This window comes from Scyliorhinus torazame, chromosome 4 (genome assembly GCF_047496885.1).
Source record: "Scyliorhinus torazame isolate Kashiwa2021f chromosome 4, sScyTor2.1, whole genome shotgun sequence".
Taxonomy (NCBI): domain Eukaryota; kingdom Metazoa; phylum Chordata; class Chondrichthyes; order Carcharhiniformes; family Scyliorhinidae; genus Scyliorhinus; species Scyliorhinus torazame.
In genome coordinates, this window is record NC_092710.1 from 45,822,106 (window position 1) to 45,966,284 (window position 144,179).

The 144,179-nt window shown below is 50.9% G+C and overlaps 1 protein-coding gene across 1 annotated transcript; it reads left to right on the forward strand.

Annotated features, from left to right (window-relative positions):
* The first annotated feature begins 10,444 nt into the window (after positions 1-10,444).
* LOC140411324 (equilibrative nucleobase transporter 1-like) lies at positions 10,445-92,484 on the forward strand. The gene is made up of 14 exons (XM_072500445.1): positions 10,445-10,640; positions 19,099-19,231; positions 19,924-19,970; positions 23,674-23,750; positions 56,306-56,398; positions 60,349-60,488; positions 60,838-60,852; positions 73,130-73,422; positions 74,650-74,817; positions 78,108-78,200; positions 78,930-78,959; positions 79,450-79,642; positions 80,029-80,152; positions 91,941-92,484. Exons 1-14 carry the CDS (start codon positions 10,451-10,453, stop codon positions 92,073-92,075), a joined length of 1,731 nt encoding a protein of 576 aa, XP_072356546.1. The 5' UTR covers positions 10,445-10,450; the 3' UTR covers positions 92,076-92,484.
* Positions 92,485-144,179: the final 51,695 nt, after the last annotated feature.

Consider the following 144,179-nt stretch of genomic DNA (forward strand, 5'->3'; position numbering starts at 1 on the left):
TGTAATGTTAAAGTGCATGGGTTGCATGCTATTTTTGTGATAGTTAGGAAGTTGGTTAGCAGACAGGAAACAAACATTTGGACGATGGGTCTTTTATTCGATTGGCAGGCAGTGACTAGTGGAGTACCGCAGGGGTCTGTGCTGGGACCCCAACAGTTCAAATTTTATATGAATGATTTGGACCAGAGAACTTGCAAATGTAGGAAGACTGATTATTTTTTGAATAAGTGTAAATTGAGAGAAGTGGATACTCAGCGAGATCTTGGTGTGCTCGTGCACCAGTCGCTGAAAGTAAGCAGCAGGTACAGCCGGCAGGAAAGAAGGCAAATGGCATGTTGGCCTTCATTGCGAGAGGTTTCGAGTATAGAAGCAGGGATGTGTTGCTGCAATTGTACAGGGCCTTGGTGAGGTCACACCTGGAGTATTGTGGGCAGTTTTGGTCTCCTTCTCTGAGGAAGGATGTTCTTGCTCTCGAGGGAGAGCAGCGAAGGTTTACCAGACTGATTCCTGGGATGGCGGGGCTGTCATATGAGGAGAGATTAAATCGGTTAGGATTATATTCATTGCAGTTTATAAGAGTCAGAAGAGATGTCATAGAAACACAGAAGATTCTAACAGGATAAGACCGAGGAGATTCAGAAAGAATGGTCCCTATGGTAGGGGAGTCCAGAACTAGGAGGCATAGGTTGAGGATAATGGGCGAAATTCTCCCAAAACGGCGCGATGTCTGCCGACTGGCGCCCAAAACGGCGTCAATCAGACGGGCATCGCGCCGCCCCAAAGGTGCGGAATGCTCCACATCTTTGGGGGCCGAGCCCCAACATTGAGGGGCTAGGCCGGCGCCGGAGGGATTTCCGCCCCGCCAGCTGGTGGAAACGGTGATTGATGCCCCGCCAGCTGGCGCGGAAATGCGGCGCATGCGCGGGAGCATCAGCGGCCGCTGAGAGTTTCCCGCGCATGCGCAGTGGGGAGAGTCACTTCTGCCTCTGCCATGGTGGAGACCGTGGTGGAGGCGGAAGGGAAAGAGTGCCCCCACGGCACAGGCCCGCCCGCGGATCGGTGGGCCCCGATCGTGGGCCAGGCCACCATGGGGGCACCCCCCTGGGGTCAGATCGCCCCGCGCCCCCCCAGGACCCCGGAGCCCGCCCACGCCACCTGGTCCCGCCGGTAAATACCAGGTTTAATTTACGTCGGCGGGACAGGCAATTTCTGGGCGGGACTTCGGCCCATCCGGGCCGGAGAATTGAGCGGGGGGTCCCGCCAACCGGCGCGGCCAGATTCCCGCCCCCGCCCAATCTCCGGTACCGGAGACTTCGGCGAGGGCGGGGGCGGAATTCACGGCGGCCAACGGCCATTCTCCGACCCGGCGGGGGTTCGGAGAATGACGCCCCTGGAGTTTGTCGAAATGGGTGTTGGGTTTCTACAGCATAATAAAAACTACGCTTTATAAAGTCTTGGTGAGAGATGCAAATGGAATACGTTGTTTATTTCAGCCAAAGGAAGGGGAAGTCTGCAAATTGTTGAGTACCATTAACACAAATGATGAACCGGGATTGAAGGCGCTAGCGACAGCACCGCTCCCGACGGCCCCGGGGAGATACTCAGGGAGTAATAGCTTCGTTGAGAATTTGGAAGCAGTTTCGACAGCACTTCGACAGGGTTGGGGCCAGGGTCAAGGGAAATGCCAGTTTGGGGGAACCATCGATTTGAGCCAGGGAAGTGGGATGGAAATTTTCAGAGATGGGAGGAGAGAGGAAGTAGGACACTAAAAGATTTGTTCCTTGAGGGGCGGTTTGCAGGATTGAAGGAGCTGGGAGCGAAGTATGGGCTGGAGCAGGGGGAAATGTTTAGATACATGCAGGTTCGAGATTTTGCCAGAAAGGAGATACGGAGCTTCCCGGTGGAGCCAGCCTCCACATTGCTGGAGGAGGTGCTGACGACAGGGGGACTGGAGAAAGGGGGTAGTGTTTGCGGTTTACGGAGCTATTTTGGAATAGGAGAAGGCACAGCTGGATGGGATCAATGCAAAGTGGGCGGAAGAGTTGGGAGAGGGTATGGAGGAGGGGTTCTGGTGTGAGGTGCTCTGGAGAGTGAACGCCTCCACCTCGTGTGCGAGGTTGGGGCAGATACAGCTGAAGGTGGTGCATAGAGCGCACCTCACGAGGGCGAGGATGAGCCGGCTCTTTGAAAGGGTAGAAGATGTGTGTGAATGTTGCCGGGGGATGGCGGGGGGACCTGCTGGAATTCTTGACGCTTGAAAAGGTCAAATTTGAACTGAGGGGAAGGATGGGAGGGATTCTACAATTCATGGGCGTTATTCATTATGCACTTTCGAGAATTGGATCACATCGAGGATTAGGGGGGGGTGGGTGGGAGGGTTGGGGTGAGGGGGGTTGGGAGGGTTGGGGGAGGGGGCTGTGGGTGTTAATGGTGACTGTGGGTGATTCCTGATTCCTTTTTGTCATTTGTTTATGTTAACATGCGGGCCAATGTCTGGGGTTTGGTGGGAGGATGGGATCGATGTTATTGATATTGGGATTGACATTACATTCGTTACTAATTATTGTGTATTATTGGGTGAAAATTTGGGAGAAAATGTGAAAAAGGAGAAGAATAAAAAATATTTTTAAAATAACACAAATGATCGACATGTGAATGTTGGAGGTATGACACCAATTCCTGTCTCTGGGACATTAGACACCAATAGTTGGCAGCAATTTTTACATGAAAGAGTTAATATGCTTTCAAGATGTTGACAGGGATTTGTATCTTAAATAAATGTTTTCCAAACTTTTTTTGTCCGGGACACATTTTAACCAACCGGCCACCTTTCAAGACCCACATCGGCCAATATTCGCGACCCACACCGCCTGAACTTCGCGACCCACACCGCCTGAACTTCGCGACCCACACCGCCTGAACTTCGCGACCCACCATTTTCACTTACATTTAATGTGACAGGTGAGCCTGCCTGGTTCTGACGATCTCAATTGCTTTGTTATTCAGTTACATTTCTGATAATGACTTCAGTTGATGAGATCAGGGGCGAAATTCACCCCAACGGCGCGATGTCCGCCGACTGGCGCCAAAAACGGCGCCAATCAGACGGGCATCGCGCCAGCCCAAAGGTGCGGAGGCGGAAGGGAAAGAGTGCCCCCACGGCACAGGCCCGCCCGCGGATCGGTGGGCCCCGATCGCGGGCCAGGCCACCGTGGGGGCACCCCGCGGGGTCAGATCGCCCCGCGCCCCCCCCCAGGACCCCGGAGCCCGCCCGTGCCGCCTGGTCCCGCCGGTAAATACCAGGTTTAATTTATGCCGGTGGGACAGGCAATTTCTGGGCGGGACTTCGGCCCATCCGGGCCGGAGAATTAAGCGGGGGGTCCCGCCAACCGGCGCGGCCTGATTCCCGCCCCCACCCAATCTCCGGTACCGGAGACTTCGGCGGGGGCGGGGGCGGGATTCACGGCGGCCAACGGCCATTCTCCGACCCGGCGGGGGGTCGGAGAATGACGCCCCAGATCTCACTGCATCCATTTGAAAAAATAATCAAGATGTTTGCCTTCGAACTTACCATGTTCAATCTTATGATGCCTTTGAAGTTTTGAGGGTTTTAATGTTTCATTTGCCAGTGCTTCCCTGCATGTAACACCCATGAACTTTGCATCCTGATTTGCACTGGCACAATTAGTAATCCACACCTCAACCAATCGTCTTTATGCTGCTTTGTTCCTGCTTTCAGTTGCTGCTCCACCAGAGGACCTCGAGCTTTCAGCAGCTCTGCAGGCAGCTACAAAATGGAAAGACTCCCTTGCGCGCCCAGAACATGTGACATTAGCGTTCGGGACATGCGAACTGTTCTCTGCCACGGTTACAGGTAGGAAGACTCCAGTCATTTTGAAATCCAGTCATGGGTTAGCACGCTGATGTCATGGGGAGGGGCTCTACTTCGCTGGTCTCAGGGCCTGCTCACTCCTTCCGAGATCAGGCGAGATTGGGCGTTTTCAGGCTAGTACGACTGTAGGCTTGGTGTGCGCACTCGTGAGGAGGCACGCATGCGCAGAACGGCCGCACCCTGAAAGCCGGTCACGGCTGTCATTTTTAAAAATCCGTAATGCCGTTAGGCACTACTTTCTGCAATTGGGAATGTCGCAACGCATGGCCCACGATCGGGAACAGCGCGACTCATGACCCTGAGATTGGGAACGCCACGGCGCATGGGCCGGAGATCGGGAACGCTGCGATGCAAAGCACGGAGATCGGGAACGCTGTGACACATGGGCCACGATCGAGAACGGCGCGACTCATGGCCCCGAGATCGGGAACGCCCCAACTCATCGCACCGAGATCGGGTACACCATGACGCATGGCCCCGAGATTGGGAAAGCCGCGACGCATGGCCCCAAGATCGGGAACACCGTGACTCATGGCCCCAAGATCGGGAACACCGTGACTCATGGCCCCAAGATCGGGAACACCGTGACTCATGGCCCCAAGATCGGGAACACCGTGACTCATGGCCCCAAGATCGGGAACACCGCGACACATGGCCCCAAGATCGGGAACACCGCGACACATGGCCCTGAGATCAGGAATGCCGCGACACATGGCCCCAAGATCGGGAACACCGTGACTCATGGCCCAGAGATCGGGAACACCGTGACTCATGGCCCCAAGATCGGGAACACCGTGACTCATGGCCCCAAGATCGGGAACACCGTGACTCATGGCCCCAAGATCGGGAATGCCGTGACTCATGGCCCCAAGATCGGGAACACCGTGACTCATGGCCCCGAGATCGGGAATGCCGTGACTCATGGCCCCAAGATCGGGAACACCGCGACACATGGCCCTGAGATCGGGAATGCCGCGACACATGGCCCCAAGATCGGGAACACCGTGACTCATGGCCCCAAGATCGGGAACACCGTGACTCATGGCCCCAAGGTCGGGAATGCCGTGACTCATGGTCCCAAGATCGGGAACACCGTGACTCATGGCCCCGAGATCGGGAATGCCGTGACTCATGGCCCCAAGATCGGGAATGCCGCGACACATGGCCCCGAGATCGGGAACACCGTGTCTCACGGCCCCGAGATCGGGAACACCGTGTCTCATGGCCCAGAGATCGGGAACACCGTGACGCACGGCCCCGAGATCGGGAATGCTGCGACACATGGCCCAGAGATTGGGAACGCCGCGATGCATGACCCCGAGATTGGGAACTCCGTGACGCATGGCCCAGAGATTGGGAACGCCGCGATGCATGGCCCCGAGATCGGGAACACCGTGTCTCACGGCCCCGAGATCGGGAACACCGTGTCTCATGGCCCAGAGATCGGGAACACCGTGACGCACGGCCCCGAGATCGGGAATGCTGCGACACATGGCCCCGAGATTGGGAACGCCGTGACGCACTGCCCTGAGATCGGGATTGCTGCAACGCATGTCCCGGAGCTCGGGAATGCCGTGACGCATGGCCCCGAGATTGGGAAAGCCGCGACGCATGGCCCGGAGATCGGGAACGCCGTGACGCATGGCCCCGAGATCGGGAATGCCTTGACTCATGCCCAGTGATCGGGAACTCCGTGACGCATGGCCCCGAGATTGGGAACTCCGTGACGCGTGGCCCAGAGATCGGGAACGCCGTGACGCATGGCCCAGAGATCGGGAACTCTGTGACGCATGGCCCCGAGATCGGGAACTCCGTGACGCATGGCCCGGAGATCGGGAACTCCGTGACGCATGGCCCCGAGATTGGGAACTCCGTGACGCATGGCCCGGAGATCGGGAACTCCGTGACGCATGGCCCCGAGATTGGGAACTCTGTGACGCATGGCCCCGAGATCGGGAACTCCGTGACGCATGGCCCGGAGATCGGGAACTCCGTGACGCATGGCCCCGAGATTGGGAACTCCGTGACGCATGGCCCCGAGATCGGGAACGCCGTGACGCATGGCCCCGAGATCGGGAACGCCGTGACGCATGGCCCGGAGATTGGGAACGCCGTGACGCGTGGCCCCGAGATCGGGAACGCCGTGACGCATGGCCCCGAGATCGGGAACGCCGTGACGCATGGCCCCGAGATCGGGAACGCCGTGACGCATGGCCCCGAGATTGGGAACGCCGTGACGCGTGGCCCGGAGATCGGGAACGCCGTGACGCATGGCCCAAGCCATTTCCGACACTCGCCCACGACCCACCTGCTTGTCACAACCCTGGGCTTGAAAATGACTGTCTGAGGTTACGTGATGTAGATGGCCTGGTTAGATGGACATGAGGGGCAAACGGAATTTAACCATGACAATTGTGAGGTCCTGTATTTTGGGAGGACAAACAAGGCGAAGCAATATGCAATGAATGGTTGGCCCATAGAAAGTACAGAGGATGTAAGGGATCTTAATGTGCACAAACAGATTGGTCTGAAGTCAACAGCACAGGGAGATAAGGTGGTTGAGAAGACCAATGGAATTCTTGTCATTATTAACCGAGACATTGAATATAAGAACAGGAAGGATTTGCTGGACCTGTACAAAGTGCTGGTCAGACCCCCGCTGGAGTAATGTGTGCAGTTCCCTAACCCTAACCCTAACCCTAATCTGGTCACCACATTATAGAAATGAAGTGATTGCACCTGAAGGGGTGCAGAGGAGATTCACCAGGATGTTGCCTGGGTTGCATCACTTGAGTTATCAACAGAGACTGGATAAGATGGTGTTATTCTCCCTAGAACACAGAAGTCTGAGGGGGGGGGGGCTGATTAAGGTGCACAATATTATGAGGGGCACAGATAGGGTGGACAGGAAGGTACCTTTCCCCTTAGTTCAGGAGTTAGTAACCAGGGGACATAGGCTTAAGGTAATGGGAAGGAGCTTCAAGGAAATGTGAGAAAAAGCTTTTATACCAAAAGGGTAGTTGGAATCTGGAACTTACTACCTGAAAAGGTGGTAGAGGTGGGAATCCTACCAACTTCGATGAAGTATTTAGTTGAGGGCTTGAAATACCAAGGCATATCAATCTACGAATCAAGTGCTGGAAACCATGATTATAGTAGTTAGGTGCTTGATAGTCACCTGGACGCGATGGGCTGAAGAGCCTCTTCTCCTGCTGTAAAACTCGATGACTTTATTTTATTTTAACTTAAGTTACCCAGTTCTTGTTTCCCAATTAAGGGCAATTTCGTGCGGCCAATCCACGTACCCTGTAAATCTTTGAGTTTGGGGGTGAGACCCACGCAGATACGGTAAACTCTTATCACTTTATAAATAAAATTCACGGCAATCGGAATTTCAGAAATGATCATTTCAGACAACAGAAAATCTGACCATCTCCTGTTGCCGTCCATGTGTATCACACGTGTCGAAACTTCCAAACTCAGACTCCCGCCTTTGAATGTTGCTGTCATAGTGGTATTGGCGAGTACCTGCAGTTCATCTTGTAGAGTGGAGACATTTATGTCTCCATGCACCTCTGTTGGGAAGTGAGCGCCGTTCAAGTAAGACTATTTATGTTTTTACAGAAACCTGTATGTTCCCCATTCCTTGCAACATACCGGCACAACATTCTTTTTTTTTTAAATTTAGAGTACCCAATTCATTTTTTCCAATTAAGGGGCAATTTAGCGTGGCCAATCCACCCACCCTGCACATCTTTGGGTTGTGGGGGCGAAACCCACGCAAACACGGGGAGAATGTGCAAACTCCACACGGACAGTGACCCAGAGCCGGGATCGAACCTGGGACCTCAGAGCCGTGAGGCCGCAGTGCTAACCCACTGTGCCACTGTGCTGCCCTACATTCTTCATTTTCTCTTCAATACTGAACACTGGAATCGTTAGTCAATATTATCAAATTTTGGTTTCCTTTGAAGCGAGGATAATTAATAAAGCGCCTACAGAGTCCGTGGGTTGTGTAAGCTGAGGAACTGCTGCAGCGATATTCTGGGATAAATTGCTAAACACTAACAATCAAAAACATTGCATTTGTGTTCACTTGACCCAAACTAGTGCAGGTTTCCTTACGATTATCAGTGACTGCAGTTTTGCTGCGTTCATTTTAGAGAGCACTTGTTCATGTTGTCGATGTTCTTGTTAATCAGAGTAAATCTCATCCTACCTCTTGAAATCAGCTCTTCTGACCTCGTTGGGACCAACACTGTTGGAATCAGGACTCAAATGGTCCTGGTGGAGCCCACACTGAGCAGGAATGTGAAAGTTATTTCAGAAAGCTCGAAGATTATGTTACAGTTACATAGAATGTTGGTTCGGCCACATTTGGTATATTGTGTCCAATTCTGGTCACCGCAGTACCAGAAGGACATGGAGGCTTTGGAGACAGAAAAGGTTTACCAGGATGTTGCCTGGTATGGAGGGTATTAGCTATGAGCAGAGATTGAATAAGCTGGAATTGTTCTCCCTAGAGAGACGAAGGCTGAGTGATGACCTGATAGAAGTTTATACAATTATTAGGGGTATAGATAGAATGAACAGGAGGCTTTTTCCCGGGGCGCAAATGACAATTACAAGGGGGCACAGGTTCAAGGTGAGGGGGGAAAGGTTGAGTGGAGATGTGCGGGTGAGGTTTTTACACAGAGGGTGGTGGTGGCCTAGAATGCACGGCCCAGTGAGGTGATTGAGGCAGATACGTTAGCGACCTTTGAGACTTATCTGGATAGGCACATGAACGGACGGGGTCTTGAAGGAATCAGGCGGTTGGTCTAGATAGGACACATGATCGGCAAAGGCTTGGAGTGCCGAAGGGCCTGTCCCTGTGCTGCATTGTTCTTAACTTTCGCAATCTAAAACATTGTCAATAAACATTTGAACAATTTCCTGTCAATCAGAAGCATCGTCACAGCACAGCAAATTATTGAATTGGATTTATTCTGGGTTTATTTTCTGGACAGGACATAAATGAAGAATTTTCCCTAATTTCGGAATGTCTGCCATGTGTGATTAAAAATATACCAGTGGGTTACACTGAAACAAGAACAGAGGAAGTGCTCCCATGCCCTCTGCTATAGTATTCAACCTTGAAACAGCAGCATGGTAGACGAGATTGACAGGTAATATAGGTGGGAAGATTGTGTAATCTTGCTTTGCAAACAATGACTACTACCTTTCCATGTTGCAATCGCGACGATTCTTCGGAGGGGGAGGGGCTGGCGTTCCACATACTGTACAGTTTTTGGATGCCAGGTACGATCCCAGGCTCTTCGCAAATACAAATAACCGTCACGCCCTTCTGCTCTGTCGTTCTCTTGGCCCATTCTGACTTTTCTTTTGTCTCAGCTCTCTCCTCCATTCCTCTGCCTCACATATCACAGCAGCTCCTTCGGTACCTGCAGGCCTGTTGTCTGCCTCATATTGATGTTGGCTCACGTTGAAGTGAACCGCAATCTCAACTTTCCGTTTGTGCGACTGATTTCTCATTGTGATTGGCTGACAGTGACTTTGCCAACCCACGCTCAAGAAGGCTTCTGCTGAGGCCGTTTCACACAGTCCGAGATTCAGAGCTCAGGAGGCTGAACAGTTGATGGTCCAGCTCACAGGGAGAGCTGTCCGCACCTCAGCAGCGAGCTGACGCTGTCCTAGCTGACGGTTAATATTTAGTGAGGTCTGGACTATTGGTCACGGAGGTCTTCAGGTGAGCTGCAGAGTCTGAGCTTCAGAACTGAAGGACCGCTGCACGGTTCCATAGTCAGTACAGGAGTGCTCTACATTTGAGTGGTTCAGGGTCCAGGAAACCCGACTATCGAGTGTGTTCAGTGCCGAGTGCTCTGTCAGAAGGTCAGGGCTGAAACTGATTACCTTTTGTATGTAGAACACTGTGGGAGAAATACACTTGAGACTCGAGGCTGATGGAGCGCTGCCCAGATAGAAAGAATGTATTTTCAATACTAATTAACTCTTGGAGTGTCCTGTGAGTTATAGTATAATATCCCACGGTCCCAAATGAGGAGAGGAAGGTGGAGCTCTCTGCAGTTAACCAGGGCACATAATTCCTCACTTATTTAGACTAATGCAACTCAGATGATGTTGCATTTTATTATTGCAATGCGTGGCATCTGGTTTTTGTCCAAATTATGTGCTGCAATTAGGGGCTGGTTTAGCACAGGGCTAAATCACTGGCTTTGAAAGCAGACCAAGGCAAGCCAAGCAGCACGGTTCGATTCCCGTACCAGCCTCCCCGAACAGGCGCTGGAATGTGGCCACAAGGGGCTTTTCACAGTAACTTCATTTGAAGCCGACTTGTGACAATAAGCGATTTGCACGTCATTTCATTTCATTTCAGTAATGACTGCACTTGGGAAATGCCCTGCACTCTCTGCTCAACTATTGCCGATGTCCTGCCGTGGTGAGAGATGTTGTGTAAATGGAACTTTCTGTTCCTCTCAGCCAGAGTAACCAAACGTTTCTATTGTATTAAAGGGAGTTCACCAGGAGTTCGGCCAGATGCAGTCTCTGGGAGAGAGGTGCAAATTGTACTTGTGCTTTACCACTGGGCTGATCGAATGTCTGGGCTTCACGGGGGTGATCTTCGGATGGGCCTCACTAGTCTTCGTGCTGAAAGAGGAGGAATATTTCATGGATGTCTGTGACACACTCCACAACACCAGCAGTGGTGGAGCGAGGAATGGCTCCGGTAAGTTTGTGTAACAATGTGTGGCTGTCTGTAAATTGGTTGTACCGTGGGCGTGGCGGACAAGGTTGGGGCACAGCGAGAGACAGAGCAAGAGGGAGGAGAGACTGAGGGGCAGAGAGACACAGTTTTCAACTGTCCAGAGGTTGAATCCATGTCAGATTAAACTTGTGTTGATTTAGCACAGGGCTAAATCGCTGGCTTTGAAAGCAGACCAAGGCAGGCCAGCAGCACGGTTCAATTCCCGTACCAGCCTCCCCGAACAGGCGCCGGAATGTGTCGACTAGGGGCTTTTCACAGTAACTTCATTGAAGCCTACTTGTGACAATAAGCGATTTTCATTTCATTTCATTTCATAACCACTCCGTCAGTGTCTGGGTCTTCAAATAATCCCCCATTCCACACCCAATCCGGTCAGAGATGTGCACACTCTTCTTTTTCAATCAGGGAATTAAGTACAACGAAGGAAGGGAAAATAAACCTGTGTAAAATACCACTTTGGCAATAATTGGATTTCTTTTTCTGATACTGGGCTCTGCACTTTGAAAGAAGAAGTTGGCCTTGGTCAATGTCAAAGGAGATTGAGTTGGATTATGCAGCGGTAAACAACTGCCGTGAAGTGCACAGGAGAGCTGATTGAGGTGTTCAAACAACTGAGGTATTGGAGAGAGAAAGGAAAGGTTATCAGTTTCAGCAAGCATGAAGGTCAATTATCAAAGGTGATAGAGAGGACGATCGAGTCAAGCTCCAGACTTGACGGGAAACAGCCAAATAAACCAAAAGGACAGGGTGAATTAGGAGAGAGAGAAATGGGAAAGACAAAGAGTGCACAGGCATCAGTAAACTCCGGAACAGAGATCAGTGGAGCGGGGAGAAAGAAAGCAAGGAGCTGGAAGGAAAGAGAATGGGAGATATCGCTCTGATTGTGTAGTTCTGATTGTGGAGAGGAGTAGAAGGAAGGGAGGGAGATAACTATGTTCTATGTTCTATAGGGGAGATGTCAGAGGTAGGTTCTTTACACAGAGAGTGGTGGGTGCGTGGAATGCACGGCCAGCAGAGGTGGTGGAGTCAGAGTTATGAGGGACATTTAAGCGACTCTTGGACGGCACATGACAGCAGTAAATTGAAGGGGTGTAGGTTAGGTTGATCTTAGATTAGGATAAATTGTCGGCACAACATCGTGGGCTGAAGGGCCTGTACTGTGCTGTACTGATAAAAAAAAAAAAATAAAGGCTGACAGCAGAAAGGATCAAACACAAAAAGAAGAGAAATATGGGGTGGAGAGGAAGTAAAGGATAATGCAACAGGACAAAGGGAAATGAAGCCAGAATACTGGCTGAAGGCAGGAAAGTGAATGGGAGAGCTGGTGGAAGAGGAGGTGGTGAAGAGGGAGAGAATTGGGGAGATTATAATGCGAAATGTAGAAAGAGGGATCGATTGAGTTGCCTATGGAGTGAGAGAGGAGGAAGAGGTACCGAGAAAGGGTGGGGAGTGTGGTGTAAGAGCAGAGGGATGTAAGTGGGAAGAGGCAGCGGGAAAAGGAACTTTAAAGAGGAAATACTGAGGGGGTAGAAGAGATGGAACAAGAGAGAGCATGGAGTATCAGACAGGGAGGAGACACATAGATGTAGAGGATGAAAAAAGGGAGATGCAGATGGGAAGAGAGCAGGAGGAGGGAGAGGAGAGATAAGGGATGATTGAAAGGCTGTGGATAGGTCGAGTGGGAAGGCTGGGCGAATGGAATGGAAAGATAAATAGGAACGAATAGGAAAGATAAATATAAACAGGGTACAACATTAATGGAGGGACTGGGTTAGATGGAGGGGAGGCGAGTTCAGAGACAGGGAATGATATGAAGAGAAGTGGGAAAAATGCACAAAGTGGTAAAGAAACCGAGAGGACAAGTAGAAACCGAGGAGAACATCGAGAAGAGTCAGAGTGGAGAGGTAAGGATGAGAGTAAGAGGCAGGAACAGAGGAATAGGGAGAACGGGAGAGGGTATGTGGCGGGATGGAAGAATTAAATGTAAATGTGTGGTGGGGAAATTTAGGAAAGGAAAAGCGAAAGAGAAGCAAAAATGAAAATGGGAAAGGAGAAGTAAAGGGGTGGAACACTGGTTCTGATGAGAGGTGGATAAATGGTTATAGACGGAGAGAAGGAGTTTCCGGCGGAGAGAGAGAGGGAAAGCGCAATGAATTATGCTTCGGAGGGAGGAGGAGGAGGAGAAACAGGAAGAGAGAGACGGAGATGATAGAGAGATAGCAGGGAACAAAGAAAGGAAGTGGATGGGTAGATGAGAGAGAAAGCGCAAAGGAGGGTTAAACAAGGATATGTAAAGGAAGGAGATGTTGAGAGGTGAAGAGTACCGAAAGTAGGAATATGGTGCAGGAGGCAAGAAAGGTAAGCGGAGAGGATGGTAGAAGAGATGGTGGAGGAATGAAGGGGTAGAGAATGATGGAGAGTAAACAGAGCATAGGGAACAAGAGAGGGTGAGGGATGGTAGTGGGGGTGGTGTTAGTGAGAAGGATGTTAAGTAATGGGTTAAGAGACATTGCAATTAGTTGAATCATTTATGTTAACTATCCATTAATTGACACTGATATGTAAAGGGGCTTCAGGTGGCCTCTGTCAGGTGATGTACAGTTAGCGTTTTGTGCAAAGGCTGTTGGAATGAAATAAATGTGTGTTTGTGAAAAAGGAACAGAACTTTAGACTCTTCATATCACAGCAACTAAAACATCTAACAAAGGATGGGGAGCGGGAGCAATGGAGATATTTCGAAGAAAAGAGAAAGTAAGAGAAACAGGTAAGGCATGGGAGGCAAGGAAAGAGGAAGGAGACGTAAGTGAGAGAGAGGGTAGAAAGGGGGACAAAGCGTAAGGGGAGCGTGGGGCAATGACAGAGGACCCACAGAGTGAGAGAAGGAGGGAGTGAAGGTAGTCGAGCAGTAACGGACGGAAGGGAGAGTGTGATATGGGATAAACAATGAACAAAGAACAAAGAAAAGTACAGCACAGGAACAGGCCCTTCGGACCACCAAGCCCGTACCGACCATGCTGCCCGTCTAAACTAAAATCGTCTACACTTTCTGGGTCCGTATCCCTCTATTCCCATCCTATTCATGTATTTGTCAAGATGCCCCTTAAATGTCACTATCATTCCTGCTTCCACTACCTCCTCTGGCAACGAGTTTCAGGTACCCACTACCCTCTGTGTAAAAAACTTGCCTCGTACATCTACTCTAAAACTTGCCCCTCTTACCTTAAACCTATGCCCCCTAGTAATTGACCCCTCTACCCTGGGGAAAAGCCTCTGACTATCCACTCTGTCTATGGCCCTCATAATTTTGTAGACCTCTATCAGGTCGCCCCTCAACCTCCATCGTTCCAGTGAGAAGAAACCGGGTTTATTCAAACGCTCCTCATAGTTAATGCCCTCCATACCAGGCAACATTCTGGTAAATCTCTTCTTCACCCTCTCTAAAGCCTCCACATCCTTCTGGTAGTGTGGCGACCAGAATTGAACACTATACTCCAAGTGTGGCCTAACTAAGGTTCTATACAGCTGCAACATGACTTGCCAATTCTTAGACTCAATGCCCCGGCCAATGAAGGCAAGCATGCCCTATGTCTTCTTGACTACCTTCTCAACCTGTGTTGCCCCTTTCAGTGACCTGTGGACCTGTACACCTAGATCTCTTTGACTGTTAATACTCCAGAGGTTTCTACCATTCACTGTATATTCCCTACCTGCATTAGACCTTCCAAAATGCATTACCTCACATTTGTCCGGATTCAACTCCATCTGCCATCTCTCCGACCAAGTTTCCAAACGATCTAAATCCTGCTGTAACCTCAGACAGTCCTCATCGCTATCCGCAATTCCACCAACCTTTGTGTCGTCTGCAAACTTACCAATCAGACCAGTTACATTTTCCTCCACATCATTTATATATACTACGAACAGCAAAGGTCCCAGCACTGATCCCTGTGGAACACCACTGGTCACAGCACTCCACTCAGAAAAGCATCCTTCCATTGCTACTCTCTGCCTTCTGTGACCTAGCCGGTTCTGTATCCATCTTGCCAGCTCACCCCTGATCCCGTGTGACTTCACCTTTTGTACCAGTCTGCCATGAGGGACCTTGTCAAAGGCCTTACTGAAGTCCATATAGACAACACCCACTGCCCTACCTGCATCAATCATCTTTGCGACCTCTTCTAAAAACTCCATCAAGTTAGTGAGACACGACCTCCCCTTCACAAAACCATCCAATCTCAAGCTAATACGTCCATTTGCTTCCAAATGGGGGTAGATCCTGTCTCGAAGAATTCTCTCCAGTAATTTCCCTACCGCTGAAGTAAGGCTCATCGGCCTATAGTTCCCTGGATTATCCTTGCTACCCTTCTTAAGCAAAGGAAAGACATTGGCTATTCTCCAGTCCTCCGGGACATCACCTGAAGATAGTGCGGATCCAAAGATTTTTGTCAAAGCCTCAGCAATTTCCTCTCTAGCCTCCTTCAGTATTCTGGGGTAGATCCCATCAGGTCTGGGGACTTATCTACCTTAATATTTTTCAAGACGCCCAACACCTCGTCTTTTTGGATCTCAATGTGACCCAGGCTATCTACACACCGTCTCCAGACTCAGCATCCAGCAATTCCTTCTCTTTGGTGAATACTGATACAAAGTATTCATTTATACCTCGTCCATTTCCTCTGGCTCCACACATAGATTTCCTTCCCTGTCCTTCAGTGGGCCAACCCTTCTCCTGGCTACCCTTTTGGTTGTATGTGTAAAAAGCCTTGGGATTTTCCTTAAACCTAAGGTTCTATACAGCTGCCACATGACTTGCCAATTCTTATACTCAATGCCCCGGCCAATGAAGGCAAGCATGCCCCATGCCTTCTTGACCACCTTCTCCACCTGTGTTGCCCCTTTCAGTGACCTGTGGACCTGTACATCTAGATCTCTTTGACTGTCAATGCTCTTGAGGGTTCTACCATTCACTGCATATTCCCTACCTGCATTCGACCTTCCAAAATGCACTGCCTCACATTTATCCGGATTAAACTCCATCTGCCATCTCTCTGCCCACGTCTCCAAACAATCTAAATCCTGCTGTATCCTCTGACAGTCCTCATTGTTATCTGCGATTCCACCAACCTTTGTGTCGTCTGCAAAGTTACCAATCAGACCAGTTACATTTTCCTCATTTATATATACTACAAACAGCAAAAGTCCCAGCACTGATCCCTGCGGAACACCACTAGTTACAACACTCCAATCAGAAAAGAATCCTTCCATTGCGACTCTCTGCCTTGTATGACCTAGCCGGGTCTGTATCCATCTTGCCAGCTCAGCCCTGATCCCATGTGACTTCACCCTTTGTACCAGTCTGCCATGAGGGAGCTTATTAAAGGCCTTACTGAAGTCGATATTGACAACATCCACTGCCCTACCTGCATCAATCATCTTTGTGACCTCTTCGAAAAACTCCATTAAGTTCGTGAGACATGACCTCTCCTTCACAAAACCGTGCTGCCTCCCGCTAATACGCTTCCAAATGGGAGAAGATCCTGTCTCGAAGAATTCTCTCCAGTAATTTCCCTACCACTGAAGTAAGGCTCATCGGCCTGTAGTTCCCCGGATTATCCTTGCTACCCTTCTTAAACAAAGGAACAACATTGGCTGTTCTCCAGTCCTCCGGGACATCACCTGAAGACAGCGAGGATCCAAAGATTTCTGTCAAGGCTTCAGCAATTTCCTCTCTAGCCTCCTTCAGTATTCTGGAGTTGATCCCATCAGGCCCTGGAGACTTATCTACCTTACTATTTTTCAAGACACCCAACACCTCGTCTTTTTGGATCTCAATGTGACCCAGGCTATCTACACACCGTCTCCAGACTCAGCATCCAGCAATTCCTTCTCTTTGCTGAATACTGATACAAAGTATTCATTTATACCTCGTCCATTTCCTCTGACTTCACACATAGATTTCCTTCCCTGTCCTTCAGTGGGCCAACCCTTCCCCTGGCTACCCTTTTGGTTTTTATGTACGTGTAAAAAGCCTTGGGATTTTCCTTAAACCTATTTGCCAACGACTTTTCGTGACCCCTTTTAGCCCTCCTGACTCCTTGCTTAAGTGCCTTCCTACTTTCCTTATATTCCACACAGGCTTCGTCTGTTCCCAGCCTTCTCGCCCTGACAAATGCCTCCTTTTTCTTTTTGACGAGGCCTATAATATCTCTCGTTATCCAAGGTTCCCGAAAATTGCCGTATTTATCCTTCTTCCTCACAGGAACATGCTGGTCCTGAATTCATTTCAACTGACATTTGAAAGCTTCCCACATGTCAGATGTTGATTTACCCTCAAACATCCGCCCCCAATCTAGGTTCTAGTTACCGCCTAATATTGTTATAATTAGCCTTCCCTCAATTTACTACATTCATCCTAGGACCACTCTTATCCTTGTCCACCAGCAGTTTAAAACTTACTGAATTGTGGTCACTGTTACCGAAATGCTCCCCTACTGAAACTTCTACCACCTGGCCGGGCTCATTTCCCAATACCAGGTCCAGTACAGCCCTTTCCCTAGTTCGACTATCTACATATTGTAGAAGCCCTCCTGGATGCTCCTTACAAACTCTGCCCCGTCCACGTCCCTAGCACTAAGTGAGTCCCAGTCAATATTGGGGAAGTTGAAGTCGCCCATCACAACAACCCTGTGGCTTTTACTCCTTTCCAAAATCTATCTACCTATCTGCTCCTCTTTCCCCTGCTGGCTGTTGGGAGGCCTGTAGTAAACCCCCAACATTGTGACTGCACCCTTCTTATTCCTGATCTCTACCCATATAGCCCCACTGCCCTCTGAGGTGTCCTTTCGTAGTACAGCTGTGATATTCTTCCTAACCAGTAGCGCAACTCCGCCACCCCTTCTACATCCCCCTCTATCCCGCCTGAAACATCTAAATCCTGGAACGTTTAACTGCCAATCCTGTCCTTCCCTCAACCAGGTCTCTGTAATGGCAACAACATCATAGTTCCAAGTACTAATCCAAGCTCTACGTTCATCTGCCTTACCCGTAATACTTCTTGCATTGAAACATATGAACTTCAGGTCACCAGACCCGCTGTGGTCAGCAACATCTCCCTGTCTGCTCTTCCTCTGAGCCACACTGTCCCTATTCCCTAGTTCTCCCTCAATGCTCTCATCTTCTGACCTATTGCTCCGGTACCCACCCCCCCCCCCCCATACTAGTTTAAACCCTCCCGTGTGACACTAGCAAACCTCGTGGCCAGGATATTTATGCCTCTCCAGTTTAGATGCAACCGATCCTTCTTATACAGGTCACATCTGCCCCGGAAGAGCTCCAAGTAGTCCAGATAACACCCTCCCTCCTACACCAGCTGTTTAGCCACGTGTTTAGCTGCTCTGTCTTCATATTTCTAGCCTCGCTGGCACATGGCACAGGGCGTAATCCCGAGATTACAACCCCAGAGGTCCTGTCTTTTAACTTTCTGCCTAGCTCCCTGAACTCCTGCTGCAGGACCTCATGCCCCTTCCTGCCTATGTCGTTAGTACCAATATGTACAACGACCTCTGCCTGTTTGCCCTCCCCCTTCAGGATGCCCTCTACCCGTTCGGAGACATCCTGGACCCTGGCACCAGGGAGGCAACATACCATCCTGGAGTCTCTTTCACGTCCACAGAAGCGTCTATCTGTGCCCCTGACTGTTGAGTCCCCTATGACTATTGCTCTTCTGCGCTTTGACCCTCCCTGCTGAACATCAGAGCCAGCCGTGGTGCCACTGCTCTAAAGAGAGAGATCAGGGGAGCGCAGGATGGTTTGAGCTGAGGGTTAAGAAATAAACAAATAGGGAGAGCGGGAGAGGAGAGAGGGAGAGAGCGGAAAAATTGAGCAGGTGGAGAAAGATAGTACAGTAATGGGGGGCGTGGTGAGAAAGTTAGAATAGATGATCGGAGAAACAGGAGGAGGAGGGTCGGATATGGAGAGTGAGAAGAAGGTTTTTGAGAGGAGGGATTGATGTAGGATATCTGAGCGGGTGAAGAGAGAGAGGAGAGGGGTATCTGAATTCCCAAACCCGTGATCACAGGTCAAATGTATTGCGTCGGCAGTGAAGCCCTTTGGGGCACCATAGGTTTGTTAAAGGTGGTTAATGTTGTTTTCTTCGTGGGTGGCACGGTGGCTCAGTGATTAGCACTGCTGCCTCACGGCGCCGAAGACACGGGTTCGACCCCACCCACGGATGTGTGCACATTATCTGCATGGATCTCACCCTCACAACCCAGATGTGCAGTGCAGGGCTGGCTCCGCTAAATTGCCCCTGGACTGAAAAAAAAATATTCCACTCTAAATGTATTTTAAAAAACATATTGCCTTCTTCATTTTTCAATTGCTTCCTGTCTCCCTCCAGCTCCTACTAGTCCTCGCTCAGTTGGCTGTGATCTGCAGGACGATCGTTTCACACTTGTCTTCACCATCGCTGCATTCGCCTTTAGCTTCTTTGCTTTTCCCAGCGGTGTTGTGTTTGACTACCTCGGGACCATGGTGACCAGGATCCTGGCCATGTAAGTTTTTCCTGATTATTTAAGTTTACGCGTCGCCAGGGCCTCCTTCAGAGGATATTTTGTGCTGCCGAGTTCAACTCTCTGGTCAGCAAAACTTGCTGTGGGTGGGGCCACACCCTGGATTGGCAGTCCCTATCTTCTTCGCTGAAGAGATCCCATCAAAACTCCCTCTGCTTGTTGGCAGTTCGATTTACCCAGAATCGTCCATGCTTTCAAAATAAATATTGATTGTCTCCACATCAAATGAAGCCCATCGTCCCTGGGACAATTCAGGCAACTCTCCTCTCACATCTCTCCGAGACCGTAGAACATAGAACATAGAAAAATACAGCACAGAACAGGCCCTTCGGCCCACGATGTTGTGCCGAACCTTGAGGAATACTTTCCGCATTCCTATGTTTCTAATGGCCACATGCCTCCCAATGGAGTGCTCAGAGACAATACTCATATTCAGATCAACATCGGCATTCACAAATGATTGATCAGCTGGTGTCTGCATTACGTAGCCTAAGTCCTTGTTTCTAAATGTCATTGGCTGTGAAGAACTTTGATAATTCCGAAGCGGTAGAAGGCACAACAGAACTAGGACTTCATGGTATTCCTTGATGGGAGGAGTGGGAGGGGCGTGATGGGAATGAGAAGGGAGTGCACAAATGATGCAGTTCAAAGCAAATTTCTTCTTAACTCTCCAGAACATTTTATACCGCAGCCGCACTGATGATCGCCTTCTCAACTGCTGGTGAGTCTATCTTCATCCAATGTCTTCCATGATGGAAATGAAAAAATAATGATCTGATCCATTTGGAGGAGAGGAAGTAGGAGATAGATAGATTGATAAATGCCGAATGTTACATAGCGCCATAGATAGATAGATGGATAAACAGATGGATAAATAGATGGATAAGTAGATATCGATAGATAGACAGACAGATAGACAGATAGATAGAGAGAGACAGACAGACAGACAGATAGTAAGGCAGATTCTGCCGCCTAAGGGCCGATTCGAGGGGCTGGTTTAGCACAGTGGGTTAAACAGCTGGCTTGTAATGCAGAACAAGGCCATCAGCGCGGGTTCAATTCCTGTACCGGCCTCCCCGAACAGGCGCCGGAATGTGGCGACTAGGGGCTTTTCACAGTAACTTCATTGAAGCCTCCTTGTGGCAATAAGCGATTATTATTAGATAGAACTGTCTTGGCTTGAGACAATTCACACCTCTTTAACCTGGGATTACCCCATTCTCTGGCTCTGTAAAGACTTAATTACCTGCAAAGACTCGTATTCAAAGTATCGTCTTGCATCATTGACTTTGTCTATATATGTGTTTCTGGAACTTACATCTTCATTCACCCGAGGAAGGAGCTGTGCTCCGAAAAAATACGATTTGGAGGAGATTGTTTCGAGCCATTCAAAATCATGAGGGCCCGAAACAAATTACATAGAAATAAACTGTTGCCCGCGGTGGAATGATCGTGAAGAAGTGGACACAGATTGAGGGGCAGCACGGGGGTGCAGTGGTTAGCACTGCGGCCTCACGGCGCTGAGGTCCCAGGTTCGAACCCGGCTCTGGGTCACTGTCCGTGTGGAGTTTGCACATTCTCCCCGTGTTTGCGTGGGTTTCGCCCCCACAAGCCAAAGATGCGCAGGGTAGGTGGATTGAACACGCTAAATTGCCCGTTAATTGGAAAAATGAATTAGGTTATCTAAATTTATATAAGTAAAAAGAAGTGGACACAGATTTAAGGCATTTGCAACAGAAGCTGTGACAACCTGAGTAAAAACGTTCACGAAGTGGGCATATCCGATCAGGAATGACGTGTGCTTCAGTACAACGGTTGCTGCTGGGATTGATACATTCAAGGTGGAATTGGATATTTATCTGAACAGGTCCCAAAGTGTAAGTTGCCCCGTACTCACCGTCCAACAGTACTTGCCAAACCTCAGCGTCTGCGGCCCTCATTTCCCACCTACACTATCCACTATGCAAACATAGAACATAGGACAGTATAGGCCCTTTAGCCCACGATGTTGTGCTGATCATTTATCCTAATCTAAGATCAACATAACCTACACCCCTTCAATTTACTGCTGTCCATGTGCCTGTCCAAGAGTCGCTTAAATGCCCCGAATGACTCTGACTCCACCACCTCTGCTGGCAGTGCATTCCACACACCCACCACTCTCTGTGTAAAGAACCGACCGCTGACATCTCCCCTATACCTTCCTCCAATCACCTTAAAATTATGTCCCCTCGTGACAGACATTTCCACGCTGGGGGAAAGTCTCTGGCTATCCACTCTGTCCATGCCTCTCATCACCTTGTACACCTCTATCAAGTCACCTCTCTGCCTTCTTTGCTCCAGTGAGAAAAGCCCGGGCTCCCTCAACCTTTCTTCATAAGACATGCCCTCCAGTCCAGGCAGCATCTTGGTAAATCTCCTCTGTACCCTCTCCAAAGCATCCACATCCTTCCTATAATGAGGCGACCAGAACTGGACACAATATTCCAAGTGTGGTCTAACTAGGGTTTTATAAAGTTGCAACAAAACCTCGCAGCTCTTAAACTCAATCCCCCTGTTAATGAAATCCAACACACCATACGCCTTCTTAACAACCCTATCAACCTGGGTGGCAACTTTGAGGGATCTATGTACCCCAAGATCCCTCTGTTCCTCCACACTTCCAAGAATCCTCTGTTCAACCCTGTATTCAGCATTCAAATTCGACCTTCCAAAATTAATCACTTCACATTTATCAAGGTTGAACTCCATCTGCCACTTCTCAGCCCCCCCTGCATCCTGTCAATGTCCTGTTGTAACCTGAAACAACCCTCAACACTATCTACAACTCCATCAACCTTTGTGTCATCGGCAAACTTACTAACCCACCCTTCCACTTCCTCATCCAAGTCATTTATGAAAACCACAAAGGGCAGAGGTCCCAGAACAGATCCTTGCGGGACACCACTGGTCACCGACCACCAGGCGGAATACTTTCCATCTACTACCAAGCACTGCATCCTATTCGGACAATGGTCACAATCCACATTGAAACTATCATCACTATCCCTACCGATACTTATGTTCCCTGAATTCTCTCTGTCTCGTTCGCAACCCTGACGACATTCACCTGATCTCAATCCATCTTAAGAAAGAATATATCACCACAGCGGGCAATGTCCCAACCGACAATTCATCAAACACACCCATCATCAATACTCCAGTACAAATTAATAATAGCAATTAAAATGCTTAAATATTCAATTATTTAAAAAACATCTTTACAAAAAAAACAAATGTTAACTCAGCCAGGATGGTGACGGTAAAGGTAGCAATTGGAGCTGATGACATGAAGAGGTTTGGAGACCTCACCGCTCCTTTTCCTTGCTAACCGTACTCGCAGATACATGTGAGGGTGGCTGTCTGCTCGCTGTGGGACACAATGCTTCGGTTTGAAAGGCTGAAGAGACGTTAATGCACTGCCTTTAACACATCTGTGGCTACCCCCTTGGCCGAATTGCTGATAGGAGAATCTGAATCATTAATGCTCTGGGCGGTTCTTTAGAAGAATGCTTGCTTTGACCATCTTACTCCACCGAAACTGTCTGCCTTTGTTTTCATATTTAATGAAGGAAGATACTTGAAAAAATATACTACTCTGTTTGCGGTGAATACATTTAGGATGTTTGGAGATCCCGAATGTTACTATGTAAAATAAACTACATTTGCCACATTATAGTTTGGAAGAGATTGCACTGGAATGGGCGGAGAGGTGATTCAGAGAATCATCGAATTTACAGTACAGAAGGAGGCCATTCGGCCCATCGAGTCTGCACTGACCCTTGGAAAGAGCACCCGACCTAAACCCACACTTCTACCCTATCCCCGTAACCCAGTTACCCCACCTAACATATTTTGGAAAATACGGGTAATTTTCCAGATTCACCAGGGTATTACCTGGAATGAAACATTTAAGTTATGAAGAGAGGTTGGATAGGCTCGAGTGGTTTTCTCTGGAGCAGAGAAGATTGAAGGGGTGACATGATGGAGGTGGACAAGATAATGAGGGGCATGGAGAGGAAGCAGCTGTTCCTTATAGTTGAAGCGTAGGTCACGAGGCGACACACTGTGAACTTGAGGGGCAGGAGGTTTGGGGGAGATTTGACAAAAACACGTTTTAGTCAGAGTGTTGACGGTCTGGAATGGAATGCCTGGAGGGTACTCGAAGCGGGTTGCTTGATATCTTTTAAAAATATGAGTACTTGGCACGCCGTAACATTCAAGGCTATGTGCCACTTGCTGGCAAATGGGATCAGGTAAAGGGATCAGGTGCTTCCCATGTGTCGGTGCAGACGCGAGAGGCAGAAGTCTCCCTTCTTCATTCAATTCTTTATTGCTTCTGAAGATGGCTCAGAGTTCTCACATTGGCACCCTCCTTTTTGCAGCCTCCGCAATATTGCTGTTCCCTGCCCTCACTCTCATGGCAATTGGTGGATCAATGCTCTTCATTACAAACATGCAGGTATTTATCTGTCTAGGTGCGCTGCACTGCCCGAGGGCGCCGCACTGTCCGAGAGCCCTTCACTGTCCTGGAGAGCGCTGCACTGACCGAGAGTGCTGCACTGTCGGAGAGCGCTGCACAGTCCGGGAGCGCTGCACTGTCCGGGAGCGCTGCACTGTCCGAGAGCGCTGCACTGTCCGAGAGCGCTGCACTGTCCGAGAGCGCTGCACTGTCCGAGAGCCCTTCACTGCGCTGCACTGACTGAGAGCAGTGCATGCTCCGAGAACGCTGCACTGTCGGAGAGCGCTGCACTGTCCGAGAGCGCTGCACTGTCCGAGAGCGCTGCACTGCCCGGGAGCGCTGCACTGTCCGAGAGCGCTGCACTGTCCGAGAGCGCTGCACCGTCCGAGAGCGCTGCACTGTCCGAGAGCGCTGCACTGCCCGGGAGCGCTGCACTGTCCGGGAGCGCTGCACTGTCCGAGAGCGCTGCACTGTCCGAGAGCGCTGCACTGTCTGGGAGCGCTGCACTGTCCGAGAGCGCTGCACTGTCCGAGAGCGCTGCACTGTCCGAGAGCGCTGCTCTGTCCGAGAGCGCTGCACTGTCCGAGAACGCTGCACTGTCTGGGAGCGCTGCACAGTCCGAGAGCGCTGCACTGTCCGGGAGCGCTGCACTGTCCGAGAGCGCTGCACTGTCCGAGAGCGCTGCACTGTCCGAGAGTGCTGCACTGTCCGAGAGCGCTGCACTGTCAGAGAGTGCTGCACTGGCCGAGAGCGCTGCACTGGCCGAGAGCGCTGCACTGTCCGAGAGCGCTGCACTGTCTGGGAGCGCTGCACTGTCCGAGAGCGCTGCACTGTCCGAGAGCGCTGCACTGTCTGGGAGCGCTGCACTGTCCGAGAGCGCTGCACTGTCTGGGAGTGCTGCACTGACCGAGAGTGCTGCATGGTCTGGGAGCTCTGCACAGTCCGAGAGTGCTGCACTGTCCGAGAGCGCTGCACTGTCCGAGAGCGCTGCACTGTCCGAGAGCGCTGCACAGTCCGAGAGCGCTGCACTGTCCGAGAGCGCTGCACTGTCTGGGAGTGCTGCACTGACCGAGAGTGCTGCATTGTCCGAGAGCGCTGCACTGTCCGAGAACGCTGCACTGTCCGGGAGCGCTGCACTGTCCGAGAGCGATGCACTGTCCGAGAGCGCTGCATTGTCCGAGAGCGCTGCACTGTCCGAGAGCGCTGCACTGTCCGAGAGCACTGCACTGTCCGAGAGCGCTGCACCGTCCGGTAGCGCTGCACTGTCCGAGAGCACTGCATTGTCCGGGAGCGCTGCACTGTCCGAGAGCGCTGCACTGTCCGGGAGTGCTGCACTGTCCGAGAGCGCTGCACTGTCCGAGAGCGCTGCACTGTCCGAGAGCACTGCACTGTCCGAGAGCGCTGCACCGTCCGGTAGCGCTGAACTGTCCGAGAGCGCACCACTGTCCGAGAGCGCTGCACTGTCCGAGAACGCTGCACTGTCTGGGAGCGCTGCACAGTCCGAGAGCGCTGCACTGTCCGAGAGCGCAGCATTGTCCGAGAGCGCTGAACTGTCCGAGAGCGCTGCACTGTCCGAGAGCGCTGCACTGTCCGAGAGCGCTGCACTGTCTGGTCACGCTGCATTGTCCGAGAGCGCTGCACTGTCTGGGAGCGCTGCATTGTCCGAGAGCGCTGCACTGTCCGAGAGCGCTGCACTGTCTGGTCACGCTGCATTGTCCGAGAGCGCTGCACTGTCTGGTCACGCTGCATTGTCCGAGAGCGCTGCACTGTCTGGGAGCGCAGCATTGTCCGAGAGTGCTGAACTGTCCGAGAGCGCTGCACTGTCTGGTCACGCTGCATTGTCCGAGAGCGCTGCACTGTCTGGGAGCGCTGCATTGTCCGAGAGCGCTGCACTGTCCGAGAGCGCTGCACTGTCCGAGAGCGCTGCACTGTCCGAGAGTGCTGCACTGCCCGACAGCGCTGCACTGTCCGAGAGCGCTGCACTGTCCGAGAGTGCTGAACTGTCCGAGAGCACTGCATTGTCCGAGAGCGCTGCACTGTCCGAGAGCGCTGCACCGTCCGAGAGCGCTGCACTGTCCGAGAACGCTGCACTGTCTGGGAGCGCTGCACTGTCCGAGAGCGCTGCACTGTCCGAGAACGCTGCACTGTCTGGGAGCGCTGCACAGTCCGAGAGCGCTGCACTGTCCGAGAGCGCTGCACTGTCCGAGAGCGCTGCACTGTCCGAGAGCGCTGCACTGTCCGAGAACGCTGCACTGTCTGGGAGCGCTGAACTGTCCGAGAGCGCACCACTGTCCGAGAGCGCTGCACTGTCCGAGAACGCTGCACTGTCTGGGAGCGCTGCACTGTCCGAGAGCGCTGCACTGTCCGAGAACGCTGCACTGTCTGGGAGCGCTGCACAGTCCGAGAGCGCTGCACTGTCCGAGAGCGCTGCACTGTCCGAGAGCGCTGCATTGTCCGAGAGCGCTGCACTGTCCGAGAGCGCTGCACTGCCCGAGAGCGCTGCACAGTCCGAGAGCGCTGCACTGTCCGAGAGCGCTGCACTGTCCGAGAGCACTGCATTGTCCGAGAGCGCTGCACTGTCCGAGAGCACTGCACTGTCCGAGAGCACTGCATTGTCAGAGAGCGCTGCACAGTCCGAGAGCGCTGCACTGTCCGAGAGCACTGCATTGTCCGAGAGCGCTGCACAGTCCGAGAGCGCTGCACTGTCCGAGAGCGCTGCACTGTCCGAGAGCGCTGCATTGTCCGAGAGCGCTGCACTGTCCGAGAGCACTGCATTGTCCGAGAGCGCTGCACAGTCCGAGACGCTGCACTGTCCGAGAGCGCTGCACTGTCCGAGAGCGCTGCACTGTCCGAGAGCGCTGCACTGTCTGGGAGCGCTGCACTGTCCGAGAGCGCTGCACTGTCCGAGAACGCTGCACTGTCTGGGAGCGCTGCACAGTCCGAGAGCGCTGCACTGTCCGAGAGCGCTGCATTGTCCGAGAGCGCTGCACTGTCCGAGAGCGCTGCATTGTCCGAGAGCGCTGCACTGTCCGAGAGCGCTGCACTGCCCGAGAGCGCTGCATTGTCCGAGAGCGCTGCACTGTCCGAGAGCGCTGCACTGCCCGAGAGCGCTGCACTGTCCGAGAGTGCTGCACTGCCCGAGAGTGCTGCACTGTCCGGGAGCGCTGCACTGTCCGAGAGCGCTGCACTGTCCGAGAGCGCTGCACTGTCCGAGAGCGCTGCACTGTCCGAGAGCGCTGCACTGTCCGAGAGCGCTGCACTGTCCGAGAGCGCTGCACAGTCCGGGAGCGCTGCACTGTCCGGGAGCGCTGCACTGTCCGAGAGCGCTGCACTGTCCGAGAGCGCTGCACTGTCCGAGAGCGCTGCACTGTCCGAGAGCACTGCACTGTCTGAGAGCGCTGCACTGTCCAAGAGCGCTGCACTGTCCGAGAGCGCTGCACAGTCCGAGAGCGCTGCACTGTCCGAGAGCGCTGCACTGTCTGGGAGCGCTGCACTGTCCGAGAGCTCCGCACTGTCCGAGAGTGCTGCACTGTCCGAGAGTGCTGCACTGTCCGAGTGCGCTGCACTGTCCGGGAGCGCTGCTCTGTCCGAGAGCGCTGCACTGCCCGAGAGTGCTGCACTGTCCGAGAGCGTTGCACTGTCCGAGGCACTGCTCTGCCCGAGAGCGCTGCACTGTCCGAGAGCGCTGCACTGTCCGAGAGCGCTGCACTGTCCGAGAGCGCTGCACTGTCCGAGAGCGCTGCACTGTCTGGGAGCGCTGCACTGCCCGAGAGCGCTGCACTGTCTGGGAGCGCTGCACTGTCCGAGAGCGCTGCATGGTCTGGGAGCGCTGCACTGTCCGAGAGCGCTGCACTGTCCGAGAGCGCTGCACTGTCCGAGAGCGCTGCACTGTCCGAGAGCGCTGCACTGTCTGGGAGCGCTGCACTGCCCGAGAGCGCTGCACTGTCTGGGAGCGCTGCACTGTCCGAGAGCGCTGCACTGTCCGAGAGCGCTGCACTGTCCGAGAGCGCTGCACTGTCCGAGAGCGCTGCACTGTCCGAGAGCGCTGCACTGTCCGAGAGCGCTGTACTGTCCGAGAGTGCTGCACTGTCCGGGAGCGCTGCACTGTCTGGGAGCGCTGCACTGTCCGAGAGCGCTGCACTGTCCGAGAGCGCTGCACTGTCCGAGAGCGCTGTACTGTCCGAGAGCGCTGCACTGTCCGAGAGCGCTGCACTGTCCGAGAGCGCTGCACTGTCCGAGAGCGCTGCACTGTCCGAGAGCGCTGCATTGTCCGAGAGCGCTGCACTGTCCGAGAGCGCTGCACTGTCCGAGAGCGCTGCACTGTCCGAGAGCGCTGCACCGTCCGAGAGCGCTGTACTGTCCGAGAGCGCTGCACTGTCCGAGAGCGCTGCACTGTCCGAGAGCGCTGCACTGTCCGAGAGCGCTGCACTGTCCGAGAGCGCTGCACTGTCCGAGAGTGCTGCACTGTCCGAGAGTGCTGCACTGCCCGAGAGCGCTGCACTGCCCGAGAGCACTGCACTGTCCAAGAGCGCTGCACTGTCTGGAAGTGCTGCACTGTCCGAGATCGCTGCACTGTCCGAGAGCGCTGCATTGTCCGAGAGCGCTGCACTGTTCGAGAGCGCTGCACTGTCCGAGAGCGCTGTACTGTCCGAGAGCGCAGCACTGTCCGAGAGCGCTGCACTGTCTGGGAGCGCTGCACTGCCCGAGAGCGCTGCACTGTCTGGGAGCGCTGCACTGTCAGGGAGCGTTGCACTGTCCGAGAGCGCTGCACTGTCCGAGAGCGCTGCACTGTCCGAGAGCGCTGCACTGTCCGAGAGCGCTGTACTGTCCGAGAGCGCTGCACTGTCCGAGAGCGCTGTACTGTCCGAGAGCGCTGCACTGTCCGAGAGCGCTGCACTGTCCGAGAGTGCTGCACTGTCCGAGAGTGCTGCACTGTCCGAGAGCGCTGCACTGTCCGAGAGTGCTGCACTGTCTGGGAGCGCTGCACTGTCCGAGAGCGCTGCACTGTCTGGGAGCGCTGCACTGTCCGAGAGCGCTGCACTGTCCGAGAGCGCTGCACTGTCCGAGAGCGCTGCACTGTCCGAGAGCGCTGCACTGTCCGAGAGCGCTGCACTGTCCGAGAGCGCTGCACTGTCTGGGAGCGCTGCACTGCCCGAGACCGCTGCACTGTCTGGGAGCGCTGCACTGTCCGAGAGCGCTGCATGGTCTGGGAGCGCTGCACTGTCCGAGAGCGCTGCACTGTCTGGGAGCGCTGCACTGTCCGAGAGCGCTGCACTGTCCGAGAGCGCTGCACTGTCTGGGAGCGCTGCACTGTCTGGGAGCGCTGCACTGTCCGAGAGCGCTGCACTGTCTGGGAGCGCTGCACTGTCCGAGAGCGCTGCACTGTCCAAGAGCGTTGCACTGTCCGAGAACGCTGCACTGTCTGGGAGCGCTGCACTGTCCGAGAGCGCTGCACTGTCCAGGAGCGCTGCATGGTCCGAGAGCGCTGCACTGTCCGAGAGCGCTGTGCTGTCCAAGAGCGCTGCACTGTCCAAGAGCGTTGCACTGTCCGAGAGAGCTGCACTGTCCGGGAGCGCTGCACTGTCCGAGAGCGCTGCACTGTCCGAGAGCGCTGCACTGTCCAGGAGCGCTGCATGGTCCGAGAGCGCTGCACTGTCCGAGAGAGCTGCACTGTCCGGGAGCGCTGCACTGTCCGAGAGAGCTGCACTGTCCGGGAGCGCTGCACTGTCCGAGAGCGCTGCACTGTCCAGGAGCGCTGCATGGTCCGAGAGCGCTGCACTGTCCAAGAGCGCTGCACTGTCCAAGAGCGTTGCACTGTCCGAGAGAGCTGCACTGTCCGGGAGCGCTGCACTGTCCGAGAGCGCTGCACTGTCCAGGAGCGCTGCATGGTCCGAGAGCGCTGCACTGTCCGAGAGCGCTGTGCTGTCCAAGAGCGCTGCACTGTCCAAGAGCGTTGCACTGTCCGAGAGAGCTGCACTGTCCGAGAGCGCTGCACTGTCCGAGAGCGCTGCACTGTCCGGGAGCGCTGCACTTTCCGAGAGCGCTGCACTGTCTGGGAGCGCTGCACTGCCCGAGAGCGCTGCACTGTCCGAGAGCACTGCACTGTCCGAGAGTGCTGCACTGTCCGAGAGAGCTGCACTGTCCGGGAGCGCTGCACTGTCCGAGAGCACTGCACTGTCCGAGAGTGCTGCACTGTCCGAGAGAGCTGCACTGTCCGGGAGCGCTGCACTGTCCGAGAGCACTGCACTGTCCGAGAGCGCTGCACTGTCCGAGAGTGCTGCACTGTCCGAGAGTGCTGCACTGCCCGAGAGTGCTGCACTGACCGAGAGTGCTGCACTGTCCGAGAGTGCTGCACTGTCCGGGAGCGCTGCACTGTCCGAGAGCACTGCACTGTCTGGGAGCGCTGCACTGTCCGAGAGTGCTGCACTGTCCGAGAGCGCTGCACTGTCCGAGAGCACTGCACTGTCTGGGAGCGCTGCACTGTCCGAGAGCGCTGCACTGGCCGGGAGCGCTGCACTGTCCGAGAGCGCTGCACTGTCCGAGAGCGCTGCACTGTCTGGGAGCGCTGCACTGTCTGGTCACGCTGCACTGTCTGGGAGCGCTGCACTGTCCGAGAGCGCTGTGCTGTCCGAGAGCGCTGCACTGTCCGAGAGCGCTGCACTGTTAGAGAGCGCTGCACTGTCCGAGAGCGCTGCACTGTCCGAGAGCGCTGCACTGTCCGAGAGCGCTGCACTGTCCGAGAGCGCTGCACTGTCCGAGAGCGCTGCACTGTCCGAGAGCGCTGCACTGTCTGGGAGTGCTGCACTGTGCGAGAGCGCTGCACTGTCCGGGAGCACTGCACTGTGCGAGAGCGCTGCACTGTCCGAGAGCGCTGCACTGTCTGAGAGCGCTGCACTGCCCGAGAGCGCTGCACTGTCCGGTAGCGCTGCACTGTCCGAGAGCGCTGCACTGCCCGAGAGCGCTGCACTGTCCGAGAGCGCTGCACTGTCTGGGAGCGCTGCACAGTCCGAGAGCGCTGCACTGTCCGAGAGCGCTGCACTGTCCGCGAGCGCTGCACTGCCCGAGAGCGCTGCACTGTCCGAGAGCGCTGCACTGTCTGGGAGCGCTGCACAGTCCGAGAGCGCTGCACTGTCTGGGAGCGCTGCACTGCCCGAGAGCGCTGCACAGTCCGAGAGCGCTGCACTGTCTGAGAGCGCTGCACTGTCCGAGAGCGCTGCACTGTCCGAGAGCGCTGCACTGTCCGAGAGCGCTGCACTGTCTGGGAGCGCTGCACTGACCGAGAGCGCTGCACTGTCTGAGAGCGCTGCACTGTCTGGGAGCGCTGCACTGACCGAGAGCGCTGCACTGTCTGGGAGCGCTGCATTGTCCGAGAGCGCTGCACTGTCCGAGAGCGCTGCTCTGTCCGAGAGCGCTGCATTGTCCGAGAGCGCTGCACTGTCCGAGAGCGCTGCACTGTCTGGGAGCGCTGCACTGACCGAGAGCGCTGCACTGTCCGAGAGCGCTGCACTGTCTGGGAGCGCTGCACTGTCCGAGAGCGCTGCACTGTCCGAGAGCGCTGCACTGTCTGGGAGCGCTGCACTGACCGAGAGCGCTGCACTGTCTGGGAGCGCTGCACTGACCGAGAGCGCTGCACTGTCCGAGAGCACTGCACTGTCCGGGAGCGCTGCACTGTCTGAGAGCGCTGCACTGCCCGAGAGCGCTGCACTGTCTGGGAGCGCTGCACTGTCTGGGAGCGCTGCACTGTCCGGGAGCGCTGCACTGTCTGGGCGCGCTGCACTGTCCGAGAGCGCTGCACTGTCCAGGAGCGCTGCATGGTCCGAGAGCGCTGCACTGTCCGAGAGCGCTGTGCTGTCCAAGAGCGCTGCACTGTCCAAGAGCGTTGCACTGTCCGAGAGAGCTGCACTGTCCGAGAGCGCTGTACTGTACAGGAGCGCTGCACTGTCCGAGAGCGCTGCACTGTCCAGGAGCGCTGCACTGTCCGAGAGCGCTGCACTGTCTGGCAGCGTTGCACTGTCCGAGAGCGCTGCACTGTCCGAGAGCGCTGCACTGTCCGAGAGCGTTGCACTGTCCGAGAGCGCTGCACTGTCCGAGAGCGTTGCACTGTCCGAGAGCGCTGCACTGTCCGAGAGCGTTGCACTGTCCGAGAGCGCTGCACTGTCCGAGAGCGCTGCACTGTCCGGGAGCGCTGCACTGTCCGGTAGCGCTGCACTGTCCGAGAGCGCTGCACTGTCCGAGAGCGCTGCACTGTCCGAGAGTGCTGCACTGTCCGAGAGCGCTGTACTGTCCGAGAGCGCTGCACCGTCCGAGAGCGCTGTACTGTCCGAGAGTGCTGCACTGTCCGAGAGCGCTGCACTGTCCGAGAGCGCTGCACTGTCCGAGAGCGCTGCACTGTCCGAGAGCGCTGTACTGTCCGAGAGCGCTGCACCGTCCGAGAGCGCTGTACTATACAGGAGCGCTGCACTGTCCGAGAGCGCTGCACTGTCCAGGAGCGCTGCACTGTCCGAGAGCGCTGCACTGTCTGAGAGCGTTGCACTGTCCGAGAGCGCTGCACTGTCCGAGAGCGCTGCACTGTCCGAGAGCGCTGCACAGTGCGAGAGCGCTGCACCGTCCGAGAGCGTTGCACTGTCCGAGAGCGCTGCACCGTCCGGGAGCGCTGTACTGTCCGAGAGCGCTGCACCGTCCGGTAGCGCTGCACTGTCCGAGAGCGTTGCACTGTCCGAGAGCGCTGCACCGTCCGAGAGCGCTGTACTGTCCGAGAGCGCTGCACCGTCCGGTAGCGCTGCACTGTCCGAGAGCGCTGCACTGTCCGAGAGCGCTGCATTGTCCGAGAGCGCTGCACTGTCCGAGAGCGCTGCACTGTCTGGGAGCGTTGCACTGTCCGAGAGTGCTGCACTGTTCGAGAGCGCTGCACTGTCCGAGAACGCTGCTCTGTCCGAGAGCGCTGCACTGTCTGGGAGCGTTGCACTGTCCGAGAGCGCTGCACTGTCCGAGAGCGCTGCACTGTCCGACAGCGTTGCACTGTCCAGGAGTGCTGCACTGTCCGGTAGCGCTGCACTGTCCGGGAGTGCTGCACTGTCCGGGAGTGCTGCACTGTCCGAGAGCGCTGCACTGTCCGACAGCGTTGCACTGTCCAGGAGCGCTGCACTGTCCGGTAGCGCTGCACTGTCCGGGAGTGCTGCACTGTCCGAGAGCGCTGCACTGTCCGACAGCGTTGCACTGTCCAGGAGCGCTGCACTGTCCGGTAGCGCTGCATTGTCCGAGAGCGCTGCACTGTCCGAGAGCGTTGCACTGTCCGAGAACGCTGCACTGTCCGAGAGCGCTGCACTGCCCGAGAGTGCTGCACTGTCTGGGAGCGTTGCACTGTCCGAGAGCGCTGCACTGTCCGAGAGCGCTGCACTGTCCGAGAGCGCTGCATTGTCCGAGAGCGCTGCACTGTCCGACAGCGTTGCACTGTCCGAGAGCGCTGCACTGTCCGAGAGCGTTGCACTGTCCGAGAGCGCTGCACTGTCCGAGAGCGCTGCATTGTCCGAGAGCGCTGCACTGTCCGAGAGCGCTGCATTGTCCGAGAGCGCTGCACTGTCCGAGAGCGCTGCATTGTCCGAGAGCGCTGCACTGTCCGAGAGCACTGCACTGTCCGAGAACGCTGCACTGTCCGAGAGCGCTGCACTGTCCGAGAGCGCTGCACTGTCCGAGAGCGCTGCATTGTCCGAGAGCGCTGCACTGTCCGAGAGCGCTGCATTGTCCGAGAGCGCTGCACTGTCCGAGAGCGCTGCATTGTCCGAGAGCGCTGCACTGTCCGAGAGCACTGCACTGTCCGAGAACGCTGCACTGTCCGAGAGCGCTGCACTGTCCGAGAGTGCTGCACTGCCCGAGAGTGCTGCACTGTCTGGGAGCGTTGCACTGTCCGGGAGCGCTGCACTGTCCGAGAGCGCTGCACTGTCCGAGAGTGCTGCACTGTCCGAGAGCGCTGCTCTGTCCGAGAGCGCTGCACTGTCCGAGAGCGCTGCTCTGTCCGAGAGTGCTGCACTGTCCGAGAGCGCTGTACTGTCCGAGAGCGCTGCACCGTCCGGTAGCGCTGCACTGTCCGAGACCGCTGCACTGTCCGAGAGCGCTGAATTGTCCGAGAGCGCTGCACTGTCCGAGAGAACTGCACTGTCCGAGAACGCTGCACTGTCCGAGAGCGCTGCACTACCCGAGAGCACTGCACTGTCCGAGAGCACTGCACTGTCCGGGAGCACTGCACTGTGCGAGAGCGCTGCACTGTCCGAGAGCGCTGCACTGCCTGAGAGCGCTGCACTGTCCGAGAGCGCTGCACTGCCTGAGAGCGCTGCACTGTCTGGGAGCGCTGCACTGTCCGAGAGCACTGCACTGTCCGAGAGCACTGCACTGTCCGAGAGCACTGCACTGTCCGAGAGCACTGCACTGTCCGGGAGCGCTGCACTGTCCGAGAGCGCTGCACTGTCCGAGAGCGCTGCACTGCCTGAGAGCGCTGCACTGTCTGGGAGCGCTGCACTGTCCAAGAGCGCTGCACTGTCTGGGAGCGCTGCACTGTCCGAGAGCGCTGCACTGTCCGAGAGCGCTGCACTGCCTGAGAGCGCTGCACTGTCTGGGAGCGCTGCACTGTCCAAGAGCGCTGCACTGTCTGGGAGCGCTTCACTGTCCGAGAGCGCTGCACTGCCCGAGAGTGCTGCACTGTCCGAGAGCGCTGCACTGTCCAAGAGCGCTGTGCTGTCCAAGAGCGCTGCATGGTCTGAGAGCGCTGCACTGTCCGAGAGTGCTGCACTGTCCGAGAGCGCTGCACTGTCCGAGAGTGCTGAACTGTCCGAGAGCGCTGCACTGTCCGAGAGCGCTGCACTGTCCAAGAGTGCTGAACTGTCCGAGAGCGCTGCACTGTCCGAGAGCGCTGCACTGTCCGAGAGCGCTGCACTGTCCGAGAGTGCTGCACTGTCCGAGAACACTGCACTGTCCGAGAGCGCTGCACTGTCCGAGAGCGCTGCACTGTCCGAGAACACTGCACTGTCCGAGAGCGCTGCACTGTCCAAGAGTGCTGAACTGTCCGAGAGCGCTGAACTGTCCAAGAGTGCTGAACTGTCCGAGAGTGCTGCACTGTCCGAGAACACTGCACTGTCCGAGAGCGCTGCACTGTCCGAGAGCGCTGCACTGTCCAAGAGTGCTGAACTGTCCGAGAGCGCTGCACTGTCCGAGAGCGCTGCACTGCCCGAGAGCGCTGCACTGACCGAGAGCGCTGCACTGCCCGAGAGCGCTGCACTGTCCGAGAGCGCTGCACTGTCCGGGAGTGCTGCACTGTCCGAGAGTACTGCACTGCCCGAGAGCACTGCACTGTCCAGGAGTGCTGCACTGTCCGAGAGCGCTGCACTGTCCGAGAGCGCTGCACTGTCTGAGAGCGCTGCACTGTCCGGGAGTGCTGCACTGACCGAGAGTGCTGCACTGCCCGAGAGCACTGCACTGTCCGGGAGCGCTGCATGGTCTGAGAGCGCTGCACTGTCCGAGAGCGCTGCACTGTCCGAGAGCGTTGCACTGCCCGAGAGCGCTGCACTGTCCGAGAGCGCTGCACTGTCTGGGAGCGCTGCACAGTCCGAGAGCGCTGCACTGTCCGGGAGCGCTGCACTGTCCGAGAGCTCTGCACTGTCGGAGAGCGCTGCACTGTCCGAGAGCGCTGCACTGTCCGAGAACGCTGTACTGTCCGAGAGTGCTGCACTGTCCGAGGCACTGCACTGTCCGGGAGCGCTGCATGGTCTGAGAGCGCTGCACTGTCCGAGAGCGCTGCACTGTCCGAGAGCGTTGCTCTGTCCGGGAGTGCTGCACTGTCTGAGAGCGCTGCACTGTCCGGGAGCGCTGCACTGACCGAGAGTGCTGCACTGCCCGAGAGCACTGCACTGTCCGGGAGCGCTGCATGGTCTGAGAGCGCTGCACTGTCCGAGAGCGCTGCACTGTCCGAGAACGCTATACTGTCCGAGAGTGCTGCACTGTCCGAGGCACTGCACTGTCCGGGAGCGCTGCATGGTCTGAGAGCGCTGCACTGTCCGAGAGCACTGCACTGTCCGAGAGCGTTGCACTGCCCGAGAGCGCTGCACTGTCCGAGAGCGCTGCACTGTCCGAGAGCGCTGCACTGTCCGAGAGCGTTGCACTGCCCGAGAGCGCTGCACTGTCCGAGAGCGCTGCACTGTCCGAGATCACTGCACTGTCCGAGAGCGCTGCACTGTCCGAGAGCGCTGCACTGTCCGAGAGCGCTGCACTGTCCGAGAGCGCTGCACTGTCCGGGAGCGCTGCACTGCCCGAGAGCACTGCACTGTCCGAGAGCGCTGCACTGTCCGAGAGCGCTGCACTGCCCGAGAGCACTGCACTGTCCGAGAGCGCTGCACTGTCCGAGAGCACTGCACTGTCCGAGAGCGCTGCACTGTCTGGGAGCGCTGCACTGTCCGAGAGCTCTGCACTGTCCGAGAGCGCTGCACTGTCCGAGAGCGCTGCACTGTCCGAGAGCACTGCACTGTCCGAGAGCGCTGCACTGTCTGGGAGTGCTGCACTGTCCGAGATCGCTGCATTGTCCGAGAGCGCTGCACTGTCCGAGAGCGCTGCACTGTCCGAGAGCGCTGCACTGTCTGGGAGCGCTGCACTGTCCGAGAGCGCTGCACTGTCCGAGAGCTCTGCACTGTCCGAGAGCGCTGCACTGTCCGAGAGCGCTGCACTGTCTGGGAGCGCTGCACTGTCCGAGAGCGCTGCACTGTTCGAGAGCGCTGCACTGTTCGAGAGCGCTGCACTGTCCGAGAGCGCTGCACTGTTCGAGAGTGCTGCACTGTCCGAGAGCGCTGCACTGTCCGAGAGCGCTGCACTGCCCGAGAGCGCTGCACTGTCCGAGAGCGCTGCACTGTCCGGGAGCGCTGCACTGTCCAAGTGCGCTGCACTGTCCGAGAGCGCTGCACTGTCCGAGAGCGCTGCACTGTCCGGGAGCGCTGCACTGTCCAAGTGCGCTGCACTGTCCGAGAGCGCTGCACTGTCCGAGAGCGCTGCACTGTCCGGGAGCGCTGCACTGTCCGAGAGCGCTGCACTGTCCGAGAGCGCTGCACTGTCCGAGAGCGCTGTGCTGTCCGAGAGCGCTGCACTGTCCGAGAGCGCTGCACTGTCCGGGAGCGCTGCACTGTCCGACAGCGTTGCACTGTCCGAGAACACTGCATTGTCCGAGAGTGCTGCACTGTCTGGGAGCGCTGCACTGTCCGGGAGCGCTGCACTGTCCGACAGCGTTGCACTGTCCGAGAGCACTGCACTGTCCGAGAGCGCTGCACTGTCCGAGAGCGCTGCACTGTCCGAGAACACTGCATTGTCCGAGAGTGCTGCACTGTCTGGGAGCGCTGCACTGTCCGGGAGCGCTGCACTGTCCGACAGCGTTGCACTGTCCGAGAGCACTGCACTGTCCGAGAGCGCTGCACTGTCCGAGAGCGCTGCACTGTCCGAGAGCGCTGCACTGTCTGGGAGCGCTGCACTGTCCGAGAGCGCTGCACTGCCCGAGAGCGCAGCACTGTCCGAGAACACTGCATTGTCCGAGAGTGCTGCACTGTCCGAGAACACTGCACTGTCCGAGAGCGCTGCACTGACCGAGAGCGCTGCACTGTCCGAGAGCGCTGCACTGTCCGAGAGCGCTGCACTGTCTGGGAGCGTTGCACTGTCCGGGAGCGCTGCACTGTCCGGTAGCGCTGCACTGTCCGAGAACACTGCACTGTCCGAGAGCGCTGCACTGCCCGAGAACGCTGCACTGTCTGGGAGCGCTGCACTGTCCGAGAGCGCTGCACTGTCCGAGAGCGCTGCACTGTCCGAGAACACTGCACTGTCCGAGAGCGCTGCACTGTCCGGTAGCGCTGCACTGTCCGAGAACACTGCACTGTCCGAGAGCGCTGCACTGTCCGAGAGCGCTGCACTGTCTGGGAGCGCTGCACTGTCCGAGAGCGCTGCACTGTCCGAGAGCGCTGCACTACCCGAGAGCACTGCACTGTCCGAGAGCGCTGCACTGTCCGAGAGCGCTGCACTGTCCGAGAGCGCTGCACTGTCCGAGAGCGCTGCACTGTCCGAGAGCACTGCACTGTCCGAGAGCGCTGCACTGTCCGAGAGCGCTGCACTGTCCGAGAGCGCTGCACTGTCCGAGAGCGCTGCATTGTCCGAGAGTGCTGCATTGTCCGAGAGTGCTGCACTGTCCGAGAACACTGCACTGTCCGAGAGCACTGCACTGTCCGGGAGCGTTGCACTGTCCGAGAGTGCTGCACTGTCCGAGAGTGCTGCATTGTCCGAGAGTGCTGCACTGTCCGAGAGCACTGCACTGTCCGGGAGCGTTGCACTGTCCGAGAGTGCTGCATTGTCCGAGAGCGCTGCACTGACCGAGAGTGCTGCACTGTGCGAGAGCGCTGCACTGTCCGAGAGCGCTGCACTGTCCGAGAGCGCTGCACTGACCGAGAGCGCTGCACTGTCCGAGAGCGCTGCACTACCCGAGAGCACTGCACTGTCCGAGAGCACTGCACTGTCCGGGAGCGCTGTACTGTCTGAGAGCGCTGCACTGACCGAGAGCGCTGCATTGTCCGAGAGCGCTGCACTGTCCGAGAGCGCTGCACTGTCCGAGAGCGCTGCACTGTCCGAGAGCGCTGCACTGTCCGAGAGCGCTGCACTGTCCGAGAGCGCTGCACCGTCCGAGAGCGCTGCACCGTCCGAGAGCACTGCACTGTCCGAGAGCGCACCACTGTCCGAGAGCGCGGCACTGTCCGAGAGCGCTGCACCGTCCGAGAGTGCTGCACTGTCCGAGAGCACTGCACTGTCCGAGAGCGCTGCACTGTCCGAGAGCTCTGCACTGTCCGAGAGCGCACCACTGTCCGAGAGCGCTGCACTGTCCGAGAGATCTGCACTGTCCGAGAGCGCTGCACTGTCCGAGAGCGCTGCACTGTCCGAGAGGTCACCACTTTCCGAGAGCGCTGCAATGTCCGAGAGCGCTGCACTGCCCGAGAGCGTTGCACTGCCCGAGAGCGCTGCACTGCCCGAGAGCGCTGCACTGTCCGAGAGGTCACCACTTTCCGAGAGCGCTGCAATGTCCGAGAGCGCTGCACTGTCCGGGAGCGCTGCACTGTCCGAGAGCGCTGCACTGCCCGAGAGCGCAGCACTGTCCGAGAGCGCTGCACTGTCCGAGAGCACTGCACTGCCCGAGAGCATTGCACTGTCTGGGAGCGCTGCACTGTCTGAGAGCGCTGCACTGTCTGAGAGCGCTGCACTGTCTGAGGGAGCTGTGCTGTCTGTGTGCGCTGCACTGTCCGGGAGCGCTGCACTGTCCGAGAGCGCTGCACTGTCCGAGAGCGCTGCACTGTCCGGGAGCGCTGCACTGACCAAGAGTGCTGCACTGTCTGAGGGAGCTGTGCTGTCTGTGTGCACTGCACTGACTGAGAGCGCTGCACTGTCTGAGAGCGCTGCACTGTCTGAGGGAGCTGTGCTGTCTGTGTGCGCTGCACTGTCCGAGAGCGCTGCACTGACCGAGAGCGCTGCACTGTCCGGGAGCGCTGCAATGTCCGAGAGTGCTGCACTGTCCGAGAGCGCTGCACTGTCCGAGAGCACTGCACTGTCCGAGAGTGCTGCACTGTCCGAGAGCGCTGCACTGTCCGAGAGCGCTGCACTGTCCGAGAGCGCTGCACTGTCCGAGAGCGCTGCACTGTCCGGGAGCGCTGCACCGTCCGAGAGTGCTGCACTGTCCGAGAGCGCTGCACTGTCCGGGAGCGCTGCACTGTCCAAGTGCGCTGCACTGTCCGAGAGCGCTGCACTGTCCGAGAGCGCTGCACTGTCCGGGAGCGCTGCACTGTCCAAGTGCGCTGCACTGTCCGAGAGCGCTGCACTGTCCGAGAGCGCTGCACTGTCCGGGAGCGCTGCACTGTCCGAGAGCGCTGCACTGTCCGAGAGCGCTGCACTGTCCGAGAGCGCTGTGCTGTCCGAGAGCGCTGCACTGTCCGAGAGCGCTGCACTGTCCGGGAGCGCTGCACTGTCCGACAGCGTTGCACTGTCCGAGAACACTGCATTGTCCGAGAGTGCTGCACTGTCTGGGAGCGCTGCACTGTCCGGGAGCGCTGCACTGTCCGACAGCGTTGCACTGTCCGAGAGCACTGCACTGTCCGAGAGCGCTGCACTGTCCGAGAGCGCTGCACTGTCCGAGAACACTGCATTGTCCGAGAGTGCTGCACTGTCTGGGAGCGCTGCACTGTCCGGGAGCGCTGCACTGTCCGACAGCGTTGCACTGTCCGAGAGCACTGCACTGTCCGAGAGCGCTGCACTGTCCGAGAGCGCTGCACTGTCCGAGAGCGCTGCACTGTCTGGGAGCGCTGCACTGTCCGAGAGCGCTGCACTGCCCGAGAGCGCAGCACTGTCCGAGAACACTGCATTGTCCGAGAGTGCTGCACTGTCCGAGAACACTGCACTGTCCGAGAGCGCTGCACTGACCGAGAGCGCTGCACTGTCCGAGAGCGCTGCACTGTCCGAGAGCGCTGCACTGTCTGGGAGCGTTGCACTGTCCGGGAGCGCTGCACTGTCCGGTAGCGCTGCACTGTCCGAGAACACTGCACTGTCCGAGAGCGCTGCACTGCCCGAGAACGCTGCACTGTCTGGGAGCGCTGCACTGTCCGAGAGCGCTGCACTGTCCGAGAGCGCTGCACTGTCCGAGAACACTGCACTGTCCGAGAGCGCTGCACTGTCCGGTAGCGCTGCACTGTCCGAGAACACTGCACTGTCCGAGAGCGCTGCACTGTCCGAGAGCGCTGCACTGTCTGGGAGCGCTGCACTGTCCGAGAGCGCTGCACTGTCCGAGAGCGCTGCACTACCCGAGAGCACTGCACTGTCCGAGAGCGCTGCACTGTCCGAGAGCGCTGCACTGTCCGAGAGCGCTGCACTGTCCGAGAGCGCTGCACTGTCCGAGAGCACTGCACTGTCCGAGAGCGCTGCACTGTCCGAGAGCGCTGCACTGTCCGAGAGCGCTGCACTGTCCGAGAGCGCTGCATTGTCCGAGAGTGCTGCATTGTCCGAGAGTGCTGCACTGTCCGAGAACACTGCACTGTCCGAGAGCACTGCACTGTCCGGGAGCGTTGCACTGTCCGAGAGTGCTGCACTGTCCGAGAGTGCTGCATTGTCCGAGAGTGCTGCACTGTCCGAGAGCACTGCACTGTCCGGGAGCGTTGCACTGTCCGAGAGTGCTGCATTGTCCGAGAGCGCTGCACTGACCGAGAGTGCTGCACTGTGCGAGAGCGCTGCACTGTCCGAGAGCGCTGCACTGTCCGAGAGCGCTGCACTGACCGAGAGCGCTGCACTGTCCGAGAGCGCTGCACTACCCGAGAGCACTGCACTGTCCGAGAGCACTGCACTGTCCGGGAGCGCTGTACTGTCTGAGAGCGCTGCACTGACCGAGAGCGCTGCATTGTCCGAGAGCGCTGCACTGTCCGAGAGCGCTGCACTGTCCGAGAGCGCTGCACTGTCCGAGAGCGCTGCACTGTCCGAGAGCGCTGCACTGTCCGAGAGCGCTGCACCGTCCGAGAGCGCTGCACCGTCCGAGAGCACTGCACTGTCCGAGAGCGCACCACTGTCCGAGAGCGCGGCACTGTCCGAGAGCGCTGCACCGTCCGAGAGTGCTGCACTGTCCGAGAGCACTGCACTGTCCGAGAGCGCTGCACTGTCCGAGAGCTCTGCACTGTCCGAGAGCGCACCACTGTCCGAGAGCGCTGCACTGTCCGAGAGATCTGCACTGTCCGAGAGCGCTGCACTGTCCGAGAGCGCTGCACTGTCCGAGAGGTCACCACTTTCCGAGAGCGCTGCAATGTCCGAGAGCGCTGCACTGCCCGAGAGCGTTGCACTGCCCGAGAGCGCTGCACTGCCCGAGAGCGCTGCACTGTCCGAGAGGTCACCACTTTCCGAGAGCGCTGCAATGTCCGAGAGCGCTGCACTGTCCGGGAGCGCTGCACTGTCCGAGAGCGCTGCACTGCCCGAGAGCGCAGCACTGTCCGAGAGCGCTGCACTGTCCGAGAGCACTGCACTGCCCGAGAGCATTGCACTGTCTGGGAGCGCTGCACTGTCTGAGAGCGCTGCACTGTCTGAGAGCGCTGCACTGTCTGAGGGAGCTGTGCTGTCTGTGTGCGCTGCACTGTCCGGGAGCGCTGCACTGTCCGAGAGCGCTGCACTGTCCGAGAGCGCTGCACTGTCCGGGAGCGCTGCACTGACCAAGAGTGCTGCACTGTCTGAGGGAGCTGTGCTGTCTGTGTGCACTGCACTGACTGAGAGCGCTGCACTGTCTGAGAGCGCTGCACTGTCTGAGGGAGCTGTGCTGTCTGTGTGCGCTGCACTGTCCGAGAGCGCTGCACTGACCGAGAGCGCTGCACTGTCCGGGAGCGCTGCAATGTCCGAGAGTGCTGCACTGTCCGAGAGCGCTGCACTGTCCGAGAGCACTGCACTGTCCGAGAGTGCTGCACTGTCCGAGAGCGCTGCACTGTCCGAGAGCGCTGCACTGTCCGAGAGCGCTGCACTGTCCGAGAGCGCTGCACTGTCCGGGAGCGCTGCACCGTCCGAGAGTGCTGCACTGTCCGAGAGCACTGCACTGTCCGAGAGCGCTGCACTGTCCGAGAGCTCTGCACTGTCCGAGAGCGCACCACTGTCCGAGAGCGCTGCACTGTCCGAGAGATCTGCACTGTCCGAGAGCGCTGCACTGTCCGAGAGCGCTGCACTGTCCGAGAGGTCACCACTTTCCGAGAGCGCTGCAATGTCCGAGAGCGCTGCACTGCCCGAGAGCGTTGCACTGCCCGAGAGCGCTGCACTGCCCGAGAGCGCTGCACTGTCCGAGAGGTCACCACTTTCCGAGAGCGCTGCAATGTCCGAGAGCGCTGCACTGTCCGGGAGCGCTGCACTGTCCGAGAGCGCTGCACTGCCCGAGAGCGCAGCACTGTCCGAGAGCGCTGCACTGTCCGAGAGCACTGCACTGCCCGAGAGCATTGCACTGTCTGGGAGCGCTGCACTGTCTGAGAGCGCTGCACTGTCAGAGAGCGCTGCACTGTCTGAGGGAGCTGTGCTGTCTGTGTGCGCTGCACTGTCCGGGAGCGCTGCACTGTCCGAGAGCGCTGCACTGTCCGAGAGCGCTGCACTGTCCGGGAGCGCTGCACTGACCGAGAGCGCTGCACTGTCTGAGGGAGCTGTGCTGTCTGTGTGCACTGCACTGTCTGAGAGCGCTGCACTGTCTGAGAGCGCTGCACTGTCTGAGGGAGCTGTGCTGTCTGTGTGCGCTGCACTGTCCGAGAGCGCTGCACTGACCGAGAGCGCTGCACTGTCCGGGAGCGCTGCAATGTCCGAGAGTGCTGCACTGTCCGAGAGCGCTGCACTGTCCGAGAGCACTGCACTGTCCGAGAGTGCTGCACTGTCCGAGAGCGCTGCACTGTCCGAGAGCGCTGCACTGTCCGAGAGCGCTGCACTGTCCGAGAGCGCTGCACTGTCCGGGAGCGCTGCACTGACCGAGAGCGCTGCACTGACCGAGAGCGCTGCACTGTCCAAGAGCGCTGCACTGTCCGAGAGCGCTGCACTGTCCGAGAGCGCTGCACTGCCCGAGAGCGCTGCACTGTCCGAGAGCGCTGCACTGTCCGAGAGCGCTGCACTGTCCGAGAGCGCTGCACTGTCCGAGAGCGCTGCACTGTCCGAGAGCGCTGCACTGTCCGAGAGGTCACCACTTTCCGAGAGCGCTGCAATGTCCGAGAGTGCTGCACTGTCCGAGAGCGCTGCACTGTCTGAGGGAGCTGTGCTGTCCGGGAGCGCTGCACTGTCCGAGAGTGCTGCACTGTCCGGGAGCGCTGCACTGTCCGAGAGTGCTGCACTGTCCGAGAGGTCACCACTTTCCGAGAGCGCTGCAATGTCCGAGAGCGCTGCACTGTCCGGGAGCGCTGCACTGTCCGAGAGCGCTGCACTGTCCGAGAGCGCAGCACTGTCCGAGAGCGCTGCACTGTCCGAGAGCGCAGCACTGTCCGAGAGCGCTGCACTGTCTGAGGGAGCTGTGCTGTCTGTGTGCGCTGCACTGTCCGAGAGTGCTGCACTGTCCGGGAGCGCTGCACTGACCGAGAGCGCTGCACTGTCCAAGAGCGCTGCACTGTCCGAGAGCGCTGCACTGTCCAAGAGCGCTGCACTGTCCGAGAGCGCTGCACTGTCCGAGAGCGCTGCACTGTCTGGGAGCGCTGCACTGACCGAGAGCGCTGCACTGTCCGAGAGCGCTGCACTGTCCGAGAGCGCTGCACTGTCCGAGAGCGCTGCACTGTCCGAGAGCGCTGCACTGTCCGAGAGCGCTGCACTGTCCGAGAACACTGCACTGTCCGAGAGCGCTGCACTGTCAGAGGGAGCTGTGCTGTCTGTGTGCGCTGCGCTGTCCGAGAGCGCTGCACTGCCCGAGAGCGCTGCACTGTCCGGGAGCGCTGCACTGTCCGGGAGCGCTGCACTGTCCGGGAGCGCTGCACTGTCCGGGAGCGCTGCACTGACCGAGAGCGCTGCACTGTCCGAGAGCGCTGCACTGTCTGAGGGAGCTGTGCTGTCTGTGTGCGCTGCGCTTTCCGAGAGCGCTTCACTGTCCGAGAGCGCTGCACTGTCTGTGTGCGCTGCGCTGTCCGAGATCGCTGCACTGTCCGAGAGCGCTGCACTGTCTGTGTGCGCTGCGCTGTCCGAGAGCGCTGCACTGTCCTGAAGCGCTGCACTTTCTGAGGGAGCTGTGATGTTTGTGTGCACTGCGCTGTCCGAGAGCGCTGCACTGCCCGAGAGTATCCTGTCGTGAAATCCTGGGTTTCCACATCACAGCTGGTGCATTCAGTCCACCACAGGACAAGCCGGAAATTAGGCCAATCCCCCTACTGCTCCGTTTCCACCTGGCGTTCAGTGAGATATCGAGTGTGAGCTGAGTCGAAAGGTACACAGGCGACATTCGAGTCAGGGGACCTGGGCCTTTGTTGCTCATTGTTTTACGTGAGGTTTGCTAGTGTCACACGGGAGGGTTTAACCTAGTATGGCAGGGGAGTGGGCACGGGAGCAATAGGTCAGAAGGTGAGAGCATTGAGGGAGAACTAGGGAATAGGGACAGTGGGGCTCTGAGGCAGAGCAGACAGGGAGAAGCTGCTGAACACAGCGGGTCTGGTGGCCTGAAGTGCATATGTTTTAATGCAAGAAGTATTACATAGAACATAGAACATAGAACATAGAACGATACAGCGCAGTACAGGCCCTTCGGCCCACGATGTTGCACCGAAACAAAAGCCATCTAACCTACACTATGCCATTATCATCCATATGTTTATCCAATAAACTTTTAAATGCCCTCAATGTTGGCGAGTTCACTACTGTAGCAGGTAGGGCATTCCACGGCCTCACTACCCTTTGCGTAAAGAACCTACCTCTGACCTCTGTCCTATATCTATTACCCCTCAGTTAAAGCTATGTCCCCTCATGCCAGCCATTTCCATCCGCGGGAGAAGGCTCTCACTGTCCACCCTATCCAACCCCCTGATCATTTTGTATGCCTCTATTAAGTCTCCTCTTAACCTTCTTCTCTCCAACGAAAACAACCTCAATTCCATCAGCCTTTCCTCATAAGATTTTCCCTGCATACCAGGCAACATCCTGGTGAATCTCCTCTGCACCCGCTCCAAAACCTCCACGTCCTTCCTATAATGCGGTGACCAGAACTGTACGCAATACTCCAAATGCGGCCGGACCAGAGTTCTGTACAGCTGCAACATGACCTCATGACTCCGGAACTCAATCCCTCTACCAATAAAGGCCAACACTCCATAGGCCTTCTTCACAACCCTATCAACCTGGGTGGCAACTTTCAGGGGTCTATGTACATGGACACCTAGATCCCTCTGCTCATCCACACTTTCAAGAACTTTACCATTAGCCAAATATTCCGCATTCCTGTTATTCCTTCCAAAGTGAATCACCTCACACTTCTCTACATTAAACTCCATTTGCCACCTCTCAGCCCAGCTCTGCATCTTATCTATATCCCTCTGTAACCTGCTACATCCTTCCACACTATCGACAATACCACCGACTTTAGTATCGTCTGCAAATTTACTCACCCACCCTTCTGCGCCTTCCTCTAGTACATTGATAAAAATGACAAACAGCAACGGCCCCAGAACAGATCCTTGTGGTACTCCACTTGTAACTGAACTCCATTCTGAACATTTCCCATTAACCACCACCCTCTGTCTTCTTTCAGCTAGCCAATTTCTGATCCACATCTCTAAATCACCCTCAATCCCCAGCCTCCGTATTTTCTGCAATAGCCTACCATGGGGAACCTTATCAAGCGCTTTGCGGAAATCCATATACACCACATCAACTGCTCTACCCTCGTCGACCTGTTCAGTCACCTTCTCAAAGAACTCGATAAGGTTTGTGAGGCATGACCTACCCTTCACAAAGCCATGCCGACTATCCCTGATCATATTATTCCTATCGAGATGATTATAAATCTTGTCTCTTATAATCCCCTCCAAGACTTTACCCACTACAGACGTGAGCCTCACCGGTCTATAGTTGCCGGGGTTGTCTCTGCTCCCCTTTTTGAACAAAGAGACCACATTTGCTATCCTCCAGTCCTCTGGCACTATTCCTGTAGCCAATGATGACATAAAAATCAAAGCCAAAGGTCCAGCAATCTCTTCCCTGGCCTCCCAGAGAATCCTAGGATAAATCCCATCAGGACCCAGGGACTTATCTATTTTCAGCCTGTCCAGAATTGCCAACACCTCTTCCCTACGTATCTCAATGCCATCTATTCTATTAGCCTGGGGCTCAGCATTCTCCTCCACAACATTCTCTTTTTCCTGAGTGAATACTGACGAAAAATATTCATTTAGTATCTCGCCTATCTCTTCAGACTCCACACACAACTTCCCATCCCTGTCCTTGACTGGTCCTACTCTTTCCCTTGACATTCGCTTATTCCTGACATACCTATAGAAAGCTTTTGGGTTTTCCTTGATCCTACCTGCCAAATACTTCTCATGTCCCCTCCTTGCTCGTCTTAGCTCTCTCTTTAGATCCTTCCTCGCTACCTTGTAACTATCCATCGCCCCAACTGAAACTTCACACCTCATCTTCACATAGGCCTCCTTCTTCCTCTTAACAAGAGATTCCACTTCTTTGGTAAACCACGGTTCCCTCGCTCGACGCCTTCCTCCCTGCCTGGCCGGTACATACTTATCAAGAACACGCAGTAGCTGATCCTTGAACAAGCTCCACTTATCCAGTGTACCCAACACTTGCAGCCCACTTCTCCACCTTATCCCCCCCCCCCCCAAGTCACGTCTAATGGCATCATAATTGCCCTTCCCCCAGCTTTAACTCTTGCACTGCGGTGTATACTTATCCCTTTCCATCATTAACGTAAACGTCACCGAATTGTGGTCACTGTCCCCAAAGTGCTCTCCTACCTCTAAATCCAACACCTGGCCTGGTTCATTACCCAAAACCAAATCTAACATGGCCTGGCCTCTTGTTGGCCTGTCAACATATTGTGTCAGGAAACCCTCCTGCACACACTGTTCAAAAAACGACCCATCTCATGTACTCGAACTATATCTTTTCCAGTCAATATTTGGAAAGTTAAAGTCTCCCATAATAACTGCCCTGTTACTTTCGCTCTTATCCAGGATCATCCGCGCCATCCTTTCCTCTACATCCCTAGAACTATTTGGAGGCCTATAGAAGACTCCCAACAGTGTGACCTCTCCTTTCATGTTTCTAACCTCAGCCCATACTACCTCGGAAGATGAGTCCCCATCTAGCATCCTCTCCGCCACCGTAATACTGCTCTTGACTAGCAGTGCCACACCTCCCCCTCTTTTGCCTCCTTCTCTGAGCTTACTAAAACACCTAAACCCCGGAACCTGCAACATCCATTCCTGTCCCTGCTCTATCCATGTCTCCGAAATGGCCACAACATCGAAGTCCCAGGTACCAACCCATGCTGCCAGTTCCCCTGCCTTATTTCGTATACTCCTGGCATTGAAGTAGACACACTTCAAACCACCTACCTGAACACTGGCCCCCTCCTGCGACGTCAAATCTGTGCTCCTGACCTCTATATTCTCATTCTCCCTTACCCTAAAACAATCCAGGTTCCCATGCCCCTGCTGCATTCGTTTAACCCCCCCCCCCCCAAGAGCACTAACAAATCTTCCCCCCCCCCAGGATATTTGTGCCCCTCAGGTTCAGATGTAGACCATCCTGTCTGTAGAGGTCCCACCTTCCCCAGAAAGAGCCCCAGTTATCCAGAAATCTGAATCCCTCCCGCCTGCACCATCCCTGTAGCCACGTGTTTAATTGCTCTCTCCCCCAATTCTTCATCTCACTATCACGTGGCACGGGCAACAACCCAGAGATAACAACTCTGTTTGTTCTAGTTCTGAGCTTCCATCCTCGCTCCCTGAAAGCCTGCCTGACATCCTTGTCCCCTTTCCTACCTATGTCGTTCGTGCCAATGTGGACCACGACTTGGGGCTGCTCCCCCTCCCCCCTAAGGACCCGGAAAACACGATCCGAGACATCACATACCCTTGCACCTGGGAGGCAACATACCAAACGTGAGTCTCTCACGCTCCCACAAAATCTCCTATCTGTGCCCCTGACTATCGAGTCCCCAATTACTAATGCTCTGCTCCTCTCCCCCTTCCCTTCTGAGCAACAGGGACAGACTCCGTGCCAGAGGCCCGTACCCCATGGCTTACCCCTGGTAAGTCCCCCCCCCCCCCACAAGTATCCAAAGCGGTATACTTGTTTCTCAGGGGAACGACCGCAGGGGATCCCTGCACTGACTGCTTTTTCACAGTCCCTCTTACAGTTACCCATCTATCTCCAATCTTTGGTGTAACTAATTCCCTGAAGCTGCTATCTATGACCCCCTCTGCCTCCCGAATGATCCGAAGTTCTTCCAACTCCAGCTCCAGTTCCCTAACTCGGTCTTGGAGGAGCTGGAGATGGCAGCACTTCCTGCAGGTAAAATCAGCAGGGACACTAACGGCATCCCTCACCTCAAACATCCTGCAGGAGGAACATTGCACTCCCTTCCCTGCCATCCCTCTAACTTTCTACCAAGATCTGGCTAACAACTAAATTAATTTTTTTAAAAAATAATCATAATAATTAAATATGGTACTTACCTCACACCAATGGGTTTTATTATTAGGTTAGAGGAGGAGGGCGGGTGGGAGACTGCTCCGCTCCCGCTGAAATCGACTGGTAAGACAGATGAACTTAGAGCTTGGATTAGTACGTGGAACTATGATGTTGTTGCCATTACAGAGACCTGGTTGAGGGAAGGACAGGATTGGCAGCTAAACGTTCCAGGATTTAGATGTTTCAGGCGGGATAGAGGGGGATGTAAAAGGGGAGGCGGAGTTGCGCTACTTGTTCGGGAGAATATCACAGCTGTACTGCGAGAGGACACCTCAGAGGGCAGTGAGGCGATATGGGTAGAGATCAGGAATAAGAAGGGTGCAGTCACAATGTTGGGGGTATACTACAGACCTCCCAACAGCCAGCGGGAGATAGAGGAGCAGATAGGTAGACAGATTTTGGAAAAGAGTAAAAACAACCGGGTTGTGGTGATGGGAGGCTTCAAGTTCCCCAATATTGACTGGGACTCACTTAGTGCCAGGGGCTTAGACGGGGCAGAGTTTGTAAGGAGCATCCAGGAGGGCTTCTTAAAACAATATGTAAACAGTCCAACTAGGGAAGGGGCGGTACTGGACCTGGTATTGGGGAATGAGCCCGGACAGGTGGGAGAAGTTTCAGTAGGGGAGCATTTCGGGAACAGTGACCACAATTCAGTAAGTTTTAAAGTGCTGGTGGACAAGGATAAGAGTGGTCCTAGGATGAATGTGCTAAATTGGGGGAGGCCTAATTATAACAATATTAGGCGGGAACTGAAGAACATATATTGGGGCGGATGTTTGAGGGCAACTCAACATCTGACATGTGGGAGGCTTTCAAGTGTCAGTTGAAAGGAATTCAGGACCGGCATGTTCCTGTGAGGAAGAAGGATAAATACGGCAATTTTGGGGAACAACAACAACAAAGAACAAAGAAATGTACAGCACAGGAACAGGCCCTTCGACCCTCCAAGCCCGTGCCGACCATACTGCCCGACTAAACTACAATCTTCTACACTTCCTGGGTCCGTATCCTTCTATTCCCATCCTATTCATATATTTGTCAAGATGCACCTTAAATGTCCCTATCGTCCCTGCCTCCACTACCTCCTCCGGTAGTGAGTTCCAGGCACCCACTACCCTCTGCGTAAAAAACTTGCCTCGTACATCTACTCTAAACTTTGCCCCTCTCACCTTAAACCTATGCCCCCTAGTAATTGACCCCTCTACCCCGGGGAAAAGCCTCTGACTATCCACTCTGTCTATGCCCCTCATAATTTTGTATACCTCTATCAGGTCGCCCCTCAACCTCCTTCGTTCCAGTGAGAACAAACCGAGTTTATTCAATCGCTCCTCATAGCTTATGCCCTCCATACCAGGCAACATTCTGGTAAATCTCTTCTGCACCCTCTCTAAAGCCTCCACATCCTTCTGGTAGTGTGGCGACCAGAATTGAACACTATACTCCAAGTGTGGCCTAACTAAGGTTCTATACAGCTGCAACATGACTTGCCAATTCTTATACTCAATGCCCCGGCCAATGAAGGCAAGCATGCCGTATGCCTTCTTGACTACCTTCTCCACCTGTGTAGCCCCTTTCAGTGATCTGTGGACCTGTACTCCTAGATCTCTTTGACTTTCAATACTCTTGAGGGTTCTACCATTCACTGTATATTCCCTACCTGCATTAGCCCTTCCAAAATGCATTACCTCACATTTGTCCAGGTTAAACTCCATCTGCCATCTCTCCGCCCAAGTCTCCAGACAATCTAAATCCTGCTGTATCCTCAGACAGTCCTCATCGCTATCCGCAATTCCACCAACCTTTGTGTCGTCTGCAAACTTACTAATCAGACCAGTTACATTTTCCTCCAAATCATTTATATATACTACAAAGAGCAAAGGTCCCAGCACTGATCCCTGTGGAACACCACTGGTCACAGCCCTCCAATTAGAAAAGCATCCCTCCATTGCTACCCTCTGCCTTCTATGGCCTAGCCAGTTCTGTATCCACCTTGCCAGTTCACCCCTGATCCCGTGTGACTTCACCTTTTGTACTAGTCTACCATGAGGGACCTTGTCAAAGGCCTTACTGAAGTCCATATAGACAACATCTACTGCCCTACCTGCATCAATCATCTTAGTGACCTCCTCGAAAAACTCTATCAAGTTAGTGAGACACGACCTCCCCTTCACAAAACCGTGCTGCCTCTCACTAATACGTCCATTTGCTTCCAAATGGGAGTAGATCCTGTCTCGAAGAATTCTCTCCAGTAATTTCCCTACCACTGAAGTAAGGCTCACCGGCCTGTAGTTCCCGGGATTATCCCTGCCACCCTTCTTAAACAGAGGAACAACATTGGCTATTCTCCAGTCCTCCGGGACATCCCCTGAAGACAGCGAGGATCCAAAGATTTCTGTCAAGGCCTCAGCAATTTCCTCTCCAGCCTCCTTCAGTATTCTGGGGTAGATCCCATCCGGCCCTGGGGACTTATCTACCTTAATATTTTTTAAGACACCCAACACCTCGTCTTTTTGGATCACAATGTGACCCAGGCTATCTACACCCCCTTCTCCAGACTCAACATCTACCAATTCCTTCTCTTTGGTGAATACTGATGCAAAGTATTCATTTAGTACCTCGCCCATTTCCTCTGGCTCCACACATAGATTCCCTTGCCTATCCTTCAGTGGGCCAACCCTTTCCCTGGCTACCCTCTTGCTTTTTATGTAAGTGTAAAAAGCCTTGGGATTTTCCTTAACCCTATTTGCCAATGACTTTTCATGACCCCTTCTAGCCCTCCTGACTCCTTGCTTAAGTTCCTTCCTACTTTCCTTATATGCCACACAGGCTTTGTCTGTTCCCAGCCTTTTAGCCCTGACAAATGCCTCCTTTTTCTTTTTGACGAGGCCTACAATATCACTCGTCATCCAAGGTTCCCGAAAATTGCCGTATTTATCTTTCTTCCTCACAGGAACATGCCTGTCCTGTATTCCTTTCAACTGACACTTGAAAGCCTCCCACATGTCAGATGTTGATTTGCCCTCAAACATCCGCCCCCAATCTATGTTCTTCAGTTCCCGCCTAATATTGTTATAATTAGCCTTCCCCCAATTTAGCACATTCATCCTCGGACCACTCTTATCCTTGTCCACCAGTACTTTAAAACTTACTGAATTGTGGTCACTGTTACCGAAATGCTCCCCTACTGAAACATCTACCACCTGGCCGGGCTCATTCCCCAATACCAGGTCCAGTACCGCTCCTTCCCTAGTTGGACTGTTTACATATTGTTTTAAGAAGCCCTCCTGGATGCTCCTTACAAACTCTGCCCCGTCTAAGCCCCTGGCACTACGTGAGTCCCAGTCAATATTGGGGAAGTTGAAGTCTCCCATCACCACAACCCTGTTGTTTTTACTCTTTTCCAAAATCTGTCTACCTATCTGCTCCTCTATCTCCCGCTGGCTGTTGGGAGGCCTGTAGTATACCCCCAACATTGTGACTGCACCCTTCTTATTCCTGATCTCTACCCATATAGCCTCACTGCCCTCTGAGGTGTCCTCTCGCTGTATAGCTGTGATACTCTCCTGAACAAGTAGCGCAACTCCGCCTCCCCTTTTACATCCCCCTCTATCCCGCCTGAAACATCTAAATCCTGGAACGTTTAGCTGCCAATCCTGCCCTTCCCTCAACCAGGTCTCTGTAATGGCAACAACATCATAGTTCCAAGTAGTAATCCAAGCTCTAAGTTCATCTGCCTTACCCGTAATGCTCCTTGCATTAAAACATATGCACTTCAGGCCACCAGACCCGCTGTGTTCAGCAACTTCTCCCCGTCTGCGCTGCCTCAGAGCCACACTGTCCCTATTCCCTAGTTCTCCCTCAATGCTCTCACCTTCTGACCTATTGCTCCCGTGCCCACCCCCCTGCCATACTAGTTTAAACCCTCCCGTGTGACACTAGCAAACCTCGCGGCCTTGGAACCTTGGATAACGAGAAATATTGTAGGCCTCGTCAAAAAGAAAAACGAGGCATTTGTCAGGGCTAAAAGGCTGGAAACAGACGTAGCCTGTGTGGAATATAAGGAAAGTAGGAAGGAACTTAAGCAAGGAGTCAGGAGGGCTAGAAGGGGTCACGAAAAGTCACTGGCAAATGGGGTTAAGGAAAATCCCAAGGCTTTTTACACGTACATAAAAAGCAAGAGGGTAGCCAGGGAAAGGGTTGGCCCACTGAAGGATAGGCAAGGGAATCTATGTGTGGAGCCAGATGAAATGGGCGAGGTACTAAATGAATACTTTGCATCAGTATTCACCAAAGAGAAGGAATTGGTAGATGTTCAGTCTGGAGAAGGGTGTGTAGATAGCCTGGGTCACATTGAGATCCAAAACGATAAGGTGTTGGGTGTCTTAAAAATTATTAAGGTAGATACGTCCCCAGGGCCTGATGGGATCTACCCCAGAATACTGAAGGAGGCTGGAGAGGAAATTGTTGAGGCCTTGACAGAAATCTTTGGATCCTCACTGTCTTCAGGTGATGTCCTGGAGGACCGGAGAATAGCCAATGCTGTTCCTCTGTTTAAGAAGGGTAGCAAGGATAATCCAGGGAACTACAGGCCGGTGAGTCTTACTTCAGTGGTAGTGAAATTACTGGAGAGAATTCTTCGAGAATTTACCCCTACAAAGGATCTACTCCCATTTGGAAGCAAATGGACGTATTAGTGAGAGGCAGCATGGTTTTGTGAAGGGGAGGTCGTGTCTCACTAACTTGATAGAGTGTTTCGAGGAGGTCACTAAGATGATTGATGCAGGTAGGGCAGTGGATGTTGTCTATATGGACTTCAGTAAGGCCTTTGACAAGGTCCCTCATGGTAGACGAGTACAAAAGGTGAAGTCACACGGGATCAGGGGTGAGCTGGCAAGGTGGATACAGAACTGGCTAGGTCATAGAAGGCAGAGAGTAGCAATGGAAGGATGCTTTTCTAATTGGAGGGCTGTGACCAGTGGTGTTCCACGGGGGTCACTGCTGGGACCTTTGCTGTTTGTAGTATATATAATTGATTTGGAGGAAAATGTAACTGGTCTGATTAGTAAGTTTGCAGATGACACAAAGGTTGGTGGAATTGCGGATAGCGATGAGGACTGTCAGAGGTTACAGCAGGATTTAGATTGTTTGGAGACTTGGGCGGAGAGATGGCAGATGGAGTTTAATCCACTCAAATGTGAGGTAATCCATTTTGGAAGGTCTAATGCAGGTAGGGAATATACAGTGAATGGTAGAACCCTCAAGAGTATTGAAAGTCAGAGCGATCGAGGAGTACAGGTTCACAGGTCACTGAAAGGGGCAACACAGGTGGAGAAGGTAGTCAAGAAGGCATACGGCATGCTTGCCTTCATTGGCCGGGGCATTGAGTATAAGAATTGGCAAGTCATGTTGCAGCTGTATAGAACCTTAGTTAGGCCACACTTGGAGTATAGTGTTCAATTCTGGTCGCCACACTACCAGAAGGATGTGGAGGCTTTAGAGAGGGTTCAGAAGAGATTTACCAGAATGTTGCCTGGTATGGAGGGCATTAGCTATGAGGAGTGTTTGAATCAACTCGGTTTGTTCTCACTGGAACGAAGGAGGTTGAGGGGCGACCTGATAGAGGTCTACAAAATTATGAGGGGCATAGACAGAGTGGATAGTGAGAGGCTTTCCCCCGGGGTAGAGGAGTCAATTACTAGGGGACATAGGTTTAAGGTGAGAGGGGCAAGGTTTAGAGTAGATGTACGAGGCAAGTTTTTTACGCAGAGGGTAGTGGGTGCCTGGAACTCGCTACCGGAGGAGGTGGTGGAAGCAGGGACGATAGTGACATTTGAGGGGCATCTTGACAAATACATGAATAGGATGGGAATAGAGGGATACGGACCCAGGAAGTGTAGAAGATTGTAGTTTAGTCGGGCAGCATGGTCGGCACGGGCTTGGAGGGCCGAAGGGCCTGTTCCTGCGCTGTACATTTCTTTGCTCTTTGTTCTTTGTTGTGTGAAGCTCAATGTCACAAATATCCGAATCGATTATCGCACGACAGGCCGATTCTTCCTCAGTATAATCTGTATTATTGAAAATTGCCGAGTCGCCACATTCTGGCACCTGTTCGGGTACACGGAGGGGAAATTCAGAATGTCCAATTCACCTAACAATATGTCTTTCGGGACTTGTGGGAGGAAACGAGAGCACCCGGAAGAAACCCACGCAGACACGGGGAGAACGTGCAGACTCCGCACAGACAGTGACCCAACCCAAGCTTGTAGCGTGCAAGCTGCGATCAGGCTAAATCAGCACTAACAGTAATTGGATAATTGATTGGAAAATTGGATTCAATCTCTTGCACGTGCACACTGGGCGGGACATCGCAGTAAGTGGGTACATGAGACGTGTTTCTCATTCTCACACACACCTATGCCACTCTCTGCAGCTGCAGAGCCGCACGGTCAGCAGGCCGATTGTCAACCTGTATGAAGTGCGGCAGAAACGTGCCTTCTGGAGACATCATTTTCTGAGTTTGCGCTTAAAACAGCGTGTTGCCTCAGAGCGAGAAGTATCACATTACTAAGCGGGAAATACATGGAATGATACAAAGTAGTGTTGAACAACAGAGGGGCCTGTATTACATGTCCAGAGACAATCAAATGCAGCATCAGATATTACTTAGATTGATAAGAAGGTCCATGGCACAGTTGCCATACCCGCCGGGACGTGGCAATGAAGATCACAGATGTCATGCTGGATCTGTGTGTTACATTGACTACAGCAGAGCTTCAGATTTCATCGAATTGTGTTCTCCACGGACAAAGAAATCCATGAATTCACTGGGGAATGTGAAGAGTACATGTAGGCAGATGTTGGCAGTAATGGAAAACAAATAGCTGGGAGGAACATTTGATTAATGTGATTTGGGGTTTTTTGGAGTCGAGAAAATGAAGGGACGATTTAATCGAGAGCTTGAGAATTATGGGGGGGGCGGGGGGGGCAACAGATTGGCAGGACTTATAGCAGCTGGGCGGTCAAATAACCTAAGGGGTTGATTGAAAATAATTGACAGAATAATTAGAGGGATGATGAACCATCAATTTCGTTTTCCCACAGGGTGGTAGAAATGTTGTTACTCAGGGCATGGAATGGTGTTCGTAACTGAATCTATCTCTACTTTAGCTAAGTACCTGCTTGTATATTACATGTGTCTCATCGGCAGTCCTAATTTGCAGGTTCAGGAATGGTATTGTAAGCTCTTCGTCCAATCAAGAGCACAGGATCCGCAAAGTGGCCTAATGCTCAATAGAACGTCTGCCAATAATATTATTCTTTGATCTGATTCGCAGGTTGCAAATTTGTTTACAAACAGACGCTCCACGGTTATCACGCTGTACAATGGAGCACTCGATTCCGCATCAGCCGTGTTTCTGCTGGTTAAGGTGAGTTGTAAGCGGTTTACGACCAACTCTCAAGAGGGAACATGCAAAGGGGAAGACAGGACAATAGAATCGCTGTTTAAAATTGCCGTCACAGACACAGTGGAAAAAATGGCATTTTTATGTGCTGAAGTTTCTGAGAAAGGGGCAGAAAACTGTTTCAGAAAACAGATTGAGGAAAGAGAATTCAAAAATCTTGTAAAATCAAAGAATTTACAGTGCATAAGGAGGCCATTCGGTCCATCGAGTCTGCACCGGCTCTTGGAAAGAGCACCCTACCCAAGGTCAACACCTCCACCCTATCCCCATAACCCAACCCAACACTAAGGGTAATTTTGGACACTGAGGGCAATTTATCATGGCCAATCCACCTAACCTGCACATCTTTGGACTGTGGGAGTAAACCCGAGCACCCGGAGGAACCCCACGCACACACTGGGAGAACGTGCAGACAGTGACCCAAGCCGGGAATCGAACCTGGGACCCTGGAGCTGTGAAGCAATTATGCTAACCACCATGCTACCGTGCTGTCCATAGCTCAGCGGACGTCGAACACATGGAAGCATAGAATTTCTACAGTGCAAAAGGAGAGAATTCGGCCGATCGAGACTGCAGTGTTCCTGTACAAAATCACGAGATGTAGACCTAGCACTCCGCCATTTCCCTGTAACCCCACAACTCCACGTAACCTGCACACATTTGGATTGTTGGCGGAAACTGTAACGTCCGGAGGAAACCCACGCAGACACGGGGAACACGTCAAACGCCACACAGACAATAACCTAAGGCATTAATTGAACCTGTTTCCATGACGCTGTAAGATACTAGTGCTAACCATTGTGCCGCCCCACTCAATAGGTGAAAGTTCTGATCGCACGCCATTTCCACTTCAGAGAAACAAGTGTTCAGGCCATCAGTTCCTACTGGTGGGAATCGGGGGTTACATTAGAGAGGATCCTTCATTTGGAGATAGAGACACCACAGGGTGCGCGGTGCATGAGGGCAAAGGAGTGAATAGATTGGCACGGAGATAGTGCTCAGAGGGTTGTTGACACTGAGGGAGATAGAGAGGGAGAAGCAACAGCGTGCGTACTGGGGAGAGAGGGACAACTTGGAAGCGGTATAGACGAAAGGCATAGAAGGAAAGGCCCAGGCGTCGCTCTTAAAGGAACATGGGAAGAGGAAAAGGAAATGCAGAACAGTTTGGCGTGCAAGAGAGTATTGCAGAGTGAGAGTGAGGGGATCGAAGGGGAGGGACTGAAGAGAGATAGAGGGTTTGAAAGGGGAAAATCTAGAAGTGCAAAAGAAAGAGATATCTGCATGCAGGTGACGGCGGCAGCAGGTGAAGGGAGAATAAAGTAACAGCGGCTGGGGGTAGAATACTAGAGAGTAGTGCAGCATTGGGGTCAGACATGATCAGTTCTTAACACTCACTGTTGACCGAAGGTGTTCCAAGTTTCAGTAAGCGATCATTTCGGGAACAGTGATCACAAGGCTGTAAGTTTTAAGCTGCTTATGGATCAGGACAAGAGTGGTCCTCAGGTGAAGGTGTTGGACAGGGGGAAGGCTAATTAAACAGCATTAGGCAGGATCTAGAGAGTGTTGACTGGGCGAGGTTGTTTGAGGGAAAATCAACATCTGGCATGTGGGAGGCTTTCAAATGTCAGTCGTTAGAAATCAGGACCGGCCTGTACCTGTGAGGATGGAAGAGAAGGGTGGTAAGTATGGGGAACCCTGGATAACGAGAGATATTATGAACTTTGTCAAGAAGAAAAAGGGAGCATTCGTAAGGTCTAAAAGGCTTAGGACAGATGAAGCCCTTGAAGAATATAAAGCAAGTAGGAAGGAACTTAAGGTAGGAATTAGAAAGGGCAGCACGGTAGCACCGTGGTTAGCACTGTTGCTTCACAGCTCGGGGTCCCAGGTTCGATTCCCGGCTTGAGTCACTGTCTGTGTGGAGTCTGCACATTCTCCCTGTGTCTGCGTGGGTTTCCTCCGGGTGCTCCGGTTTCCTCCCAAAAGTCTCGAAAACGTGCTGTTAGGTAATTTGGACATTCTGAATTCTCCCTCTGTGCACCCGAACAGGCGCCGGAATGCGGCAACTAGGGGATTTTCACAGTAACTTAATTGCAGTGTCAATGTAAGCCTACTTGTGACAATGAAAGATTATTATAAAAGAAGGCTAAAAGGGATCGTTGGCAAAAAGGATTAAGAAAAATCCTAATGCGTTTTACATATTTGTAAAGAGCATGAGGGGAGCCAGAGAAAGGGTTGGTCCATTCAAAGATATTGGAGAAAACATATGTATGGAACCAGAGGAAATGGGCGAGATAGTAAATGAACACTTTACCTCAATATTCACCAAAGAGAAGGACTTGGTGGATGAGGATAATAGGGTAGAGTGTGCAGATATTCTGAGTCATGTTGATATTATTAAAGAGAAGGTGTTGGGCATCTTAAAAAGCATGAAATTGATGGGATCTACCCCAGAATACTGAGGGAGGCAAGGGAGGAAATTGCTGGGGCCTTGACAGTAATTTATGTATCCTCATTGACTACAAGTGAAGTTCCAGAGGACTGGAGAGTAGCCAGTATTGTTCAATTGTTTAAGAAGGGCAACAGGAATAATGCAGGAAATTATAGGCCGCTGAGTCTTACGTCATTGGGAGGGAAATTATTGGAAAATATTCTTAGAGATAGGATTTATACACATTTGGAAACAAATGGATTTATCAGCGATAGACAGCATGGTTTTGTGAAGTGGAGGTCGTGTCTCACTAATTTGATCGAGTTTTTCGAGGAAGTGATAAAGATGATAGATGAGGGAAAGGCAGTAGATGTTGTTTACATAGACTTCAGTAAAGCCTTTGACAAAGTACCTTATGGTAGACTGGTACAAAGGGTGAAGTCACATGGGGTCAGAGGAGAGCTGGCAAGTTGGATACAGAATTGGCTTGGGCACAGAAGACAAAGGGTATCAGTAGGCGGGTGCTTTTTTGAATGGAAGGCTGTGACTAGCGACGTTCCACAGGGATCAGTTCTGCGACCTTTGTTGTTCGTGGTGTATATAAATGATTTGGAAGAAAATGTAGCTGGTCTGATTAGTACGTTCACAGACGACACAAAATTTGGTGGAGTTGCGGGTAGTGAAGAGGATTGTCAGAGGATACAACAGGATATAAACTGGTTGGAGTCTTGGGCGCAGAAATGTCAGATGGAGTTTAATCGGACAAGTTTGAGGAAATGCACTTTGGAAGGTCCAATGCATGTCGGAATTACACAATAAATGGTAGAACTCTTGCGAGTACTGACAGGCAGAGAGATCTGGACATGCATGTCCACCGATCACCGAAAATGGCAATGCATGTGGATAAGGTGGACAAGAAAGCATACGGTCGGGGCATTGAATATAAAAATTGGCAAGTCATGTTGCAGTGGTACAGGACCATCGTTCGGCTTCATTTGGAATATTGCGCACAATTCTGGTCGCCACACTACCATAAGGATGTGGATGCTTTGGAGAAGATACAGAAGCGGTTTACTAGGATGTTGCGTGGTATGAAGGGCGTTAGCTATGAGGAGAGGTTAGATAAATTCGGTCTGTTCTCACTGGAACGACGGAGGTGAAGAGGTGATCTGATAGAGGTCTACAAGATTATGAGTGGCATGGACAGAGTGGATAGTCAGACGCTCTTTCCTAGGATAGCAGAGTCAAGTACCAGAGGACATAGGTTTAAAGTGCATGGGGAAAAGTTTAGAACATATGTGCGAGGCAAGTCTTTCACACAGTGGGTGGTAAATATCTGGAACGCGTTGCCTGGGGAGGTGGTGGGAGCAGATATGATAGTGGCATTTAAGGGGCATCTAGACAAATACATAGGGCCTGTTCCTACGCTGCATTGCTCTTTGTTCTTTGTTTCTGTTTAATTTCGCCCCGAATCTCTTTTATTCAGGTTTTGCACGAGGCTGGTTTTTCCCTCATGTCCATGTTCTTGTTCATCACCTCGCTCAGTACCATTCACATCCTGCGGACATTCTTCCTGCTTCCTCGGACACACATTCCCTACCCACTTCCGGAGAGATACACCTTTGGGTAAGGAGGAGAGGAGAAGAAGTTTTACATTGCAGCAAAATCCAGGCATTTGTCTGGATCAGATATAGAATAAAATATACTAAGATGCGAGTTCCAAGTTGAAATCTCCCGAAACAAAATCAGAAAATTCTAGACCATCTCAGCAGGTCTGACAGCATCTGTGGAGGGAAAAGGGAGCCGGCATTTCGAGTCTGGAGGACTCTTTGTCAAAGCTTTGACAAAGCTTTAACAAAAAGTCTCTTTGACAAAGAGTCATCCAGACTCAAAACGTCAACTCCCTTTCCCCTCCACTCCACAGATGCTGTCAGATTTGCTGAGATTTCCCAATATTTTCTCTTTTTTGTTTCAGATTCCAACGTCCACAGTAATTTTCTATAATCTCCCGAGATGTCTTGGGGATATGCCCGGAACAAGAGATATCCAGGATCAATTTACACAATGGTGACTAGTGAAGTATTATGGCGTGGGTGCGAGATCTGTATTTAAGATTAATTGCACAGGAAGGATTTACATGCTAGAAGCCTATCAGTGGTTTCAAAAATGGTTTGAACTTTGAATGGCAGTTTCCTCGGAGCGAGCTGCAGGCTGCAATTAATTGTGGGCTTTCAATTGTTGGCTAGGGTAATGTGTTCATGCATCATATAGTTAGTATACCCTCGGCAACGTACTACATATATCAATTTAAAATGTAATGAAGCCATTTTATGATTTGGTGTGTATAAAGTAATTACCTGGCGAGTGTGTAATAGCCTTGAATGGACATCCTGGGGTCGGGTGGTGAACTACATAATCCGAGCTGGGAATGAGTAACAGGCCAGTACCTGATCGAAGTGTTCGAGTGTTTACATGTCGAGGAGCAGATAACTTAGTTTAAGTTAGAAACTGGAATCGAATACAGCATCAGAGTTGCATAATGAAGAATTAAGAATATAATGTTAATGCCCATCTTCATTATCATCAGTTGATTTGTTTACCGGCTAAATTCTAAAATATCGCTCTGGATTTAATTTTTTTTTAAATAGATCACAGGCTGGAATTCAATCACGCTTTTCGGGAGTTGGGAAGTGGTTATGGGGGTGAAAATATATCGAGCAACAGAGACACAAATCAAAGTTAATCGAGGGGCTGCGAGTTTCTTACATTGGAATCAATGTTAGAAACTGTCTCGATACAGACTGGAATACCGAGGATGTTGATGGGCTCATCGTAGGTCAAGAGTAACGGATAACTCAGTAACTGAGAAATAACACAGAATGCAATCTAATCTGTGGATTGAGAGGTTTTATATATATATATATATTTCACTTCTTCAAGGATCCAGGCGTGGTTTATATGTTGAATAACAGCTAACAGAGAGAGAGTTAAATGTTGCAGCGAAGCTCAGTGCTTGTTTGGTGCATTTATTGAATAACATGCAACATGGACAAATGGTGAGTTAATGCATGGGAAGCAATGGAGGCGTTCACAGCTTCACGGCCTTTAAGGTTAACACACGAGAGGGGGTTCCTCTAAGATTGAAAGCCAATTTCATGGAGGGTGGATTATATATGGAAATACAGAAACCCGGAAATTAGTTACAAGCTTTATCCCCTCGATGGATTCGAATGGTTTACATACAGTTGTCTGGGAGTGATTTCGAGATTGGAATATAACCTACGTTGGTCACTGAGTTTAGACACTCAATAGCAGATAGGCAGGCGTCAATTACATCTTGAATCTGTAAAAGTTTCCTGTGTATCTTATAGACAGAATAACGCAGCGCTGAGAGAGAGTTGCTGGTTGTATTAATATCATATGGATGTTTTCTTTTATGTAGAGTGAGAGCTGTAACTGGCAAAAAAACACTCAAATCCATGATACAATTAAATTTAGGGGTCAAGATTGCTTCTTCGTGAGATAATAGAAAACGCAGTAAAGTTGCAGTAGAATCTCGTCAAAATTCTCTGTAGAATAACAGGTGCTAGGAAGTAAGTTACTACCTGCAATTAATGTGACGTGTGTGAATGTTACAGATGGAGAACAATTCATGGCGTCATAGGATATAGTGCAGAAGGAGGCATTTCGGCCCATGGAATCTGCACCGATACTTCACAAGACCACCATATCTAGGCCCAGAAATCCCAACTAACGTTTCAACGCTTAGTGGTAATTTAACATGGCCAGTCCACTTAGCCTGCACATCTTTTGACTGTGGGAAGAAACGGGAGCACCTGGAGGAAACACACGGTGACAGGGAGAATGTACAAACTCCACAGAGACAGTCATCCAAGCTCGGAATCAAACCGGTGACCCAGGTACTGTGAAGCAACAGTGGTAACCACCCGGCCATCGTACGCCTCGTATTTCGATGTGATGCTTCGATTGGGTATCACTTATGTAATGATCCCGACTGCACGAATTACGACTGACAGCCGTTCATAAATAATCAGTCGACAGTGTGACTCTCGACATGTAGGCTTGCTCGATGGTACGCACACTCAGTGGGCGACATGGGAGACTGATTGAGAATATTGAAGCACGTGGAATTCAAGGGATCTTGTCAAGATTGATCCGAAACAAGCTTAGTAATTTGACACAGAGGATGGTATAGTCCGGTGTACAACCACGTACCACACGGATCAGTGTTGCATCTCTTATTGCTGTTTCACATTTAAATGATATAAACGACAGCATGGGGGAATAATGAAAAGGATCGCAGATGATACCAAGATCAGTAGGATGATTAACAATGAAGAAGAGGGTCGGAGGTTGCAGGAAGATGTAGTTGGGTTGGTCAGATGGGCCGAAAATTGGCAAATGGCATTTTACCCTGAATGAAATGAAATGAATGAAATGAAAATCGCTTATTGTCACAAGTAGGCTTCAAATGAAGTTACTGTGAAAAGCCCCTAGTCGCCATATTCCGGCGCCTGTTCAGGGAGGCTGCTACAGGAGGCTGCCGAGGGCGAGCAGTTGTCCTTTGGAAGGTGAAAGAGGAGAAGGTAGTATCTATTGATAGGCAGGACATTAGGAAGCTCAGAGTGACGAATGTGATATAAAATAGTTAAATATGTTAGTTACAGTAATGTAGATGTCGGCCGGTCTAATTCTAGTGAGTTCACAGACAAAGGATTTCAGAAAGCATGGCACGGAAGGGGGAGGGGTGTCTGGTAGAGGAGGAGAAAAGGATGCTGGGTAACAAGAGGCCCAGGGTTAAGGAATGAGAAGTGAGCCAATTAGGATGTATGGCCAGGTCAGGAGGGGTATAGAATGACCTATGGGAATCAGTATGTGAAACTTGATGCCATAAGACCATAAGACATAGGAGTGGAAGCAAGGCCATTCGGCCCATCGAGTCCACTCCACCATTCAACCATGGCTGAATGCCATTTGAATGTATTTGCAGAGATCCCTTTGTCTCCTTCATTCGTTTCCAAGGGGTCCAGGAGACTGATTCTGTGTTCTGTGTCCCTGAAAAGCGAGTCAGACTCGCAAGTTGGTTAAAAATAAATAATACTATGCCTAAAAATCCATCTCGAGTTTTATTGAGGCCAGACTGACGGGTAAAGAATTCAACATTTATCAAGAGGAAAAGTTGGATCTTGAGGTACTTGTTCATAGATCCCGGAAGGTGACAGAGCAAGTGGATAGGGTAGGTTAGAAGGCACTTGTATCATCAGTAGTGGCTTAGAATATAAGAGGAAGGAGGTTATGTTGGAGCTATACAGAACGTTGGTAAGGCCACAGCTGGAGCGCTGTGTGCACTTAGAACATAGAACATAGAACGATACAGCGCAGTACAGGCCCTTCGGCCTGCGATGTTGCACCGAAACAAAAGCCATCTAACCTACACTATGCCATTATCATCCATATGCTTATCCAATAAACTTTTAAATGCTACTGTTGCAGGTAGGGCATTCCACGGCCTCACCACTCTTTGTGTAAAGAATCTACCTCTGACCTCTGTCCTATATCTATTACCCCTCAGTTTAAAGCTATGTGCCCTCGTGCCAGCCATTTCCATCCGCGGGAGAAGGCTCTCACTGTCCACCCTATCTAACCCCCTGCTCATTTTGCATGCCTCTATTAAGTCTCCTCTTAACCTTCTTCTCTCCAACGAAAACAAGCTCAAGTCCATCAGCCTTTCCTCATAATATTTTCCCTCCATACCAGGCAACATCCTGGTAAATCTCCTCTGCACCCTCCCCAAAGCCTCCACGTCCTTCCTATAATGAGGTGACCAGAACTGTACGCAATACTCTAAATGCGGCCGTACCAGAGTTTTGTACAGCTGCAACATGACCTCATGACTCCGGAACTCAATCCCTCTACCAATAAAGGCCAACACTCCATAGGCCTTCTTCACAACCCTATCAACCTGGGTGGCAACTTTCAGGGATCTATGTACATGGACACCGAGATCCCTCTGCTCATCCACACTTCCAAGAACTTTACCATTAGCCAAATATTCTGCATTCCTGTTATTCCTTCCAAAGTGGATCACCTCACACTTCTCTACATTAAACTCCATTTGCCACCTCTCAGCCCAGCTCTGCAGCTTATCTATGTCCCTCTGTAACCTGCTACATCCTTCCACACTGTCGACAACACCACCGACTTTAGTGTCGTCTGCAAATTTACTCACCCACCCTTCTGCGCCCTCCTCTAGGTCATTGATAAAAATGACAAACAGCAACGGCTCCAGAACAGATCCTTGTGGTACGCCACTTGTAACTGAATTCCATTCTGAACATTTCCCATTAACCACCACCCTCTGTCTTCTTTCAGCTAGCCAATTTCCGATCCACATCTCTAAATCACCCTCAATCCCCAGCCTCCGTATTTTCTGCAATAGCCTACCGTGGGGAACCTTATCAAACGCTTTACTGAAATCCATATACACCACATCAACTGCTCTACCCTCGTCTACCTGTTCAGTCACCTTCTCAAAGAACTCGATAAGGTTTGTGAGGCATGACCTACCCTTCACAAAGCCATGCTGACTATCCCTGATCATATTATTCCTATATAGATGATTATAAATCTTGTCTCTTATAATCCCCTCCAACTTCTGGTCACCTCACTGTTGAAAGGAAGTGATTGCACTGGGCGGGGACAGAGGAGATTCACCAGCATGTAGCCGGGAATTGGGCATCTGAGCTGTAGGGAGAGGCTGGATAGGCTTGGAACAGAGAAGGCTGAGGTGGGATATAATTGAGGTGTATTAGATGGCGAGGAGTTTTGTCAGTGGAAATAGGAAGCAGCTGTTTCCCTTGGTTGACAGGTCAATCATAAGCGGGCATAATTTTAGTGTAAGGACGGGAGACACCGAGGGGAGGTGCGATAAAAAATAATTTGCTCCGAGGATGGAGAGAATCTGGAATGCACAGCCTCGGAAGGTAGTGCGAATTGGATCTCTCACAACCTTTGAAACGTACGTGGATGGGCGCTCATAATTCAATCACATGCAAGGATGGGCAAGTGCGTGCAAGTGAGTTGAGCGTGAGATTAGGGGTAGCTATTGTTGGTGCAGACTCGCTGGGTCGAAGGGCCTTTTCTGCGTTGGATGTCTCTATGACCCAATGACATTATTTTCCTGATGTTGAATGCCAATGCTGGTTCTGCACTATACCGCTGTGGAGTAACATCACCCACATCAGAAACAAAATCATGTCATAGATATATGTCTCCGAGCAGAGATTAGTTGACCTGACCCCTTTGAACATACAAACATGTCAAATCGAGAAAAGAAGTCGGCCATTCAGCCCCTCGAACCTGCTCTGTCATGAAATAAAGTCAGAGCTAATCTGTTCCTGTTGAATTCCTCATTCCCTAATAACACGAAAGAACCTTTGGTTAGCTCGCTGAAGAATATTTCATTCCGCCTCTGCCTGAAACAATTCAATGACCCTGTTTCCAAGGCTTTCTGAAGGAGACCAGAATTCTCACCGCACGAATAGAGAATCAAATATCCTCCGATAAGTGAAACCACCTATTTCTGCAATCACTGAGAAGAGGTAAGATTCTTTCCACTTTCTGATTGTCAAAACCATTCCGGATTTCAGGAACCTTAGTCAAGTCAGTCACACACCTCTGAATTCCAGCAGAAACCAGTCTAGGTTAGCCTATCCTGATAAGGCAAGTCACATTTCTGGAACTCACCTCGTAAAAATTCCTTTGACACTCCATAATGCATTTACTTAATTCCTTCATCAGGGAAAAAATATTCGTGATGCCATCTCAACAATGCCTTAAATATTTGAGGCATGCCAATCTGATTTTTATGTTCCAACCCTCTCCTTACAAAATAGAGCATTCAATTAGCCTGTTGAGTTAAATGCTGCGCCGGCATGCGTACACGAGGTCACCTAAATCACTCTGCAGCTTCGCGTTTTCAGTCATTCCCCGTTTAACTAACACTTTGTACTTTTTGCTACCTCCATCCAAACTGAGCAACGTCAAACATCTCCAGTTATACTGTATCCGACATATGTTTGCCACTCACATACACTAATAGTTTGCATCTGCAATCGCATGTCTACTTCACAAAATACTTTCCTGAGTACCATTCTGGTCCTGAAAATTTACCACGCTTTTCCTTCCATCATCTAAGTAAGTGATGTTAATCGCAAAGGCTTCAGTGGATAAATTCTGCCAATGATGCAACAACATCTTTATCCATACCATCTATTTACTGCCCAATGCTCAGTCTTTGCCCTGGAGAATATGTTGGAGGCATTATAATGAACTTTTGTTTGTGCAATGACCTATTGTTAAAGTGTACATTGTTAAATATTTTCTGGAAATCTCATACACCAGGTTCCCCTCTGTTCATATGATTGATGTACTCCTTCCAAAAACTCCAGAAAATTGCAAAACCTGGTTTTAATTTCACAAACCATGCTGACTCTTTCTGGATAAATTGAGTTTTTTTCCCTCCTTCTGTGTCTGCTGCAATCTAGCTACAACACCCCCGCCCTCTCACAAAAAATGATTTGAAGCGAACGTTTTTTTTTGTTTCATTGTGACTCTTTCTATCCTCTCTCGTTTACACACGTTATATTGGCAATTTTCCATCCAGATGGAACTTAATGATGATCAAGGTAAATTTGGTAAATTAGCAACAACTCATCCACTAACTCATTAGCCGCACCATTATGACGCTTGAATGAATTCCATCTGGGCCTGGATATTGTCAGCTGACAGCTCCTTCAAATTGCTCAGCACCACTTCCATAGTGATTGTAATTTCACAAAGTTGCTCAACTACTCCTGATTTACAGCTATTACCAGATTGGAAATTAGCAAACGTGACACCACTGTTTAAAAAAGGAGGTAGGCTGAAAGCGGGTAATTAAAGGCCAGTGAGCTTAACTTAAGTAGTAGGGAAGATGCTGGAATCTATCATCAAGGAAGAAATAGCGAGGCATCTGGATAGAAATTGTCCCATTGGGCAAACGCAGCATGGGTTCAGAAAGGGCAGGTCGTGCCTAACTAATTTAGTGGATTTTTTTGAGGCCATTACCTGTGCGGTAGACAACGGGGAACCAATGGATGTGGTATATCTGGATTTCCAGAAAGCCTTTGACAAGGTGCCACACAAAAGGTTGCTGCATAAGATAAAGATGCATGGTATTAAGGGGATAGTAGTAGCATGGATAGAGGATTGGTTAATTAATAGAAAGGAAAGAGTGGGGATTAATGGGTGTTTCTCTGGTTGGTAATCAGTAGCTAGTGGTGCCCCTCAGGGATCAGTGTTGGGCCCACAATTGTTCATAATTTGCATAGATGATTTGGAGTTGGGGACCAAGGGCAATGTGTCCAAGTTTGCAGACGACACTAAGATGAGTGGTAAAGCAAAAAATGCAGAGGATACCGGAGGTCTGCAGAGGGATTTGGACAGGCTAAGTGAATGGGCTAGGGTCTGGCAGATGGAATACAATGTTGACAAATGTGAGGTTATCCATTTTGGTAGGAATAACAGCAAAAGGGATTATTATTTAAATGATAAAATATTAAAACATGCTGCTGCGCAGAGAGACCTGGGTGTGCTCGTGCATGAGTCGCAAAAAGTTAGTTTACAGTTGCAACAGGTGATTAAGAAGGTGAATGGAATTTTGACCTTCATTGCTAGAGGGATGGAGTTTAAGACTAGGTAGGTTATGCTGCAATTGTATAATGTGTTAGTGAGGCCACACCTGGAGTATTTTGTTCAGTTTTGGTCTCCTTACTTGAGAAAGGACGTACTGGCACTGGAGGGTGTGCAGAGGAGATTCACTAGGTTAACCCCAGAGCTGAAGGGGCTGGATTACGAGGAAAGGTTGAGTAGACTGGGTCTATACTCGTTGGAATTTAGAAGGATGAGGGGGGGCGGGGGATCTTTCAGAAACATATAAAATTATGAAGGGAATAGATAGGATAGATGCGGGTAGGTCGTTTCTACTGGCGGGTGAAAGGAGAACTAGGAGGCATAGCCTCAAAATAAGGGGAAGTAGATTTAGGACTGAGTTTAGGAGGAACTTCTTCACCGAAAGGTTGTGAATCTATGGAATTCCTTGACCAGTGAAGCAGTAGAGGCTCCTTCATTAAATGTTCTTAAGATAAAGATAGATAGTTTTTTGAAGAATAAAGGGATTAAGGGTTATAGTGTTCGGGCCGGAAAGTGGAGCTGAGTCCACAAAATATCAGCCATGATCTCATTGAATGGCGGAGCAGGCTCGAAGGGCCAGATGGCCTACTCCTGCTCCTAGTTCTTATGTTCTTATGTTCTCATATTGAAGCTGTGAGTACATTATGTGTCCATTCTATTCGGCATTTCCGTATTATCTCCCAATAATATGAATGTCTCCCTCTCTGAGGAACCAATATAAATTTTAGCTACCAGCTTCCTATCTAAACACCTGAAAAAAAACCTGGTGCGATCCATCAGTACATACAAATATAGTTTCCTTCATACTCTAATATATTTATCTTCATAAACAAGCTATTCATACGCTGCTGTTCTTTCTATTCTGAGAAATCATCTGATCGGCCACTCATCTTTGACCAGTTATTTGTTTTTTTCCGTTTAATTTTGGCCCTTTCACTAACTTCTGTACTTAAATACGGATGGTCGGACATTCAGCAACGTTTTTCTTGAGTGCATGAATACACGTCTGAAAGGTATTCTGAAATATCCTGCACAAGCATGTGAACATTGGAACAAGGAGAAGAAGGAGGTCATTCAGCCCCTAGAGTACTTTGAACTGTTTAATATGATCATGCCTGGTCATTTGGGAACATCAAATGTGCATTAACCTACCTGTGCTCACCTATTATCCTCTTTATCAGCAAGATTCTATCCGAGTTTGCCTATAATGGTCAAGACTCTGCTTCTACCACAGTTTAGGTGAGAGAATTCCAAAGACTTACGACGATGACGATACTGGACCAGATCCTAATTTTTGTTAAGTTACTTTCGAGAATCCGCAAACAAGTTGCGATTTGTAAAATTCTGAGAAAGGGATAATTCATCCCAGGAGTAACGGTTCTGACCAATAGGTATATTTTATGTCTCCAATAAACTTGAACTTAAACAGAAAAAGTACATTTACATCAGATAAATTGGTTTACAATTAACCTTTGAACAGTTCTTTAAAAAATGAAATTATTTAACTCAACCTGCAGCTGCCACTAAATATGCTCCATATGCTCCAACAAAGCAGAGTACTTCAAAATCCTCTCATAAATAAAGTTGGCAATCAGGGTTTTCTGCTGTTCTCTATATGCAACATTGGAGAGAGATGCTTTCAGGAACAACCTGAAAACCCTTGTTTTTTGTCGGACTGAAATCCCAGGGTAACAGTGCTAAAAACTACAGACAGACCTGGCTCCTCCAAATCACATCGTCACCTCTCTCCCACAAATACATCTCATTATCTGCTTAGCTAGGATTAAACACCGTTCTTCATTAATTATCTATACCCAGGGACCTCCAACAACAATAGTAATGGAGCAAGGAATTGTTTAACCTGAATCATTCTCTCACTTCTACGATACCTCAGTTACAGCTGTCGCAGACTCACTGCTCATATTCGAACACTGGGTTGTTTTAAGATTACCACAACAAAATACAATTGATAACAATTACTACATTCATCACACGACAGGTTGAGAGGATAAAATCATCTTATTTCTGCTTTAATTGTGAGATCAATTATTTTCAAAAAGTGATCCCCTAGATCTAGATACTCCCAGAAGTGGGAACAGCCTCGACATATCCACAATTTCCAGTTCCTTCTGGATCTTATATCTTTCAATTTGTTTAAATGGCTACCGTTCTTTTTTGTTGCTTTATTCGGGAGCCTCGGAACCGATTTCACATCATCATAGATTATCATAGAATTTACAGTGCAGAAGGAGGCCATTCGGCCCATCGAGTCTGCACCAGCTCTTGGAAAGAGCACCCTACCCAAGGTCAACACCTCCACCCTATCCCCATAACCCCACCCAACACTAAGGGTAATTTTGGACACTAAGGGCAATTTATCATGGCCAATCCACCTAACCTGCACATCTTTGGACCGTGGGAGGAAACCGGAGCACCCGGAGGAAACCCACGCACCCGGAGGAAACCCACGCACACACGGAGAGGATGTGCAGACTCCACACAGACAATGACCCAAGCCGGAATCGAACATGGAACCCTGGAGCTGTGAAGCAATTGTGCTATCCACAATGCTACCGTGCTGCCCCAAATAAGCTAAGAGGTTTCAGTTTCCTTAGTTTTTCATTGAAAGTCAAGCATTTGCCATCCATTCTAGTTTTCCCATGAACTGACACTACTGCGTCATTTCAGGGGACAGTGAAGAGTACAAAACCATGTTGTTGATCCAAGTCGCGTTTAGATGTGATGAACTCGTGGATACCAGATATGTTGCATTTTAGGCATTATCTGGAGTCAGGATTCAAGTTCTGGGTTAGTATTTGACTGCTGCAGTCAAGTGTTAAAATAATCCTGATTAAAGAGTTTTGGGAACCAGTGTGTACTGAAGGTATCGGAAAGGTTTGGTCTAATGCAGTTTGGTTTGCATTCACGAGGATTCCCTGCAGAGTTAATTAGATTTCAGCTTGTTAAAATGATGTAGCTAATAGGTGCAGCTCAGTTATCAGACATTTTACAGAAACAAGGACAGTCGAGAGTTGGCTTAACGTGTTGGCAGACGTCAAACATCTCAGTTTAACGAGAATACATGCATGTAACCATATGAGCAGTTTATTTCCACGCCGTTAGAGCGTGTATCTGAGTGGAAAGAAGCTAAAGCAGCTTATGAAGGAAGACAGCCAGAGTCTCTGTATGGATCTGATAGGATTCAGGTCTACTCTTCAAAACAGTGTGAAAATGTCTCTCTTTCACAAGTAGCATCTCTCTGAAGCAGTATTCCCGAGTATTAACTGTTTCAACAGTGGCTTGAGAGCTGAGATGTTTTATTGTTGTTTGAGTGGGAATAAGGATGTCAGTTAAGGATTACAGTATTCACTATATTAATTAACATTGTTTAAGGGGCAATTGCAAGCTAATTTCGGGTGTGATGTTAACGATATTTTTAAATCTCCGTTAATAATACGTTTGTTTTAATATACCAAAGCCCTATCTATTTGTAATGTCACTCCGGGAGAGAGGTAGCCTTACCTCACAGTCCTACGAATGTCATGGGAATGTCACTTTAAGAAATGTTTAGCTGTAGTGATGTCAGAGTGTGGTGGAGCTGAGCTCTGGCTCTGCTTTTTAGCTTCGCTTTGAGGAAAAGCTTGGGTGTGTCTGTGTTTTTTAATTTCGTTTTAGTGTTGGAGCTGCAGCCAGCCAAATAAGGTGTAATTTCGATCTCTCTGCCATCTAAAGACTATCTCTCGATCATTTGGTGAATTCAGAGTGATAACTGCTCTCAGTATAGAATTTAAACCTGATGTCTTTCTGCAAAAAGGGTTCTTGTTGTCTTATGGATGTTGCAAGGAAAGATTAAGAGTTGCTTATAGAGTACTGTATTCTTTGGGGAATTTATTGGTGTTGATAGTTATGATGTTTACTGTGGGTTTATAAAGTGTTAACTGGTTTCATAAATATACATTGTTTTAATTTAAAATTACTGCCGATTTCTGGTGCATCACACCTGTAAGGTAGGCCCGTGTGCTCCCCATGTCACAATCTATTCAAAGTTGTGGGTCAGGTGAACTCCATGATTCACTTTGGGGCTCTCTAAACCCTGACCCATAACACTAAATTAAAATCAAATATCGAGGTTCCTCTCCAGTGCCCGAGCCACTGCTCGTGTCTGGTCTTGGGCCATAATACAGACCAGGCCAGTATCGGGAGGTGAATGTCCTTTCCTTTATTGCGTTGCAGTGTATGCATTAACGCTCTTTCCCCTGCTGCGTGTATCCACTCGGCGCTCTGTGTGCCCGATGGGAAATTAGCTGCTCGAGGTGATTCTGTTGTTGCCGCTACGCCTCTTTTTGCCTCTCGGCTCCGTGCTCTTTGACTGTTGATTAATCCCCCCTGCTGCCTTTTGTGTGAATAGTTGACCTATCCCCTGTTTATCCCGCTTTTTTATTTTAAAAAAACGTGAGCCAAAAGTTGCATCAGAGCCTGTGGTTGACCAGGAATTGTTTGCTTTGGTCGGACAGAATCAGCTGTAATACGTTGGCACTGCCACCATTCAGCCTTGAAGAATCCACGCCAGGCCAGGGAGAACCAGACCACGGGTCAGAAGGAAATATGAGAGGGAAGGACGGGACACATGATGAAATGGAAGGAGATACTGGACACGGACAGGGGAATATGGAAGCAGACGGCGGAGAGAGAAAGGTAGAGAAGGAAGGAGGCCCTGGAGAGAGACAGGAACACATTGAGGGAGGGAATGGTGAGGTGCAGGAAGAGATGGGCATGATTGGTACTGTCTCCCCTAATGAATCCGAAGGTAAGATTCTCTCCTCCCCTTCCTGTCTTGTAGCATTCTTCTCCATTCGCTGCCTTTATTGATCCTATCTATCTCTGAAGAAATCTCCTGCCTTTCTGCCTATCCACTCTGCATTATCCTCTACCCGACACTTCCAGTTATCTTCATCCACGTCTGCTGCTACTTTTGCCATGTTCTAATCTTGTTTACTGACTTCTTGTGCGAAACTTAATAAACGCTTTCTAAAAATATAAATGTAGTACTTCCACTGGTGACACATCAGCTATTCTGCTACTTATTTCCTCAACATTTCTCCAATCGTTTTGTTAATCAAGATTTTAATTTTTTTAAAAACATGTTGACTCTGTCAAATCCTGCAGTTATTTTATACGTTTCCTGTGGTAACGTTGTTTAATAAAGACTCAAGCATCTTTTCGTCCACTGTGAACAGAGGAAAAAGTATATTTCTAGTTCCCCTCTTTCTCAAAGAGGAGACTGACATTTGCAACCTTTCAATCAACACATACCATTCCAGCCTGGGTAAAATTTAGAAATACTACAAGCAATGGGCCTGTTCTCTCTGAAGCCATTATACACAACACCCCACAACCTTAATTATACACAACACCCCACAACGTTGATTATACACAACACCCACAACGTTGATCTGCAGATTCTGCCTCTTTTCTATTTTAAGCCACAGGAATTCCCACAGTAGTTTTAAACTGGTCTTCTTGTTCTTCATTTACACTAACTTGTTTGTTTTTTTGCCTTGTCAGCTACCTGGCTCGCCATTAATTCCTGGAGGTTGCTCTATGTTTCCCGCCACATTGACAGACACCAAGTATTCGACTAGCTTCTTTGTCAGTTGCCTCTTCCCCATTAGAAGTTCGCGAGAATCCAGTTGTGATAGGGGCCACATTTCCTTTCCATAATCATGTACTTGTGTTTTCATACTTACTTTTGTTGTCCCTTTTTCTGTGCTTCTCACTAGTTTCCTCGGATATGCTATTCTCCGTGTATTTTTTTCAGGAATTATGTCCTTTAGATGTTGGACACAGATAAATGAGATTAAGGAGGTGAAATGTTCGCCCAGAATCCCCAGCCTCTGATCTGCTTGTGTCGCAACATTTCTCATATGGCTGAAGCAATTCAGTATCAGGGCATTGGCAACACTCAGCGTGCTGATAGTGGGGGAACTTTGGTCACAACCTTGTCCTCTTTGTTTCTTCTGCCCCACCGCTGCAGGTTCAGCAGGACCTGAGGAACAGATTCCTACCTTCAGAAGCTGCATCTCCTCCAAGATATTCCTCACCCAGCTGTTCTGGCTCGGCGTCATACAGCTTCAAATGGCTTTGTTCATTGGTACCCTGAACCCCATGCTCATCCAGGCCACCGACGGCGACTCCCTGCAAGGTACGAAGCATTGAGAAGTAAATGAGATTTGCTGAGGGTGGAGGGAGTACCAATACGGGTGACCAACAGAGTGTAGAAAATGGGCAGAGGAAGTGTGAGCGAACGGAAGGCAGTGATTGCGAGAGGTCAGTGAGATTTGGAGGCAGAAGAAACAGATGGTGATGTAAGGGCTGAGCTTGGGAAGGACAGAGCGATGGAGCGGGCGATGGGTGACCCATTGATGAAGAGTTTGGGTGAAAAGCATCAGGCAGATACAGTGGCGGATTGATATACTGGTATCGAAGAAGACCTGCTAAAAGGATAAATGTAGGTCGCTTAGGGAGAGGCAACGGGACAAGCATAACACGAGGGAAAGGTAAGCCAATTCGTGCATGAGAAAGAGCAAGGTAGATGATTGCGAGACAGCGGGAGATGGAGACAGAGAGGGGAGAGAAAGCAATGGGCCCTGTGAAAAGGAAGCTGGATCTGAATAGGTCTCAGCGAGGGCTAGATATCAGTGGGATAATGTGTGGGAAAAGGGACAATTCAGGAAATAATTAAGGAAAATAGTTTGCGGCCTGGAAACTGTGGGAAAGGGAGAGAAAATGTGATGGCATTTCGATGAGTGGAAGAGAGATAGAGGGTGAAGATGGAAATTAATGGTTGCTTGGTAACGGGAGAAAAGCAAAGAGATCGATTACAGGAGTGATGCTAAGCGATTTAGGGACAGGAGAGAGGAATGAGATAGAAAAGGAATGGAGCGGAGATAGGAAGGGCAGAGAGTTAAAGGGAGATAAATTTGGCGCAGAGGAGAACAATATGAGTGAGCAACACGAGCATAGAGTCAAGAACGGGTGAAGGTTAGAGAGAGAGAATGAAGATGAAATATGTAGTGGCCAACAGAACAGAATTATGGGACAGCCTTTCGCTGTGAAAAGATTTCACTGGCGAAGCAGCAGATTTGGGAGGGGAAAGACTCAGAGAGGACACATATTTTGAGATTTTAAGTGGGAAGAGAAAGTACAGATAAAGAGAGGAACAAGTTCCCAGGAAAAGGAGAATGGGTGAGGAGAGAGTGCGAGTGCCGGGAATGACCCACGTGAATATAGAGTGCATGGATAGAGGGTACAAGTGAAAAGAGAGAGATGACGGGGTTGCGGAGGGACAGCGAGTGCTGATGGAGAGGAACGGTGGAGAGAGAATAGACAGAGCCCGTGGATGCAGATAGAAATCACGGGCGATGGGAGAATGGGTAGAGGACCAGCGCAAATAGAGAACTCCTGTCGAGACACAGGGCTGAGAAGAGAGAGGAAACGGGAGACGGGGCGAAGAGAATGTTTGTTGAGAGAGTTAGATTGAAATACAGGGAGTCAGGAGAGAGGGCATTTTCTGACGGGCGTGTGGTGAAACGGAGGAGTGTGGGAGAGAGTTTGGGCGGTTAGGATGTGAAAGAAAAAGTGAGGAAAAGGAGAAAACGATATGGCGAAGAGTGAGAGAGATCAGAGGCAAAGTGTTATTGGGCCTGAAAGGAGCGGATGGAATGCCATGTCAAACACAGACAGGAGCAGGAAGAACGGAAATTGAGATTAAGGAAGATATGAGACGATGCCTTGAAGAGAAGAGTTTGAGGCACGGAATGGAGCGATGAGGCTGCATGAAGGGAGGTGCAAGTAGGATTTGTGAAGAGGGTGAAAGAGGGAAGATAGGATAAAATATAGATGTAATGGAGGTTGCGGTGGAGTCAGGGGAATGAATACCCGATAGAGCACATGATGGCGATGGAAGGGATGAGAGATTGGGAGAGGAAATTCCAGTGACGGAGGGATGCTTTGGTGAATTAGGTGCATCATTTATCCTCGACATTTGCTCGGTCACACCCACATTCTACTGAGGAGCCTGGACATTGTCCTTCTCTAACAGTCAGGTTTGGAAAAGGGATTCGTTACATCACCAGGTAGGCAGCAATCTGGATCTTTATCGTTGCCTTTCTGTTTGCCTGACTGTATATGTATGGGTCTGTGCATCATTTTTTAATGTGTACTTTTAGGTCTGCCTGTGTGGCCTTGCCTCCACCTTTCCGTGCACATTTCTACCGCTCTGCGGGTTCGGAAGCTGTGTAAATGATGTTATGCCTTCCAACCATATGTATCTGCACACGTGTGTTCCCTGCATTTGTCTGTGTGTGTGTGTCTTTTTGATTGTTTTAATATTTCTGCCCCTGGTCAGCGGGCCTTCACATCAACCGCCTCAGAGTTATTATTTGTCTGCTGTCTGTTACTTTTATCGAGATATCAATCTTCAATTATACCCGTCTTCCAATTTTCACTGAATTTTATCTCGACCCACACCGACATAGAAAATCCAATCCACACAGAGAGAGGTGGAGCAGTACACGCCAAGATCCATGTTACATTTTACAAGAGGACCACAAGGCAATCCACACAAGATACATATCCCAGCCCACATGAAGACTCACGCATCGTTCCACAGATCATATAACAATAATATTATTAGTGTCACAAGTGGGCTTACATCAACAGTGAAATGAAGTTATTGTGCAAATCCTTTAGTCGCCACACCTGTTCGGGTACACTGAGGGATAATTTAGAATGTCCAATTCACCGACAAATTGGGACTTGTGGGAAGAATCTGGAAGAACCGGAGGAAACCCTCGCAGACAGTGGGAGAACGTGCAGAATCTGCATAGACAGTGACGCAAGCCAGGAAACGAACCCGCATCCCAGGCACTATGAAGCAAGAGTGCTAACCACTGTGCTACTTTGCCACCCTCACAATTCGCACCAAGAGCCATGTAGCAGCTTGCGTGGAGAAATGTACCCCACACAACACCAAGACCCACACAGCAGCCCACAGCGAGGCTCATACACCAACCCACACTGAGACTCGTACTCCACCCAACACCGAGACCCATACAGCAGTCCACAGCGAGGCTGGTCCATACACATACCTCAAATTACATCTTGACTCACAACCGAGTCAACTTAGAAGTTCGTACCCAAGTCAACACTGAGACACGTGCCGCACACAACACCGAGACCCATGCAACAGATCACGGCGAGGCTTACAGAGCTGTCCACACAGACTGATAGCCCAATCCACATCTAACCACATATCCCAATCACAACCCGCCTGAAGGGAAGTCCAAACCCGATCTCAAATTTAATTTCGCAAACAATGAAGCCCCATAGAAGAACTGAATCGAAAAAATAAAAAATGTTATTTGATTTGAATGTTCTTTCTCTCTCTATCTCCCTCTCTCTCGCTCTCTCCCTCCCCCCTCTCTCTCTCAGTTAGCAGGTTTACAAACGCCTTCGCTTTCACTCAGTTCTTTGGCATTTTTATTGCACCTTGGAACGGGTTGATTCTGGACCGGCACAGACGCAGAACAATATCGTCAGCCAGTTTCACAGGTAAATGTGCTCATTCAGCTCTCTGTCAAGCACTCATCTCCCCTCGCTCTCAGAAACTTCAGTATGATGACTCAGTTATCTCACAGCTAGAGGTAACTTTTACCTCCCTCTCGACTCCGAACAAGCAGCTTCATCCCAGTGACATATAAACTAGTTGTGAACAGCAAATCATAGGTAATCTCGCTGTGAACAATTAGTTCCCTCCTTGTTACAAGTAATCCAATTTGCGAAGCTAATTCCATCTAGTCAAAAGTAATTCAGTGGGAACTCCTTCCTCGCAACATGTTAACCAATTGTGTTGGCTCAGTTCACTCCCAGTCATTTTCTGTACAGGTGTGAACACGAAGCTCTATCCCAATCACATTAAATCATGGTAGTAAATTAATCTACCTCCCAGTCACTGGTAGTCTGGAGGGTATTAACCGGCTCCCTCACAGGCACAGGAAACATGGATGTGAACACTAATTTACCACCTAGTCATATGTAATCCAGGTATGAAGACGCATGAACACACCAATTGCGACCAGTCACAGCGAACCGAGTTAATCACGCAGCCACGTCGGCTTCCTCCCTGTCACAATTCATCCAAGTGTGAATAGTTTTGTTTTTAAAATAAATTTTAGAGAACCCAATTCATTTTTTCCAATTAAGGGGCAATTTAGCGTGGCCAATCCACCGACTCTGCACGTCTTTCGGTTGCGGGGGCGAAACCCACGCAGACACGGGGAGAATGTGCAAACTCCACACGGACAGTGACCCAGAACCGGGATCCAACCTGGGCCCTCGGTGCCATGAGGCAGCCGTGCTAACCACTGCGCCAATGTGCGGCCCGAAGTGTGAATATTCAACCAGTTCCCAGTATCAGGAAATCCAGTGTGAGACCTCAGTGGCTGCTCAGACTAAATTAATGACAGTAAACTCACTCCTCGTCCCGGTTTTCCAGTGTGAGCGCTCAATTTCCTTCCAATTTTAGTAAATCTGGTACAAATTTTGTGCTACCGTCAGACCTGGGCAATCGACCACATCATTGGATGGTTGCTTTACTCTCTGGAGTTGAGATGGTGGATTACATTTCGCCACCCCTACACCATATGCGCCACCCCTCCCACTCCCCTTCCTGCCCCGCAGCCCTCTCTGTGGATTTATTGGGCCAGTGAATTTTGACGGGCCCTCCAATTCAGATGGAATCTTTAATATCAGGTTATTTCTCCTTCATCCTCAGCTACTGCAGGTTCCCAGAAATTGGCTGACATGGAATCTGCCGTATTGTCTCTCGCCATCACGGTGACTCTGGGCATCCTGTTCTCAATCTTCGCTACAATCCCTGTGCTGCAAGTGCAGTACCTAACCTTCGTCCTGCAAGTGACCACCCGCTGTTTCCTGTTTGGGGGAGCTTCCTCATTCATCACCATCGCGTAAGTCAATCGCAGGCAGCAGGTTTGCGTTTCAGAAACATTTATCAAAGCTCGGCTATTCCGTGCAGGAATCTGGTGACCCAGAGCCCACTTGAACCATTGTCTCATATTGGATCCGGGATTGTGGGGCACAGCCTCATTTGATATTTCCACAGACACGCTGATGCCGTTACAAGTGCTGATAATTTGGAACTCACGCCAGAAAAATCTTTGGAAAGATTATCATATCTCAATTTTATAAAACTGAATACCCGATGGAGGGAAGCTTGGGGGAAATGTTGATATATGAACATGAAAACCAGCTGTACCTGTTTTCTCACTGGTCAGCCGTGCTACCGACTCTGTAATTCAGTGATACATCTTGTCTGTTGATTTGTTGTCTGCAGGTTCCCTGCATGCTACTTTGGGAAGATTCTTGGTCTGACTTTTGCTATTTCGGCGTGCTTCACTCTCCTCCAGTACCCCTGCTTGGCTCTAATCCAGGGACCTCTACAAAACCATCCTTTATATGTGAGTATCAGCTGGGAGGTTTAGGCCCCTCTGATAGTCACGAATACAGTGAGACAGGGAGATAGAGAAGGTCACATACAGAGAGATAGAGAGGTACCTTTTTCTGGGCTTGAGGTTCAGTCCAGATCATCCCCCGTGTAAACGAGAGCAAGTCAGTAACGATCAATCTCTCAGTATCTGGAACTGCAAGAAACACCAAAATCCACAGCCACACAGACCACAGATGTGCATACTGTTCTTGATAAATAAATGCATTTCATACAATGAAGGAAGTTATTACCAATCGTAAATAAGGTATCACTGCGGCAAAATTTGGAGTCGTTGTTTAATTTCAGTAGTGTGCCGATAGTTCTCCTCTAGGCAGAGAGAGGGTTAAGAGTAGAACTGATGTTCTCACAAATGTGAGGTAATGCATTTTGGAAGGTCTAATGCAGGTAGGGAATATACAGTGAATGGTAGAACCCTCAAGAGTATTGAAAGTCAAAGAGATCTAGGAGTACAGGTCCACAGGTCATTGAAAGGGGCAACACAGGTGGAGAAGGTAGTCAAGAAGGCGTACGGCATGCTTGCCTTCATTGGCCGGGGCATTGAGTATAAGAATTGGCAAGTCATGTTGCAGCTGTATAGAACCTTAGTTAGGCCACACTTGGAGTATAGTGTTCAATTCTGGTCGCCACACTACCAGAAGGATGTGGAGGCTTTAGAGAGGGTGCAGAAGAGATTTACCAGAATGTTGCCTGGTATGGAGGGCATAAGCTATGAGGAGCGATTGAATAAACTCGGTTTGTTCTCACTGGAACGAAGGAGGTTGAGGGGCGACCTGATAGAGGTATACAAAATTATGAGGGGCATAGACAGATTGGATAGTCAGAGGCTTTTCCCCAGGGTAGAGGGGTCAATTACTAGGGGGCATAGGTTTAAGGTGAGAGGGGCAAGGTTTAGAGTAGATGTACGAGGCAAGTTTTTTACGCAGAGGGTAGTGGGTGCCTGGAACTCGCTATCGGAGGAGGTAGTGGAAGCAGGGACGATAGGGACATTTAAGGGGCATCTTGACATATATATGAATAGGATGGGAATAGAAGGATACGGACCCAGGAAGTGTAGAAGATTGTAGTTTAGTCGGGCAGTATGGTCGGCACGGGCTTGGAGGGCCGAAGGGCCTGTTCCTGCGCTGTACATTTCTTTGTTCTTTGTTCTTTTTGTTCTTTGATAGAGTTGTTCAAAATGAGAAGGGTTTCAGATAGAGATAGGAAAGCGAGTGTTTTTATTGATAAAAAGACCAATTCTCAAGAGGTAATTAATAAAAACGAGAGAAAAGCGCCAGGGTTAACGTGAAGAAAGAACATTTTACTGCATCATTGGTACACAGATTCCTTTGTTACATTAGGCTGAATATTGAATGTGGAAAACGCAGGTATATTGGGAACGCGCTCGGATTGGTAGTTTAGAATCAGATCGTTTGCTTAGAACCAGAGCGTTGGCTGGAAAGGTTTAATTTTTTTTAAATTTAGAGTACCCAATTAATTTTTTCCAATTAAGGGGCAATTTAGCGTGGCCAATGCACCTACCCTGCACATCTTTGGTTTGTGGTGGTGTAACCCACGCAGGCACGGGGAGAATGTGCAAACTCCACAGGGCAGTGACCCAGAGCCGGGATCGAACCCGAGACCTCGGCGCCGCGAGGCAGCAGTGGTAACCATTGCGCAACCGTGCTGCCACTGAGGAGGTGTAATAACCGAAGGGGAAATAGAGAACAAAAGTAAGTTAAAAACATCACCCTGAGGCAGAGCAAATAAGGTGACTAGTTTGAGAATGGAGGTGGTCAATGCAGGACTGAGGGTGTTGTACCTAAATGCGCGCAGTATACGGAACAAGGTAAATGAGCTTGTTGCGCACATTGAAATTCGCCTTTACGATGTTGTGGGCGTCATAGAGACGTGGCTGCAAGGAGATCAGGGCTGGGTTTTAAATAAACAAGGATATGTGTCCTATCGAAAGGACATAGAGATGGCCAAAGGCGGCAGGGTTGCATTCTTAGTAAGGAATTAGGTTACATCGGTAGCAAGGAGCCATATAGGATCAGAAGGCATAGAATCTCTGAGGTTAGAAAGAACAAAGAACAATACAGCATAGGAACAGGCCCTTCAGCCCTCCAAGCCTGCGCCAATCACGTGTCCTATCTAGACCAACCGCCTGTATCCGTCTATACCCGTATGTTCATGTGCCTATCCAGATAAGTCTTAAAGGTCGTGAACATATCTGCCTCAACCACCTCACTTGGCCATGTATTCAAGGTCACCACTACCCTCTGTGTAAAAAACGTTCCCCGCACATCTCCACTAATCCTTTTCCACCTCACCTTGAACTTGTGCCTCCTTGTAATTGTCATTTCCGCACTGGGAAAAAGCCTCCAACTATTCACCCTATCTATACCCCTAATAATTTTATAAACTTCAATCAGGTCGCCCCTCAGCCTCCGTCTCTCTAGGGAGAACAATCACAGTTTACTCAATCTCTCCTCATACCTAATACCCTCCTTATCAGGCAACATCCTGGTAAACCTTTTCTGTACTTTGTCCAAAGCCTCCACGTCCATGCTCCCTGGAATGAAGAGCTTGGCATATGAGGAATGGTTGAGGACTCTGGGTCTGTAATCGTTGGAGTTTAGAAGGATGAGGGGGGATATTATTGGAACTTACAGGATACTGCGAGACCTGGATAGAGTGGACGTGGATGTTTCCACTTGTAGGAAAAACAAGAAGCAGAGGACACAATATCAAACGAAAGGGACGATCCTTTAAAACAGAGATGAGGAGGATTTTTTTCAGCCAGAGGGTGGGGAATCTGTGGAACTCTTTGCCGTAAAAGGCTGTGGAGGCCAAACCACTGAGTACCTTTAAGACAGAGATAGGTAGGTTCTTGATTAATAAGGGGATCAGGGGTTACGGGAGAAGGCAGGAGAATGGGGATGAAAAAAATATCAGCCATGAGTGAATGGCGGGAGCACCATGGCGGCTCATTGGTTAGCACTGCAGTCTCATGGCGTCGATGTCCCAGGTTCGATCCCGACACTGGGTCACTGTCCGTGTGGAGTTTGCACATACTCCTGTGCTTGCGTGGGTTTCGCCCCCACAATGCAAAGATGTGCAGGGTTGGTGGATTGAACATGCTAAATTGCCCCTTAATTGAAAAAAATGAATTGCGTACTCTAATTATATTTTTTTTTTAATGATTGAATGGCGGAGCAGACTCGGGCATGGTGGCCTAATTCTGCTACTATGTCTTATGGTCTTATGGTGCTTCTGGTACGGTGGTGACCAGAATTGGACACAGTATTCCAAATGTGGCCTAAGAAACATTCAATATAATTATAACGTAATTTTCGAGCTTTTATACTCGATACCCAGTCCTACGGTCAAGCATGCCATATGCTTTCTTTATCACCATTTCCACCTGTGCTGCCACTTTTTACAACCTGTGAACCTGCATGCCCAGATCTCTCTGTGTCTCTCTGCTCCTGATGGTTCTGCCATTTATTTTATAGCTCCCATCTGAATTGGATCTACCAAAATGCATCACGTCGCATTTGTCCGGGTTAAACTCCATCTGCCATTTCACAGGCCAATTTTGCAGCCTATCTCTATCCTGCTGTATTCTCTGACAATCTTCATCACTGTCTGCAACTCCTGCAAACTTAGTATCATCCACAAACTTGCCAATCAGAACCGCTACGTTTTCGTCCAAGTCATTTATATATATTATAAAGAGCCGAGGTCCCAGTACTGATCCCCGTGGAACACCACTAGTTACAGACCTCCATTTGGAAAAACACCCTTCCACTGCTACCCTCTGTCTGCTCTGACCAAGCCCGTTCTGGATCCATCCAGCTCGATCACCTCTGACCCCCATGTGATCTATCTTTTACACCAGCCTGCCATGAGGGACATTATCAAATACTTACTAAAGTCGATGTAGACAACATCCACAGGCCTTCCCTCGTCAACCTTTTTTGTCACCTGCTTAAAAAATTAAATTAAATTAGTCAGACATGACCTCCGTCCAACAAAACCACGCTGTCACTAATGAGACTATTCACTTCCAAAAGTGCATACATCAGGGGCGGGATTCTCCGCCCCCCCCCCCCCACCCCCACCCCCACCCCTCCCCACGGCCGGGTCGGAGAATCGCCGGGGGTCGGCGTGAATCCTGCCCCGCCGCTCCAACGCTGGCTGCCCAATTCTCCGGCACCGGTTTTCAGACGGGGGCAAGAATCACGCCGCACCGGTCGGGGGCCGTTGGCAGCGGCCCCCTGGCAATTCTCCGGGCCTCAATGCACCGAGCGGCCACCCGTTGTTGGCCAGTCCCGCCGGCGTGGATTAGACATGGTCCATCGCGGCGGAAGCTGGCTTGAAGGCCGTCTACCGGAGTCCTTGGCGGGGGCAGGAGGGGGTGGGGGGTGGCGCGGGAGCATCCGGCTCCGGGGGAAGGGGAGGATGAGGGGCCCACGGTGGCCTGGCCCGCGATCGGGGCCCACCGATCTGTGGACGGGCCTGTGCCGTGGGAACACTCTTTCCCTCCCTGCTGGCCTCCGTTCGGCTCCACCATGGCCGGCGCAGATAAGAAACCCCCTGCACATGCGCAAGAGCACGCCGGCTTCCGTCCAAATGCATCTCCCCGCACCCCTGTCGTACCTTGGGCTGGGCAGCATCCGGATCGATGCCTGTGGCCGCCGGACGTTCCTGCCCGAAGGGAGCCTTCTCCAGAACCAATGGATGAGGAGCCATTTCCGTGTCAGATTGTGGGCGCCGACCCTGTCGCGGACGCTGGTCCTGGGGGTGCCAGAGGCGCCGTCGTTCCGACCGAAACTGGGGCCAGCCCAGGGGCTGTACCTTCCATTTGGATTAACCTACGGGGTCTACTCCCGAGGACGTGGAGACGGAGGACGGCTGCCTGACATTGTGGGGAAGCTCCCCGTGTGGCTCCCATTAAGGTGACAGTACAGGTCAATGGTCACCCGCTTGAGATGGAGTTGGACACTGGCTCAGCGGTCTCCATGATCCCCCAGAGGACATTCGACCACATCAAGCAGGGTATAGAGACCCTTTCATCAACTGATACAAAGGCCAGGCTGGCCACCTACACGGGGGAACCATTGGACATTGCTGGGACAAGATGACCCCTATTGTTTACGGATGCCAGGAGGGGCGTTTCCTGCTTATTGGGGTGCGCGGCCACGGGCCCAGCCTGTTGGGTCGGGACTGGTTGCGCCATTTGCGGCTGCAGTGGCAGCACATCCTTCAAACAGGTTCTGGAGGGTTGACAGAGGTACTAGGACGGTACTCCGAAGTATTTGCGAAAGGTGAAGGGGGCGTAGCCTGTATCCAAGTCGAACCAGGAGCCATGCCGCGCTATTTCTGGGCCCCCTCGGTGCCTTACATCTTGCTCGAGAAGGTAGAAGGGGAGCTCACTCGTTTGGATTCCTTGGGTATTATCAGGCCCGTCCGTTTCGCTGACTGGGCAGCATCAATTGTACCTGTAATGAAACCGGATGTCACGGTTCGCTTGCGCAGTCACTATAAACTTACAGTGAATACGGCTTCCCAGCTCGACCAATATCCAATGCCCTGCATAGGGGATCTCTACGCGAAGCTCGCAGGCGGACTCTCGTTCACAAAATGAGATATGAGTCACGCCTACCTACAGTTGGAGCTGGACCCTATCTCCCACCTAAATGTGACTATTAAGACACACATGGGCCTGTATGAATATACACGGTTGCCCTTTAGGGTATTCTCTGCCTGTGCTATCTTTAACACAACATGGAAGGCATCTTGAGAGGTTTACCAGTGTCGCTGTTTACTTAGACAACGTTTTGATTCTGGGGATGTCGGAGCAGGAACATTTGGAAAATTTAAAGGCTGTCCTTAGATGCCTCTCAAACGCTGGAGTCCATTTACGTCGTACAAAGTGCGTCTTTCAGCTGAAGGAAGTAGTCTACCTGGGTTATTGGGTGGATCGCGGAGGTTTGCACCCCATCACAGAGAAGGTGCGTGCAATTCAACAGGCCCCCGCCCCGACTGACATTTCGCATCTTTGTTCTTTTCTCGGCCTCGTTAAATATTACGGGAAGAAGGGCAGCACAGTGGCACAGTGAGTTAGCCCTGCTGCCTCACGGTGCTGAGGTCCTCGGTTCGATCCCGGCCCTGTGTCACTGTCCATGTGGAGTTTACACATTCTCCCCGTGTTTGCGTGGGTTTCACCCCCACAACCCAAAGATGTGCAGGGTAGGTGGATTGGCCACGCTAAATTGCCCCATAATTGAATAAAATGAATTGGGTACTCTAAACTTTAAAAAAATATTACGGGAGGTTCCTCCCCAATCTGGCAACTACGTTCGCCCCGTTGCACCTTCTTCTAAAGAAGAATCACACGTGGGTTTGGGGTCAGCCGCAAGAAACTGCTTTCCAGGGGGTAAAACAGCAATTGTCATCGGCTGGGTCATTAACCCACTACGATCCTGGAAAGCCTTTGCTCATCACATGTGATGCATCCCCGTATGGTATTGGGGCCGTCCTGTCCCACAAGACGGAGAACGGGGCAGAGCGGTCGTTAGCTTTCGCCTCCCGCACAATGACAGCAGCGGAAAAGAAGTACAGGCAGATTGAGAAGGAGGGCCTGGCAGTGGTTTTTGCAGTGAAACGCATCCACCAGTACGTGTATGGCCGCCACTTCACTATCGTGACTGATCATAAGCCTCTGCTGGGACTTTTCCGAGAGGATAAGCCAATACCGCCCATTGCTTCCACACAGATCCAGCGCTGGGCTTTGTTGCTCGCTGCATATGAGTATTCTCTGGAGCACAAACCAGGAACGCAGATAGCGAATGCCGACGTACTGAGCCGATTGCCTTTGTCGACCAGCCTAATGCCAATCCCCACGACAGGTGAGGTGGTTGCAACCCTAGATTTTATGGACTCCTTGCCTGTCATAGCATCACAGATCTGTGAGTGGTCCCAGATGGATCCAGACCTGTCAAAGGTTCGGCACATAGTCCTGCATAGAGTGCAGCATAGACAGCTCCCAGGCGAGTTGCGGGCCTTTTCCCCCAAGCTGTCAGAATTTAGCATGGAACAAGTCATCCTCTTCTGGGGGACGCGTGTGATTGCCCCGGAAAAAGGCCAGGAGCTGATACTAACAGACTTGCACAATGGGCATCCGGGTGTGACCAAAATAAAAATGTTGACCCGGAGGTATGTCTGGTGGCCAGTCCTCGACACCGACATTGAGAATGTGGCCCAAAACTGCTCCATTTGCCAGGAGCATCAGAAGTTTCCACCGGCGGCGCCCCTACATCACTGGGAATGGCCAGGGCGGCCTTGGGCACTTGCATTCGGATTTCGCCGGACCTTTTCAAGGATCCATATTCCTTCTATTAATTGTTGCCCAGTCTAAATGGCTAGAGATGCATTAGATGGTAGGCACAACGTCCTGCGCAACAATCGAGAAGATGCGTTTGTCTTTCAGTACGCCTGGCCTCCCCGAGGCGCTGGTCACGGATAACGGCACTCCATTCACAAGTGAGGAGATTGCGAGGTTCAAGAAGATAAACGGTATCCGCCATATCCGCACCACTTCCAATGGGCTGGCAGAGCGCGCAGCGCAGACATTCAAACGAGGCCTAAAGAAACAGTCTTCCAGGTCTTTGGACACAAGACCGGTTTGTTTTTTGTTTTCATACAGGACCACTCCACATGCGGTGACTCGGGTAGCTCCCGTAGAACTCCAATTGGGCTGGAGACTTCGCACCTGCCTTAACATGGTTTCCGCGGACATTGGTGCAAAAGTACGCCGCACTCAAGAATGGCAGGGGCATGGCCTTTCTCGGCATCGGACGATTTGGCAGTTTGCGCCTGGTGTCCCGCTTTTTGTTCGTAACTTTGCTGTTGATGCCCAGTGGGTCCCTGGCGTTATCTTTCGCCGAACGGGACCTATCTCTTACCAGGTGGAAGTCCAGGGTCGTCTTCAGCACAAACATGTAGACCACGTTCGGTCCAGAAAGCAGCCTCTTCCAAAGATTCCCCTCCCCTGGAGCTCACTTCTACCGCCGCAGAGACCAGATACAGTGGAGGGTGTTCCTCACCACCGTCCTCTAGCGCCACACTCCAAGCTTGCGCAGGTCGTTGCAGAACCGCATGGAGATAGGGATGCCGAGATGACGGAGGCAGTGGACTCCAACTCTGAGATGGGGACACAGGACGCCTCAGAGGGGGTGTCCTCAGGCCCACGGGGCGTGGATGTACAACCGTTACACCATTCATCCCGGAAGCGCCGTTCTTCCTTCTCGTTACACAATGCTCGATCCAGCGCCTCAGGCAAGTAGTTGACACGAGTCCGACGCTCTCCTTCAGCAGGATCTGCGGTGGGTTCCTTGGACTTTGGGGGGAGGGATGTTATAACCTGCCTGATTATTACCGGCTGGGGACTATTGACTATCCTACAGTCCTTGGTGAGTATGAGCTTCCCCAATGAGGGGGCTGGAGAAATCATTATCCGTGTCACCTGCATAAATAGAGCTGGCCAGTGTGGAACCAGCTAGAGAGGAGAGAGCAGTGGTGGAGTACTGCTGCTGTTGTATATATGCAATTGTAAATAATGTTATTTCTTTCGATTCTACAAACTCGTGGATTATTCGTGGCCTAACAAAAAGGACACAAATATTTCTGTCAGAGGTCCAGCGATTTCATCGCTTGCCTCCCTCACTAATCCGGGCTAGATGCCATCTGAACCTGGGGATTTTTCTACCTTAATGCTTTTTAACACTTCCTCTCTCGTAATAATGATCTGTTCTAAAGTGTTTCCACATGCCACTGAAGCACCACCAATCAACGTGTCCCTCTCCTTTGCGAATACCAATACAAAATACTCAGTAAAGCCTTTGACAAGGTCCCTCATGGCAGACATTAAGGCCTTTGACAAGGTCCCTCATGGCAGACTGGTACAGAAGGTGAAGTCACACGGGATCAGAGGTGAGATGGCAAGATGGATACAGAACTGGCCAGGCCATAGAATGAAATGAAAATTGTTTATTGTCACAAGTAGGCTTCAAATGAAGTTACTGTGAAGAGCCCCTAGTCGCCACATTCCGGCGCCTGTTCGGGGAGGCTGGTACGGCAATTGAACCGTGCTTCTGGCCTGCCTTGGTCTGCTTTTAGCCCTGTGCTAAACCAGCCCCATAGAATGCAGAGAGTAGCAATGGAAGGATGCTTTCTGATTGGAGGACTGGGACAAGTGGTGTTCCGCAGGAAGAAGTGCTGGGACCTTTGCAGTTTGTAGTATATATAAATGATTTGGAGGGAAATGTAACTGGTTTGATTAGTAAGTTTGCGGACGGCACAAAGGAATTGTGGATAGCGATGAGGACTGTCAGAGGATACAGCAGGATTTAGATTGTCTGGAGGCTTGGGCGGAGAGATGGCAGATGGAGTTTAATCCGGACAAATTTGAGGTAATGCATTTTGGAAGGTCTAATGCAGGTAGCGAATATACAATGAATGGTAGAACCCTCAAGAGTATTGACAGTCAGAGAGATCTCGGTGTACAGGTCCACAGGTCACTGAAAGGGGCAACACAGGTGGAGAAGGTAGTCAAGAAGGCATACGGCATGCTTGCCTTCATTGGCCGGGGCATTAGGTATAAAAATTGGCAAGTCATGTTACAGCTGCATGGAACCTTAGTTAGGCCACACTTGGTGTACAGTGTTCAACTCTGGTCGCCACACTGCCAGAAGGATGTAGAGGCTTTAGAGAGGGCGCAGAAGAGATTTACCAGGATGTTGCCTGGTATGGAGGGCATTAGCTATGAGGAGTGGTTGAATAAACTTGGTTTCTTCTCACTGGAACGTCGGAGGTTGAGGGGCGACCTGATAGAGGCCTACAAAATTATGAGGGGCATATACAGGATGGATAGTCAGAGACTTTTTCCCAGGGTAGATTGGTCAATTACAAGGGGGCATAGGTTTAAGGTGAGAGGGGCAAGGTTTAGAGTAGATGTACGAGGAAAGTTTTTTTACACAGAGGGTAGTGGGTGCCTGGAACTCGCTACCGGAGGAGGTGGCGGAAGCAGGGACGATAGGGACATTTAAGGGGCATCTTGACAAATATATGAATAGGATGGGAAAAGAGGGATACGTAGTTTAGAAAATTTTAGTTTGGACGAGCAGCATGGTCGGCGCAGGCTAGGCTGGCCGAATGGCCTGTTCCTGTGCTGTACGTTTCTTTGTTCTTTGTAAGTTGAACAAAGCAGAACCAGTGGAAGTGATTTATTTAGATTTCCGGAATGCCTTTGACAATGTGCCACAGAGGAGACTATTAATTAGGTTAAGAGCCCATCTTGTAAAGTCCGGTGGATAGAGGATTGGCTGACTGGCAATGGGCAGAGTGTGGGGACAAAGGGGTCTTTTTCAGGATCGCACTTGTGCTGGGGCCACAACATTAATGATCTAAAAGAAGGAACTGAAGGCATTGTTGCTACGTTTGCAGATGATACAAAGATCTGTAGAGGGACAGGTAGTATTGAGGAATCGAAACTGAGGAAGTAATATTGGAGAATGACTTGGATAGGCGAAGAGTGTGGGAAAAGACATTGTAGATGGAATAAAAGTGTGAGGTCATGCACTTTGGACGGAGGAATTTAGGCATAGGCTATTTTCTCAATAAGGAAATGCTTAGGAAATCAGAAGCACAAAGGGACTAGGGTGTCCTTGTTCACGATTCTCTTAAGGTTAACGTGCAGGTTCAGTCGACAGTTAAGAAGGCAAATATAATGTTTGCATTCATGTCGAGAGGGCAAGAATACAAGACCAAGGAGGTACATCTGAGGTGATATAAGGCTCTGGTCAGACCCCATTTGGAGTATTTTGAGGAGGTTTGGGCCCCGTATCTAAGGAAGGATGTGCTGGCCTTGGAAAGGGTCCAGAGGAGGTTCACAAGATTGATCCCTGGAATGAAGAGCTTGTTGTATGAGGAACGTTTGAGGACTCTGGGTCTGTACTCGTTGGAGTTTAGGATGGGGAGAGATGTTATTGAAACTTACAGGATACTACGAAGCCTGGATAGAGTGGACGTGGAGAGGATGTTTTCACTTGTAGGGAAAACGAGAACCATAGGACTCAATCTCAGACGAAAGGTACGATCCTTTAAAACAGAGATGAGGAGGAATTTCTTCAGCCAAAGGCTGGTGAATCTGTGGAACTCTTTGCCGCAGAAGGCTGTGGAGGTCACATCACTGAGTGTCTTTAAACAGAGATAGATAGCTTCTTGATTAATAATAATAATAGGTTATTGTCACAAGTAGACTTCAATGAAGTTATTGTGAAAAGCCCCTAGACGCCACATTCCGGCGCCTGTTCGGGGAGGCTGGTACGGTAATTGAACCCGCGCTGCTGGCCTTGTTCTGCATTACAAGCCAGCTGTTTATCCCACTGTGCTAAACCAGCGCCTTAATAAGAGGACCAGGGGTTATAGGCAGAATGCAGGAGAATGGTGATGAGAAAAATATTAGCCATGATTTAATGGTGGAGCAGACTCGATGGGCTGCTGGCCTAAATCTGCTTCTCGGTCTCATCGTCTCATGCAGAACATAAAGATTTTATCTTGGGGATTAGTACACTGGACATATGGACTGTGCGGTTCATTCTGCGCTGTCCCTTCATTGATTCGATGAGAAGATTTTCAAGAAAGATCTTGCGTTTATAGCAACTTTCACTTTACTTCTGATCCCTTTGATACAGTTGAAAATCGGTTTAATCGTCCTGGTAACTCTGACCTACGCCCATCCGATCAACGTCTATCTTCACTGCCGACGGGAAATGGGGAAGAGAGGTGTGGTAATTCCCTCCCAAGCCGAAGTGTCAGATCTGGAGTAGTAGGACGACTGACCGATAAGACATACCTGTGGAGCATAGTGGTGAGTGGGAGTGTAATACTACTGAAACATATACAATAGGAACAAGAGGAGACCATTCTACATGCCTAGCCTACTCCGTCAATGATTCGGGAAGAGCTGCTTGGTTTCTGTCGATTCCGGCTATGTGTCCCTCAATAAAAATCTCAATGTCTCCGATTGGTAAACAGTGCAACTCTACTCCCAACCACAGGGCAATTTCTGCAGCTTTAAAATGGAAATACACTCCAGCCAGACTTTTCATCGCCCGAGTCACTCCATCGACCGCCATTTGTAAATGTTGAACTGAGGCACGTAGAACAATCACATTAAGATTTCGTTTGATACTGTGTTGAGAAATATATTTATAGTTTAAAGACGGTTAAAGTAAATACCTGGCTGCTTTCACTGTTTCAGCTGCCTCTTTTGTTGGTAATAAAGGCAGCAATTTAACAAACACATCAATGTCTATTATTGAATGAATCCATTTCAGGGGCTGTTTAGCACAGGGCTAAATCGCTGGCTTTGAAAGCAGACCAAGGCAGGCCAGCAGCACGGGTCAATTCCCGTAACAGCCTCCCCGAACAGGCGCCGGAATGTGGCGACTAGGGGCTTTTCACAGTAACTTCATTGAAGCCGACTTGTGACAATAAGCGATTTTCATTTCATTTTAAGGAAAATGAGGATGCAATCCAAAGATGCAATTTTGGGAAACACAGAAAGGTCCTTCAAACAAGAATGATTTCACCAGAAGCTCTGGGTTCCTTTTTTTGTGACGCTGCTTGAGGAATGACGATTGGATGGCAGGATCACGGGGATTGCTTTCCTGCTCTTCTTGTAATTGTGTCAGGCGATGGTTTATCTGCTATTGCCACTGTTTCAGCTTAAAAACATGACCAGGTTTTTAAAATTCGATCATGGGACGTGAGCTTCGCAGTCTGTCCAGAATTTATTGCCCATCACTTTTGATGTGTGTCTGGAATTACACGTAGGTGAGACCGGGCAAGAATCGCATATTTAGTGACCCAGAAGGGTTTTTAGCCCATCGACAAATGGTCATTATTCGACATTAGATATATTATTATGTTTAAACTTCATCACCTGCCGTGGTAGGAATCGAACCCGGGTCCGCAGATCATTACCCTGAGTCTCTGGGTTACTGCTTCAGTGATAATGCCGAGATGCCATCGCTTCCCCCCGTCAACTGTGGAAGTCGGTCTGATAAAATACGTTGCTCCACGCTCTCGATCACGTATGAGCGCTGAATCATTCACAAGGAGGTTTCAAACTCTCTCGAGATTAGTTTTGATGATATTAGTTTCCCCACTTTTGCAATTTGCGGCTCCACCCCTCAGGGATTAACGCATTTTCCCTTAAAGTCGAGTTCCCGAGTAGATAGTGGCCTGCACATTCCCCCACCCCTGTCTCTGCCATTTTGATCTATATTTCTAAATTCAGGCTGAGTTCCAATACAGGGAGATCATTTTTTTTTCCAATTAAGGGGCAATTTAGCGTGTTCAATCCACCTAGCCTGCACATCTTCTGGGTTGTGGGGGCGGAACCCACGCAAACACGGGGAGAATGCGCAAACCCCACACGGACAGTGACCCAGAGCCGGGATCGAACTTGGGACCTCGGCGCCGTGATGCCGCAGTGCTAACCACTGCGCCATCGTGCTGCCCTTAATACAGCGAGATAATTAACCACAATAGAACATTTTTAACTTTTCAAACAACCCGAAGCAACTTCGCCCTCCATTCCCAAATTCTGTCTGGTTTCTGATTTCTGAAGTACTAATGAGGGATGAGACTTACCATTAAGCAATAATTCATCTTGTCCCTACTTCTTATTAGTGCTAGTTGTCACATTATTTATGAAACTGAATGCTTTCTCGGATGTGCAATTCGAAAACAGAGATCCCGTTCTTGCACACATTGGATTAAAGTGTCCCACTTTTCTGTCAACATCCTGTTTCAGAGGGATATTAAACACACCAGAATAGAGGGAGAGGGGCAGATAAAACGTCAACACGTGTGGGCGGAGAGAGCAAGTAAGTGATTGAGAGAGTAAAATATAAAGCAGTGAGAATGAGTAAAAGAGGCAGACAGACTGTCTAATGGAGAGATAAAGCTTTTCAGAAACAGGAAGACTGATTTGAAGCAAAATAAATGTGGGTAGGATAGATGCACGGCAGAGTTGGGGGACTCCTGCAGAGCAAAGACAGAACGAGGGTGAAATAAACTATTATATTTGGGGGAAGGAAATATTAGAGTTATCGAGTGTTTTCCACATGCAAAAAGGCCCCATTGTGTTGGCGCGGCTGATCAAGCACCGATTCCAATCCCATTTCCAGGACTTTCTCCGTAGCCTTGCATACTGTGACATTTGAAGTACTCATCTAAATACTTCTTAAAAGTTGATTTCAGACATCCAGATTTGACCAATCCTGTGGGTTAAAATGCTTTCCCTCAGATCGCCACTAAACTCCTGTCCATTATCTTAAACATATGCCGCCTCGTTATTAATCCCTCCACCGAGGGGAAATAAACCATCCTATCCATCTCATCTGTGTACCCCATAATTTTAAATTTTAAACAACGCAATTAGGTTCCCTCCGCCCCCCCTCCCCCACCCCCTACCCCCCAGCCTTTTCTGACCAAGGGAAAACAAGAATACTGCCGCAATAATCCCAGATGACCATAGGCTGCTTTCTGTATTGGGGGGGGGGGGGTAGAGCTGACAGGTAGTGATTTAACCTGGACATTACCATACGTCAGTGAGGGGACGGCTGAGAAGGCAGGGCTTTCCTGAATAATCTCAGCCAATTCGAGAATGGAACCCGCGCTGTTAGCCTCGCTCTGCATCACAAACTAACTGCACAGTCAACTCAGCTAAACCAGCCCAAGGAGGGCAAAACCATTCTAGCCCGACACTCCTGATACTGAGACAGTCCAGGCCAGGCCACATCCTGGTGAATATCCTCTGCATTCTCCCCAGTGCACTCAGTACCTTCCTCGAATGTGGTGACCAGATTTGCACACAGTATTTGAGCTGGGGTCTTGCCAGCGTTTAATTCAGCTCCAAGATAGCCTCTGTGAGTATGCAAACCAAGGCCTCTTTGATCTTAGGGTGCGAATTTATTGTATATTCCCTTGCCTTGTTCGTCCTACCAAAATTCATTACCTCATACTTTCATGGTTCAATTGCATTTGCCACTACACTGCCCATCCAATCAGATTGTCCATTTCGCCCTTAGCATAAGGCCTTGCACCTTGCAGTTTACCACACCACAAATTTTTGAGTCAGCTGCGAACTTACTGTCATACCTCCTACATTTACATGCATATCATTAATGTATACAACAAACAGCATGGGACTCAGTATCGATCCCTGAGAAACACTACATGAAGCAAGGTTCTAGTCACAAAAGCAACCTTCAAGCTTTAACCTCTGCCTCTTACTACTAACGGGCATCTCCACATCACTACTAGGCCGGTCTTGGGTCCTCGAATCATAGAATTTACAGTGCTGAAAGAGGCCATTCGGCCCATTGAGACTGCACCGGCACTTGGAAAGAGCAATCTACTTAAGTCGACGCCTCCACCCTATCCCCGCCCTATCCCCATAACCCAGTAAACCTACCTAGTCTTTTTTGGATACTTAGGGCGATTTATCATGACCAATCCGCCTATCCTGCATGTCTTTGGACTGTGGGATGAAACCGGAGCATCCGGAGGAAACCCAGGCAGACACGAGGAGAACGTGCAGACTCCGCACAGAGAGTGACCCAAGTCAGGATTCGAACGTGAGACCCTGGAGCTGTGAAGCAATTGTGCTAACCACTGTGCGGCATGCTGCCCTTTCCTGAGGTTTGTCCTGTTTTTGAAATTGCTCTCGATATTATGGGCTCTCCCCTTCTTCATCTTCCTCCCACATGGGACCGTGTCAAAATCATCACTAAAGTCAATGCAGAGTGAATCAACAGCACTGCCCTCAGCTACACACCCAGTCACTTCCTCAAAAAAACATTCAGATTTGAAAGCTATCATCTCCATTTGACAAAACCATGCTGGCTATACTCTATTCATGCCTTTCTCCCCTAGTGGAGATTAATCCTATCCCCAGAATGTTTTCCAGTAGTTTCCCTTGCATTGAAGCATCACTATTTCTTCCTGTTTCCCTTCTTGAGCAATGAAACCGTACTAGCAATTGTCCAGTCCTCTGCCGCCTCTCCTGTGGCCAGAAACAAAAATACTTTCTTGTCAGAGATGCCAGAATCCCTTCCCTTGACTCCCTCAATAACCTGGGAGACATCACATCTGGCCCCCGGGATTTATCAATTCTTAGACGTGGTGAAACTGTTAATACCTCCTCCCTGTCAATGTGCAATCGTTCAAATAACTCACAGTGCGGCCCGCTGATTTATATACCTGATCATCCTTCTCACCACTGAACACAGATACAAAATACTCATTTAAAACCAGTCTCATATCTTCAGGTTCCAGATATAAATTGCCACGTTGGTCCGCAATGGGAGGTGTCCGAGGGAGCGGCCGCCAATCGGCTGCCGATACACGAAGGCGTATTTAACGCGACGCCGCAGCAACTGAAAAACATTGCGCGCGATTCTCCACTCCCACGCCGGTTGGTAGATTAGCCTGGGGCGCCGCAATTTCCGGGGACGCCGGTCCGACGCCCTCCCACAATTCTCCCAATTGGCGGGAATGGCCCGATCGTGTTTCGCGGGCCGCAGGCCGGAAAATCGCCGGAGATACCCAAAATGGCGATTCTCAAGCACCCGCACGATTCTGAGGCCCGGATGGGCCGAGCGGCCAGGCCAAAACGGCGGGTCCCCCCCCCCCCCGGCGCCGTCCACACCTGGGGCGAAATTCTCTGTAAACGGCGTGATATCCGCCGACTGGCGCCCAAAATGGGGCCAATCAGACGGGCATCGTGCCGCCCCTTCAGGTGCGGAATGCTCCTCATCTTTGGGGACCGAGCCCCAACATTGAGGGGCTAGGCCGACGCCGGAGGAATTTCCGCCCCGCCAGCTGGCGGAAACCGCCTTTGGTGCCCCGCCAGCTGGCGCAGAAATGGCATCTCCGGGCGGCGCATGCGCGGGAGCGTCAGCGGCCGCTGACAGTTTCCCGCGCATGCGCAGTGGAGGGAGTCTCTTCCGCCTCCGCCATGGTGGAGACCGTGGCAGAGGCGGAAGGGAAAGAGTGCCCCCACGGCACAGGCCTGCCCGCGGATCGGTGGGCCCCGATCGCAGGCCAGGCCACCGTGGGGGCACCCCCCCCCCCGGGGGTCAGACCGCCCCCCACCCCCGCCCCCCAGGATCCCGGAGCCCGCCCGCGTCGCCTTGTCCCGCCGGTAAGGTAGGTGGTTCAATTTACGCCAGCGTGACAGGCAATTTATCGGCGGGACTTCGGTCCATCCGGGCCGGAGAATCGACCGGGGGGGGGGCCGCCAACCGGCGTGGCGCGATTCCCGCCCCCGCCGAAACTCTGGTGCCAGAGACTTCGGCAACCGGCGGGGGCGGGATTCACGCCAGCCCCCGGCGATTCTCCGACCCGGCGGGGGGTCGGAGAATGTCGCCCCAGGTCGCCACAGTCGTGGGCGGTGCGTGAACTCGGGGGGGGGGGGCTGTGGTGGGGCGAGGGGGGATCTTGCACTGGGGGTACCTTACATGTGGGGTGGCCCGCGATCGGTGCCCAGTGATCGTCGGGCCGTCCTCTCTGAAGGAGGACCTCCTTCCTTCCGCCACCCCGCAAGGTCAGTCCCCCATCTTCTTGCAGGGCGGATTTGGACAGGACGGCAACCACGCATGCGCGGATGACGTCCGTTATGTGGCGCCGGCCGCGTCATCTAATCGGCGCCGCTTTTATGCGGGCGACAAGGCCTCGTGCGGGTAGATGACGCGGCCCCGATATTGGCCCATTGTCAGGGCCTGAATCGGTCGCGACCGGGGCCAATCCGGGCCGTTGTGAACCTCGACGGCGTTCATGGCTGCGCGGCCACTTCGGCGTGGGGGTGAAGAATCGCGCCTATTCTCTCCCAACACACTCCAGCATCGCAGGCAATATGGCCGCCCGAAGAGCAGCCCCGCGATTCAGGGAGCGCGAGTTGGACACTCTCCTCGACACCGTGGAGGTGACAAGGTTGGTTCTATACCCCGGGCTTGGCTGCAGGACACCAGCCGCCACCGTTCGGCGTGTGTGAATGGAGTTGGCAGCTGCCGTCAGCGCCGTTGGGCCGTTAGCCAGGACCACAGACCAGAGTCGGAAGAAGCTGCACGACCTCCTCAGCGCAGCCAGGGTGAGTACCCAGCGCTGTGCCCCTGGCACCAACCACCCTAACTCCCACAAACATGTCACCCGCCCGTTCCCCAGGGGGATGGCCCCTCCCCCAGGGGGATGGTCACACCCCCACCCTGACCCACATGTCTGCACCGACCCACACCAGCCGCAATGGCCGGGTGCCCTGTGCACTCATGCCATCGGAGATCCAACACCTGGGCTGCATGTGTCGGACTGTCTAACACTGTTGCTGTTTGCGTCCCCACCCCCCAGGGAAGGCAACGCATAACCACCCGGGAGCGGGGGAAGACAGGAGGGGGAGCACCGAAACTGCGTCCCCTCACCGTGCCCGAGCAGAGGGCACATTGTTGGTGGGCCGGAGGAATGGGTGTTCAGCGATGCGGATGTCGGAGGCGTGCAACTAGTGATAACCCCTGTGTGTGTACAGCTCTTCAGAACACATGTGCCCACTCCCCCTCACTCACCCACCCTCTCACCCCCCCTTCACCCCACCCCTTACCCCGACTCCCCACCCCCTCACCCCATCTGTCACCCCATCCCTCAACCCATCCCGCATCCCAACCCCCATCACCCTCCCTCACCTCACAGCCCCACCACCTCACACCTCTCACACCACCCCTCACCCCAACCCCTCCACCCCCTCACCCCAACCCTCACCCCACCCGCACTCCACCCCTCAGACGAAACCCCCCACCCCACTCCTCAACCCCTCACCCCAACCCCTCCACCCCCTCACCCCAACCCCCACCACCGCCCTACCCCCTCTCACACCACCCCTCACCAGAACCCCCACACCCCTCACCCCAACCCCTCCACCCTCTCACTTTCTGGCAAGTGGCTTAGGACGGTTGTTTAGGTTTTGACTGAGAACTGCTTGGGCAACAGGGAGTGATTACACACCTTTCCGGGTGGTTTCTCGTGTTTAGTGGGTGTTTTAGACATGATACAGTTTTTGTTGTCTTTGACTGTACTGTTGATGAATTGTTTCAGTGTTGTAAGACTATGTTGGTTTATTATTGTTTGTTTTGACTGTGTTGTTGGACTGCTCAGCTTACCAATGGCCCCTGATCGGTTGAGTAGGTTTCCACGGTTCCATGAATGAAGGCGCCTCTCTCCTCGACCATGCCCTGTTGTGTCTCTTCCGGTGGCCTGTGCGCCTTGCGGAGGGAGCCTATCCTCTGATGTGTTGGTTGGAGGGGGAGGGGGAAGGTAGGAGTGAACGAAGTAGCCTCTTGCTGGATTTCACTGGCGAACGGCTTGGGACTGTTGTTTGCGCTCAACTGGGGACCCTTTCGGGGGGTGACAATCAGGGGGCGATTGAGTACGGACATGGGTGGTTCTCCGTATTTAGTAAATGTTTCTTTTCGATATGCTGTTTCTTTTCTGTTGTTTCCGTTTACACTGCTTTTGCATGTTGATACATTTCTGGCGTTGTTATCGTATCCTGTAACGGTTTTTGTTCTACCATAGTTGAAGTGTGTCATGGCTTTGTGCCCTGTGATTAACTTTATTCTGTAAATCTTTTAAAGGTGTATTTAAGCCGTGTGCCTTGTGGTTCGTATTTACTCTGAAACGGTCGTAGTGTATCGAGGCCTTGTGCCTTGCAATTGTCTTTGTTGTACCTGTTGAATTGTGATTACAATAAAATATTTCCACCCCCTCACCCCAAACCCCCCCCCCCCGCCCCCTCACCCCAACCACATCACCCCGCCCCTCACCCCAACTCTAACCCCAACTCCCCCACACCCTCGACCTAACACTCACTGTACCCTCACCCCAACCCCTCACCCCAACCCCCTGGTGCGCACCACACAGCCGTTCCGGTACAGCAGGTGGAGGTAGAAGCAGCCCAAGGGGCCGGACGGTCAGAGGGCAGCCCAGCCCCAGGGACCATCTGCCGCCCAGGCGGGTCCCGGATTGCTGGAATATCCAGTCCCACCCATAGATCAGGTGCAGTCAGACATACAGGGACGATTGAAGGGGATGACGGCCGGCTTGCAGCAGCTGCAGACGCAGGTGAAGGAGTTCAACCGTCTGCAGGAGCAGAGGGTGGTGCTGGTTATGCATGCGCCCAGGCCGAAATCGCACAGTTAGCATCCACAGTGGAGGCAATGGGGGCAAAGATATCGGACATGGGTCAGAGTGTCCAAGGCCTGAGGCTATCTGTGCAGGTGGGGGAGGTGGTCACAGGACATGGCTGCCCACTCACAGGTAGCCATGTGCCAGAGCCAGCTCCAGATTTCACCAGCGCTCCTCAGTGTGGCTCAGTCCCAGCAGGTCATGGCCCAGTCTCAGCAGGCCATGGCCCAGTCTCTGCAGGCCATGGCCCAGTCTCTGCAGGCCATGACCCAGTCTCAGCAGGCCATGGCCCAGTCTCAGCAGGCCATGGCCCAGTCTCTGCAGGCCATGGCCCAGTCTCTGCAGGCCATGACCCAGTCTCAGCAGGCCATTGCCCAGTCTCAGCAGGCCATGGCCCAGTCTCAGCAGGCCATGACCCAGTCTCAGCAGGCCATGGCCAGGTGCTGGCCGGATTGCAGGGATGGCCAACTCCCTGAGCTCCATGGCCGATAACGTTCAGACGCTGGTCGATACCAGAGTGGGCCTCCAGGACTGGCAGCACAAGGTGGCGGGGGGCCTCGGATTTGGCTCCGCTCGCACCCCCGTCCCATGGAGAAGCCCGGGGGGCCATAAGGCACCAAGGGGATGATGAGGTGCTAGTCCCATGCCGGTTACCTGTGCAGGGAAGGTGACAGAAGAGCGCAGCACCTCGGACTCCCCCCTCCTGTCCCCGGTGCATCTGGTGGGCAGCAGGCAGAACAGGGCGGCACCCCCCCCCCCCGGGATCGGTTCCCGCAGGAGACATGCACCAACGGGGACCCTCGTCACAGGGCAGGGGTCTCAGCAGGCCGTCGCCACTCCTGCTGCACCGTCTGGGGAAGCACACAGGCACAGTGATTGGGGCCGTAAGGCCAGAAAGTTAGAAAGTAGTTAAGTTGACATTGGTGCAGGACTTAGTTTAGTTATAGGGTTTAGGGCACAGTTTAGTTATAGTTTAGCACAAACTGTGTATACCTCTTCACATTAAATACTTGTTAAAACCGATGAAAGCTGCTGTGTGCTCTGTCCTCTGGGTGCGGGGGTGGGCGCTAGGTGCTGGCCACTGTGGCTGAGGGGTGGTGGATCTGTGAGGCGCGGTGGTTGTGCTGCGTAACCGCCCCCCCCCCCCCCCCCCCCAAGACCGTCCTCAGCACGCCCTCCCCAGGGATCCGACAGGGCCGTGTGATGGACTGGCCAGCTCGCATGCAGGGATCACCCAGGTGGAAGGCGCTACTGTGGGCAGGAGTCAGACATCGTCCACCAGTGTGGAGCGTGAAGCTCATCGCAGTGCGGGCTGTCATCATTCTCCAACCCATGGATCAGACCCGCTCTCACTACCAACCCAGGGCCCACAGCTCGTAGTGCCACAGCTTTATAAAACAGAGGGGGTGGGGTGCATGCGGGTGGTTCGGTGCTGTGGGAGGTTAGAGGGTGTGGGAGGTGAGGTTGTCCTGTGGTGGGGGATGTGAGGGTTCTCGGCAGTGAGGGGGGTGAGGAGGGAGTGGGAGGTGAGGGGGTGTCGGAGGTGAGTGTGTTCACTGGTGTGGGAGGTGATAGGGTGAGGGGGTGAGGTGGTGTAGGATGTGAGGGTGTGAGTGGGTGTGGGAGGTGAGTGTGGTCGGTGGTGAGAGAGGTGAGGGTGTTCGTTGGTGGGGGACGGGAGGGTGTTCGGTGGTGAGGAGGGTGAGGGGGTGACTGGGTGAGGGTGCTTAGGGGGTGAGGGGGGTGACGGTGTTCTATGGTGGGGAGGTGAGGTTGTCAGTGGTGGGGGTTGTGAGGGGGTGGGGGTTGGGGGTGTGGGGGAGGTGTGTGGACGGTGGTGTGGGAGGTGAGGGGCGGGAGGGGGTGTGGGAGGTGAGGGAGTGAGGGGGGTGTGGGTGTTCGGTGGTGTGGGAGGTGAGTGTGGTCAGTGGTGAGGGGGGTGAGGGGGTGAGGTGGTGAGGGGGTGAGTGTGGTCGGTGGTGAGGGGGTGGGGAGGTGAGGGTGGTGACGGTGTTCAATGGTGGGGGAGGTGAGGTTGTCAGTGGTGGGGGGGGTGAGGGGTGTGGGAGGCGAGTGTGGTCAGTGGTGTGGGAGGTGACAGGGTGAGGGTGTGTGGCAGATGAGTGTGGTCGGTGGTGAGGGGAGTGAGGGGGTGAGGGGTTGTGGTAGGTCAATGTGGATTGTGGTGTGAGAGGTGAGGGGGTGAAGGGGTGTGGGAGGTGAGGGGGTGAGGGGATGAGGGGATGAGGGGGTGAGTGGATGAAGGGATGAAGGGGTGCGGTAATGTGGTGCCTGTGCCCCACCTATCAACTTCCCCCCCTGTTGGTGAAACGTGCGTCGATCAAAGTGCCCAGTGCTCGCTGGTCCTGCCGATGGCATAGTTCAGTCTCCCGTCCATGCCCAGCTTCCACATCCCGCACATTGTCCCTTTCCCCCTCCCTATCCTCCTCACCTGACGAGGCCTGCCCTTGCTCCTCCTCCTCCTCCAGCACATCGCCCCTCTGCTGGGCTACATTGTGGGGGACGCAGCAGACCACAACCGGCCTTCCTTGCCTCGTACTGGAGGGACACTCCAGAGTGGTCCAGGCACCTGGAAGTAATCTTCAGTACGCGATGCACCTCTCCGCCACACTCCTGGTCGCACAATGGGCATCGTTGTATCAGGTTTCCGTGTCGCCACATGGCTTCCGTATAGGTGTCATCAGCCACGCCGGCAAGGGGTAACCCTGTCACCCAGCAACCAGCCCCGCAGCCGAGGGGTGGGGGGGGGGGGGGGGGTGAGCGGATGTCCCTCGTTCATGCCGAGGTTGAAAGATTGGGCCAGGATAATCGATGTTCGGGCCCGGAGCCGGTCCGGAGATACTCCGGGCCTGATTACCGGGTGAAAGTGGATTCTCTGTCCTCGTGTCGGCCGTGAATATGAAGCGGTGCTGCGGAGAATGCAGCCCTGTATCCATGGTCTCGGGCCTTTGCCTGAAGCCCACCCCGTGATGCTCTGACCCCGACCGACCAAGTTCCCGACGGCGTGGGTCTCTCCTGTTCTCAGCTATCGGGAGCTCGGCCTGGTGGCTGCGGACTCAGTCCGGGGTCCCCACAGTCGGGGAGGGCGGATCCGCGGTCAGGGGCTGGGGGAACTGTGGTGGGGCGGTCCGGGACGTGCGTGCGGCCAGAGGGGGGCCCTACTTTTTTGCGGTCCAGGTCCGCGGGCTGAGTCCGCCATGGAGCACGGTGCAGCTGCTGCGGGCCAATGCATTGCGCATTCGCAGTCTCAGAACCGGAAGTGCTGGGGGCCGGATCAGCAGCTGGATATGCGAGCTCGACGCTGCCTCCCTACTAGCCCCCAGCAAGACGGGGTATCCATGGCCTATTGACGATAGTGTTCCTGGCATAAACGAGCACAGTTTCACGCCGGCATGGGGACGTAGGGCTGGATTCTCCACCGGCGGAATGCTCCATTTTGCCGGCAGCCCAGGGGTTTCCTGACGGCGTGGGGCTGTCCCACAATGGGAAACCCCCAACACCCGAAAACCGTGCCGGAGAACAGGGCAGCCGGCTTCGCAGCGGCAGGGCGGGATTCGCGCCTCCCCTGAGGGTTCTCCGACCGGGCGGGGGTCGGACAATCCCGGACACTATTTCTGCAGTTTGAAGAATCTCAGACTGGGTGGGTTAGTTTAGAAATTCCCGCAGGACATTTAGGAAGTGAAGTTTGGATTCACGACTATATACACCGTGTTGTGCAAGTTGATTCATGTTTCAATGTTAGACCTGAGTTGATGTCTTTCAGAATTCCTAACCCTATTCTGTCCCTCTGTCACTGCGTCCTCTTAAAATCTGTAAATCAAGATGATCAGAGGATTGGATAGGGTGGACAGTGAGAGCCTTTTTCCTTGGATGGTGATGTCTAGCACGAGGGGACATAGCTTTAAATTGAGGGGAGATAGATATAAGACAGATGTCAGAGGTAGGTTCTTTACTCAGAGAGTAGTAAGGGCGTGGAATGCTCTGCCTACAACAGTAGTGGACTCGCCAACACTAAGGGCATTCAAATGGTCATTGGATAGACATATGGACGATAAGGGAATAGTGTAGATGGGCTTTAGAGTGGTTTCACAGGTCGGCGCAACATCGAGGGCCAAAGGGCCTGTACTGCGCTGTAATGTTCTATGTTCTATGTTATTTGGTGCAGGAAGAGATCGGGGCACCATTTCTGCCTCAGAAAAATAGTCAGAACATTGAAAACATGTACCAGGCACCATTTTCAATTGCTTCATGGTGGCTAATTTTCTTGCTCTCCCTCTCTATGTCTCTCTCTCTCTTTCTCTCTCTCTCTCTATGTCTCTCTCTCTCGTTCTCTCTCTCTCTCTCTATGTCTCTCTCTCTCTTTCTCTCTCTATGTCTCTCTCTCTGTCTCGATCTCTCTTCCTCTCCACCCCTCTCCCTCTCTCTCCCTGTCTCTCTCTCTCTGCCTCCCTCTATCATTCTCTATCCTCGTCTCTCTGTCTCATTCCCTCTCTCCCTCTTTAAGTCTCACTCTCGCTTTATCACTCTCTCTTTCTCTCTCTCGAAATTGGCCAGGGCTTTCAACCAGACCGTTGACAGTGAATTGTCACACATGCTAGATTGCTAGATGCGTCCAGACCAAAACACATGTGGTGTGAATAGGCTTCTTATCAGAGTGACCGGTCTTTCTGGGGTCACTGCTGTTCACAATTGACTTTGGAGTCAAAATCAAAAACAAAATTTCCAAATTTGTGGATGACACCAAACTGGTGCTGGATGGCGGGAGGGAATAATGGTGATATTATCGGGACATTTGGCGTTTCAGGCTCAATTTGACCAAAACTGTCAGGCGAAGAACGGAAACTGATAGGATACAAGGAGAGTAATCTTTCTAACTGGTTGTAGAGCCTCAGCCAGTGATTATTGTCTATGGGCTGCTCATCCCATCAGCGGATCACACCATTATTGGAGTGCAAAAGGAAGCCTTTCGGCCCATGGCGCCTACTAGGTCCCCGAATCAACAATTCAGCCAGTGCCACCTCCGTGCCTTCTGGCTATGACGCTGCATGTTCCTCAATTAAAGACAATGATCCCATCCCCTTGGAACCTGCCTCCATCACATTCCTCCGGCAATGCATTCCAGACTTTACAATTGTAAGTCCAACTATTCTCTCATATTGTTTTGGCTAAATGTTTAAAACCTGTGACACCTGGGGCGACATCCTCCCCCAACAGCGCGATGTCCGCCGACTGGCGCCAAAAACGGCGCCAATCAGACGGGCATCGCGCCGGCCCAAAGGTGCGGAATGCCCCACATCTTTGGCGGCCTAGCCCCGACATTGAGGGGCTAGGCCGACGCCGGAGGGATTTCCGCCCCATCCGGGCCGGAGAATCCAGCGTGGGGGGGGGGGGGGGGGGGGGGATGGGGGGGGGGGGATCCCGCCAACAGGCGCGGCCCGATTCCCGCCCCCGCCCAATCTCCGGTACCGGAGACATCGGCGGAGGCGGGATTCACGGCGGCCAACGGCCATTCTCAGACCCGGCGGGGGGTCGGAGAATGACGCCCCTTATCTCGATCCTTTCATGGGTCGAAACAGATTCTCTCTACCTATTCTGCCTCGAATCCTCATCAGCTTGAATCTCTCTCTCTCTACGGTCACCGTGCCCTAACCTTGGACTTGCATTTTGTTCGACACGTTTGTGCTTTACGAGACACTGCAATGGTTTGCTGTCCCCTTCTGCTGGTTCTGCTTCACCAGGAGACTCTCACCACCGCCGTCAGATATACTGGCGGGTTTGACCAATTAATAATTGGACACGTTCTGAGCACACCTTCCAAGGCCATCATGGCCTGAAGGGGGACTTGAACCCGGAGCTACTGGCCCAGATATCTGGTCATTACGCAGTGTGCCACACAACCCACACCGTGATCTTGCAATCCTCGACCTATTCTCCTCCCTGCCATCCTTTCTGCAGGTAGAAGATTCTGAAGGACTATGTCCTCGTAAAGTTCTCCACTGACCTCCCCACAGTTCACAGTACTTCCAAGTTTCATACCATCCACAAATTTTCAAATTGTACCCTGTACACGAAGCATGAGATCATTAATGTCAAAGATATGGAATGATGTAATCAATATGGCCTTGTGCAGATTGGGGAAGAAGGAGAATTATTTTTCTCTCGGGTGCGGAAACCTCGATGGGACAACCCAACCCTTCTGATCCAGAAAGGCGTTCAATTCTCGTCCCATGCCCGAGATGTTCCCTGTCCCAACCTGATGTTGGATTTGTCTAATGTCAGGTCATGTACACAGTTAAAGCCTCCCCCATAATTAGCCGGTGCAGGTCCAAGTCCTGGATTTCGCCCATTGTTTCCTTGAAGGGGTTTTTGGGACGTGTATATATCGCAGAACTACCGGGGCCCCATCCAGGGTCCTACTGTCAATCATGTGCACGATCCCAGAAATTAAATGATGCTGCTAACTACTAATGTGCCCACCCCCTTGATGTAGTGTCGAAAAACGAGTAAAACGTCTGTCCCTCCCAACCCTTTCTTACCCTCTGCCAATCCCTCTCTCCCTCAGGTGTGTCTCCTGTAGGACGGCTCCGTCCATCCTCAGACTCTTGTGATGGGCGAGGTCACTGGATGTCTTCACCATTGAGTTCCCTCACATTCCATCCGGATTGTGTGTGTGTGTGGGGGGGGGGGGGGGGGGGGGAGGGTGTACCCCCCCCCTCTCCTGTGGAGTGAACCATATTCACCTTGTGGGCCCGGTCCTGTCCAATCGTGCCTGCCATCGCTTCGGGCCATTCACATTGGCCACCGACTACTTCCCATTTGGCATCATCTCCGCATGTTGCCTGTTGCAACCAGCACCCCAGCCCCTCCTCCCCCACCTGCTTCGCGCCCTTTCTCCTATTACCCTCATTCTCCACCCTCCCTGTCCCACCCCTCCCGGCTTAACATCCCCCGAGAGATACCCTCCTCTTTTTCCCATTGTTTTCCCTGAATTTCTGTCTTTCCCACCCTCCCGGGGGGTGCACCGCCGCCTCCTGCTTCATTGCACCCACATACCGCCACTTACTCGCCAGTGTAGTGGCTACATTCTTGGTCAGTTTCCCATTTTTGCCCCCCCTTCCCCCCCCCCCCGCTCCCCCCCCCCCATGCCTCCCCCTCCCGCCACCGTCAACACCGCATCTCTGCCCACATGCATTTCTGCCCCTCTTGGCACTCGCAACACACGTTCTCGCCCATGTGAGCTATCACCGCCTGCGCAGACCATTCTTATGAACGAATATGTCGACCTCCTCCAGGGTGTCGAAATGCTCCTCTTTCCCTTGGTATGTGACCCATAACCTGGCAGGGTAAATCATGCCAAATAGCACCTTGCTTTTGTATAGGGCTGATTTGGCGCTGTTAACTTCGGCCAAGCGCTGGACCAGGTCTGGCCCAATGTCTCAGCAAAGGCGGACGGAATGCCCTTCCCGCCTGGACCCTCTCGCGATGTTCCTACGCTTTAGCATCTGCTATTTGTCTGAAACTTGGGGAACTTTACAATTCTATTCTCTGGATGTTCCCCTGCTCTGGGCTGCTACCGCGGTGACCTGTGGGCGCGGTCCACCTCCTTGCCCACCGGTTTCCCGCGCTTCGCCGATACCTATTCCTTGTGGATCCTCATCACCATACCTTCCGGCAGCCTCATGATTGTGAGATGTTTACATCGAGTCCTGTTCTACTGATTGTCGACTTTGCCTTTTATGCCCTACTGGGCCTTGATCAGTCTCGCCACCTCATCGTTGAGAGCCGCGATCTGGTCCCCTTGGTCCGTGGCGGCCTTCTAGAGGTCTCTCACCATGGACTGTTATGCCATAAGCCGCTGCTGCATTTTGGCCGGGCGTCCCTCATGGGGGCCGTTTCCGCCTCCAGTCCAGTCCCTACAGCGGCCAGAGGTCTTTCTTCAGCTCATCCGAGAAGTTGAAGCCCATACCTCTGTCCATCAGCGCTTGGCTGTGCGCTGGGAACACTGTGGAATCAGTGCTTCCCGGTTCCGTGTCACCTCGTGTGGCCGCCGGCTCCAAGGCTGAACTCTCCCTCCCCTCAGCCTGGCTGGCTTTTCTACTGGGCAGTTTCCTCTTCCCCATTCTTTCTTATTTCTATTCTTTCTATTTCGGGTCGATGCTCTTTGCTGGGGTTCGGCTGGGGAGAGGGAGGGGGGGGGGGGTTCGTTGGTATATTTGTACTTGTTTGATAATAATAATCTTTAATTGTCCAAAGTAGGCTTACATTAACACTGTATCGTATTCGTGCACGCGCACCTCATGACCGCCATCGGCAGGCAAACACATTCCTCAACTGCTGTCTGAACTGAGTCTGTGTCACGGCGTAAATCGCAGTGTTTGTGCAGCAGCTCAGGAGCTGCAGCATGAAACCTAATTCCAGAACAAATTTATGCAAAAATACAGAGTAATAACCCAGATATGTCATCCGATACCATATAGAATAAAACATTAATATTGACCATAACAGGATGAAATTTGCCGAGATAACAAACAGTAAAATGACGGATTTCCTCCGACTTTCCATCTCTGGGTCTCTGGGACTGTCCCCACTGCTGTGAGCCCGGAGTCTCCTGCGGGCCCTGCTGCTCAGGACAATGTGTCTGACGGTGAAAACATTGAGCAGCAGAATCAGGGCAAATGGGACACACGGGGTTATAATGTTGTGGAGAAACTCGATTGTTCCCCAGACCGGAGACATCATGATAGCCACTTTGAGTTCACAAAACCAGGGTGCATTCCACAGCCGATAGCCACCTGTGAACATAAAATACCAGGAAATGTTCTTCAAACAGCTCAGCACAGCCACTGTTCCCAGAACCACAGCCGCCGTTTTCTCGCTGCAATATTTACTTTTCAGCTTCGGGCAACAAATGGCCACAAATCGATCAAACGTGAAAGTGACGGTGAACCAGACAGAACAGTCGGTGGCTGCAAAAAGCAGGACGGCGTGGATATTACACACGGGGATGGACTGCAGGAAATAAAACTGTTCATAAAAAACAATGGGAATTTGTCTCAATATGAGGTCGAGAATAACGACCAGTAGATCCCCCACTGCCATTGCCACCAGGTAACATGTGACACATTTGGATAATCCACAGTTTTTTCTCTTCAGGATCACAATTGTGATGAGGTTCACTGTGAGGAAGGGAAATAAACAATGGCAACATATATCAGGCTGGGGAAGACGTAATCAGGTTGATTGAGGCGGTGTTGACAAAGACTGTAAAATACACATACATAAAATCTATAGTGCAGGAGGAGGCCATTCGGCCCATCGAGTTTGCACCCGCCCTTGGAAAGAGCACCCCACTTAAGCCCACGCCTCCATCCTAACCCCGCAACCATTTAACCCAGTAACCCCAGGTAACCTTTTTGGTCACCAAGGACAATTTTATCATGGCCAATCCACCTAACCTGCACATCTTTGGACTGTGGGTGGAAACCGGAGCACCCGGAGGAAACCCACGCACACACGGGGAGAACGTGCAGACTCCACACAGACAGTAGCCCAGCGGGGAATCGGACCTTGGACCCTGGCGCTGTGAAGACACCGTGCTAACCACTGTGCTACCGTGCTGCACACGTTGGCCTCCAGTCTGTGATCCACCACGCTTGGCGTTCGGGATCAAAAGGAGGGATATGTGGCCGCCAAACATAGTGTCTAGCAAGGGATGCTGGGAGAAATGGTCAGGTTTTCTGGACAATCAGGCTTCAGTACAGGTCAAACAGAGTTACAGCAAATGGCTTTACAGACTTAAACATATTTCACAGGTTGATGCAAATAACATCGGCAAAAGGCGAACCACAACCCATTCCAGGAACAATTAAACTGTCCTGTCAATCATACCTGATTACCAAACACAGCGGCACCTAAGCTCCTGAGGAAGGAGCTGTGCTCCGAAAGCTAGTGATTTGAAACAAACCTGTTTACTTCAACCTGGTGTTGTAAGACTTTTTTACGATGTTCATCCCAGTCCAATGCCGGAATCTCGACATAATGCGTTATTTGAAGGTCCTAGATGGCCCCAACAGTTTCAGGAATGGCCACTGAGTGCCCACCCCAAAATTGATCTGCCCAACCAAAATACATACACACACTCCCAGAAACAGACACACACACTCCCAGACACAGAGACACACACTCCCAGGCACAGCGACACAGAGACACACACTCCCGAACACACAGACACAGATGCACACACTCCCAGGCACAGAGACACACACTCCCAGACACAGAGGCACACACTCCCAGACACAGAGAAACACACTCCCAGACACAGCGACACAGATACACACACTCCCGAACACACAGACACAGATGCACACACTCCCAGACACACACACACACACTCCCAGACACAGAGACACACACTCCCAGACACAGCGACACAGATACACACACTCCCGAACACACAGACACAGATGCATACACTCCCAGGCACAGAGACACACACTCCCAGGCACAGAGACACAGATGCACACACTCCCAGGCACAGACACACAGAGACACACACTCCCAGACGCAGAGGCACAGATGCACACACTCCAAGGCACAGAGACACAGAGACACACACTCCCAGGCACAAAGACACAGAGATACACACTCCCAGACACAGAGACACAGATACACACACTCCCAGACACAGAGACACAGACACACACACTCCCAGGCACAGAGACACAGAGACACACACTCTCAGACACAGAGACACAGATTGACATACGCCCAGATACCGGGACACAGATACACACACTCCCTGGCACACATACAGATACACACACTCCCAGACAAAGATACATCCACTCCCTGACACACATACACAGATGTAGAGACGCAGACATACACATTCCCAGACACAGACACAAATACACCCCCCCCCAGACACAGATACGCATACTCCCAAACACAAATACATATACACACACTCCCAGATGTAGAGACGCAGACACAAACATTCCCAGACACAGACACAGATACACCCCCCCCTCAGACACAGACACAGATACACAAACTCCCAGACACAGAGACACAGATTCACACCCCCCCCCCACACACAGGTACACACACTCTCAGACACAGACACAGATACACACTCTCCCAGAGACAGTTACACAGAGACACACACCCCCAGATACACACACAGATCCACGCACTCCCAGACACAGACACGGATACATACACTCCCAGACACAGCGACACAGATGCACACACTCCCAGACACAGAGACACAGATGCACACGCTCCCAGACACAGAGCCACAGATACACACACTCCCGGACACAGACACAGATTCATATACTCCCAGATACAGAGGCAGACACACACACTCCCAGGCACAGACACAGATACACACGCTCCCAGACACAGACACAGATACACACACTCCCTGGCACACATACAGATACACACACTCCCAGACACAGATACATCCACTCCCTGACACACATACACACACGCCCAGTCACAGACAGATACACATACTCCCAGACGGAGACACAGATACACACACTCCCAGACACAGATACATCCACCCCCTGACACACATACACAGATGTAGAGACGCAGACATACACATTCCCAGACACAGACACAAATACACCCCCCCCAGACACAGATACGCATACTCCCAAACACAAATACATATACACACACTCCCAGATGTAGAGACCCAGACACAAACATTCCCAGACATAGACACAGATACACCCCCCCCTCAGACACAGACACAGATACACAAACTCCCAGACACAGAGACACAGATTCACACACCCCCACACACAGGTACACACACTCTCAGACACAGACACAGATACACACTCTCCCAGAGACAGTTACACAGAGACACCCCCCCCAGATACACACACAGATCCACGCACTCCCAGACACAGACACGGATACATACACTCCCAGACACAGAGACACAGATACACACACTCCCTGACTCAGACACAGATACACACACTCCCAGACACAGACACACACTCCCAGTCGCAGAGACACAGATACACACACTCCCAGATACACACACAGATCTACGCACTCCCAGACACAGACACGGATACATACACTCCCAGACACAGCGACACAGATGCACACACTCCCAGACACAGAGACACAGATGCACACGCTCCCAGACACAGAGCCACAGATACACACACTCCCGGACACAGACACAGATTCACATACTCCCAGATACAGAGGCAGATACACACACTCCCAGGCACAGACACAGATACACACGCTCCCAGACACAGACACAGATACACACACTCCCTGGCACACATACAGATACACACACTCCCAGACACAGATACATCCACTCCCTGACACACATACACACACGCCCAGTCACAGACAGATACACACACTCCCTGACGGAGACACAGATACACACACTCCCAGACACAGATACATCCACTCCCTGACACACATACACAGATGTAGAGACGCAGACATACACATTCCCAGACACAGACACAAATACACCCCCCAGACACAGATACGCATACTCCCAAACACAAATACATATACACACACTCCCAGATGTAGAGACGCAGACACAAACATTCCCAGACACAGACACAGATACACCCCCCCCCTCAGACACAGACACAGATACACAAACTCCCAGACACAGAGACACAGATTCACACACCCCCACACACAGGTACACACACTCTCAGACACAGACACAGATACACACTCTCCCAGAGACAGTTACACAGAGACACACACACCCAGATACACACACAGATCCACGCACTCCCAGACACAGACACGGATACATACACTCCCAGACACAGAGACACAGATACACACACTCCCTGACTCAGACACAGATACACACACTCCCAGATACACACACTGATCCACGCACTCCCAGACACAGACACGGATACATACACTCCCAGTCGCTGAGACACAGATACACACACTCCCAGACACAGATACACACACTCCCAGACACAGACACAGATATACACACTCCCAGACACAGACACACACACTCCCAGTCGCAGAGACACAGATACACACACTCCCAGACACACATACACACACTCCCAGACACAGACACAGATATACACACTCCCAGATACAGACACACACACTCCCAGACGCAGAGACACAGATACACACACACTCCGAGACACAGATACACACACTCCCAGGCGCAGATACACACACTCCCAGACACAGAGACACAGATACACACACTCCCAGACTCAAACAGATACACACACTCACAGACACACACACTCCCAGTCGCAGAGACACAGATACACACACTCCCAGACACAGATACACACACTCCCAGACACAGACACAGATATACACACTCCCAGACACAGACACACACACTCTCAGACGCAGAGACACAGATACACACACACTCCGAGACACAGGTACAGACAGTCCCAGACACAGATACACACACTCCCAGCCACAGACACAGATACACACACTCCCAGGCACAGACACAGATACACACATTCACAGAGAATCAAACATGCACACACTTAAACACATGCACGTAAACACACCCACCCTCACGCCCACACCTAGGCACACACCAAAACACATACATATGCAGACTGACACTCTCTCTCCCACACTCACCCAAGGAGACACACACAAACTCGTACAGATAGACACAAAAACCCAGGGATGCACACACACCCACACCCACGCTTAACCACACCGACTCTCACCCACACAGACAAACAGTCATGTGCACACCCACACACACAAACATTAACAACACACACAACCGCAAACATACAGACTGCCACACACCCGCACACTCACTTACACACGCACAACCGAGCAAACATACACACTTACGCACACCTATGCATGCTTACAAATACCTCATACACACCCACACTCACACACACAAAGATTTTGACCCATAATGCCACACACATTCTCTCTCACACATCCAAGCAAAGAAACGAACACACACACACAGGTTCACATACACCAACACACACACAGGTTCACATCCACCAACACACACTCAGCCAGAGACACCCAACCACACACACACACAGAACCCCCGCCGCACACGTACACACACTAAAATGCACAAACACACATGATCACATTCCCATTTAAACAGCACCACCTGGAGATTCCCCTCCAAGCCACTCACCATCCTGACTTGAAAATATATCCCCGTTCTTTCACTGTCGTTTGGACAAAATCTAGGAACCTCCTCCCTAACAGCACAGTGGGTGCACCTACATCTGAAGGGCTGCGGCAGACCACGATGCCAGCTCACCACCACCTTCTGAGGGGCAACTAGAGATGGGCAGTGAATGCTGGCCCAGCCAGCGAGACTCACATGGTAAAGGAAGAAAACAATACTGAGCCGCAGCCAAACCGGGAAGAAATGTAGATCAGATCGAAACTAAGGAATGTCTCCATTGTGTTGTGTGGCAACACCATCGCACTAAATCGGATAGATTTCAAACAGATCGAGCATCTCAAAACTGGGCTTTGATGAGACTCTTTGGGCCATCAGCAGCAACAGAATTGTAACAACCACAAACTGTAAGCGCATGGCCGATCTAATTCCCCACTTTCCCAATGACGTCAATCCAGGGAATCCACCCTGGTTCAATGAGCAGTGCAGGAGAACATGCCAGAAGCAGTGCCAGGCAGGCCTGCAAATGAGGGGTCAACCTGGGAAAGCTACAACACAGGAGCTACGCACTGAACAGCCGAAGCAGAGATACAGATTCACACACCCCCACACACAGGTACACACACTCTCAGACACAGATCTGATATGAAATCCCTCAGATCAGATCTACACTCAGCAGTCCTGCCACATCCAACCGTGAATGGCGGTGGACAATTAAGGAGCCCATTGCAGCAGGATGTTCTACAAATGTCCCCATCAATAATCGGAGAGCCTAGCACATCAGTGCATAAGTCATGGATGAAGCATTCTCAAAAATCTTCAGCTAGAAGTGCCGAGTGGATTATCTATCTCAGTCTCTCCTATAGATCCCCAACATCATTGAGGGAGAACTAGGGAATAGGGACAGTGTGGCTCTGAGGCAGAGCAGACAGGGAGAAGTTGCTGAACACAGCGGGTCTGGTGGCCTGAAGTGAATATGTTTTAATGCAAGAAGTATTACGGGTAAGGCAGATGAACTTAGAGCTTGGATTAGTACTTGGAACTATGATGTTGTTGCCATTACAGAGACCTGGTTGAGGGAAGGACAGGGTTGGCAGCTAAACGTTCCAGGAGTTAGATGTTTCAGACGAGATAGAGGGGGATGTAAAAGGGGTGGCGGAGTTGCGCTACTGGTTAGGGAGAATATCACAGCTGTACTACGGGAGGACACCTCAGAGGGCAGTGAGGCTATATGGATAGAGATCAGGAATAAGAAGGGTGCAGTCACAATGTTGGGGGTTTGCTACAGGCCTCCCAACAGCCAGCGGGAGATAGAGGAGCAGATAGGTAGTCAGATTTTTGAAAAGAGTAAAAACAACCGGGTTGTGGTGATGGGAGACTTCAACTTCCTCAATATTGACTGGGACTCACTTAGGGCCAGGGGCTTAGACGGGGCAGAGTTTGTAAGGAGCATCCAGGAGGGCTTCTTAAAACAAAATGTAGACAGTCCAACTCGGGAAGGGGCGGTACTGGACCTTTTATTGGGGAACGAGCCCGGCCAGGTGGTCGACGTTTCAGTAGGGGAGCATTTCGGGAACAGTGACCACAATTCAGTAACTTATAAAGTGCCGGTGGACAAGGATAAGAGTGGTCCTAGGATGAATGTGCTAAATTGGGGGAAGGCTAATTATAACAATATTAGGCGGGAACTGAAGAACCTAGATTGGGGGCAGATGTTTGAGAGCAAATCAACATCTGACATGTGGGAGGCTTTCAAGTGTCAGTTGAAAGGAATTCAGGACCGGCATGTTCCTGTGAGGAAGAAGGATAAGTACGGCAATTTTCGGGAACCTTGGATAACGAGAGATATTGTAGGCCTCGTCAAAAAGAAAAAGGAGGCATTTGTCAGGGCTAAAAGGCTGGGAACAGACGAAGCCTGTGTGGAATATAAGGAAAGTAGGAAGGAACTTAAGCAAGGAGTCAGGAGGGCTAGAAGGCATCACGAAAAGTCATTGGCAAATAGGGTTAAGGAAAATCCCAAGGCTTTTTACACGTACATAAAAAGCAAGAGGGTCGCCAGGGAAAGGGTTGGCCCACTGAAGGATAGGCAAGGGAATCTGTGTGTGGAGCCAGAGGAAATGGGCGAGGTACTAAATGAATACTTTGCATCAGTATTCACCAAAGAGAAGGAATTGGTAGATGTTGAGTCTGGAGAAGGGTGTGTAGATAGCCTGGGCCACATTGAGATCCAAAAAGACGAGGTGTTGGGCGTCTCAAAAAATATTAAGGTACATAAGTCCCCAGGGCCTGATGGGATCTACCCCAGAATACTGAAGGAGGCTGGAGAGGAAATTGCTGAGGCCTTGACAGATATCTTTGGATCCTCACTGTCTTCAGGTGATGTCCCGGACGACTGGAGAATAGCCAATGTTGTTGCTCTGTTTAAGAAGGGTAGCAAGGATAATCCAGGGAACTACAGGCCGGTGAGCCTTACTTCAGTGGTAGGTAATTTACTGGAGAGAATTCTTCGAAACAGGATCTACTCCCATTTGGAAGCAAATGGACGTATTAGTGAGAGGCAGCATGGTTTTGTGAAGGGGAGGTTGTGTCTCACAAACTTGATATAGTTTTTCGAGGAGGTCACAAAGATGATTGATGCAGGTAGGGCAGTGGATGTTGTCTATATGGACTTCAGTAAGGCCTTTGACAAGGCCCCTCATGGTAGACTAGTACAAAAAGTGAAGTCACACGGGATCAGGGGTGAGCTGGCCAGGTGGATACAGAACTGGCTAGGTAATAGAAGGCAGAGAGTAGCAATGGAAGGATGCTTTCTAATTGGAGGGCTGTGACCAGTGGTGTTCCCCATGGATCAGTTCTGGGACCTTTGCTGTTTGTAGTATATTTAAATGATTTTGAGGAAAATGTAACTGGTCTGATTAGTAAGTTTGCAGACGACACAAAGGTTGGTGGAATTGCGGATAGCGATGAGGACTGTCGGAGGATACAGCAGGATTTAGATTGTTTTGAGACTTGGGCAGAGAGATGGCAGATGGAGTTTAATCCGGACAAATGTGAGGTAATGCATTTTGGAAGGCCTAATGCAGGTAGGGAATATACAGTGAATGGTAGAACCCTCAAGTTAATTGAAAGTCAAAGAGATCTAGGAGTACAGGTCCACAGGTCACTGAAAGGGGCATCACAGGTGGAGAAGGTAGTCAAGAAGGCATACGGCATGCTTGCCTTCATTGGCCGGGGCATTGAGTATAAGAATTGGCAAGTCATGTTGCAGCTGTCTAGAACCTTAGTTAGGCCACACTTGGAGTATAGTGATCAATTCTGGTCGCCACACTACCAGAAGAATGTGGAGGCTTTAGAGAGGGTGCAGAAGAGATTTACCAGAATGTTGCCTGGTATGGAGGGCATTAGCTATGAGGAGCGATTGAATAAACTCGGTTTGTTCTCACTGGAACGAAGGAGGTTGAGGGGCGACCTGATAGAGGTCTACAAAATTATGAGGGGCATAGACAGAGTGGATAGTCAGAGGCTTTTTCCCGGGGTAGAGGGGTCAATTACTAGGGGGCATAGGTTTAAGGTGAGACGGGCAAGAGTAGATGTACGAGGCAATTTTTTACACAGAGGGTAGTGGGTGCCTGGAACTCGCTGCCGGAGGAGGTGGTGGAAGCAGGGACGATAGTGACATTTAAGGGGCATCTTGACAAATACATGAATAGGATGGGAATAGAGGGATACGGACCCAGGAAGTGAAGAAGATTGTAGCTTAGTCGGGCAGCATGGTCGGCACGGGCTTGGAGGGCCGAAGGGCCTGTCCTGTGCTGTACATTTCTTTGTTCTTTGATCTTTGTTCTTATCACAGATGGCAGCTTATTCGATTCACTCCACATGATACCCAGAAACGGCTGACGGCACTGGATAATGCAAAGGCTATGATCCCTGACAATATTCTGGCTACAGTACTGAGGACTTGCGCTCCAGAACATGGCCAAGCTGTTTCAGTACAGCTACAACACTGGCATTGACACGGCGATGTGAAAGATTGCCCAGCTATGTTCTGCTCACAAAGAGCAGCACAAATCCAACCTGGATAATTACCACCCCATCTGCTGTCCATCATTAGCAATGTGATGGAACTGGCCAGCCATATGGCAATGAAGCGGCACTTACTCAGCAATAACCGCCTCACAGACGCTCAGTTCGGGATGGGCCAGAATCACTCAACTTCTGACATCATTGCAGCTTTCGTTCAAACATGGACAACACACTGAAGTAAAAGGTGTGGTAACATCAAGGCAGCATTTGACCGAGTATGGAATTAATGAGCGCGAGCAATACTGGAGTCAATCGGGCTGAGGGTGAAATTTCTCCGCTGGCTGGAGTCATACCTATCACGAAGAAAGATGGTTGCGAATCTTGGAGGTTAATAATCTCAGCTCCAGGACATAACTCCTTGTGTTCTTCAGGGTGCGTCCTCAGCCCAGCCATCTTCAGCTGTTTCATCAATGACCTTCCTTCCATCATAAGATCAGAAGTGGGGTTGTTCACTGATGATTTGACAATGTTCAGTAATGTTTGTGCCTTCGATACTGAAACAGTTCATGTCTGTATACAACAGGACCTGTGCAATATCGGGGTTGGTAATTGGCGATTAATATTCGGCTCTTACAAAATTCAGGAAATTCCATCCTCGGCATTGAAAGGAGAATAGTAAGCCCCTTGATGGTATTATTGCTGAACAGGAGGATGTTATCTATCCTGTGGAGCATCTTACACAGTAATATCGGGCGGACATTCGGCCCCTCTAGTCTGTTACTGCTGAACAAGAGGGTGATGTTTATCCCGTGGAACTTCTTACACAGTAACATTAGGAGGCCATTCTGCCCCTCTAGTCTTTTAATGAGGAACAACAGGATGTTGTTTAAACTACGAAGCTTCTTAGGCAGTAACATTTGGAGGCCATTCTGTCCCTGATGATATTTACACACCGTCCCTGGAGAGGATGCACTGTATCTGGGGTGAAAGGCACTCTGCATTGATCACCATCTAGCGGCGGCACGGTGGCACAGTGGTTAGCACTGCTGCCCCATGGCGCACAGGACCCGGGTTCGATCCACCTACTCTGCGCACCACTGGGTGGCGGTGGTGAGACCAACAGACACGGGGAGAATGTGCAAAATCCACACGGACAGTGACCTGGGACCGGGATCGAACTCGGGTCCTCGGCGTCGTGAGGTAGCAGTGCTAAGCAATGCGGCATCGTGCACCCCCCCCCCCCCCCCCATGCTTCTTTGTCATTCACTAAACTGTGTAAGTTCCTGTGGAAAGAAGAACTGACGCCAGGAATCCAGGCAGCAGCTTGTGTTCCGCACTAGTTTTTAAAGTGTCTCTTTCTGACGACAAGGTCGAAGGCCTTGGCGACGTCTATGAAAACAATCGGCAAACACTTTGCCTGCATTACCCAACAACCAGATTGAGTCATAGAGAGCGTCATAGAGTCATACAGCATAGAAATTGGCCCTTCAGCCCACCATGTCGATGCTGAGCATCAGATGTGTTGGTAATTGTTCCAGACAGTACCATATCCTTTGTTTTGTACACGGTGACCATTTTTACACCACTGATGTCTTCAGTCAGCAATCTTACCTCCCAGCAGAGACGCCAGTGTTCATGGAGATGGGGCAGTAATGCTGTATTTCCACTGTTGGTGTTTTTAACCCATCATTTCCTTGGGATTTCCCACTGGTCAGATTATCAATGGTCTTGTTGAGCTCAGTCATGGTGGTCTCGCTGCCCAGCTCCTCCGTTAGAGGAGTGCCTGGAATGGGACTATGAGGGTCTTCATTAACAAAGTTCTCCGTGTTTGAGGGAGTTCCCCACTCGCCAATCCATCTGCTTGCTCCGCTCAATGATTATCATCCCTCCCTGTCTCTTCAATGGACTGAATAGTTACTGTTTTACCAATTGCGTTTTTGATTCCTTCAGACATCCCTCTAACATCCCCGGATTCAGCAACAGATTGGTTGTTGCAGAGTTTTAACCAGTATTGATTGGCCCATTACTGAGCAATCTGCTGAGATTTGATTCTAGCAGCTCTGACAACATCTCCATTCTGCTGCGGACATGTTTTTAGCTAATGCGGCCTCTCCACCTGTTTACAGCAACTGGTTCTATTTCAGTCCAATAATCCTAAACCAGTCAGCAGTCCTCTCATCTATTTTCCACTACGCAGTGAGTGTAGAGTGATAGATGGTGTTGTGTGGATAATCCCACTTTTGCACCACACTCTGGCCGTTGGTGTTGTCCGAAAGACTCTCATCGAGGATGTGGAGGAATTCCTGGGTCCCTTCAGACTTTGGAGGTTTGTAACTAGCGGTGTTCCACAGGGATCAGTTTTGCAAACTCTGCTCTTTTTAATATATATAAATGACTTGGAATAAAACGTAGTGGGTCTGATTAGCAAGTTTGGGGATGATGCAAAGGTTGCAGGAGTTGTGGATAGTGATGAAGATTGCCAGAGAATACAACAGGACATAGATAGGCTGCAAAATTGGGAAAAGAAATGGCAGATGGAATTTAACACGGACAAATGCGACGTGATGCATTTTGGCCGATGCAATTTCGGTGGAAGCTATGAAATAAATGGCAGAACCATCAGGGGCATAGAGACACAGAGAGATCTGGGCGTGCAGGCCCACAGATCGTTAAAAGTGGCAGCACAGGTGGAAATGGTGGTAAAGAAAGCGTATGACATGCTTGCCTTCATAGGAGGGGTATCGAGTATTAAAGCTCGAAAATAATGTTACATTTATATAGAACGTTGGTTCGGCCACATTTCGAAAATGGAGCCCAATTCTGGTCACCGCACTACCAGAAGAACGTGGAGGCTTTGGAGACAGTGCAGAAAATGGTTACTAGGATGATGCCTGGGATGGAGGGTATTAGCTATGAGGAGTGATTGAATCAACTGGCATTGTTCTCCCTAGAGAGATGAAGGCTGAGGGGCGACCTGATAGAAGTGTATAAAATTATTAGGGGTGTTGATAGAGTGAACAGTTGGAGGCTTTTTCCCAGAGCGGAAATGACAATTACAAGGGGGCAAACGTTCAATGTGAGGGCGGGCGGGAGGGGGGGGGGCGGTGAGGTTCACTGGAGATGTGCGGAGGACGTTGTTTACACAGAGGGTGGTGGCCTGGAATGCGCTGCCAAGTGAGGTGGTTGAGCGAGATACGCCAGCAACATTTAAGACTTACCTGGACAGATACATGAAGATAAGAACTAGGATCAGGAGTAGGCTACCCGGCCCCTCGAGCCTGCTCCGCCATTCAATGAGATCATGGCTGATTTTTTGTGGACTCAGCGTCACTTTCCCGCCCGAATACCATAACATTTAATCCCTGTATTCTTCAAAAAACCTATCTATCTTTATCTTGAAAACATTTATTGAAGGGGCCTCAACTGCTTCACTGGGTAAGGAAGTCCCTAGATTCACAACGCTTTGGGTGAAGAGGTTCCTCCTAAACTCAGTCCTCAATCTATTTCCCCATATTTTGAGGCTATGCCCTTTAGTTCTGTTTTCACCCACCAGTGGAAATAACCTGCCCGCATTTATCCTATTTATTCCGTTCATAATTTTATAGGTTTCTGTAAGATTCCCCCCTCCCACATCCTTCTAAATTCGAACGATTCCAGTCCCAGTCTAGTCAACCACTCCGCGTAATCCAACGCCCTCAACTCTGGGATTAACCTAGTATATAAAAAATAAAAAATATAAGAGTGGTCCTTCAGAGAATGTGAAAGGAGATTTAATAATGGGAGATGAGGAAATGGCTGAGGGACTGAACAAGGTTTTTGGGTCGGTCTTCACAGTGGAAGACACAAATAACATGCTAGTGACTCATGAAAATGAGGCAATGGCAGGTGAGGACCTGGAGACGATTGTTATCACTAAGGAAGTAGTGATGGGCAAGCAAATGGGGCTAAAGGTAGACAAGTCTCCTGGCCCTGATGGAATGCATCCCAGAGTGCTAAAAGAGATGGCAAAGGAAATTGAAAATGCACTCGTGATAATTTACCAAAATTCACGACTCTGGGGTGGTCCCGGCGGACATGAAATTAGCAAACATCACACCACTGTTTAAAAAAGGAGTTAGGCAGAACGCGGGTAATTATAGGCCAGTTAGCTTAACGTCGGTAGTAGGGAAGATGCTGGAATCTATCATCAATGAAGAAATAGCGAGGCATCTGGATGGAAATTGTCCCATTGGACAGGCGCAGCATAAAGGGCAGGTCGTGCCTAACTAATTTAATATAATTTTTTGAGGACATTACCAGCGTGGAAGACAACGGGGAGCCAATGGATGTGGTATATCTGGATTTCCAGAAAGCTTTTGACAAGCTGCCACACAAAAGGTTGCTGCAGTAGATAAAGATACATGGCGTTAAGTGTAAGTTGTAGCATGGATAGAGGATTGGTTAATTAATAGAAAGCAAAGAGCGGAAATTAATGGGTTTTTCTCTGGTTGGCAATCAGTAGACAGTGGTGTCCCTCGGGGATCAGTGTTGAGCCGACAATTGTACACAATTTACATCGTTGATTTGGAGTTGGGGACCAAGGGCAATGTGTCCAAGTTTGCAGACGACACTAAGATGAGTGGTAAAGCAAAAGGTGCAGAGGATACTGGAAGTCTGCAGATGGATTTGCATAGTTTAAGTGAATGGGATAGAGTCTGGCAGAAGGGATACAACGTTGACAAATGTGAGGTTATCCGTTTTGGAAGGAATAACAGCAAAAGGGATTATTACTTAAATAATAATATATTGAAACATGCTGCTGTGCAGAGGGACCTGGGTGTCTTTAAGACAGAGGTCGATAGGTTCTTGATTAATAAAAGGATCAGGTGTTATGGGGAGAAGGCAGGAGAATGGGGATGAGAAAATATCAGCGATGATTGAATGGCGGAGCAGCCTCGATGGACCAAGTGGCCTAATTCTGCTCCTATGTCTTATTGTGTTATGGTCCGAGTGCATGAGTCTCAAAAAGTTGGTTTACAGGTGCAACAGGTGATTAAGAAGGGGAATGGAGTTTTGTCCTTCATTGCTAGAGGGATGGAGATTAAGAATAGGGGGGTTATCCTGCAACTGCATATGGTGTTAGTGAGGCCACACCTGGAGTATTTTATTCCGTTTTGGTCTTCTTACTTGAGAAAGGACGTCTTGAGCTGGAGGATTTGCAGACGGGGTTTAGAAGAATACAAGTGGTTGATCTACATATGACACATGATCGGCGCAGGATTGGGGGCTGAAGGGCCTGTTCTTGTGCTGTATTGTTCTGTGTTCTTTGACAGTGGGTGGTAAGTGTTGGCCTGAGAATGAGCTTTCTTCTTGGAGTTTCCTTGGCTGAAGCGTGACCTTGCTCCACACTAGGGAGTGGTCAGTGCCACAGTCAGCTCTGTGATAGTTACAAGTGATGAGGGCACTCTGTTCTGGTGATGATGTATAGCTGGTGTCTGGGGAATAATCTGAGATGTCTCCAGCACACCGGGTGGTATGGCTTTGTTTAGAAGTAGCTGTTCCGCACTCAGTCTCCATGGTAACAATACAGCTCCCGCAACATCTCACCATTTACGCTCAGTTTGCTGATTAACCTTTGCCCTGTGCACGTTGGCTAAGCTGTATCGGCGATGCCCACACTTGGGGTGAAGACTCCGACTAGATCCAGTCCCTCGGAGCTGGGAAATTTGCTGATAGCAGCATTAAGTGCCCCTCAGAATTTATCCTTGACATCTGGGTGTGAGTGTTGGTGCAAAGATAAACATCAGGTTGACTTGACCCTCGCCTGTTGACACGTAGAATCATAGAATCTACAGTGCAGTAGGAGGCCATTCGGCCCATCGAATCTGCACCGGCTCTTGGAAAGAGCACCCTACCCATGCCCACATCACCCTATGCCCATAACCCAGTAACACCATTGAACCAACACTAAGGGCAATTTTGGACACTAAGGGCAATTTCGCATGGCCAATCCACCTAAGCTGCACATCTTTGGACTGTGGGAGGAAACCGGAGCACCCAGAGGAACCCCACGCACACACGGGGAGAACGTGCAGACTCCACACAGAGAGTGACCCAGCCGGGAATCGAACCTGGGACCCTGGAGCTTTAAAGCAATTGTGCTAACCACTATGCTACCGTCCTGCCCTACGCGGAGATTAAGAAGATTTCTGTGGGTATTCTGTCATCACGATTAAAGTGGTTTTATTTTACAGTGAAACCAGCTCCATTCACATTCGCTACCTCTTGCGTTTTCCCAGACTCAGGAACGTGTCGTGTTTCTCTTTTCGGGATCCACATTGGGCGGGTCCAGTTTGTTACAGTTCAATAAAGTCAAATTTAGCCGTGTGAATTTGTTATGGATCAGAGCTGTCTTGTGCACATCACCAATCTGCAGAAGGTCATTGTTCAAGCCAGGACACAGGGTCCTTATGTTCCAGCTTGTGATGTGAAAGATTGCTGATTGTCTTTGTGGAGTTTGTCTTGCCTGGTGCATAGATTAACAACCTGCCTGTTAAGAGAGAACTCCCTGAGCTTCAATGATTCATAGGCTTGAGGCGGTAGATGTTCTGAGGAAGGATTTATTAGCAATTTTGAAAAACCTTAGGGTCGACAAGTCCCCTGGGCCAGATGGGATATATCCTAGGATTCTTTGGGAGGCAAGAGATGAGATTGCAGAGCCTGTTCTTTGGTTCCTCTCTGTCCACGGGGATAGTGCCAGAGGACTGGAGAGTGGCGAATGTTGTTCCTCTGTTCAAGAAAGGGAAGAGGAATGACCCTGGTATTATAGGCCGGTTAGTCTTATTTCGGTGGTCGGTAAGTTAATGAAAATGTCCTGAAGGATAGGATTAATGACCACTTGGAAAGATGCAGCTTAATCCATGATGGTCAACACGGATTCGTGAAGGGTAAGTCTTGCCTCACAAATTTTATTGAATTCTTTGAGGAGGTAACTAAGTGTGGAGATGAAGGTAGAGCAGTTGATGTTGTATACATGGATTTTAGTAAGGCGTTGATAAGGTTCCCCATGGTCGGCTCATGAAAGTAAGGAGGTGTGGGATAGAGGGACATTTTGCCAATTGGATAAGTAACTGGCTATCACATAGAAGACAGAGGGTGGTGGTGGATGGAACATTTTCAGACTGGAGACCAGTTACCAGCGGTGTACCACAGGAATCAGTGCTGGGTCCTCTGCTATTTGTGATTGTTATCAATTACTTGGAGGAGGGGGCTGAAGGGTGAGTCAGTAAATTTGCAGATGACACCAAGATTCGTGGAGTAGTGGATGAGGTGGAGGGCTGCTTTAGGCTGCAAAGAGACATTGATAGGATGCAGAGCTGGGCCGAACAATGGGAGATGGTGTTTAACCCTGCTAAGTTCGAGGTGATTCATTTTGGTAGGTAAACATTGAATGCGGATTACACGGTCAATGGCAGGGTTCTGAGGAATCTGGAGGAACAGAGAGATCTTGGGGTTCATGTCCACAGATCTCTGAAGGTTGCCACTCAAGTGGATAGAGCCGTGAAGAAGGCCTATAGTGTGTTAGCGTTTATTAACAGGGGGCTTGAGTTTAAGAGCCGTGGGGTTATGCTGAAACTGCACATGACCCCGCTGAGACCACATTTGGAGTATTGTGTGCAGTTCTGGTCACCTCATTATAGGAGGGATGTGGAAGCATTGGAAAGGGTGCAAAGGAGATTTACCAGGGTGCTGCCTGGTTTGCAGGATAGGTCTAATGAGGAAAGGTTGAGGGAGCTAGGGCTTTTCTCTTTGGAGCGGAGGAGGATGAGAGGCGACTTAATAAAGGATTATAAGATGATGAGGGGGATAGATAGAGTGGACGTTCAGAGACTATTTCCTCGGGTGGATGTAGCTGTTACAAGGGGGCCTACCTATAAGGTTCCGGGTGGGAGATATAGGAGGGATGTCCGAGGTAGGTTCTTTACTCAGAGAATGGTTAGGGTGTGGAATGGACTGCCTGCTGTGATAGTGGAGTCGGACACTTTAGGAACTTTCAAGCGGTTATTGGATAGGCACATGGAGCACACCAGAATGACAGGGAGTGGGATAGCTTGATCTTGGTATCGGAAAAGGCTCGGCACAACATCGAGGGCCGAAGGGCCTGTTCTGTGCTGTACTGTTCTATGTTGAAACCAATAGGCCGCAGTGAGACAGCAGCTAACAGACTGGGGACTGTGGACGGTAGCTTTCACTGAAACCTCATGCTTTCTCTCACTGTCGAAGCAACCCCCGGTGTTCAGTCTCTGTGCCAATCGAGTAAGAGTTTATAACCGATAACTACTTATTCTTGTGTTGTGCCATCGGGAACCACAAAGCTGGAGTGTCCTCTCCAGGGCACAGGCCTGGGCAAATAGTCTGGAGAATTTGAATGGTCCACGCATCAGGGTCTCTCTCTGGCCATTGCTGGTATTGTTCACAGGAATATCATAGAGTTATACGTTCACAGCATGGAGCATAGAAACAGACACTTCAGCCCAGCTTGTCCATGCCGCCCAGTTACTATCACTATGCTAGTCCCACGTGCCCGCATTTGACCCATATCCCTCTATACCCACCCTGCCCACGTAATTATCTAACTGCTTTTTAAAGGATAGGATTGTACCCGCCTCTGCCACTGCCTCTGGCAGCTCGTTCCAGATGTTGACCACACTCTGAGTGAAAGAATTTCCCCTCTGGTCTCTTTTGTATCTCTCTCCTCTGTCCTTAAACATATGCCATCTAGTTCTAGACTTCTCTACCTTTGGGAAAATATAACGACTTATGTATGCTCCTCATTATTTTGTAGACATCTATCAGATCATCCCTAAACCTCCTACGCTCCGGGAAAAAAGTCCCAGTCTTTCCAACCTCTCCTTATAACTCAGGCCATCAAGTCCTGGTAGCATCCTCGTGAATCTCTTCTGCACTTTTTCTAGTTTAACAATGTCTTTCCTATAATAGTGTGAGCAGAACTGAACACAGTATTCCATGTGTGGTCGTACCAATGTCTTCAAGATGTTACCAACTTCAACAAGATGTCCCAACTCCTGTATTCAATATTCTGTCCAATAAAACCAAGCATGCTGAATGCCTTCTTCACCACCCTGTCCACCTGCGACACCATCTTCAAGGAGCTATGAACCTCTCTTTGTTCTGTAACTCTCCCCAACTCCCTAACATTAACTGAGTAGGTCCTGCCCTGATTTGATCTACTAAAATGCATTACCTCACATTTATCCAAATTAAACTCCATCTGCCCTTCATCGGCCCACTGGCCCAGTTGGTTAATATCCTGTTGAATCTTATATAACTTTCTTCACTATCTACTATGCAACCAATCATCTGCAAACGTATTAACCATGTCTCCTACATTCTCATCCAAATCACTAATATATGTAACAAATAACAGTGGACCCAGCACCGATCCCTGATGCACACCGCTGGTCACAGGCCTCCAGTTTGAAAAACAACCTTCCACAACCACCCTGTCTTCGGTCGCCAAGCCAATTTTGCAATCAATTGTCCAAACCTCTCCCTGGGTTCCCTGACATTTCAACTTTTGCAACAAGCTACCATACGGTTCCTTGTTAAAGGCCTTGCTAAAGTCCATTTGGACAATGTCGACCGCACTGCCTCGTCTACCTTCTTGGTTACCCCTTCACAAACTAAAGCAAATTTGTGAGACATGACATCTCCTTAGAAAGCCATGCTGACTTTCCTTAATTAGCCCTTGCCTGTCTAAATGCCTGTAGATCCTGTCCCTCAGATACCTTCTAACAATTTACCCACTGCAGAAGTAAGCTTCACCGATCTTTAGTTTCCTGGCTTATCCCTACAGCCCTCCTTAAACATGGGCACAACATTTCCTACCCTCCAATCTTCAGGCACCTCACCTGTGGCTGTCGGTGATTCAAATATCTCAGCTACGGAGCCGGAAATTTCCTCCCTAGCCTCCCACAACGTCCTGGGATACATTTAATCAGGTCCCAGCGATTTATCTACCTTGATGCGCTTTAAAACCTCCAGCATCTCCTTCTCTGTAATATGTACACTCCGCAAGACACCACGTTTTATTTCCACAATTTCCCGAACATTCATGTCTTTCTCAACAGTAAATACTGACGATAAATATTCATTTAAGACCTGTCCCATCTCTTGTGCATCCGCACATTGATTACCATGTTTATCCTTAAGAGCCCCTACCCTCTCCCTAGTTACTTTTTTCCCTTTATTTTTCTGTAAAAGTTATTTGCCTTTCCCTTTGCATTATCTGCCAAGACAAACATGTTTTTTTTTTCTTTTACAGCATGGAAACAGGCCCTTCGGCCCAACCAGTCCATGCCGCCCAGTTTTTACCCTTAAGCTAGTCCCAGTTGCCCGCACTTGGCCCATAACCCTCTATAGCCATCTTACCCATGTAACTATCTAAATGTTTTTTAAAAGACACAATTGTACCCGCCTCTACTACTACCTCTGGGAGCCCATTCCAGATACTCACTACCCTCTGAGTGAAGAAATTGCCCCTCTGGGCCCTTCTGAATCTCTCCCCTCTCACCTTAAACCTATGCCCTCTAGTTTTACACTCCCCTACCTTTGGGAAAAGTTGTTGACTATCTACCTTATCTATGCCCCTCATTATTTTATAGACCTCTATAAGATCACCCCTAAGCTTCCTACGCTCCAGGGAAAAAAGGTCCCAGTCTATCCAGCCTCTCCTTATAACTCAAACCATCAAGTCCCGGCAACATCCTAGTAAATCTTTTCTGCACTCTTTCTAGTTTAATAATATCCTTTCTATAATAGGGTGACCAGAACTACACACAGTATTCCAAGTGTGGCCGTACCAATGTCTTGTACAACTTCAACAAGACGTCCCAACTCCTGTATTCAATGTTCTGACCAATTAAACCAAGCATGCCGAATGCCTTCTTCACCACCCTGTCCACCTGCGACTCCACCTTCAAGGAGCTCTGAACCTGTGCTCCTAGATCTCTTTGTTCTATAACTCTCCCCAACGCCATACCATTAACCGAGTACGTCCTGGCCTGATTCGATCTGCCAAAATGCATCACCTCACATTTATCTAAATTAAACTCCATCTGCCATTCGTCGGCCCACTGGCCTAATTGATCAAGATCCCGTTGCAATCCTAGATAACCTTCTTCACTCTCCACTGTGCCACCAATCTTGGTGTCATCTGCAAACTTACTAACTATGCCTCCTCAATTCTCATCCAAATCATTAATATAAATCACAAATAACAGTGGACCCAGCACCGATCCCTGATGTCCCCTTGTTGCCCTCCTGATTTCTCTCGTAACTCTACTCCGACAAGCCCTCTACTCTTCAAGAGATCCACTTGATCCGAGCTGCCAATGCATGTCATACTCCTCCTTCTTCCTTTTGACCATGGCCTCAGTATCTCGAGTCATCCAGGGTTCCGTACTACTACCAGCCTTGCCCTTCACTCGAAGAGGAATGTGCTCACCCAGAACCCTAGTTAACACCCTTTAGAAAGATTCCCAATTACCAGCTTTCCCCTTGCCTGTAAACAGGCTCCCTCAATCAACATTTCAGAATTCCGGCCGAATACCCTCGAAATTGGCCTTGCCTCAAATTAGAATTGTAACTTTTTGGCCAGAACTATCATTCTCCATAGTTATCTTAAATCTAATAGAATTATGGTTATTTGCCCCAATGTGATCCCTGGCTAACACTTCCGTCATCTCCCTATCCTTATTCCCAAAGAGGAGGTCCAGTTTCCCCCCCCCCCCCCTCTCTAATCGGGCCATCCACATATTGAATGAGGAATTATTCCTGAATACAGTCGTCACATTTTCTCCATCCATACCCCTAATGCTATGCCTATGCCAGTTAATGTTGGGAAAGGTAGAGTCCTCTAGTGTTACCACCCAATTTTCCAGTATCTATCTGTAATCTCCTTACATATTTGCTCCTGAATATCCTGCTGACTATTTGGGGGCCTATAGTTCAATCCTATCAAAGTGATCTCGTCCTTCTTATTTTTCAGTTCTACCCATATAGACGCAGTGGGCGAACATACATAGAAGATAGGAGCAGGATGAGGTCTTTCGGCCCTACGCGCCTGCTCCGCCATTCATCACGATCATGGTTGATCATCCAACTCAATAGCCTAATCCTGCTTTCTCCCCATAGCCTTTGATCCCATTCACCTCAAGTGCAATATCCAGCCGCCTCTTGAATATATTCAAAGTTTTAGCATCAACAACTTCCTGTGGTAATGAATTCCACAGGCTCACCACTCTTTGTGTGAAGAAATGTCTCCTTATCTCTGTCCGAAATGGTTCACCCTGAATTCTCAGACTGTGATCCCTGGTTCTGGACACACCCATCGTTGTAACATCTTTCTTGCATCTACCCAGTCTAGTCCTCTTAAAATTTTATAAGTCTCTATGAGACCCCCCCTCATCGTTCTGAACTCCAGCGAGAACAATCCCAACATAGCCAATCTCTCCTCATATGACAGTACCTCCATCCTTGGAAGCAGTCTGGTAAACCTTCGCTGCACTCCCTCGAGAGCAAGAACATCCTTCCTCAGAGAAGGATACCAAAACTGCCCACAATACTCCACGTGTGGCCTCCCCAAGGCCCTGTACAATTGCAGCAACACATCCCGGCATCTGTGCTCAAAACATCTCACAATGAAGGCCAACATACCATTAGCCTTCTTTACCGCCTGCTGCAACAGCATGCTTACCTTCAGCGACTGGTGCACAAGGACACCCAGGTCCCGCTGCACACTCCCCTCTCCCAATTTACAAGCATTCAGGTTGTAATCTGCCTTCCTCTTTTTGCTTCCAAAGTGAATAACCTCACGCTTATCCAAATTCTACTGCATCTGCCATTGATTTGCCCACTCGCCCAACCTGCCCAGATGGTGCATATTCGTCACAGTTCATCCTCCCAGCCAACTTGGCATTGTCTGCGAACTTTGAGATGTTACATTTTGTTCCCTCATCCAAATCAATAATATATATTCTGAATAGCTGGGGTCCCAGCACCGATCCCTGTGGCACTCCACTAGTTACTGCCTGCCAATTTGAAAAGGACCCATTAATTCCAACTATTTGTTTCCTCTCTGCTAACCAGTTTTATATCCACCTCAATACATTTTCCCCAATCCCGTGCGCTTTAATTTTGCACGATAATCTCCTGTGCGGGACTTTGTCAAACACCTTCTGAAAGTCCTAATATACCACATCGACTGGCTCCCCCTTGTCAACTAGTTACATCTTCATAGAATTCCAACAGATTTGTTAAGCATGATTTTCCCTTCCTAAATCCATGCTGACTCTGGCTTATCCTGCGCCTGCTTTTTAAATGTTACGCTATATAACCTTGATAATGGATATATCTTCTCTCTGTACTGCCGTGATACTGTCCCTAATCAAAAAGGCAACTCCCCCTCCTCACCTACCTGCTGTACTATCTTTCCTGTAGCACCTGTACCCCGCAACATTGAGCTGCCAGTCCTGCCCCTCTTTTAGCTAAGATTCAGTAATAGCTATAATATCCCAGTCCCATGTACCAGCCATGCCCGGAGTTCATCTGCCTTGCCCGTTTGGCCTCTTGCGTTGAAATAAATGCAGTTCAATCTGTTTCTCTGCCTTCCACTTTTCTCCTTACTGAATTTTTGTTTCTGTCCCCTCTTTAATCCGCTCTGACTTCCTGCGTTAAGTCCCACCCCCCTATCACATTAGTTTAAACTCTTGCCAACAGCGTCAGCACACAACCCCTAGGGCATTGGTTTCAGTCCTGCCCAGGTGCAGACCGTCCGATTTGTAATGATCCCACCTCTTCCAGAATCAGTTCTAATGTCCCAAAAATCTGAATCCCTCCCTCCTGCACTATTATATTTCTCAATCCACACATTCATCCTGTCTATGCTGTCATCCCTTCGCTGACGAGCACGTGGGACTGGTATCAATCCTGAGATTACTACCTTTGAGATCATACTTTTTAGTTTATCTCCTAACTCCCTAATTGCAGCATGTAGGACCACATCCCGTTCTTTACCGATATCGTTGGTACCTATATGACCACGACAGCTGGGTGTTCACCCTCTCTATTTAGAATGTCCCGCTGCCGCTCTGAGATATCCAGGACCAGGGAGGCAACATACCTTCCTGGAGTCTCGTTTACATCTGCAGAAACGCCTGTCTACTCTCCTTCCAATGAAATCTCCTACCGCTAGATCTCTACCACTCTTTTTCCTGCCCTCCTGCGCAGCAGAGCCAGCGACGGTGCCATTAACCTGGCTAATGCTGCTTTGTCATGGTGAGCTATCTCCCCCAACAGTGTCCAGCATGTTTTGGAAGGAGATGACCGCAGGGGACACCTTCACTGCTTTCCTACTCTTCCTCGGCCTGTTGTTCACCCATTCCCTCAGTCCTCTTTATCTGCGGTGTGTGACCTACTCGCTGAACGTGCTATCCGTGACTTCCTCAGCATCGCGGATGCTCCAAAGTGAGTCCACCCGCAGCCCCAGAGTCGTCACGTGGTCTAATAGGAGCTGTACACACTTCTTGCACATGAAGGATCCAGCGCCAGTGAACATGTCCCTGAGCTCCCACATCGCACAAGAGGAGCTTGCCACGGGTTTGGGATCTCCTGCCATTTCACAACCCTAAGGTTAACGTATACAGCTACAATTAAAAAAAATAGACAAATGAATAGAAAAACTACTTACCAGTCACCACTCCTTTCCAGATAGTTTAACATTAAGCCGTACCCCTTTTGGCAAACCAAATCAAAACCAAATCACAGCCCTCCTCTAACGAAAGGGAGAAATCGGTGCTATTTGGTACCAGCTCTGCTGCCGGCCTTGTCAGAAAGCTGCCTGATGGATGGCAGATTCCCGCCACAGGAATTCAGTCCAGCTTTCCTGTCAGGATTTAGTCCCTCACACTTCTTACCTCCCGTGATCCCCACAAGGCAGGGGAGTTATTTATCATCCGGGTCGAGGATACTATGTCGTAACCACATGTCACTGGGCCAACATTCCACATGTGTGAGGGTCAGGCCTCCTCCGACTCCCCTGTAGCTGAGCCTGGGTCTGGGAGGTGCCCAGTTTAGTTTAGTCACCGCTGGGATCTACTAAACAGGATTTATTGATGAGGAGGCTTGTCACTGACGGGAGAGCCTCGCACACTCATAGAGTCAAAGAGTCATGGAGCTTTACAGCATCGAAACTGGCCCTTTGGCCCAACCTGTACATGCCGCGCAGTGATTAGCACTAAGCTAGTCCCAATTGTCCGCATTTGGCCCATAACCCTCTATACTTATTTTAACCATCTTACCCATCTCCTGCTGCAATAGTAAGAGTGTTAGCCAGTGGTGGGAGCTGGAAGCAAGACAATCAAACTGAGCAGTACACTGACACGCTGAACACACCACATCAACCGGAGACGCACAACCCTCCAGATTGTTACACAGCAACAGTATGGGAGGAGACCATTCAGCCCCTCGAGTCTGTTATACTGGAACAATATGGGAGGAGGCCATTCAGCCCCTCGAGTTTCTTACACCGCAACAGTATGAGAGGAAGCCACTCAGTCCCTCGAGTCTATTACATCGAAACAGGAAATGGAGACCACTCAATCCCTCGAGTCTGTTACACCGGAACAGAGTGAGAGGTCATTCAGTCATTCGACTGTGTGATATCGGAACAGGTGGAGGAAGCCATTCGCTCCATCCAGTCTGTTGCATCAGGTGATGATGATGATGAGGCCATTCTGCCCCTCCAGTCTGTTACAATACATAAATAAGGGGCCATTCGGTCACTCCAGTATGTCACGCCAGAACAGGAGAAGGAACAGCTTAGTCATTCACTCAATTATGTTACACCAGAACAGGAGGAGGATGCCATTCAGTCCCCTAAGACTGACATCCCTGAACAGTGTTGGAAGAGGCTGAGTCCAGACTGCTCCCAAATCTGTTACACCAGAAGTGGAGGAGGCCATGTGCCCCCTTGTGCCTGTTCCACAGGAGCAGGATGTGACATGACCTGGTTGCACAGAAGCAGGAGTAGGAGGAGCTAATTATCTCCCTCGCGTTTGTTACCCCAGAACAGGGGGGGAGGCCATTCAGTTTTCCAATCGGTTACAGCATAATGGGCAGCACGGTAGCATTGTGGATAGCACTGTGGCTTCCCAGCTCCAGGGTCCCAGGTTCGATTCCCCGCTGGGTCACTGTCTGTGCGGAGTCTGCACATCCTCCCCGTGTCTGTGTGGGTTTCCTCCGGGTGCTCCGGTTTCCTCCCGCAGTCCAAATATGTGCAGGTTAGGTGGATTGGCCATGATAAATTTCCCTTAGTGTCCAAAAAGGTTAGGAGGGGTTATTGAGTTATGGGGATAGTGTGGAAATAAGGGCTTTGGAGGGTCGGTGCAGACTCGATGGGCTGATTGGCCTCCTTCTGCACTGTATGCTATGTGGTCTATGTTCTATAACAAGAGGTGGAACAGTGTATTCCATCCCTCTAGTCTGTTACACCAGAAGAACAGAAGGGTGCCATTTAGTCCCTATAGCCAGTTACACCATAACAGGAAGAGGATGAAGCCATTCACCCCCTCGAGTCATCCACATCAGCACAGGAGGAGCAAGGGCCCATTCATTCCCTCCAGTATGTTACACCAGATTAGGAGAAGGAGGGTACCATTTAGTTTCTCAAGTCAGTTACACCAGAACAGGCGAATGAGGAGTCCATTCAGCCTCTTTTGTCTGTTACATCAGTGTAGGCCGAGGAGGCGATTTTGCGCCGGAGCGATAGAAGGCCATTCAGTCCCTCAAGTCCGTTGCACCGCAAAACGAGGAGGAAGTCGTTAGGTCCCTCATTTCTATCACACAAGAATCGGTCGATCAGCAGGTCATTCAGTTATTTGGGTCAGGTATACAGGAACAGGGGGTAATTATTCAGTCCTTTTTGCAAAGGAACAGGATGTTTACATTCAGCCGATCGACCCTTTCACACAGAAATTACTGACCACATCTGAACTTACTTTACCTCCAGTTCTTTGCTGGTACGCATCGGCCCAGACTTCTGCTTATGTCGAGCAGACACAGTCTGAATCTGCGCCCTCCAGCCCCAGAGCTGATCGAGGGTGTCCTGCAAGACCATCAGTAGTCTCCCCCAGTGACAGACAGCAGCCTCACCCAGCCGTCTACCGCCTCCCCCAGTGACAGACAGCAGCCTCACCCAGCCGTCTGCCGCCTCCCCCAGTGACAGACAGCAGCCCCACCCAGCCGTCTGCCGCCTCCCCCAGTGACAGACAGCAGCCCCACCCAGCCGTCTGCCGCCTCCCCCAGTGATAGACAGCAGCCTCACCCAGCCGTCTGCCGCCTCCCCCAGTGACAGACAGCAGCCCCACCCAGCCGTCTGCCGCCTCCCCCAGTGATAGACAGCAGCCTCACCCAGCCGTCTGCCGCCTCCCCCAGTGACAGACAGCAGCCCCACCCAGCCGTCTGCCGCCTCCCCCAGTGACAGACAGCAGCCTCACCCAGCCGTCTGCCGCCTCCCCCAGTGACAGACAGCAGCCCCACCCAGCCGTCTGCCGCCTCCCCCAGTGACAGACAGCAGCCCCACCCAGCCGTCTGCCGCCTCCCCCAGTGACAGACAGCAGCCCCACCCAGCCGTCTGCCGCCTCCCCCAGTGACAGACAGCAGCCCCACCCAGCCGTCTGCCGCCTCCCCCAGTGACAGACAGCAGCCCCACCCAGCCGTGCTGTAGTCACTGGGTGTAGGAGCACTCGGCAAGTCAACAAACCCACAAGACAGGGGCGAGGGGAATAGATAATAAAATTATAATTCGTGTCACAAGTAGGCTTATATTACCACTGCAATGACGCTGCTGTGAAAATCCCCTAGTCGCCACATTCCGGCGCCTGTTCGGGTAAACGGAGGGAGAATTCAGAATGTCCAATTCACCTAACAGCACGTCTTTCGGAACTTGTGGGAGGAAACCGGAGCACCCGGAGGAAACCCACGCCGACAGGGGGAGAACGTGCAGACTCCGCACAGACAGTGACCGGGAATCGAACCTGGAATCCGGGAGCTGTGAAGCAACAATGCTAACCACTGTGCTACAGTCACGTCCACGAGAGTGGGGGTTTCGTTTGTATTATTTGGTGTGTTACTGGATAAAGCTGAGAATCAAAAGGTGTTGCTGCTGTTTTTTTACAGGACGGTGGTAAAGATGACGCTGTGACGTGGGAGTCTCTACTCGGTGTAACAGTGGAGATTGGGAGATACATGGGACCAGAGTCGGTCAGTGTTGAACACATTCAGGAATTCACATCGCTGCCTCCTCCTCGTCCTGGCATTTCTTCCACGTCTGTCCTGGCCGCTGTATTCCTTGTGGCAATGCCAGCTCAGGGTAATGTCCTCGACCCATCCATCTTCTGCTGTTTCATCAAGTACCCTCACTCCATAATAATGTCTACGAAGGCGTCAGGCTGATGCTTGAATTGTCTGAGAGACACTCTCTAAATATGCACACAAGCCCCCAGATGTTAATAATGAGGACTTTGCAGCATCGGCAAGGCGTGGTTTGCCGTTGTTATTCCCATTGTCAGCTGGGTGCCGGGTGGTCCATCCAGTTTTATTTCTTTGTGACCTTATAACACTTGGATACAAATCAGTAACTTTTACATAGAACATAGAACAGTACAGCGCAGTACAGGCCCTTCGGCCCACGATGTTGCACCGAAACAAAAGCCATCTACCTACACTATGCTATTATCATCCGTATATTTATCCAATAAACTTTTGAATGCCCTCAATGTTGGCGAGTTCACTGCTGTAGCAGGTAGGGCATTCCACGGCCTCACTACTCTTTGCGTAAAGAACCTACCTCTGATCTCTGTCCTATATCTATTACCCCTCAGTTTAAAGCTATGTCCCCACGTGCCAGCCATTTCCATCCGCGGGAGAAGGCTCTCACTGTCCACCCTATCTAACCCCCTGATCATTTTGTATGCCTCTATTAAGTCTCCTCTTAACCTTCTGCTCTCCAACGAAAACAACCTCAAGTCCATCAGCCTTTCCTCATAAGATTTTCCCTCCATACCAGGCAACATCCTGGTAAATCTCCTCTGCACCCGTTCCAAAGCCTCCACGTCCTTCCTATAATGCGGTGACCAGAACTGTACGCAATACTCCAAATGCGGCCGTACCAGAGTTCTGTACAGCTGCAACAGGACCTCCTGACTCTGGAACTCAATTCCTCTACCAATAAAGGCCAACACGCCATAGGCCTTCTTCACAACCCTATCAACCTGGGTGGAAACTTTCAGGGATCTATGTACATGGACACCGAGATCCCTCTGCTCATCCACACTTCCAAGAACTTTACCATTAGCCAAATATTCCGCATTCCTGTTATTCCTTCCAAAGTGAATCACCTCACACTTCTCTACATTAAACTTCATTTGCCACCTCTCAGCCCAGCTCTGCAGCTTAACTATATCCCTCTGTAACCTGCTACATCCTTCCACACTATCGACAACACCACCGACTTTAGTATCGTCTGCATATTTACTCACCCACCCTTCTGCGCCTTCCTCTAGGTCATTGATAAAAATGACAAACAGCAACGGCCCCAGAACAGATCCTTGTGGTACTCCACTTGTAACTAAACTCCATTCTGAACATTTCCCATCAACCACCACCCTCTGTCTTCTTTCAGCTAGCCAATTTCTGATCCACATCTCTAAAGCACCCTCAATCCCCAGCCTCCGTATTTTCTGCAATAGCCTACCGTGGGGAACCTTATCAAACGATTTACTGAAATCCATATACAACATATCAACTGCTGTACCCTCGTCTACCTTTTCAGTCACCTTCTCAAAGAACTCGATAAGGTTTGTGAGGCATGACCTACCCTTCACAAAGCCATGCTGACTATCCCTGATCATATTATTCCTATCTAGATGATTATAAATCTTGTCTCTTATAATCCCCTCCAAGACTTTACCCGCTACAGACGTGAGGCTCGCCGGTTTATAATTGCCGGGGTTGTCTCTGCTCCCCTTTTTGAACAAAGGGACCACATTTGCTATCCTCCAGTTCTCTGCCACTATTCCTGTAGCCAATGATGACATAAAAATCAAAGCCAAAGGTCCAGCAATCTCTTCCCTGGCCTCCCAGAGACTCCTAGGATAAATCCCATCAGGACCCGGGGACGTATCTATTTTCAGCCTGACCAGAATTGCCAACACCTCTTCCCTACGTACCTCAATGCCAGATATTCTATTAGCCTGGGTCTCAGCATTCTCCTCCACAACATTCTCTTTTTCCTGAGAGAATACTGATGAAAAATATTGATTTAGTATCTCGCCTATCTCTTCAGACTCCACACACAACTTCCATCCCTGTCCTTGACTGGTCCTACTCTTTCCCTAGTCATTCGCTTATTCCTGACATACCTATAGAAAGCTTTTGGGTTTTCCTTGACCCTACCTGCCAAATACTTCTCATGTCCCCTCCTTGCTCGTCTTAGCTCTCTCTTTAGATCCTTCCTCGCTACCTTGTAACTATCCATCGCCCCAACTGAAACTTCACACCTCATCTTCACATAGGCCTCCTTCTTCCTCTTAACAAGAGATTCCACATCTTTGGTAAACCACGGTTCCCTCGCTCGACGCCTTCCTCCTTGCCTGACCGGTATAAACTTATCAAGAACACGCAGTAGCTGATCCTTGAAAAAGCTCCACTTATCCAGTGTGCCCAACACTTGCAGCCTACTTCTCCACCTTATCCTCACCCCAAGTCACGTCTAATGGCATCATAATTGCCCTTCCCCCAGCTATAACTCTTGCCCTGCGGTGTATACTTATCCCTTTCCATCATTAACGTAAACGTCACCGAATTGTGGTCACTGTCCCCAAAGAGCTCTCCTACCTCCAAATCCAACACCTGGCCTGGTTCATTACCCAAAACCAAATCCAACGTGGCCTCGCCTCTTGTTGGCCAGTCAACATATTGTGTCAGGAAACCCTCCTGCACACACTGTTCAAAAAACGACCCATCTAATGTACTCGAACTATATCTTTTCCAGTCAATATTTGGAAAGTTAAAGTCTCCCATAATAACTACTCTGTTACTTTTGCTCTTATCCAGGATCATCCTCGCCATCCTTTCCTCTACATCCCTAGAACTATTTGGAGGCCTATAGAAGACTCCCAACAGTGTGACCTCTGCTTTCATGTTTCTAACCTCAGCCCATACTACCTCGAAAGATGAGTCCCCATCTAGCATCCTCTCCGCCACCGTAATACTGCTCTTGACTAGCAGCGCCACACCTCCCCCTCTTTTGCCTCCTTCTCTGAGCTTACTAAAACACCTAAACCCCGGAACCTGCAACATCCATTCCTGTCCCTGCTCTATCCATGTCTCCGAAATGGCCACAACATCGAAGTCCCAGGTACCAACCCAAGCTGTCAGTTCCCCTACCTTATTTCGTATACTCCTGGCATTGAAGTAGACACACTTCAAACCACCTACCTGAACACTGGCCCCCTCCTGCGATGTCAAATCTGTGCTCCTGACCTCTATACTCTCAATCTCCCTTACCCTAAAACTACAATCCAGGTTCCCATGCCCCTGCTGCATTAGTTTAACCCCCCCCCCACCCCCCCAAACAGCACTAACAAATCTCCCCCCCAGGATATTTGTGCCCCTCAGGTTCAGATGTAGACCATCCTGTCTGCAGAGGTCCCACCTTCCCCAGAAAGAGCCCCAGGTATCCAGAAATCTGAATCCCTCCCGCCTGCACCATCCCTGTAGCCACGTGTTTAAATGCTCTCTCTCCCTATTCCTCATCTCACTATCACGTGGCACGGGCAACAACCCAGAGATAACAACTCTGTTTGTTCTAGTTCTGAGCTTCCATCCTAGCTCCCTGAAAGCCTGCCTGACATCCTTGTCCCCTTTCCTACCTATGTCGTTAGTGCCAATGTGGACCACGACTTGGGGCTGCTCCCCTCCCCCCTAAGGACCCGGAAAACACGATCCGAGACATCACGTACCCTTGCACCTGGGAGGCAACATACCAAACGTGAGTCTCTCACGCTGCCACAAAATCTCCTATCTGTGCCATTTCGGCCATTTCAGAGGACAGGAAGATTCAACCAACAATCGACAATGGGTTCATGGTGACTTTTGAACCCAGACTTTGTTTCTTATTTAATTCAACCAGGTGTTTTAACCAGATGCAGACCTGGACACACTGTAACGACGGTCTCCAGACCTCGTCCAGGACCGGGTCACCAAATCCTCTGTCCTCCCTGAGTATATGCCACAGCTCACAACACAATCTCCAGAAACCCATCCACAGCGCCTCCACTAACTTTCCAACTACAGAACTGGGCAAGTAATGACAATCAACTAATCTTCTCCTTCACTGGGAATGGTTTAAATTAGATTATGGGGACCTTCAATCACACAATGAGAATTTTAATATTGAGATGCTGCCAGACTGGGGAATCAATGTGGATCAGTGATACAGGGGTGATAGGTGACTGGGATTGGGTGAGAGTTAGGATATGAACAGCAGAGTTGTGGATGAGCTATGCTTCATGAACATTTGTAACAGGAGTTGCGACTAGAAGATCATTGGAATAGTCGAGTTCGGATTTAACGAAGAAACAGATGATGGTTTATTCTGCAATTGAGATGATTCAGAGCTGGCCATGTCAGTGGGCAGATTGGGAATGTAGAGAACTTCTGGATATATATAATTTCAGTGTTAACGGGAGTGTGGTGTGTGTAACAGCCTCCGATATCAACCAGAGAGCGGAGCGGAGATACTGGATAGGGACTGAGATTAGTGACTGGAACGGAAGAAAATTGATTCAATATTTCCAAAATGCCGATAACGAGAACAATAATACACTTAAAGTAGTTTATGCAATACATAACTGAACAGGGAGACTTACCAGGGACGCCGACAATAACCAGGAGGGGATAGTAACCCGCTTGAGTAATCATAAGTACTGCTTCGATCCGCCATAGTAAATTATTCATCAAAATATAGAAAAGACCGTCGGATAAACGCCTGTCCATTGCTGTAACATTCCGTTCGATTGTTCCCAGATTCGGATCCATTGCTGTAACGTTCGGATGGATTGTTCCCAGATTCTGATCCATTGCTGTAACGTTCGGATGGATTGTTCCCAGATTCAGATCCATTGCTGTAACGTTCGGATGGATTGTTCCCAGATTCAGATCCATTGTCGTAACGTTCCTTCGATTGTTCTGAGATTCTGCTCCCTCCTCTCGGTCTCTCTGGAGCCGCTGATCTCTGTCAGTGTTGGAGTTGATGCTCCCGCTGACAGTTTGGGAAAACACATTGAAATGATCCTTATTAATAGAAGAGGCAATCCCTGCAGTGATACGATTAGGCTCCATAGAGACTGGCATTAATTACAGTCACTAAACAAATAGGGTGGTGTTAAAAGTGCAGAGGATACTGGAAGTCTGCAGAGGGATTTGGATAGGCTAAGTGAATGGGCAAGGGTCTGGCAGATGGAATACAATGTTGACAAATGCGAGGTTATCCATTTTGGTAGGAATAACAGCAAAAGGGATTATTATTTAAATGATAAAATATTAAAACATGCTGCTGTGCAAAGAGACCTGGGTGTGCTCGTGCATGAGTCGCAAAAAGTTGGGTTACAGGTGCAGCAGGTGATTAAGAAGGCAAATGGAATTTTTTCCTTCATTGCTAGAGGGATGGAGTTTAAGACTAGGGAGGTTCTGCAATTGTATATGGTGTTAGTGAGGCCACACCTGGAGTATTGTGTTCAGTTTTGGTCTCCTTACTTGAGAAAGGACGTACTGGCACTGGAGGGTGTGCAGAGGAGATTCACTCGGTTAATCCCAGAGTTGAAGGGGTTGGATTACGAGGAGAGGTTGAGTAGACTGCGACTGTACTCGTTGGAATTTAGAAGGATGAGGGGGGATCTTATAGAAACATATAAGATTATGAAGGGAATAGACAGGATAGATGCGGGCAGGTTGTTTCCACTGGCGGGTGAAAGCAGAACTAGGGGGCATAGCCTCAACATATAGGGAAGTAGATTTAGGACTGAGTTTAGGAGGAACTTCTTCACCCAAAGGGTTGTGAATCTATGGAATTCCTTGCCCAGTGAAGCAGTAGAGGCTCCTTCATTAAACGTTTTTAAGATAAAGATAGATAGTTTTTTGAAGAATAAAGGGATTAAGGGTTGTGGTGTTCGGGACGGAAAGTGGAGCTGAGTCCACAAAAGATCAGTCATGATCTCATTGAATGGTGGAGCAGGCTCGAGGGGCCAGATGGCCAACTCCTGCTCCTAGTTCTTATGTACTATGTTCTTTCAATCTAACACATTCTATGTCACAATGAAATAGAAGATGAACAGGGTCTGGATTGGCTTTTTGAAAGTGACTGAGGGATGGAGTGTGGAAATAGTGGAAACACTGACCGTAATATTCAATCTTCTTTTGATATGAGTGTATCCAGGGACTGGAGGGTTATCAATGTCCCAACATGTTTATGAAAGAAGAGAGGGATGAAGCCTGGAGTGATAGAGCAGTCAGTATAATGTTAGTCATAAGGACATTTTTAGAGGTCAGAATGGAGGACGGGGATGCTGTTTCTTAGCGAGGAAATGGTTTGAGTGACCAGAAGCAGGGTTATCCGTGGAAAATCACATCTCATGTCCTTAATGCAGTTCTTTTTCATAAGGACTGGAGGATTGATGAGGGAACAGATCTTTATTGATGTATACACAGTACCTCGGAGACGGGCGACCACCAGATGGATTAATGAATTAAATTAATGATTAATGATTGATTTAAAGTAAACACTATAGACAGTGAATGAGATAACAGCTACCAGGATACAACACCCCAAACCCCCAGCTGGAGGGCAATCCGCCCTCCGCCTTCCATGTCCCGCGCTGCGACGCCCTTGGCAGATCGAGTCACATGAACTTCAGGGAACGTGATCCTTCAAGTGGCACATCCCACCCCCACTCGGTTCCTGATTAACATTCTCAAATAACAAAATAAATATTGACAGAAATGTACAACACGTGTCTCTCAAACCAGTCTCTTATGGCGTCAGTCAGACGGGGGACTCGTTAATTCTTGCAGGTGAAACAATTCACTGATGGATGCTTCAGCCGTAAAGGTGAAGGGGTTTGACCCTCAACCCGGGGTAGTGTGAGGTGTAGCCCGATAGGACAGTAAGGACCGGCCCAATCTGAGTTCCAAAGGGGCAGATGATTTCTTCTCTATGGTTACCGTGAACGTCAGGACCTCTCTATCAGCAGGTCCACTTGAAGCAGGGTGGTGGAGAGCTGTTGAGAGATGTTGGATAACATCGGCGCCGAGGTCCCAGGTTCGATCCTGGTTC

Excerpts from the sequence above, each read along its gene's own strand:
- LOC140411324 (XM_072500445.1), top strand. The coding sequence starts at position 10,451 with ATGCAGTCTCTGGGAGAGAGGTGCAAATTGTACTTGTGCTTTACCACT. Across the intron at positions 19,232-19,923 it reads GTGACCAGGATCCTGGCCAT|AACATTTTATACCGCAGCCG; the intron begins GTAAGTTTTTCC and ends TTAACTCTCCAG. Across the intron at positions 73,423-74,649 it reads CTCCCCTAATGAATCCGAAG|GTTCAGCAGGACCTGAGGAA; the intron begins GTAAGATTCTCT and ends CCACCGCTGCAG.